Source organism: Petaurus breviceps, unplaced genomic scaffold (genome assembly GCF_028583685.1).
Source record: "Petaurus breviceps papuanus isolate PSGF00001 unplaced genomic scaffold, PetGlider_PUasm1.0 184, whole genome shotgun sequence".
Classification (NCBI taxonomy): Eukaryota; Metazoa; Chordata; class Mammalia; order Diprotodontia; family Petauridae; genus Petaurus; species Petaurus breviceps.
The window spans coordinates 16,548,517-16,669,943 of NW_027185793.1; the positions used below are offsets into that span (position 1 = coordinate 16,548,517).

Below are 121,427 nucleotides of genomic sequence, written 5' to 3' on the forward strand. Positions count from 1 at the left end.
TGGAGGCAGAGAGAGAGACTGAGAGGATTGCTAAGGGCCACTTTGAATCGCCCTGGACTTTTGAGATGTGCCCCCGGAGCTGCCAAGGACTGAGGAGACATGGCTGTTATGCTGGTACTTTGTCTGTCTGTTTTGATGTTGTTTTGCCAGATTTTTCCACTGGTGAAAGACAGTCCTTTTGTTGAAGAAGTCCTGGAACCTGGCTGTTGGCTAAGAGCTCCTGAGACTGTCTTTCAGACAGAGAGTGAATACTGTCCACTGGTGAAGGACAGTGCTGTTATTGCAGGGGTCTGGGAACCTTGCTGTTGGTTCTGAAGCCCTGAAGAAGGATTTTCTTGTTGTGTGTTTACAGAAATCCTGGGAGAGGGTTTTGCTAATGTTTTCAGGGGTTCTAGGACTGTTCTGCAGACAGAGGATGAATTAATGAAGAGACTGGCAATGTATCTTGTGGCCTTGCTAAGCCTTGTCTCCCCAGGAACTAAGATTGCTGAGAACTTGCCTCCTGTCAAGATGAAGAAAAGACCTCCATTTAGGTATTAAGTGCTGTGCTTAAACTTGTTGTAACTGTGGAGTAGATTCAATTGTGATCCAGGGGTGGTGAACTTTTGACCTTTTTGTGTTCTATGGTTGAACAAATGAATGTACTTTACTTAGATTGGAAACTAATCTCCATTTGAGAAGAGGGGCTTTGTGGTGGACTAAATGAAGGTACAGCCTAGGGGTGGAGTAGTATTTAGAACCGGGACTTTGTAATTGATTGAATGAATGGAAGGTCCTGGGGTGGGGTAGTACTTGGAGATTATTTAATCACACTTAGTAAATGCTGTATTTTGAATGATGTCATGTTTTGATCTTCTCTGTTCTTGGTTGGTCACTGAATAAAATGGAGAGCACCTATGCTGGTATTCTGAACCTTGGGAAGTTGCCTTTCCTTGGCATTACATTACAACTAGCCATGTGACTTTGGGCAAGTTACTTAATCCCAATTGCCCTCCAAAAAGCAAAAAACAGACAAACAAACAAACAAAACAAAACAAAAAAAAAACCCAAAAATTAAATTGTGCAATGGTTTATCTATTTTATAGGGTTTTTCATAAAATCAGGTTCTAGATTTATTAGTTCAAAGGTTTTATTTTCAATTTTATTCACCTCTCCTTTGATTTTCAGAATTTCCAGTTTGGTGTTTAATTTGGGATTTTCAATTTGTTCTTTTTCTGTTTTTTTTTTTTAGTTGCATGTCCAATTCATTGATCTGTTCTTTCTCCATTTTATTGGTGTAAGCATTTAGAGATATAAAATTTCCCCCAAGTATTGCTTTGGCTTCATCCCATAAATTTTGTTATATTGTGTCATTGTTGTCATTATCTTTAATGACTTTAGAGATTGTTTCTATGATTTGTTCTTTTACCTGCTTATTCTTTAGATTATTTAGTTTCAAATTAATTTTAATCTATCTTTCCACTGTCCTTTATTAAATGTAATTTTATTGCATTATGATCTGAACAGGATGCCTTTAATATTTCTGCTTTTCTGCATTTGGTTATGAGGGTTTAATGCATGGTCAATTTTTGTGTGGGTTCCATGTAGCACTAAAAAAAGGTATATTCCTTTCTATTCCTATTTAATTTTCTCCAGAGAGCTACAATATCTAACTTTTCTAAAATTCTATCCACTTCCTTAACTTCTAGTTTATTTTTTGGTTAGAGGATAGTTGAGGTCCCCTACTAGTACTTAGTTTTCTTATTTCCTCCTGTAACTCATTTAACTTCTCCTTTAAGAATTTAGATGCTGGGGGTGTAGGGGGAAGAGTGAATAGAGCACCGGCCCTGGAGTCAGGAGGACCTGAGTTCAAATCGGGCCTCAGACATAACACAAAAACTAGCTGTGTGACCTTGGGCAAGTCACTTAACCCCAATTGCCCTCCAAGGAAAAAAAAGAACTTAGATGCTATACCATTTGGTGTGTATATGTTTAATAGTGTTATCACTTCATTATCTATGGTGCCTTTTAGCAAGATATAGCTTCCTGTCTTATCTCTTTTAATTAGATCTATTTTTGCTTTTTCTTTGTCTGGGATCATGATTGTTACCCCTGGGTTTTTTGTTTTGACTTCAGTTGAAGTATAATAGATTCTGCCCCCAGCCCCTTTCCTTTACTCTGTGTATATCTCTCTATTTCACATGTGTTTCTTGTAAACAGTATATGGTAGAATTCTGATCTTTCATCCCTTCTGCAATCTGTTCCTGTTTTATGGGTGAGTTCAGCCCACTCACATTTACAGTTATGGTAACTAACTGTGTATTTCCCTCCATCCTATTTTCCCCTTGTTTATCCTTTTCTCTCTTAGCTTTCACCCTGTCCCTCCTCACAAGTGTTTACTTCTGAATACTGCCTCCCCGAGTCTGTCCTCCCTTCTCTCAGTCCTTTCTCCCCCTCTCACTCCCCATTCTCTTATTCTTGTTCCTTTTTACATCCCTATAAAGTAAGAAAGGTTTCTATGACCAACTGATTGTGTATGTTGTTCCCTCTTTCAGCCAACTCTTATGAAAGTAAGGTTCAAGAATTGCCAACCACCCCCCTACCTTCCCCTACATTGTAATAGCTCTTGTGTTTCATTTCAGATAATTTGCCCCCATCCTATTCCTCCTTTTCCTCCTCTTCCAGTGCAATCTTTTTTCTCACCCCTTAATTTTATTTTTTTGGATATCATCCCATCATAGTCAACTCACATCCACAGCCTCTTTCTATGTATACACCTTCTAATTGCCCTAATAGTCATAAAGTTCTTAAGAGTTATAAGTATAATCTTGCCATGTAGGAATATAAAGTTTAACATTATTAAATCTATGTTTTCTCTTTCCTGTTTATCTTTTCATGCTTCTCTTAAGTCTTGTAGTTGAAGATCAATTTTTTTTTGTTCAGTTCTGGTCTTTTAATTAGGAATGCTTGAAAATCCTCTCATTTCCATTTTTTCCCTCTTGAATGATTATGCTCAGTTTGGCTGGGTAGGTGATTTTTGGTTGTAATACTAGCTCCTTTGCCTTCTGGAATGTCATATTCCAAGGTGTCCTCCCTCCCCCCAGTCCTTCAGTGTAGAAGTTGCTAAATCTTGTGCAACCCTGACTGTGGCTCCACAATATTTGAATCATTTCTTTCTGGCTCCTTGCAGTATTTACTTCTTGATCTTGGAGGTCTGGAATTTGGCTATGGGATTTTGGGATCACTTTCAAGTGGTGGTTGATGAGTAGATTCTCTCATTTTCTATTTTACCCTCTGGTTCTAGGATATCAGGGAAGTTTTCCTTGATAATTTCTTGAAATATGATGTCTAGGCTTTTTATTTTTTTTTATCATGGCTTTCAGATATTCCAGTAATTTTTTAATTCCAGTAATTCCTTGATCTGTCTTCTAGGTCAGTTATATTTCCAATGAGATATTCCACATTTTCTTCTATTTTTTCATTCTTTTGATTTTGTTTTACTATTTCTTTTAAAATATTTTTATTTATTTTTAGTTTCCAACATTCACCTTTATGAGATTTTGCGTTCCAAATTCCCCCCCCCCACACACACACACCCTCTCTTCCCTCCTCCCTCCCCAAGATGGCATACAATTTGGTATAGGCTAGACTTGTATAATAACATTAAACATATTTCCACATTAGTCATGTTTTAAAAGAAGTATCAGAACCAAGGGAAAAACCACAAGAAAGAGAAAACAGAGAAAGAGAGATCAGACTCCATAATTCTTTCTCTTGATGTGGACAGCATTTTCTGTCATCCATCTTTTGGAATTGTCTTAGATCATTGTATTGCTGAAAAGAGCTAAGTCTGTCAAAATTAATCCTTGAACAGTGTTGTTGTTCCTGTATACAGTCTTCTCCTGGTTCTGCACACTTCACTCAGTATCAGTTCATGTAAGTTTTTCCAGGTTTTTCTGAAATCTGCCTGCTCATCATTTCTTATAGAAACAATAGTATTCCACTACATTTATATACCACAACTTGTTCAGCCATTCCCCAATTGATAACCATCTCCTCAATTTCCATTTCTTTGCTACCACAAAAAGAGCTGTTATAAATATCTTGGTACATGTAGATGCCCCCCCTTTTTTTCCACTTTTTTGATGTGGGGAAAGCAAGGAAATTGGGGTTGTTACTTGCCCAAAGTCACACAGCTAATAAGTTTTAAGTGTCTGAGACTGCATTTGAACTCAGGTCCTCCTGACTCCAGGGCTGGTGTTCTTTTCACTGCACCACCTAGCCACCCCAATCCTTCCCTTTTTTATGAACTCTTTAGGATACAGACCAAGTAGTGGTATTGCTGGATCAAAAAATATGCATCATTTTATAGCCAGTTGGGCACAGTTCCAAACTTCTCCAGAATGGTTGGATCCATTCATAACTCCACCTAGTTATGCACTAGTGTTCCAATTTTCCTACATCCTCTCCAACATTTACCATTTTCCTTTTTGTTATATTAGCCAATCTGATAGGTGTGAGGTGGTGCATCAGAATTGCTTTGATTTGCATTTCTCTAATTAATAATAATTTAGAGCATTTTTATATGGCTATAGATAATTTTAGTTTCTTCATGTGAAAACTGCCTGTTCATATCCTTTGACATTTATCAATTAGGGAATGACTTCTTATAAATTTGACTCAGTTCTCTATATGTTTGAGAAATATTTTTAAAATTTTAATGTACTCAAAATTATCCATTTTGCATCTCATAATGTTCCCTATCTCTTATTTGGTCATAAATTCTTCCCTTCTCTATATATCTGACAGGTAAACTATTCCTTATTCTCCTTATTTGCTTATGGTATCACCCTTTATGACTAAATCATGTACCCATTTTGACCTTATCTTGGTATACTTTGTAAGATGTTGGTCTATGCCTAGTTTCTGCCACACTGTTTTCCAGTTTTCCCAGCAGTTTTTGTTAAATAGTGAGGTCTTATCCCAGAAGTTCAAGTCTTTGGGTTTATCAAATAGCAGATTACTATAGTTATTGACTACTGTGTCTTGTGTACCTAACCTATCTTTCTACTTGTAGCAGCAGGCACCCCAGTATCCCCAGGGTGGCTGCCAACACAGGTTCTTGGATCTGCTTTGATAAAGGAAAGCAACTCTAAATGGGTTAACAAGCTTACTTTAATCAGTCAAATATGTATCATTTACATAGTTCAGGGGAAAAAGGTCAGCACCCCGAACCTCAGAGTATACAGACAGAATTATCAAGACAGAGAAACAGATCAAGTAGACAGGTTTCCAAACTGTCCAACCATTACATCCATACCAAATCAACATCTGGGTTTTTCAAAGCCGGGGGGCTCTCAATAATGGCTCCCCAGAGTCTCATCTGATCAAATCACAGAAAACTTCTCAAAGTGAGCCCCAAAACAAAGCCTCACATCAGAGATTATATAGCCTTCTCCTGGCTCAGAGAATGTAACAACCTTCTGGACCCACTGGCCAATCAAAAAGTATCTCCTGAAAAACAAGCCTCCCACCCCAGGCTCCAGGTGCACTTTAACCTAGGGACAGGGAAGTTCTTAAAATTTTACATTTCCATTACACTACTCTTCTTTTAAAAAAAATTAATTTATTTTTAGTTTTCAACATTCACTTTTATAAGATTTTGAGTTCTAAAAATTTCCCCCTCCTTCCTCCTTTTTCCCCAAGATGGTATGCAATATAATATAGGCTATACATGTACAATTATATTAAACATATTTCCCCATTAGTCATGTTGTAAAAGAAAAATCAGAACAAAAGGGGAAAACCATGAGAAAGTAAAAGAAAAAAACAAATAAGATAGAGAAAACAGTATGCTTCAACCTTCATTCACACTCCATAATTCTTTCTTTGGATGTGGATAGCATTTTCCAACAAAAGTCTCTTTCTTGTCTTCTTACAACTTAATCCCCAACGTGTACTCTTTGATTCAGTGACACTGGCATCTTGCCCATTCCACAAGCAATACACTCTACCTTTCAGCTCTGGTCATTCTTTCTGGTTGTCTTCCATGTTTGGAACATTGTCCATCCTCACTTTTGACTACTGATTGTAATAGCAAACACCCTAGCATCTCCAGGATGGCTGCCAACAGAGGTTCTTAGGTCTGCTTTTCTAAAGGAAAGCAACTCAAAATGGGTTAACAATCTTGCTTTAATCAAACATATGTCATTTACTTAGTTCAGGGGGAAAAGATCAGCACCCCAAACTTCAGAGAATACAGAGGTTATAAGCAGAAAACAAATACAGAGAAACATATTGGCAGGCAGGCCTCCAACTGTCTGACCATTACATCCCTATCTAGTCAGTTACCAGAGAGGGAAGCATCAACATCTGGGTTTTCAAAGCTGGGGGGCTCAACAGCTGCCCAGAGTCTCATATGGTCAAATCACACAACACTTCTCAAAGTGAGCCCCAAAAGAAAGCCTCACATCAGGGTATATATAGTCTTCTCCTGGCTCAGAGAATGTCACAACCCTCTTGACCCACTGCCCAATCACAGAAAACCAAGGTGTGGGCATTCCTGAAAACCAAGCCTCCCACTACAGGCTCCAGGTGCACTTAAGCCTATCAAAAGGCCCTGGGGAAGGGAAGATCTTAAATTCCCATTCCCATAACACTGACTTCCTGTATTCCTTTTAAATTCCAAATAAAATTCCACCTTCCCTAACCCCTCTTAATTCTTTCCCTCTCTTAATTATTTCCTATTTAGTCTCTATATAGCTTGCTTTGTACATATTTGTTTGCAAATTGTATCCTTCATTAGATTATAAGATCCTCTAGGGCATATTTTGTCTGTTTTTGTAAACCCTAGTACTTAGCACAGTGCCTGATACACAGCAGACACTTAATAAATGTTTATTGATTGATTGTCTATAATTCTTTTCAGCATAATATAGTTTCCTTTTGCATTCCTTTTAATTTTTTCCAAATGCTTTATTAACTTCTGATTTACATCATTCATTTCTGCCAGATTTTGAGTTACAAATTTTCTCCCCGATTTTCCCCTACCCACCGGCCCAAAATAGCAGTCCCACAGGATATCCCCTCCTCCAATTTGCTGTCTCCCATATTTTCTCCCATACCCCTTTAGACTTTTCCAGTGGATCTCTATGCCCCAGTGCCTGTATATCTTATTTCCCAATTACATGTAAAACAGTATTAATAATAGTATATATACATATTTGGGTTTTTGATTTTAAAACTTTGAATTCCAGATTCATTCCCTTTCTCCCTTGTCTCCCACCCTTACTAGGAAGATAAGCAGTTCAGTATAGGTTGGACATGTGTGGCTAATACAAAACAATAACATAGTAGATATATTGTAAAAGACTGACTATATTTCCCTCCCTCCTATGCCACCTCCCACTTGTTCTATTCTCTACTTTGATCTCATCCCTTTTCAAAAGTGGGTGCTTCCAACTTCCCTCCCCCCCAACCTGTCCTCCCTTCCATCATCCCCCCTCTCATCCCCTTCCCCCTACTCTCCTGTAGGGTGAGATACCCTATTTAGTGTGTATTTCATTCCCTCCCTGAGCCAAATTCAGTAAGAATAAGGTTGACCCATTCCCTTTTGCCTTCCTATTCTTCCCCTCCATTGTGACCATTTTCCCTTGACTCTTCTATATGAGATAGTTTACCCCATTCTGTATCTCCCCATCTCCTTTCATTATATTCCTCTCTCACCTCTGAATTTCACCTTTTAAGTATCATCCCTTCCTGTTAAATTGGTCCTGTGCCCTCTATCTATGTATACCTGTAAACATATATACACACATTCACATATGTATTCATATGCCCATATACCCTCATATATAGACATATGTATATATACATATATATATATATATTTCTATTCCCTTCAGCTACTGAGAAAAGTTTCATAAGTTACAATTATTGTTTTTCCATGTAGGATTGTTAATAGTTCAACTTTGATAAGTTCCTTATGATTTCTTTTCCCTGTTTACTTTCTCATGCTTCTCTTGCTTCTTGTATCTGAATGTCAAATTTTCTATTCAACTCTGGTTTTTTCATCAAGAATGTTGGAAAGTCCTCTATTCCATTGAATGACCATATTTTCCCCCTGAAACATGATACTCAGTTTTGCTGGGTAGGTGACTCTTGGTTTTAATCCCAGCTCCTTTGACCTCCAGAATATCCTATTCCAAGCCCTTTGATCCCTCAGTGTAGAAGCTGCCAGATCCTGGATTATCCTGATTGTGTTTCCACAATATTAAAATTGTTTCTTCCTGGATGCTTGTAATATTCTCTCCTTGATCTGGGAATTCTGGAACCTGGCTATAATATTCCTAGGAATTTTCTTTTTGGGATCTTTTTCAGGAGGTGATTGAAGGATTCTTTCAACCTCTATTTTGCCCTCTGGTTCTAAAAAATCAGGGCAGTTTTCTTTGAGAACTTCCTGGAGGATGATTTCTAGGTTCTTACTTTGATCATGGCTTTCAGGTAGTCCAATAATTTTTAAATTATGTCTCCTGAATCTATTTTCCAGGTAAGTAGTTTTTCCCATGAGATATTTCACATTGCCTTCTATTCTTTCATTTGTTTGGATCAGTTTAATAGCATCTTGATTTCTCATAAAGTCATTAGCTTCCATTTGCTCCAATCTAATTCTGAAGGAATGATTCTCCTCAGTGAGCTTTTGAGGTTCTTTTTCCATCTGGCAAATTTGGATTTTTAAGGCATTCTTCTCCTCATTGCTTTTTGAGCCTCTTTTGCCATTTGAATTAGTCTATTTTTTAAGGTTTGATTTTCCTCAGTCAGGCTGTTGACTGTCATTTTGTAATTTTCTTGCATTGTTCTCATTTCTCTTCCCAATTTTTCCTCCACTTCTCTTATCTGCTTCTTAAGGTCCTCTATGGCCTGTAACAAACTCATATTTTCCTTTGAAGCTTTTGGTGCAGGAGTTCTGACTTCACTGTCTTCCTCCTGTTCCATGCTTTGCTCCTTTTTGTCCCCAAAACAGGAGTCTAATGTTGGAATCTTCTGTCTGCTTTGTTTCCTTTGCCTAGTCATGTTGCCCCTCAGTCACTTGACCCCTGGGCTTTTTGCCACAGTAGGACTCTGCCAACAGACAGGGGAGCTTTTGTCCCAAACGCTGGGGTTTTCTCAGCTGCTGGAGGTATTAGATGGGTGCCCTTTCTGAGGTCTCCACACACTTTGGCAAGCTGGATGTACACCCCAGGACATCTCCCCTAAACTGCAATCCAAATCCAAGAAGGTTAAAGCAAGAGCAATTACCCCTCAGACTGGTTGCTTGGTCCCCCTACACTCTGTAGTCCAGGAGCAAGCTTGTGTCTCAGGGCCTTCTTGTCCCAGGGCAAGAAGCCATGCACTCCCACTTACTAGGTCCCAAAGTCCAGACTGCACTGACCTCTCACTTTGTCCTTCGCATCTATGTGTTGACAAATCTGGAAACGGCCACAGCTACTGCTGATCTGGGGTCCCTCCAGCCTGCAGCTGGTCAGGCCCACCCTGGGGCTAAAGCCTGGGCAGTGGGGCTGGGCTCGGCTCCCAGAGCACTGCGCTGGCTGATTCCTGCTGGCCTGCCGGGCCATCCTCAGCAGGAGGTTAGCTTCTCTGTGTCATTTTGTGGGTTCTGCAGCTACAAAGTTTGTTTAGATTCCCCTTTTACATGGATTGGGGAAGGTGGAAGCCAGAGCCCTGCTTCTACTCTGCCATCTTGACTCGCCTTTTAATTTTTTGAATGATGTTTTTGATTTGTCAGTTAGCACAATTGCAATTTTTGGATTTACTTGGTGTATTGCAAATTTTTTTCCCAATACCGTCACACTTTCTTTGTGGATGTCTTCATTTTTAAAATGTTTCTTGTAAGCAACAGATTGTAGACTTTTGGTTTCTTATTCAATCTATCATTCTTTTTCATTTTATTTCATTGTTTAATCCATTCATATTTAAAGCTATTAAGAATTAGTATTATATTTTCCTCTATTTTGTCTCTAATATTTTTCCAAGTTATTTTCCCTATTCCTCTAGACACAGTATTATGTCCCTTTTTTCTAAAGTTACTCTGGCTTAATTAAAAAAAAATAAAAATATTTAAAATAATTATACAAATAATAATAATGTAATAAATAGTTATAAAACATAATGATGACATAATAATTATTAAACATTTAAAATATATCATTTGATACTCACAATCACCCAGGGAGGTAGGTGCTATTGTTATCCTCATATTACAGTTGAGGAAACTGAGGTAAACAAAGGTTAAGTGACTTGCCCAGGGTCACCCAGCTACTCAATATCTAAGGCCAGATTTGAACTCAGGTTCACGCTTGACTCTAGGACCAACACTCTACCACTGAGACACCTAGTTGTTTCATAAGGTAACTCTATTCTCACTGACTCTCTTACCCTTGCTCCAATCTCCCTTCCCTTTTGTTACCCATTTCCCCAGTTTAGAAGTTTTGTTATTAGTTATTTTTCCTTCCTACTTTTATATAGTTATTTAATTCTCCCCTACTTTGCCCCCCATTAGTGTCATCAATTTCCACTTCCTCTCCTCCCTTTCAACAAGTATATTATTCAAGAGTTTAGTCATGTAATTTTTTGCACCACTTTCCAGAGACCATTTCTTTCACTCACTCTTTTCCTTATCCATTCCTTCTTTCTTTATAATTTAGATCCTCATTCTTTGGTTGATGACCCTTGTGCTTATCTAATTAGTCTCTGTTCTCTGCATTTCTCATTCAAAACTTCCAAGGTATCCATTCTAGCTTCTCCCCTCCAAGCAGTTTCTTCTACTGCCTTGTAGAGCTTGCTCTATGAATTCTTTTCCAGTGTGCCTTACTCCTAGGAAAATATCAATTCTTGCAACTGTCAGAGAGGACACTGACCCATGGCAGGTCCCCTACTCCCTTCCACTCCCATCATATCTGATTATGTAGCCCACCACTAACTTATACTCTCCTTCTGCTTATCTTCCTCCCTGGGTTCATGCCCTCCTACTCCCTCAGGCACCAGTTGCTCCCAGGAGTTCTAACTCCCCACTCCTGATACAAGATGAGTGGTCTTCCCAAGCATCAGATCTTACAGACAATCCTGAGCACATAGTTTCCCTTCATAGAATATCTCTTCCCTCCTAAAAAGAGCGAAACCTCCTCTAACCATGGAAACAAAGCTTCTCTCTTTTTTCAGTCCTTTTTTTTTTCAATCCTTCCCCACCACCTTCTTCTCACCTATTCTGCCATGTAGCCTCTTCTTTTCCTGAGAGACCACAGGCATCAATTGCCTTCCCCTCATTATTAGTTCTTGATTTGATGTGGGCACATCACACACTTCCCTGTATCTTCTTTCTCCTCTCCTCACCTCCATGTACCCTCCCATTTTGCAATGTAGTCCTCCCCCCCACAAAAAAAACACACATTAATTTATGTGTAGGTGGGGTGTCATAATTTCCATCCACAATGCTCTAGGCCTGCTTTTCCACGTTTGCCTCCACCTGACTTCCACCTTCAACCATGTCTCCTTGTGTACATTTAGAAAGAATATACACTTCCAATAATTCTGTTCTCTGGAGTACTCAAGAAGCAAATAATCTCATCAGGTCTGGGTTTCATTCTAAGCATGTTTTGAATAACTCTTTATCATTGAAAGTCCATTTTTGGGGTGGCCAGGTAGCGCAGCGAGTAAGAGCACCGGCTCCAGTGTCAGGATGACCTGGAGATCGAATCCCGGGCTCAGACACTTAGCACCCACCCGGAAACACCTGGCCGTGTAACCTTGAGCAAGTTACTTAACCCTGATTGCTTAAAAAAAAAAGAAAGTCCATTTTATTTAATTTTTAGTTAAGCTCAAATCTGCAGAGTAGGTCATCCTGGGCTATATCTTGAGCTCCACTGTTCTTTGAAATACATTATTCCATTCCCTTCTATATTATCTGGCCTGGCAGAATAGTTTTGTGTAATTTGAATTTCCTTTCCTTTGTATTTGAAGATGCTTCTCCTAGTCCCTTGCAGAATTAGTTTTTCCTAAATTAAATTATTAAGTTTAACCACTGTGTCTTGGAATTTGCAGCCTTGGCTTTGTTTGCTTGTTCATGTTTTTCTGTAGGCAGTCTATGTATTCTTTCCATTAGGGTTTCTTTTTTTGCATTCAAAAGTTCTGGGCTATTTTCTTGTATTATTTCTTGAATTACGGTGTTCATGGTTTTTTTTGTCCAAAGCATAGAAACTAAGGATCTTAAAGAGGGAATGGAATAGCAGAGTAACAATTTGTTCTAGTTGGAGTCTATGAGGAGAATGAGTTTAACTCATTCCACAGAGATTGTTCATTGTTATAGCTTGAGAGAAACTGAGAATACAGAAAGATCTAACATTTACCAAGAGAACTGAATTTGTACCTGTAAAGGAAGAGATTTCACGAGAAATTGGTATGCTGCCTGAACTGAATATAGGGATATATTTTCAGAATTGACAATTCAGCAACTAGAATGCTAATTAAAGTTGACTTTGGCTTTCTCAGAGCTGATATATTTTAAATAATTATTTATGCCTCTTTTATAGTTTATTACAATAAAAATTTACAGTAACCTTGATATTTATTTAATCATAGAAGATCAGGCAGTCTGATATATAGAGATAAGCAAATTCTTATGGGAAAGAACATGTCATCAGTTTATTAAATAAAAGATATTTCATAAAATTAAATAAACTTATTAAACAAACTTAAATACTTAATAAACTAATATGCAGGCTCAGAGCTCATTTATAAGCAAGATGTTGAAATTTTTATTGAATAATATCAAAACATACTCCTTGATTATATTAGAACATGGGATAGCAGTGAATAAGTAAAATTCTATTAGAACATAGAGATTGATCACCCTACCTAAGTATACATGTAAGTGTGTCTTACTTAAAAACTTCTTTTCCATTTCAAATTGCTCAGTCCTCATCTTCCTTCCCCTTTCTGTGGCTTTTGACAGTGTTGACGAAAACCTTTTAGTAACTTTTTCTTAGGTTTCCTTTGTGTCACTCTCCAGCTTTTCTTTCTGTCTAGATGAGGATTTTTCTTTGATTTCCTTACCTAGTTCTTCATCCTCTTCACTTATACAAAATGAATATCTCCAGGATTCTGCAATAGGCCTTCTCTTCTTTTTCCACATTTTCTCTTTGAGTGATGGTGTAATGGGAATGTAAATTTATGTTGTTGCCATCTTTCTAAGATTGTGTTGTGTAAGATCTTCCTTGCCCCTAGGCCCTTTGATAGGCTCAAGTGCACCTAGAGCCTGTGGCAGGCTTGTTTTTCAGGAGATACTTTTTGATTGGGCAGTGGGTCAAGAGGGTTGTTACATTCTCTGAGCCAGGAGAAGGCTATATAATCCCTGATGTAAGGCTTTGTTTTGGGGCTCACTTTGAGAAGTGTTGTGTTATTTGACCAGATGACACTCTGGGCAGCCATTGAGACCCCCCTGGCTTTGAAAAACCCAGATGTTGATGCTTCCCTCTCTGGTAACTGACTAGGTATGGATGTAATGGTTGGACAGTTGGAGGCCTGTCTGCTGAAATGTTTGTCTGTCTTGTAATTTGTCCTTGTAACTTGTCTACTCTGAACTTGTATACTCTGAAGTTCGGGGTATTGACTTTTTCCCCTAAACTAGGTAAATGATATGTTTGATTGATTAAAGCAAGATTGTTAACTCATTTTGAGTTGCTTCCTTTAGAAAATCGGATCTAAGAACCTGTGTTGGCAGCCACCCTGGGGATGCTGGGGTGCTTGCTGCTACAAATGGTGATGGCATTTAATCCAATGGGCTTTTTAACTGTCACCTCTACACAAGGACTTCCAAATCTTTATACTCCCTCCTAATCTCTACCCTGGACTTTGGTCTCACATCTCCACTTGAGTGCTGGATATCTATCTATACCTCAAATTTAACATCTTTGTATCCCTTTGTATAACTTAACACAGTGACTGGCGAATATGAGGAGTTTTATAATAAATGTTTACTCACTGAAAATGCTATTAATTTCCTCCACACAAATAAAATGCTTAACACGCAATACTAACAAGCATGAAATGACAGAAAAAAAAACAAATAAACTCATAACTATTATTGTTCTCTCTTAGGCATTGGAGACTTAAAAGCACCAAAACCAAAGCATTTTGACGGGGACTATTGAAGAGACAGTTTGCATTTCACCTCAGCTCCTGCATTTCTCACTGGATTGTGCTCCACAATTCTCCATAATGCACTAGAAACCTTACCAAGGCAAGTTGTTTGTACAAATATATCTTCATGTACAAGTGATCCCATTCCACCTTGTCTTCTCCAGCAAATTGCCTTTTCTGTCTTCCTTACTCTCTCATTTATCATTAATCTCTCTCTTCCTACTGGCTGTTTCCCTACTGCCTACAAACATGCCCATGTTTCCCCCCATTTTCAGAAAACCCTTACTTGATCCTTCTATCCCTGTTGGCTATCATCTCTATCTCCCTTTTGTGGCCTTGAGGAGGCCATCTATAAGTGTTTCCACTTCCCATCCTCTCATTCTCTTATCTCTCTGGTCTGGTTTCCAAATTCATCATTCCAGAGAAACTACTCTCTCCAAAGTTACTAACAATGTCTTTATTGCCAAATCTAATGTTTTTTTTTTTCAGTTCTTACCCTTCTTGACTTCTTTGCAGATTTTGACACTATCAATCACTGTATTCTTGATATTCTCTCTTCTCTAGTTTTTTTGTGACAATACTCTCTTCTCCTGGTTCTCTTCTTACCTATCTCACACTCCTTATTCTTCTTTGATGAATCCAGGTCATGCATAGTTAACCTGAGTGTCCCACAGGGCTCTGTCCTAGGCCCTTTTCAAATTTCCCTCTGCACTATTTCACTTGGTGATCTCATAAGCTTCCTATGCTACTGATTCTCAAATTTACTTTTTCAGCCCTACAATCTTTCCAACTGCTTACTGGATACCTCAAACTGGATGTCCTGTAGACATTTTAAATTTAACATGTATGAAGCTGAACTCATATTTTCCTCCAAACCCTCCCTTGTTTCTCTCCTTTGATACACAATTTTTTATTTTACTTAATTTTATTAAGTAAATTATTAATTTTAATTAATACACAAAATATTAATTTTAATTAATACACAAATTTAAGCCACAATTCTGGTGTAGGCTTTCATCATGTCACCCCAGACTGTTGCAATAGTTTACTGATTGGTCTCCCTCTCACATTCCATCTTCCATTCAGCTGTCAAAGTGATCTACCTAAAGCACAGGTCTGACCATTTCACCCCCCTACCCAAGAAACTCCAGTGGCCCTCTATCACCTCCAAGATCAAATATAAAATCCTTTGTTTTCCATTCAAAGATCTTCACAACCTGACACTCTCCCTTTTCCAGTCTTCTTATACCTTGTGCCCTTCTGTGTAATCTTTGATCCAGTGACACTGATCTTGCCACTCATCAAACAAGATATTCTGCCTCCCTAATCTGGGCATTTTCACTAATTGTTGCCCATGCCCTCCTTATTTTTGTCTCCTGACTTCCCTGGTTTCCTTTGAGTCTCATCTCCTACAGGAACCCATCTCTGTCCCCTTAATTCTAATGCCTTCTTTCTGTTAATTATTCCCAAATAATTCTTTATAAAGCTTATTTGTACATCAATCAATCAAATCAACCGATAAACATTTATTAAGCACATATTATGTGCCGGGGGAGCTGGATGGTACAGTGGATAGAGCACTGGGTGCTCAGACACTAGCTCTTGTGACCCTGGGAAAGTCATTAACCCTGTTAAAGACCCACTGAGTTTGCAGCTCCTCTAGCTCAGTGGTCAAGAAAGAAATTACTTCCTTATCCCAAAGAGCATGCACAAGTCCTGTAGTGGTGAGTCTACCAGAAGCAGGAAGGTCAGCTTTGCAATGCTTTATGCAGTATCTTATTTTTAAAACACACTTAATCCTTGAGGCTATAAGAAGCCACAGGAGTTTTTTGAGTAGGGGATTAACATGGTCAGAGGTTAAGGAAAATAATTTTAGTAGTTGTGTGGAAGATAGTCAGGAAGGTCTATTATGTTTCAGGGAAAGGTGATGAAGGCCTGTAACTTAGGTGATGGATATGTGATTAAAGGGAAGGTATCAGATTCAAGAGAAGTCGTGGAGGTCAAAACTACAAGATTTGTAGATTTGGGAGATAAGAATGAAGAGTTAAGAATGATACTATAAGATCCAATTACACTCCAACTAAAAATGTTCTCTCTTCAAATTTTCCTTTCTAAGTATCTCTTCTTTACCCTTATCTTTGCTAATTTATACAGTATTTGTATGCTTCTGCTTTTTTCCACATCTCCTCCTGTCCCCACTAGAATTAAGGTCCTTGAAGGCAATGATCACGTCATTTTCATCCTTGTGTCCCTTGGTAAGAATTTGAAAAATAAAAAACAGAGAATAAACATATAGTAACCAGGTGAACAAAGAACTCCACCCTCCTCCCAGTGAAATCCGTTTGAGATAGCAGTAATCCTGCACAGTCTGCTAAACCTGCACATCTGAACTCCAGGAAGATCTCTGTCTTCCAGGGAGAAAGCTGCACATGGAAAGTTAGAGCTGGCCAGTCTCCGGCCCCGCCCCCCGACGGCCCCGCCCCCGACGGCCCCGCCCCCGCCTCATATTCACTCTCCATCCTCACCAGAAAGCTTGTTGAAAGATGGCCGCCTTGACTACCGTAGTGGTAGCGGCTACTGCAGAAGCCGGATCTCGGACCATGACCACAGCCCTTCCAACAGCGGGAGTATCTCAGGTGAAATCCGCGGTGCCAGTTCCGTCCGCGCTCGGCCTCCTGGCGTTGCTGGGCCTGTGGCGGGGTTGGGTTGGGGGGGCGGTCGCTAGGCCTGATCCGGGTCCCGGGCGGACCTGGGGCGGGGGCGGGGACCGGGGGGGAGGGGCGCTTCGGCCCGGGCGCCTGGTGGGGCTGTGGGGTTGGCGGCAGGGCGGTGCATTTTATCCTTGAGTAGGTGGTTTCTTTTTGCAGGCTTTTTATTTGTCTACTTTTAGGGAGATTGCTCCGAAGGCACAGGTTGTCATTTGGGGAAGGTGGGAGGTTTAAAAAGGCACTTTGGTTTAAATGTGACCAAGCATTTGCCAGCACCTCTTGCAGAGAGATAGGTCCCTGATCCCTCATGGAAGAATTGCAGGAGGCACTGTACCGATAGATTAATGGATATTTACTACTGGAGCACTGCCCAGGTGAAGGAAAGTAAGCTCCCCTGTTACGGAATGAGACCTCCCTGGGTCTAGTGACTGAGCGCTTTTGAGTATTGGGGATGTTTTCATCCTTTTGTTCTTCAGTCTTTTTTCAGTTGCGCTGGACTCTTTCAGATCCCGTCTGGGGTTTTCTTGGCAAAGATACTGGAGTGGTTTGTCATTTCCTTCTCCAGACAATTGATGAGGAAATTGAGTCAGATAGGGTTAGGTGACTTGCTCAGGGTCACACAGCTAGTATCTGAGAACGAATTTGAACTCAGGTCTTCCTGACCCCAGGGCCGGCACTCTTTCATCTTTACCACCTAGGTTCCCATTCCATCCTTAGTAGGGATACCTGACAAATTCATCCAGTGCTTTTCTTTCTTCCATCACATTCCATTAAAAAAAAAAAGTTTAATACCCTGTGTCAGCCTCTGAAAAAGATAGGTATTTCTTTTAACTTTGCCCAGATTATGCAAATAACTCTACTTTTAGGCATATTTGCCATCTTGCAAATATACGTGGATATACTTTAAAACACCTGAAAGTCTAGAGGAAAGTAAAGAATGTCACTATTTACAGGATTTGTTCATGTATTTAACATATGATTAAAATTTTTAAAAAATTTATTTTATGTACTTTTCAGGTTTATTTTGTGAATTGTATTACACCTAACTAGTCAAAAACCCCTGTTCAATTCTCTGCAGTTACTGGAATATAAATGCTGCCTGAATTATAAGGGCATGACTCATTTGCTTCATCTATAGGATGATAGGGTTGGACTGAGATTTCTTCTAGCTACAGATCTGTTGTGACCTGTCATTTATGGCTTTTATAATACATATAAACAGTTGGATCCTCATTGCATCTCCTCTCATTATATTCCTCTTTCACCTCTGAATTTCACCTTTTAAGTATTATCCCTTCTGTTAAATTAGTCCTGTGCCCTCTATGTATACCTGTAAACATATATACACACATTCACATATGTATTCCTATGCCCATATACCCTCATATATAGACATACATATTTCTGTTCCCTTCAATTACTGAGAAAAGTTTCATAAGTTACAATTATTGTTTTTCCCATGTAGGAATGTTAATAGTTCAACTTTGATAAGTTCCTTATGATTTCTTTTCCCTGTTTACCTTCTCATGCTTCTCTTGCTTCTTGTATCTGAATGTCAAATTTTCTATTCGACTCTGGTTTTTTCAGCAAGAATGCTTGAAAGTCGTCTATTCCACTGAAGGACCATAATTTCCCCTGAAACATGATACTCAGTTTTGCTGGGTAGGTGACTCTTGGTTTTAATCCCAGCTCCTTTGACCTCCGGAATATCATATTCCAAGCCCTTCGATCCCTCAGTGTAGAAGCTGCGAGGTCCTGGGTTATCCTGATTGTGCTTCCACAATATTCAAATTGTTTCTTCCTGGCTGCTTGTAATATTCTCTCCTTGATCTGGGAATTTCAGAACCTGGCTATAATATTTCTAGGAGTTTTCTTTTTGGGATCTTTTTCAGGAGGTGATTGAAGGATTCTTTCAACCTCTATTTTGCCCTCTGGTTCTAAAACATCAGGACAGTTTTCTTTGAGAACTTCCTGGAGAATGATTTCTAGGTTCTTACTTTGATCATGGCTTTCAGGCAGTCGAATAATTTTTAAATTATCTCTCCTGGATCTATTTTCCAGGTCGGTGTTTTTTCCCATGAGATATTTCACATTGTCTTCTATTCTTTCATTTGTTTGGATCTGTTTAACATCATCTTGATTTCTCATAAAGTCATTAGCTTCCATCTGCTGCAGTGTAATTCTGAAGGAATGATTCTCCTCAGTGAGCTTTTGAGATTCTTTTTCCATCTGGCAAATTCAGCTTTTTAAGGCGTTCTTCTCCTCATTGCCTTTTTGAGCCTCTTTTGCCATTTGAGTTAGTCTATTTTTTAAGGTTTGATTTTCCTCAGTCAGGCTGTTGACTGTCATTTCGTAATTTTCTTGCATTGTTCTCATTTCTCTTCCCAATTTTTCTTCCACTTCTCTTATCTGCTTCTTAAGGTCCTCTATGGCCTGTAACCAGCTCGCATTTTCCTTTGAAGCTTTTGGTGCAGGAGTTCTGATTTCACTGTCTTCCTCCTGTTCCATGCTTTGCTCCTTTTTGTCCCCAAAACAGGAGTCTAATGTTGGAATCTTCTGTCTGCTTTGTTTCCTTTGCCTGGTCATGTTGCCCCTCAGTCACTTGACCCCTGGGCTTTTTGCTACAGTAGGACTCTGCTACCAGACAGGGGAGCTTTTGTCCCAAACACTGGGGTTTTCTCAGGTGCCGGAGGTATTAGATGGGTGCCCTCTCTGAGGCCTCCACACCCAGAACCTCCACCCTAGACTGCAATCCAGTTACAAGCAGGTTAAAGGAAGAGCAATTACCCCTCAGACTGGTTGCTTGGTCCCCCTATACTCTGCAGACCAGGAGCTGAAGCTGCCAAGTGGAGCTGGCTGGCTGTGCCAGCATCTCAGTGGCTTCTCTCCCCAGGGGCAAAAGCTGATGCACTCCCATTTAATGGGTCCCAGAGTCCAGACTGCACTGACCTCTCACTTTGTCCTTTGCATCTATGTGTTGATAAAACTGGAAACGACCACAGCTGCTGATGATCTGGAGTCCCTCCAGCCAGTGGCTGCTCAGGCCCGCCCTGGGGCTAACGCCTCAGAGTGGGGCTGGACTCGGCTCCCAGAGCACTGCACTGGCCGATTCCTGCCGGCCTGCCAGGCTGTTCTCAGTGGGAGGTTAGCTTCTCTGTGTCATTTTGTGGGTTCTGCAGCTCCAAAGTTTGTTTAGAGTCCCTTTTTTACATGGATTGGGGAATGTGGAAGCTGGAGCCAAGGGGAGGTCCTGCTTCTACTCTGCCATCTTGAATCTGCCCCCGAGGTATAATCTTAAAGTATTTTTATGTGCATTTCTTTCAGTGATTTGGAGCATTTTTTCATATGGTGTTGATAAATGGCATTTCTTCTGATTTCAGAAGAAATCAAAGCTATCTATAGGTATATGATAAAATGCTCTAAATCACATTAGATTAGAGCAGCACAAATCAAAACAATGCAAAACAAGTACCACCTCACACCTCTCACATTGGCTAACATGACAGAAAAGGAAAATGACAAATACTGAAGGGGAGGTGTAAAAATAGAGACACTAATGAATGGTTGGTGGAGTTGTGAATGGGTCCAACCTTCTGAAGGATGATTTGGAATTACTCCCTTAAGGCTATACCCTTTGACCACTATTGGGTGGTATACCACTACTAAGTCTGTATCTCAAAAAGATCAAAGGAAAGGGAAAAGGACTTATTTGTACAAAAATAGTTATAGCAGCTCTTTTGTGTAGTGGCAAAATAATTGGAAGTTGAGGGGATGCCTGTCATTGGGGAATGGCTGAAAAGTTATAGTATATGATTAGAATGGAAATACTGTTGTGTTACAAGAAATGAGGAGTAGGAGGGATTCAGAAAAACCTGGGAAAATTTATATAAATGGATACAGAATGAAGTGAGTAGAATCAAGAGAACATTATACACATTAACAGCAATATTGTATGATGATCATCTGAAAGACTTAGCTGTTCTGATCAATACAGTGGTCTAAGATAATTTCAAAAGACTAATGATAAAAAATGGTGTTCACATAGAGAGAGAACTGATGAACTCTTAAGTGCAAATTGAAGTATAACTTTTTCACTTTATTTTTCTTGATTTTTTTTTTTGGTAACGTGGCTCATATGGAAAGAGGTTTTGTAAAATTTCACACATATAAACGATATCATATTGCTTACCTTCTCAATGAGGGGGGAAAGGATGAAGGGGAGAGAGAGAATTTGGAATCCAAAATTGTTTAAAAATGAATAGTAAAAATAAATTATGTATTTTTTTTAATCTAAGCATTTTTTTAAAAAAAGAGAAAACTGCCTGTTTCTGTCCTTTGTTTACAAATTGCAGAATGGCTCTTATATATTTATATCAATTCCTGACGTATTTTGATATTAATATATATCTGAAAGATTTACTGCAAATATTTTTCCCTTTTAACTCCAGTGATTTTAGAAAGCTTTTCAATTTTATGTAATAAAAATTGTACATTTTATCTGTCATGATCACTTTTATCACATGTTTAGTTAGGAATTCTCTATAGTTGTAAAGTTGTAAAAGTTGCCATTCCTTCTTTTCTAATTCGTTTATGATATGGCATGTGGCCTTTTATATTCGGTCCTGAATCCCTTTAGAACTTATTGCTGTATACTATGGAGATGTTGGTCTAAACCTAATTTCTACTAGACAGCTTTCTAGTTTTCTCTGAAGTTTTTGTCAAATAGGAAATTGTTACTCTTAAATAGTTGGTATTCATGGGTTTATTGAACTGTTAATTTATCTTAAAATAATTCTTGGAAGTCATAATTGATGAATTTAGATGAATTGACATTTTTAGAAGTGTACAATAATTTGTGTGTATGTGTGTGTTTGAAGAATGACAGCTATTCAGGTACTCAAGATGGAGTTCGACCTTTTCAGTTACATAACTGGAAGCAGAAAGCTGACCAGGCCAAGAAAACCGAATTCATACGTACAGCAGAAAAATTAAAAAATCAGTAAGTTTAAGGAAATGATTAGAAATTAACTTTGTTACTTCCAAACTTAAGACAATTGAGCTCTTTTAGGAGTTAGGTCACAAAAAATCCACATAAAGTTAATGAATCATAATGGTATACTTTTTGTTAAATGGAACAAACTGATTATATTTTCTTTAAGAAGATTTTTTCTTTTACTCACTTTCCTATAATCTCTGGTTTTGTTTTGTTTAAAAAAAAGGGAAGTAAGCAAGGGTATATGGGTCAAATGTAGAAAAGATGAAAATGTAATTAATTCATTTATTTTTTAGTTTTCACCATTCATTTCCACAAGATTTTGAGTTACAAATTTTCTCCCCATCTCTCCCCCTACTGCCCACCCCAAGATAGCAAGCGTACTGAATACCCCTTCCCCAAATCTGTTCTCTCTTATGTCCTCCCCTGTTCCCCCCCCCACTTTCTTGTAGGGCAAGATAGAAGATGAAAATATAAAAATATTCTACTTCATGTAATATAGATAGAAGTGAGAGGCAGCAAGATACAGGGGAAAAGAAGTATACTTTGGAGTCAGAGGAGCTGAATTAAAATCTGACTTTGGACATGTCCCTCTGGGCATTGGTTTCCTTATGTATGAAAAAAAGGAGTTTGCACTAAATGGCTTCTGCTGTGTCTTTAGTTCTAGATCTGTGATTTACATGTTCTAACTCTATAATCAGTAATGATTTCTTGTTTGTTAATGCTTATATAGTCTTTCTGATAAGTAGTCACTGATAGTCGTTGACTGAGCGCTGTATACATGTGAGGAGATTTTTTTTTGGAGGGGGGAAGACAAGGCAATTGGGGCTAAGTGACTTGCCCAAGGTCCCACAGCTAGTAAGTGTCAAGTGTCTGAGGGCAGATTTGAACTCATGTCCTCCTGACTCCAGGGCCAGTACTTTATTCACTGCACCACCTGGCTGCCCCAAGAAGATATTGAAAAAAAAAAAGAAGACCGAGCACTAGCTCCGAAATACTTTTGTAATAAAACCTTTTTCAATTTTTATAGGGGTTTTATTAAACATATTTATTTAAAATTGCATTATATATGTGTATGTGTTTGTATACCCACATATACATATGTATATTGTATGTGTATTGCAATTCTCTAGATAGAACTTGTTTAGGAAATAACACATTCTTTACAAGAAATGAGAATTTGGAAATCATTTTCTTTTCCTTAATCATCAAAATACACTCACACAAATATAGTTAGATTGTTGGGTTCTGACTGTTTTAATGGTATAATGGCTAGCACATGGTAAATTTAGCAAATTAGTAAATGACACTTTGCAATTAAAGGTTTAGTTTAATGATTTCCTGTGTTAATTAGGATTTCTTAACCCAGCACAGAAATATTGGAAAAAAACTATTCTTTTTTTAAAACTATACTTGAGAGCAAAGTAATAAACAGAAACACAATATAATGTTGCCTGACTTGACAAATACCTTGTTGATGTTCTACTAGTCCCTAATCAAGATACCTATTCATAAAATAAATCATTATGTTGAAAACAGCTATAGTCACATTAAAAAATCTACCAGTCAAATGATTGATATGTGTATTTAAAAAAACAAACAGCCAGCCTTTTCTGAATATCTCACTAAAGCCAATGTGGGAGGCAAAAAAGATGGAAGAGGTCAGGAATGAGAGACTGAACAAGTTATTTGAATTTGTGCCTCCCTCCCATTGTCTGTAATAGGTAAATGTGAAGAATTTTAACTTCATAAACATGCATTTTATTGAATTTAAATTTTTTTATAATTTAAATTCTATACATACATACATATATATATATATATGTACACATACAGCCTTTCTATTAAATTCAGCAATGTTGTTTACTAAGTACTAGAAAGAATCAATACAAATAACTCTAAGGGTGATAACAGGTGTATCTTCAAAATTGAACTAAATTTAAAATGTTTTCAAATTAAACTTCTCACAATGTGTTTCTTTCCCTTAAGAGTTGCTAATATAGAAAAAGATAAAAATGGTCATCTCTACAACAAAAAAAATGACTTCCGAACTGATTTTATTGTGTTGGAAGAACTTGAACATAAACTGGTTAACAGCAGGAAAACAGAAAGTAAGCTCCTTATATACTAAAACTCTTATGGAGAATAAAATTGTATAGTTGTCTTTGATACAGTATAGGCTATGTTTATCCTAGCTGGTAGTTTTTACTTTGGTGTTCATATCTCAGCTCCTTATTCTCCCTAGCCCCAGATATTCAATCAGTTGCCTACATCATGTTGTTGCTACCCCAACAACATTGCTCACATTTGTCCACTTCACAGGCACAGTGTTTGGGTGTGCATGAAACTTTTATTGAGTCCCCCAGCTGCTAGTGTTTTTCCTTTTAGTATTATCTCATTTATTTTGTATGTATTCTATATAAATTATATTTGTAAATATTTTCTTTTCTGATAGCATGTAAACTCCTAGGGACTGTTTCATTTTTTTTTTTGTATCACCAGTGCCTGACATAGTTCATGCATAATAAATGCCTGTTGATTCAGTCAGGCAATCAATTAGTATTTATTAAGCTCTTAGTATTTGTCAAACTATATGGTGAGTATTGGGGATACAGAGAAAGGTGTAAAAGACAGTCCCTGCTTTCAAAAAGCTTATAATTGAATAGAAGAGACAATATCCAGACAACTATATACAAACAAGCTGTATACAAGATGAAATGAAAAGAATCAGAAGAGTGAAAGCACAAGAGTTAAGAAGGATCAGGAAAAGCTTCCTATAGAAGATAGGATTTTAGTTGAGACTTGAAAGAAGCCAGGGAAGTGAGGAGGGAAAGCATTCCAGACCTGGGGGACAGCTAGAGAAAATATCCAGAGATCAAGAGATATTGACACATTTGTCCTATGATTTGCCCTCCCCCCCATAAAAAAGTATGGCTTAATAATAATAATGTCCATTAACAAACAGAAATTGATTCTTGGGGTTGCTCCATTTACTTAATTGTTCTGTGTACTCCTGTATTAAAGGATAGCATCTTAATTATCATTATCATGATTATATCTGACATTTACATAGCACTTTACATATATTTGATCCTTATCACAGTCCTGTAAGGTTGATACTACATTGATAATATTACTCCAATTGAATAGATGAGGAAACTGACATTCACAGATGTGAAGTGACTTACTTGTACTACTTGTGAGAAAGGTAGATTCAAATCCAGTTTTTTTCTGACTTCAAATCTAGTGCTATCCTTCTTAGGCATAGTTCCTTGCACATAGTAAGTGATCAATTAATATTCATTGCATGAATGAATGGATGCTACCACATCAATATCGTCCTTAAAAATATTATCTGAGAATAATAGTAGAGAATTGAGCTTAATTGATTAGAACTACATGTAGGAAAACTAATTAGTAGCAGAAATAGTGTTCATGAGTGAAATAGTGGTTGATTTTATGTAGTAAAATGTTTTAAACCAAACAGAAGGACTTATTATAAAGAAACTTCATGTTATAAGTAGCTGTATTGTGTAGCTTGTTAAGAGTCAGAATTTACCAGTAATTTCTTTCCCCTCATTGTATGAGTTTGAACCATTTGGAAATTAAATTTTTTTTAATTTATCAAGTATTTTTCTCCCTCATGTCCTCTCCATGAAAAAAAAAGAAAAACAAAAACTTTATAATAAATATACCTTGTTAAAAAATGAATTCCCATAATTAGTTATTTCCAAAATGTATCTCATTCTGCATATTTATTCCATCATCTCTCTGCAACTTAATTATTTAATTTAATCTCATTGATCAGATTTAAGTCTTTCATTTCATTTTTGCAATGTTGTTATTTTATGAATTGTACTCCTGGTTCTGCGTACTTCACTCTGCATTAGGTTATACAAGTCTTCCCAGATTTCTCTTAAACTATCTTTTTCATCATTTGTTAGAGCACAATAGCATTAGTTTGCACCATTTTTAAAACCACCTTTCAAAGGTTTGAATTAGTAGGAACCATAACATCCAATTCAAGGTTTCCTTGTGGAATGTCTTAATTTCTACTGTCATTAATTGTTTATGGAGCATCCACTATATATGAGTTGCTATGGAAAATAACAAAAATTAAACTCTATTGTATTAAAGATTATTGTCTGGCATGAGAAATTAAAATAAATAATTATAAAAAATAGACTGTGATAGCACAATAAGAAATATTCAAAGAAATATAGAAAATCAGAGGAGGAAAGGATTGCTTTTGACTGTGGAGAGTTTCATAGCATTTATCTGAGACTTGGAATTGGAGAGCATACATGGCATGGGAAGGGTGTTCCAGGGAAAATGCAGATTGTGATGTGTTTTCTCACAATCTTTAACTTATTCTCTACACCAAATTGCTAGGCATATATGCCTGTGCTTCCTAAATACTGCTGAATAAATAATTTGGCTCCTAGGTTAAGGATAATGTACACCAGGAACTCGATTTGATCTCCAGGAACATCGCAGTTGAAAGCAAGAACCCCCAGGGCTAAGTGGCTTGTACCTGAAGCAGAAGGCTAAATTAGGCCTGTCTCCTATTGTGAGAGAGATGTATTGCATGTCATTGTGCTTCATTAGGTGTCTTATTAAGGTTAAGTATTTATCATCTGATGGATGTGAGTAGAAGAAGACAGTGTCTCTGGAGGCTAAGTCCTCAAGATTTATGTTTATCCCACCTCCTTGCTCCAGTTATAGATTGTTGAAATGTTTCAGAGCAACATAATTATAGCTCAGTTACTTCTTTCCACTTTTGAACATGAACATGCTGAAGGAAAAGGAAGCTAAAGAGATGCTTATGTATATGGTGTCCATGGAAATAATTGTTGTGGACATGACCACAGGGTTCCAGATGACACATCAGTGAATCTAAATCAGTTCACCTCAGTTAACTTCTATTCTTATTGCCATATTATGGATACCTATTGTGCCAGAAGCATTTGGGGATCTTGTAGTTACCATACCACATGTTGTCATCAGGGTAGGGTACATAGACCTCCACCTACATGTTGAGATAAACAGCATGAGATAGTGGATAAGAGTTGCACTTTTGACACTTACTGGCTTTGTGACCCAGAGATAGTCACTTCATGTCTTAGTACCCCAGCTCTCTAAAACTCTTAAGTTGCAGAACAATAGGAACTCTGTAAGTTCCACCATTGAAATCACAGGTCTAGGAGAAAATATGTTTATATTAGGTATGTCAAAAGTCTTGGTGTGCGTGTGTGCTTGCATGCAGGCACACACATACACATATACCCAAATATCCCTAAATGAATTGCTTATATCAAGGTGTCATTTCTGTTTTAAAAGAAATGTTTTTTTTCATGGGAGCTTTTGGATGTAAATAAATATAAATTGAGCCAAAATACACATGTATGTGCAATCCCAAGGAATCTGCGGCCCTTCTTGGGTAAAGACCAGAGTGCCAACCAAAAGAGCAGTGACCTACCTCACTTTTCCCCAGATCACACCACCTTGGAAGCCCTGAAAATTTCCAAACCCTCAAAACTAGTTCTGAAAATGAGTGCCAAAAAGCCTGAAACTTGAGACAGACCTCTCTCCCCAATCCTTCCCTTCCTCCATGCTCCTCCATGCTGGGAACAGAGACCCACATTGACATAATGATCCAGTCAAGACATAGGGTAGAAAAATGAACAAACAATAAAAAAAAGAACTTTACCATTAAAAAATACATTGGTAACATACAAGATACAAACTCAGAACACAATAAAGTAAAAACAAGCAATGCCTCAAAGGAAAAATGTAGAATTGGATCCAGACCCAAGAAGAATTTCTGGAAGAATTAAAAATTTTTTTTCAAAATCAAATAAGAGTGATAGAGGAAAAATTAGATAAAGAAATGAAAGGAAGAAAATTATGAAAAGACAATTAACAACTTGGTAAGAGAGGCGCACACACACAGATACACACAGACACACAGACACACGAAAAACACTTCAAAAAAACCAAAATTGACCAAATAGAAAAAGAGGGATAAAACTTCACTGAAGAAAATAATTCCTTAAAAATTATAATTGGGCAAGTGGAAGTTAATGACTACAAGACTTTAAGAAATAAAATTGGGGGGACGGTCAGGTAGCACAGAGAGTAAGAGCACCGGCTCCAGTGTTGAGATGACCTGGAGATCGAATCCCAGGCTCAAACACTTAGCACCCACCCAGAAACACCTGGCTGTGTAACCTTGAGCAAGTTACTTAACCCCAATTGCTTAGGGGCGGCCAGGTGGCTCAGCAAGTAAGAGCAGCGGCTCCAGTGTCGGGATGACCTGGATCAAATCCGGGCTCAGATACTCAGCACCACATCCAGAAATAACTGGCCGTGTAACCTTGAGCAAGTTACTTAACCCTGATTGCTTTAAAAAAAAAAAAAGAAATAAAATTAGAAGAATGAGGAAATAGAAGAAAATATGAAATATCTCATTGGAAAAAACTGGGAAAGTATTAATCAAAGAAAGATAATTTAAGAATTATTGGATTACCTGAAAGCCATGATGAAAGAAAGAACCTAGACATGTTTCAAGAAATTATCAAAGAAAACTGCTTTGAAATACTAGAACCAGAGGGTAAAATAAAAACTGAAAGAACCCACTGATCACCACCTAAAAGAGATCCCAAAATGAAAATTTCCAGGAATATCATAACCAAATCCCAGAGCTCCCAAGTTAAAGAAAAATGCTTAAGGCAACAAAAAAGAAATCATTCACATAACTTGGAGCTTCAGTCGGGATCACATAAGACTCATCAGCTACCTCATTAGAAGAGCAGAGGACTTGGAATATGATATTCCAGAAGGCAAAAGAGCTGTGATTACAACTAAGGATAATTTTACCCAGCAAAACTGAGTATAGTCACTCAAGGTTAAAAAAAAAAAAAGGCTATTTAATGGCATGAAGGGTTTGAATAGGAATTTTGACTTTTAGATACAAGACTCAAGAGAAACATAAAAAGGTAAACATGAAAGAGAAATCATGAAGGACTGAAAAAGTTTAATCTATGCACCTTTCTTTATAGGAAAATGATTCATGTGTCTTCTATGACCATTATTATTATAAGGCTAATTAGGATTCTGCATAGAAAGAGGGTGTGGAAGTGAGTCAGGTATGTTGGGATGAAGTTAAAAAGAAAAAAAAGGATAGATGAGAAAGGGGGCTACTTTGGGAGAAGGGGGAAGGGAGAGGAAGAATAGGGAAAATTATCTCAGAAAATTAATGCATAAGGAAGAGCTTTTCACACTGGAGGGGAAACGGGTGTGGGGAGGCAATGCTTAAACTTCATTCTAAATTAGTTGCAAAAGGGAAAATGTATGTACATACTCAATTAGTAATAGGAATCTGTCTTAACCAATATGGAAGTAGGAGGGGAAGGGGACAAGTGAAAAGGGGATGTGATAAAAGGGAGGGCATATAAAAGAAGGCAGTGGTCATAAGCAAAATAGATTTTAGAGGAGATAAAAGATAAAAAGAGAAGGATAAATAGAAGAAAATAAGGTGGTGGTAAACAGTAATCATAACTATGAAGATGACTAGGATATGTTGTTTACAAGAAACACTTGAAATAGAAACACAAAGATAGTAAAAATAGGGGACTAGAGCAGAATCTGTTATGCTTCAGGTAAAGTGAAAAGGGTAATAATCATGATCTCAGACAAAACAAAAGCAAAAATAGACCTAATTAAAACGGATAAGTGGAGAAACTACATCTTGCTAAAACACCATAGACAATGAAGTAATATCAACAGTCAACATGCATCAAATTGTGTACTGTCCAATTTAAAGGAAAAGTTAAATGAATTACAGGATTAAATAGTAAAACTAAACTAGTAAGAGACCTCAATTTATGCCTTTCAGAGCTAGATAAAACTAGGCATAAAATCATAATAATTCAAAGAGATGAATTAGAATGCTAGAAAAGTTAAATATGGTAGACCTCTGGAGAGAACTAAATTGGGATAGAAAGGAATATATCTTTCCACTATATATGACACCTTCACAAAAAAAAAAAAAATGACCGTGTATGAGGGCATAAAACCCCCACAATCAAATGCAGAAAAGCAGACCATTCAAGCTCTTGGGTTAAAAACTCAACATTTAACAAAATTTGCAGGAAAAACTGGAAAGCAGTTTGAAAGAAACTAGTCTTAGTCCAGTATCTCTATATCAAAATAAAGTAAGAATGTATAAATGATTTAGACATAAAGGGTGATAACATAAGTAAATTAGGGGAGCATGGAAAAATGTATATAAGATATGTGGGTAAGGGAAGAATTTGTGACCAAAGAAGAGAGGAAATTATGGAAAGTAGTTACATGAAATTAAAATTAAAAACAAAAACGCCTTGTACAGACAAAACTAATAGCAACCAAAATTAGAAAATAGGAAAGCATAAAAAAAAAAACTTTCTCTGATAAAGGCCTGCTTTCTCAAATATGTATTTACAGAGTCAAGTTTATAAAAACTAAACCATTCCTTATTTTATATGAAAAGGCTTTTTTTTTTCCCAAAAGAAATCAAAGCTCTCAATAGTCACATGAAAAAATGCTCTAAACCATTATGGATTAAAGAGATGCAAATTAAAACAACTCTGAGATACCACTTCACACCAATCAGATTGACATGATAGAAAAGGAAAATGGCAAATGCTAGAGGGACACTACACTTAGTGGAGTTGTGAACTAGTCTAACCATTCTGGAGAACAGTTTGGGAATATGTCCAAAGGGCAATAAAACTATCCATACTCTTTCATCCAGAATTACCACAATGTCTATATTTTAAAGAGAGAAAAGAACCTGTTTGTACAAAAATATTCATGTCAGTTTTGTGTGTGTGTGTGTGTGTGTATGTTGGCAAAAAATTGGAAATTGAGGGGGTGGCTATCAATTGGGGCATGCCATAACAAGTTGTGATATATAATTGTGATGGAATATTGTGCTATAAGAAATGAGCAGAATATTGGGGCGGCCAGGTAGCACAGCGAGTAAGAGCACCGGCTCCAGTGTTGAGAAGACCTGGAGATCGAATCCCGGGCTCAGACACTTAGCACCCACCCAGAAACACCTGGCTATGTAACCTTGAGCAAGTTACTTAACCCCAATTGCTTAGGGGCAGCCAGGTGGCTCAGCGAGTAAGAGCACCGGCTTCAGTGTCGGGATGACCTGGATCAAATCTGGGCTCAGATACTCAGCAATAATAGAAAAATAACTGGCCGTGTAACCTTGAGCAAGTTACTTAACCCCAATTGCTTTAAAAAAAAGAGCAGGATGGATTCAGAAAAACCTGGGAAGACATGGACTCATGCAAATGCTGTCCAGCTCCACAGAGAGAACTGGTGGACTGTGAATGCAGATTGAAGTATACTTTTTAAAACTTCTTTTATTTGTGTGTGTGTGTGTGTGTGTTTTGTAACATGACTGATATAGAGATGTTTTTCATGATCTCATATGTATAATAGAAATAAAATTGTCTGTCTCATGGAGGGAGCATGAGAGGGAGGAAGAGAATTTGGAACTCTTAAGAAAATTTTAAAAACTGCTAAAAAAGTTTTACATTAATCGGGAAATATGTAACAGAATAAATAAAAGTATTTTTAAAAAAAGATTCCCAGGTTAGCCAATTTTTCATTTTTGTGATGTGCTCTTTTGTGAACAAAATTTCAGTACAATAAAATTTGGACAAATTTTTATAGTTGTTTATTCAGGATTTAGCATTGGACATTCAGTATTACTCATAAGCAAAATCGGTAAGCAAAAAATTTCCAAAACATCAAATTCTGTTCTGACTCTGCAATAAGCTTCATCAGTGTTAAAGTGACTGTTTTCCAAGCTTTAAAGAAGAATTTCTGAGTTGTAAAAATATTGCTAATTAATTTTTACATGGTATCTCTATAGGAGCTAAAATGCAACAACACCTGACAAATATACATAACAATGTTAAAAGGTTTCAACAGCAGTTAAAAGATGTGGAATCTACACCAGAATGTAAGTGACTTATGTTGTACTTTTTGTGTATTAAAAATTTTCTTGAGGGGAGAGATTCATTTATACTTTGAGATATCAAATGTGTTTTTCTTTTTAGCACTAATTGAGCAAAGACCTATTATCTAAGGAAAATGGAAAGAACAAAGAAAAGTTGTGACATTAATGTGTGTGAAAACTACCCTATAGTTTACAGTATCTGTATCAGTGTTACAGAACATTAAGTGTTAGTTATGATGATGTTGCTATAACTAAAAATGATTTCACATCATCCCATGTGGTAAGGCAAGGCAGGCATTTTTCTATGATATGTAGTTGGGGAAGCTGAAGTAGAGGTTAGTTTAAATGAGTTACTCAAGATAAGAACTAGTTAGTGAACAAATGAATAGAGTACTGACTACCAGTTCAGGGTTTTTTCCACTATGTTACTTTCTAAGATTGATATCTTTTACTACTATTCTTGTACTTCAGATTATGATTTTTTAAATGGAATGAAAGTCGTGTTTTTTCTTATAATTTCATATATACTAGACTAGTTTCTTTAAAATACCGCAAATGTGATAGGTTGTTTCCTCTTTTTTATTTTTACAGTTGTTGAAAAACTGAGAGAAATGATGGAAGAAGTTGAAAATGCAATCAATACTTTTAAAGAAGAGCAGAGACTGATGTATGTTTTTAAATATTTTTATTTTTAACTCAATCAGGTTTATTTTCACTGTCTTAATGTTATTTTTAAGACTATACAAAAGCAACAGGGCGTGACTTAGATTATTATTCCTTTTTCTAGTGATCACTTTTAATGTGCACATATGTTCAAAGCGAATTTTTAAAAGACAAGATATTTTTTTTTAAAGCAGTCAGGGTTAAGTAAGTTGCTCAAGGTTACACAGCCAATTATTTCTGGGTGTGGTACTAAGTATCTGAGCCCAGATTTGATCCCCAGGTCATCCCGACACTGGAGCCAGTGCTCTTACTTACTGTGCTACCTGGCCGCTCCGACAAGATATTTTTTAATGAAACTTTAAAATCCTAATCTTTTCCTCATTTTCATTTATACACAGACACAACAAAACCCCAATAAGGTAGTTATTTTTCATGATGCTCTGAGTTCTTTCCATGTCCAGTACTTTTCTATTCATCTCTTATAAAATTAAAAGTAAAATAAAACACCTTTTCTCAGTTTGACAGAGTAGAAGCATCAAAAATTTTTCCTTTCCTTCCTTCCCTTTTTTTGGGGGGGAGGGCAATTGGGGTTAAGTGACTTGCCCAAGGTCACACGGCTAGTTTTTGTGTAAAATGTCTGAGGTCAGATTTGAACTCAGGTCCTCCTGACCCCAGGGCTGCTGCTGTATTCACTGTGCCACCTATCTGCCCCCTACTTGCTTCTTCTTGAAGAAAATATTCATGTGACACAGATATTATGCATTGATATCTTTCTTTCTTCACTCCAAATTATTTTTCCAGCATTTTTTGTCATTCTCCTCTGTACCCACATTTGCGTTGAAGACATGTTGACTTAGTTTGGAGGATCTAGAATTTCTTTGTTTTTGGTTTTTTTTTTGCTTTTTGGAAGAAGTCAGGGCAATTGGGGTTAAGTGACTTGCCTAAGGTCACACGGCTAGTTAAGTGTCTGAGGTTGGATTTGAACTTATGTCCTCCTGACTCCAGGGCTGGTGTTCTATTCACTGTGTCACCTAGCCACTCTAATTTCTTTGTTTCTTTATCCTGTGTTAAGTTCACTGTGAATACACAAAGACAAAGTGACCAAATGTTTGCTGAAATGACATTTCTTCTTGCATTTGTATGCAAAACAATAGTTTAAAATGTGATTTTTTTTCTTACATTCTCCTCTCCAAGGAGAATCTGTTATTAGTCATTGAACTTAGTTGCAAGTCATTTATTTCCTCTTTTCGTTTATAATGTCACTATAGATTGGGTTCGCTTCCTCTTTGAATGTATTAAATCATCATTGGCAAAGATTACATATTAGGATTGCTAACAGTTAAATTAATGTTTGTAGATAGAGAACTTTATGATTTTGCCCTACCTGCTTGTCCCACTTTCATTATCGCTGTAGGAGGAGAAAGGGGACGACATAGGCAATGTGGTAGGTGGAGTGCTCAGTCTGGAGTCCAGAAGACCCGAGTTCAAATACCACCTTAAATACTTACCAGCTGTGTGATTCTGGGCAAATCACTTAACCTCTCTCTGCCTCAGTTTCCCCAACTGTTAAATGGGGATAATAAATTAGCGCTTACTTCACAGGGTTATACATGAGGGTCAAATGAGATAATATTTGTAAAGTCCTTAGCACTTAGCACTTCACCAATGTCCAGCATTTAGTAAAGGCTTAATAAATACTTATTCTCTTCCCTTTCTCCTCTGTGTTGCAAAGGCCCAAATTTGTCATCCAGTAGCCAACCTTTGGTGATGAACTTCTCTTTGCTTAATTGTGGATAGAGTCCTGCTGTAGTCTGAAAGACCTGAGTTCAAATCTGGCCTGAGACCCTGGGCAAGCCAACTTCTTCCTGCCTCAGTTTCCTCATCTTTGAAATGGAGATACTAGGGGCAGCTAGGTGGCGCAGTGAATAGAGTACCAGCTCTGGAGTCAGGAGGACCTGAGTTCAAATCCGGTCTCAGACACTTAACACAAAAAAATTAGCCGTGTGACCTTGGGCAAGTCAACCCCAATCAACCTTTCACACCCTCCAAAAAGCAAAAGCAAAAAAAAGAAATGGAGATAATAGCACCTACCTCCCAGGCTAAAATGAGATAGGTTGTAAAGCAATTTGCAAAACTTAAAGCATGATACAAATGCTAGTTATCATTACTATCTACTCTGTTGTGCAGAGAAACAGTCTGTCAGGAAGCCTATTCTTAAAACCTTTCCAGAGTGGCAGAATCTGACAGATTTTGCTTTCCCCTGGCATAGATTTTGATAACCCATGGTGCTTTCTACCTGTAGGTCTCAGAATTGAGCCAGTCCAACCTATATCTGTAAAATTCCAATTACTGAATTAAAAAAACAAACACTTTTTGTGTAGATGTTTTTTAAAATGTATTATAGATTTCTCTGTCTTCTTGAACAGATTATACTGAATTTTACAATCTTCTTTTGATGATAAAACATGAGTATTCATTGTTTTACTCTAACGCAACAACGTTGTCAGGACTTGCTGATGTTCACAGAATGATTTATAGCTATGTTAAATAGTTTCAAACGGCAACATTTTTATTTTTTCAGTCTTTTGCTCTTAAGGCGTTAGCTCTCACTTCTTGGTACTGGCATTGCTCTTGACTATGGCCACGACTTTCTGTCCCTGCTTCCTTTTTGCCTGTCACGGGTCCGGGAATGGGGCTAGAACTAGATCGAGTGCATCCCAGGTGCATGTGGACAAGTGGAACAGGGATTGCTGGGAACAACCAGATAGATGCCACTATGCCTCACACGGCTGTAAACTGCTGTAATTAAATCTAGATGACAACCTACAACTATACAAGGGTGGAGGGGAATGGGATGGAGGTTGTGGGATAGAGGGGGAAAGGTTCAGAACCTGCCTCTGATGTGTACTACCTGTGTGACCTCCCTGGGCCTCATTTTCCTCATCTCATAAGTAAAGGGGTAAGACGTGAGGATAAGAATTATACGGAGATTGGGTGAGGACAGTTAAGAGGACAGGATCGATAAGAATGAGAATAAAAGAAGGTAAGTGGAAAGCAGGAAGGTGCTAGTGTGATGGGACTTACAAAAAAACCCACTACCGTCAGTTGGAAGGGCCTTAGATACCATTCAGTCTAACTCTGCTCTTTTTATAGATGAGGAAATTGAGGCCAAGAGAGGTCAGTTGCCTTGCCCGAGATCACACAGGTATGAAATGGAAGAAATCAAATCTGCACTCGGGTCTTTTGATTTCAAGTACAGTGCTCTATCCACTATACTATGCTGCCTCTCAGTCAAGGAAAATAAAAAGCAAGAGGATGTAAGAGCTAGGTAGTGTTGGTGAAGTGTAGGGAAACCCAGAGTGACTTTATAAGCAAAATAATATTTAGGGAGTTTACATTTACAATGTAATTTATTCACAGCAACTCTTTGAGGTGTTGATTCGTTTTTTATTCATGTCTGACGCTTCATGACCCCATTTAGGGTTTTCTTGGCAAAGATACTGCAGTAGTTTGCCATTTCCTTCTCTAGCTCATTTTATTGATGTGGAACTGAGGCCAGCAGGGTTAAGTTACTTGTCCAGGGTTACACAGCTAGGAAGTGTGTAAGGCCAGATTTGAACTCATGAATATGAGTCTTCCTGACTCCAGGCCCAGTGCTTTATCCACTGTGCCACCTAACTGCCCTGTGAATTAGGTTGTACAAATATACTCGTTTTATATTTATGAAAACTGAGATTCAGAGATGTTAAGTGATTCTGTTGTTACACAGCAAGTAAGTGTCAGAAGTCAAGACTTGAGCCCAGATCCTCAAGAACATAAATTCATTACTCTTTCTTTATCACCATGCTGGAGGATTGACATAAATATGTTTTTAAAAAGCTGACTATTCAACTATTATTATTTTTAGATATGAAGATCTTATTAAAGAAGAAAAAATAACTACTGATGAACTAAATGCTTTAGAGAGAAAAATAGAGACCTGGACATTGAGTAATTCAGGAACAGAGAGACCTTCCAAAGTACCATTGAGCAGAATTCCCTTGGACATAGTGATGCCAAATAACCTTCCTGAAGAAGTCTTAGAATTTGAAAAATTCCTTCAGCAAGCAGGAGGACGACAAGGGGGATGGGATGATTATGATCACCAGTGTTTTCTAAAAGTGAGAAACAAGCATAGAGGGAAGCCCAGCTATGTGAAAGAAGTTCTGGTGTATCTGCCTGGAAGGACAGAAGATGATGTTCAGCTCCATGAGAAATGGTATCAAAAATTTCTGTCTTTAGAAGAAAGAAAAAAAGAGGTAAAACTTTTGTTTTTTATAGGGGTTTTTTTATTTTTGGCTTTTTTTTTGGAGAGGGAAAGGCAGGGCAGTTGGGGTTAAGTGACTTGCACAAGGTCACATGGCTAGTAAGTATTAAGTGTCTGAGGCCAGATTTGAACTCAGAAACTCTTGACCCCAGGGCCAGTACTCTATTCACTGCTCCTCTTTTATATAGTTTTTTTTTTTAAAGCTTTTACTCTTTGGATGTATTTCTCTTCATGTGATTTGTTTTTTCCCCTTCATCTTACCTGTCCATAAGCACCCTTTATTTGACCTAAAGAACTCAAAGTAGTGAAATTAAAGCATTAAAATGCTAACTATGTTCAAACCTAGGAACTAATATAAGTTTATACTTAGATAAAATAAAGTTTATATTGAAAGATCAAGGAAAACTTTAGAATTGAAATGAATAGAAAACCCCATTTAATATGGTTAATTCATACTAATTCATATCCTTTATTAGTATAGCACACCATAGATGGTTTGCTGTACATGCCCAAGCATACCCTAATGTCTTCCCATAAAATTGCTTTGCATTTTAATTTAATTGCATGCTATGTTCTTTTAGCTTTAAAACATACATTATAGAAGAAAGGCCAAATCATATGCTCTAGATATTGTATAGAAAGCCTGTTTGCTCATTGCTTGTACCCCTATTATACCCTTGGTCCTCTCCTTCCTCTCCAACTTCTATGCTAAAAAAGCAGCTAAATCAGGCATGGCCAGTACATGTAATCTTATGTCCTACTGAAATAGTGCTAAGTAGGGGCTTTGTAATTTAATTTAATCATTTGATACTCTTTTTTTAAAAAAATAAATATCACATGACACTGATGTACCATTTATTTATTTGTTTTTGCTTTTTTTGAGGGCAGTGGGGGTTAAGCGACTTGCCCAAGGTCACACGGCTAGTAAGTGTTAAGAGTCTGAGGCCGGATTTGAACTCAGGTTCTCCTGACTCTAGGGCTGGTGCTCTATTCACTGTACCACCTAGCTGCCCCCCAAATCTATTTTTTTTTTTTTGCTTTTTGGAGGGCAGTTGGGATTAAGTGACTTGCCTAAGGTCACACGGCTAGTTTTTGTGTTAAGTGTCTAAGGCCAGATTCATTTGATACTCTTAATTTTAACATATGTATTGGTGTATTGTTAAGATAAAAAAAGGAACTGGAAAACCCAAATATTAATGTGTGCTTATAATAGTGCAAGTACCTTAGATTTCTTGGTTAAGCACTTACTTGAAGATCACTGATGCTACCACTTACAGTGCCTCTGGCAAACTGAGTAATGACCAACAGAAACAACCATTGTTCAGGTCATTGTAAATCTTATATTCAAATGTATCAAATATTCCATTTGATACTCGGTTTATATTAAAAAAAATTAAGCTAGACCATTAGTCTTGATTAACAAGAGGTCTTTATTAGCCTAAGTTGAGCATATTTCCAAGAAGTAAAATAAGAAAGAGAAGTTTTCAGTCCAATTGATATGAAAAGTATAGGTAGTTAGAGTATAGCCCATCCAAGAATACCCAGCATTCTGCTTTTATTGCCATTTCCTCTCCTCTAATTATATAACAAACCAAGGTCACATGTGACTTACCATTTCTTGAGAAGGGAATCAGAAACTAGGCTAGAGCTCATGTTTTTAAAAACATCAACTGTCAAAATCTAATAGTAACTGTTAGATTAGGGCAAGCAGGTTTATCTATGTGATCAAGAAGGATGGTGCTATAATTAATGGAAATACCAACCAAGAGAACAGAGTGGGAAGTAGTACATTCCAGGTTCCTGCAAAAGCTGCTCCATCAAAGCCCTAGAAAAGCAATAGTTCTCCTAATTGGAAAACCCAAGGAAAATTCAAAGTGAGCCATTTTTGCATCTCATGTCGGCATAGAGACAAATGGAGATCTGCCAGCAATGGGAACCAGGTCTAGACAGAAGGGTGCCACTCAAAAACTTTTAGCTCAGGAATACTGAGTGGTGCCTGTGTCTGTGCATTAGGGCAAGAAGAGAGGGGCCTGATGTAGTACAGGGTGCAGGCAGGCAACTCTGTTGCTCACACCATAGTGCTGTATAGAAGATCCTGTGTGAACTGAGAAGGGGATTGCCCCTAGAGATGGTGAACCAGGGTAAGTAGCGATTTACAGGTCCAAGGCTGTGTGTTGAGCAGGAAGAAGGAATAGAAGTGAGCAGCAGCTGTGTGACTTATTCTGGAGAGAGGTCTTACATCCAGCCCACAGCTCATAGCTGAATAACCAGGGCAGGGAGCTCAAACCAAGGGAGAGTCTATCACTCTGTCACTATAGGTTGTAAGAATACATGAAGGAGTGTAAGGTGTAAGAAGACTAGAAAGGTAGGAGAGGAACAGGGTATGAAAGATTTTGAGCCCAAACAGGATTTTGTATTTGTTTGTATCTGATTCTGGAGTTTGAGTGGGGAGTGGCATACAAGCATGTGTGTGTGTGTGCATGTGCCTGCATATGCATGGGCATGTGTGTATGTGTGTGAGAGACAGAGACAGAAAGAGAGGAGAAAGATGATCAGACTTGTGCTTTAGGAATGGTATCTGAATAGAGAATGAATTGGAGTAGGGAGAGACTTAGGGCAGGCAGACGCACCAGGAGGCTATTGCAATTGTTTAAGCATGATGTAATAGCGGGCCTGGACCAGAGTGAAGGCCTTGTCAGAGGAGAGAAGGGAGTGCATTTGAGTGATATTAACAATGGTGAAATCAACAGGTCTTGGCAATGGATTGTGGGGTGGGGTGCCTGGCAGTGAGAATGAAAGTCTTCTTGAAAAAAAATCTCTTAATAGTCTATCCCTTGTTGTTGTTGTTTTTAGTTTTGCTTCCTTAATTCAATAAATGTCTTTCTCTTTGGTTTTTTTTTTAAAAGCAATTGGAGTTAAGTAACTTGCTCAAGGTTACACGGCCAGTTATTTCTGGGTGTGGTGCTGAGTATCTGAGCCCAGATTTGATCCCCAGGTCATCCCAACACTGGAGCCGGTGCTCTTACTTGCTGAGCCACCTGGCCACCCCTCTCTTTGATTTTTAAAAGTAGTTTCTGGAGATAGGGTAATTTATTTCTTTGCTTATCTTTTGTCTTATTTCTTTTCCTTTCTTATGTTCCTGTTGTTTGGAATGTACATAAGTTGAGTAATTTACTCGTCTTTTTTTTTTTTCAGGAATGTTTCAAATCCCTTCTTTTACTGAATGTCTGTCTTTTTTCTTTGAAAATTAGGTCAGATTTGCAGGTTATGTAATTTTTGGGGTTGTACCTTTAACCTTTGTTTTTGGGGAACATATTCCTTTTTCCTGTGTCTGATAAATACAGAATAGTCTTCTATTATTAGAATTTCCTTTCTTTTATATTTGAAAATCTTTTGTTTTTCATTGGAATTGTTAAATTTAACAACTATTTGCTGCAAAGATTTTTTTCCTGGAGGCGATGCGTGGATGCTTTTGATTGGTACTTTGTTTTGTATTTAAAAGTTCCAGGCAATTTTTTTTTGGTATTATTTCTTGCATTATGGTGTTCAGATTTTTTTACATGTCGTGTTCTTCCTTACCTAAGTTGTCTCTATATATCTTCTCTTCAAAGTCAGTGTGTTTTGCTCATTTAATTGTTTTTAATTTGCTCATTTTAATGTTACTGCTTTTCTTTTTCCAGATTGTCTTTCACTTCAATATATTTGTATTCCCAGTCATTTTTTTACATCACTGTGGTTTCAAGTTTTTCTCTTTGGCTAATTATTCCTGTTGTACTGTCCATAAATTCACTCACTTGTAATTTTGTTCCCTGTACAAGAATTGATTTCATCAGTTCATCATGATGTAATTGAAGAATTTAAGTCAATTCAATTCAGCAAACATTTATTAAGTGCTAACTGTGTGCTAAACCCTAGGAATTAAAATAATGAAAAGAGGGGCGGCCAGGTGGCTCAGCGAGTAAGAGCACCGGCTCCAGTGTTGGGACGACCTGGAGATCGAATCCCGGGCTCCGACACTCAGCACCACACCCAGAAATAACTGGCTGTGTAACCTTGAGCAAGTTACTTAACCCCGATTGCTTAAAAAAATAAATAAATAAAATAATGAAAAGAAATACAGTCCTTGTAGTCAAGAAGCTTGTACACCAAAAAGTAGGGTGGCTTTCAGGAAGTGGGGTGTGGCCACCAGGGGGTAACCTGTGCCCAACACCAAACTGAATTTCTGATGGAAAGTGTAGAGTTAGTTACCAGGAAAGTTCAGATTCCGGCCCATAAAGGAAGACTGTGGGAAGAGGTTATTGTTCTATCCTCCATCCCACCAATCAGAGGGGAGAGGCACTGAAGGAGTTGAAAAGGTATTTGGTATCAAAAACTGAGTCAGTGAGCATGACGATGAAATTTCAGGTGATGAAATTTATCCTGAGTGGGGCATGATATTCTGTGGAGTAGAAACCAAACAGAGCTGATTGGAAAGTGAATGGATTCTTGCCCTAAAAGAAAGTAAGGGGAGGAGTGGGGGAAATATAAGAGAGGGCACACAGGGGGAAGGGACATTCAATATGTTTGCCATCTTAGGGTGAGAGGTAGGGAAGAGATGGGAGAAAATTTGTAACTCAAAATCTTGTGGAAATGAATGTTGAAAACTAAAAGTAAATACATTTTTTAAAAAGTGGATGGATAGAGAATCAATGACACTTGAACAACATTTGATACTGTGGGTCAGGAACATAAGCAACTTTAATTTGTTTTGGTTAGTTTGGATTGGTTGATCTTATTAAGGATAAAGATCTTGAAAACTGTCTTTGGATATCTTTTATTTATCACAAGACAAAAATGTGATATCTTGCATTTCATTTTAAGAGTTTGTAGTTTTGGAGTGGCCAGTGAGTGTGGCTCTCACAGCGAGTGAGAGCACCGGCTCCAGTGTCGGGATGACCTGGGGATTGAATGCTGGGCTCAGATATTTAGCACCACACCCAGAAATAACTGGCCGTGTAACCTTGAGCAAGTTACTTAACCTCGATTGCTTTAAAAAAAAAAAGAGTTTGTATTTTTAAAGTTTGATTGTTAATTTTTAAAATTAAGTCTACTTGCTAATTTTAGAAATTAAATTTAATTTTGCTTCCTATATAAATAAAATAATGCCAATTATGATTGAGCATTCAATAATATTTTCCTTTTTAAAAAGACTATATTGATGGACACTTGTGAAATGTTTTTTATACTTATGATTATTACCAAGCCTTCTGAACCAAAAATCAAGACCCAAGGTGTGACAAAAGACTTTTTTTGGTCATTTGATTTGAGGTTATGGGGCACAAGAAGGGAACAGTAGAACAGACTATTTCAAATCAGGGCCATCTTGGAAAATCCACCCACAGTTACCAGTAGTTAGATATTTGATGTGTAATGTTTGCCTTTTTTTAAAAAGCATTTTTGATGACAGTGTACACTTTCTCACTTCTCAGAAGTGACTTCAGTTTCTCATTTCAACTTAGCAAGGCCAGTTTATCTATGGTTATATTCCTTGTTGATTAATTTCAGGAAATTGAGATGGCCTTTTCTTCCATGATACATAGCATTTCTAATCTAGTCAGTCCTGTGCTTTCAGTAATCCCCACCTTGAGCATGGGTATATTTAATCTGGGGCTCGTGATGATGACAGCTAACATTTACACTGTGCTGACTATGTGCCAGACACTGTGCTATTGTCCCACCAACCCTAGGAGGAAGGTGCTATTATTATCGTCCCCGTTTTACAGATAAGGAAACTGAGGCAAGCAGTTTAAGAGATTTGTCCAGGGTCATACAGTCAATAAATTGTCTGAACCTAGATTTGAATTCAGGTCTTGCTGATTCAAGGCCTGGCACTCTATCCATTGTACCACCTAGTGTACCTTTGGGGAGGGTTATGTGTGCATGTGAACTTACATAAATGAATTCTGAAGACTTTCATTAGTGTCAATAACTTTTAAATAGCTATGACATGTATTTTTAAGATGTTCCTATTTTAAAACATAAAATACTTTAAAAATACTTGGTAAAATTCAACTTGTGGTCTGTTTCTGCCAAGGCATATGCCCATTTTGGTATGTTAAATGTCTGTCATGGACTTGGATATTAAAACATGTTTTTCTTGTCTATTGGGTAGTTCGTTGCCTGACGGATTTTGCCTTCAGATCTTGTTCCTTTTTGTGTCTCGGTTTTTCCTTTTTCTTTCTTTCTTTTTTTTTTTTAAGCAGTAGGGGTTAAGTAACTTGCTCAAGGTTACATGGCCAGTTATTTTGTGTGGGTGTTAAGTATATGAGCCCGGAACCGATCCTAGGTCTCCCGACTCTGGGTTCGGCGCTCTTACTGCATCACCTGGCCGCCCCAGTTTCTCCTTTTTCTTAAAGACTGTTTTAATTACTTCCTCCTATTTACCTCCTTAGTGGTAATAACTAATAAGCCTCTTTCCTTATTTGTCAAAGACTGGTTAGCAGAAGATACTAAAGAATTGTCAGCAGAAGTCATCATATATGATGATACAGTAAGTTTGTGATATCCAGCAGCTAATCTAGAGAAGTCAGGCAAAACAAAATTTAATTTTGTTTGAATTCTCTAAATTAAAGTTTCAGAATATTTTTGATTCATACACAATGGACTTCTGAAGTGAGTTCCATCTTTTTCTTAGTGTCCTGGGGTTGTTTCTCAGTGGATAATGGCTATGTTTTGCCTAGACTCCTGAAAATAGTATTAAGGATCATTAATTCTGTTTTATGATTATGACTCAAATGTTAGTATTTATGTTGCATCTGTGAGTAATTGCTTGAAAAGTTATGAGAAAATATAGCTTATTTTGTTATTAATTATCAGGAAAGTAGCTAAACTTTAATGAAGATCAACTTGCAGCATTTTTTAAAAGTTTTTTTTTTTTTTAAGCAATCAGGGTTGAGTAACTTGCTCAAGGTTACACGGCCAGTTATTTCTGGATGGGTGCTAAGTGTCTGAGCCCAGATTCAATCCCAGGTCATCCTGACTCTGGTGCCGGTGCTCTTACTCACTGCGCCACCTGGCCTCCCTAAAAAGTTTTGATAAACATAATATTTTAAAATATTTAAATAAATTGCTGAAAGTTTTGAGTTGGGAAGGGGTCTTCTAGAATTTTCAGAACATGGAAACATCCTATACAATAATTTTGGATTCTTAAAGATGATTAATTTTATACAAAATAATATTCACAATGCCTATCAGAGTAGCTTGTACATAGCAGATTGAGTCCCAGGAAGGTTAAGTGATTTGCTTATAGTCACACAAAAGTGTGAGAGGGTTAGGTTTGAATTCAGATCCTGATTTCCAGAGACAATGCTCTTTCACCATCAACAGTAATTCTTCAAATAATGGTAAAAGTGTTGTGTACTATGAAGAAAGATCTAGATAGCACTATTAAAGATTGGGAGAGAGTATTCCCTTCATTTAAAAGGGAATTTAACACTAAAAGGGAACCCTAACATTTAATTAGCTAAATTAGTGGGATAATACTAAACTTTTATATAGTAATTGAGTTATTTCACTATTGATTCCTGACATAGCATCATATTAGAAGACAGTCACAAAAAAGAGACTTCCAGAAAAGAGATTTGGAAATAGGAGTGCCTAGATGAAGTGAGTAAGACCTTTAAAGTGCAAAAGGGACAAGCAGAGGCATAGAAGAACCTAGCTAAGGTAGTACACAGTAAACTAGAGAAGAATTGAAAAGTATGAAGAAGTCTATTAGGAGAGGTGAACCAAAGATCCAAGAAAACTTATAATTAGTACTGTCAAAGTAAAACCAGACAAGTTCTCAAAATGGTTATGAAAAAAGTTTACATTCAAAAAAATAAAACCCATAAAATTCTAAAATTTAACTAATTAAGAGACCTGTGTAGTTTTTCCAGAAATATAGGGCAAAAATTTTTATAAGTTTGATCACATGGGATTTAAAGTAAACATAAATTTATTTTTTCCCCTTCAAACTATTTAGTGTATTCAGAAATGGAAAACAAAGAAGCAGCAAGAAAAAAAAGAAATGATGACATTGAAAGAAAAGTCAGAGGAAGTATTTATGACTCATGATCTTCAACAAGAAGAGTCCCTAAAACAAAAAGAGGAACAGAGAAAGAAACAGAAATTAGCAATTGAAGCCTGGAAAAAGCAGAAAATTATGGAACTATCTGTAAAACAAGCATCTCAATTAAAAGAAGAACAGGAAAAAGAGAGAAAACAACAGAAAGAACATCAGCGCCAATTTCACCTAAAATTACTGCTAGAAAAATATACTCAGCAGAAGAAAGAACAGGAAGAATTGCTGAAACTTGAAAAGGAAATGAGGGAGAAGACTGAAAGGGAAGAAAGAAGGAAAATGGCTACAAATGAAATTATCAGGTTTCAAGAGAGAGTACGTATATATGTGTGTGTGTGATCAGTTTTTCCCTCATTATCATATTCTCTTTTTTTCGAAATATATTTTGTTGATACCTATTGTCTTAACATCAGAATCTGGATGGAGGGGACTTCTCTCCTATTAACAAAGGAATTTAAGAAAAATACCTAATATTTCTAATAGTCATAACTCTTTTGACTACATATATATAAATTATATATTATAATTGTATATGTGTTATATACACATGTACACATATAACATACTATATATTATATATACACATACACATACACACATATTTAAATATAAGTTCTGTCTTAGTAGTCCCCTGCCCCTCTATTATAAAGAGGGAGGCATTTAATTTTCTGAGCTTCAGGCCCATCATTGTTTTTCATTTACTCAGAATTTTATTTCATTTTAGTGATTTTAAAATTTACATTGATATAGTCATTGTGCATATTCTTTTAGTGAGATTTCTGGGTCAAAGGGTATGGACATTTTAATTGCTTTTATTATGTAATTCCATGTTGTTTTATAGAGTGATTGGACTGATAATAGGTCCACTAATAATCCATTTGGATGGACACCCTATAGAGTTTGTCCCAAAATATGTATTTCTGGGACAGACAATGTAGATAGACAGTGAGCTAGACCCAGAGTTGAAGAGGAGGAGGAGGAGGAGGAGAGGAGAGTGTGATGTGTTATTTTGGGGAACTACAAAGTTATTTTCCTAAACCCAAGCTTCTGATGAAAGCAAAGACTCATCTTTTCCGTACTGGCATTTTATTGGTGTTGCTACATGACAACACGACATGGAATACCACTACATCTAAAGAACTAAAGATGAGTGTGGGCAGTGGAGAGGTACATGATGGATGTGAGCAGCATGTCACCAAGAAGGGCCTTTAGAGAATAAGAAGATTGAAGGATGTTATCTAGGATTTTTATGGTAGGAGGAGAAGATAGGCTGATCATATGGCAAGAGGAAGGTTTGAACAAGTACTGCTTTACTAGGACTATTACAATATTAGGGGAAAAATGGGGAGCTCTCCAGTATGTTACGTCAGCCTGTTCTGGTCTACTTTTGGGAGAATGGGGAAAGAATTCGCAAATCAGTTAGATGCCAGGTCCATCTGCTCTATAGGACATTCATCCAAATGCAAATTGAAATATGGACAATAGACCTTTTTCTATTTCATTTTCCCTTTGTGGATAGATAGGCCAAACTTCCAAGAGCCTCTCAAGGTTTTGGAGCTTGAATGCAGTCCTCTCAGTGTCACCCACAGACAGAATCACCAGAAGTATCTCCCCATCCATAGAGAATTTCTCTTTGACCTGGTCTCTGTACAGAACTCCATCACAGAGATAAAACCTTTGATAAACACGAATCACTCCCATTTGAGTACTTATAGGTTTTATTGCTTGACTGAGTGGTTAACTATCACTGGAAAGGATAGTGATCTGTGAAGTTGTTTTTGACTGTACCCTTGAATTGCTCCTTATCCAAATCAGTATAAATTAAGCCTGCTTGCTTCTTAGTAGTTTAAATAGAATTCCTTTTGTTTTTACTTCTAGTTGGAAAACAAACACTGTAATTGATACTTTGAAAAAAAAAGTTTTCTATGAATTGAAACTAATTATGATTCTAGGAACAAATTACCACCACATAATAGCCAGAAACATTATAATGTATATTAGACTGTTACTTAGTCCACTAAAATGAAAGTCTTCAGTTGAGTTTAAAAATTGTGTGCAGCCAGCTAGTTCTGATAAAATTGCTGGACTGTTAAATGATACTTTGAAATCCCCTGAAAGATATTAGAAGTTTCCCTGCCATGAAGTTGAAGCTATGTATGGGAATGAAATAAGACCATTAGATTAGAAATCTACAGAGAACTTTTTTAGTTGTACAAGTACCAACCTTAAAGGGACAGGTAATTTTAGCTTGGTAACATGTTAATTTCATTGATGGCTTTCATGTTCCACGTGAGATCCCAGTGGTTTTATAATATACATAGTAGGTTGCTTGATACCTTTTGACAAAATTTGGAATAAATAATCTATCAAAATTTTAAAGCATTAATCTCTAAAGATATTTGAAGATCATTAAAATATCTTAGAATCATGTAATATTAGAGCTAGGAGCAGATTTAGAGGTTTGAATTAAATGACCTCTCATTTTACAAAGGAGGAAATTGAGGCCCAGAGAGAGAAATTGACTTCGACAGATTATTCAGCTGTAATGTGTAGGAGTCAGGTTTAGAGAGCCCTGAACTTCTAGTTCAGGCAGCAAACAACTAGACTTTAAAGCAAATTTCATTTTAATTTTCCTTATCTTCAGAACACATCTCCTTGTTAATTTTGTATATGTTTTTCAGGACTTACATAAACTTGAATTAAAAATTCTGGAGAAACAAGAAAAGAAAAAGGAAAAGACAGAAAAAGAAAGAAGATTGGCAAAATTAAGAAAAAAGGTACTGTATCCTAGGTTTATAGCTGAGTTTCTACTTTATAAAATCTTAAGCAATATTATCCTATTTTTTTTCCATTTATAAAGATGTACACATAAAATACTTGAAACTCATATTTACTTCCTTGGCTATTTTTCCTTATTGTATTTTCTTTTAAAGTTTTTAATTGCACAAGTAGAAAAAGCATAGTATAATGCAACTAAGGAGGCAATATCTTTTTATGTTTTATGTTTATTTATGTTTTAAAAAACAGAAATGTCTCTTTATATTCTTCTTTCTCTTCCCTTTCTATACCTACCCATACCTCAGACTTGCCAGTCATACTTTTTTGCCATACAAATGGAATTGCTTAGCTCCTCTGATATTACTGTATTACAGCAATTTCTAAATTACAGATTTACTAACTGCTACTGGGTAAAGAAGAAGACTTTTACATTATATTTACTTTTTTTTTTTAAAGCAATCGGGTTTAAGTAACTTGCTCAAGGTTACATGGCCATTTATTTCTGGGTGTGGTGCTAAGTATCTGAGCCCAGATTTGATCCCCAGGTCATCCCGACACTGGAGCTGGTGCTCTTACTCGCTGTGCTACCTGGCCTCCCCAACTTTTACTTTTTTTAATCTAGTACATAAAAAAAGAGAAATTTGATTTCTGGTCCTATCATCATCATTTATTTTCCTGTGTAAAGAATATGGCTACATTCATATCAATGTCAGTTTCTGTTTGCAAAACTCTTCTGTAATCCTTATCACCAGGTTGGAATAGCCCTGTGGTTAGAAGTAGTAGATAAATTATAAGGAAATGAAAAAGTCTTTAAAAAAAAAACCTCAAGCTTAATTTTGAGGGATTATTAAATATACCAGGTATTTAAAGGTAACTTATATTATTAAGTTGCTATTGTATAATTAGAAAACTTTGATTTTTAAAATAATAAACAGTCATAGCCTCTCTTCTTTAGGAAAATAAAATGTATACTTGAGGAACATAAAAGTGATTACTTGTTTTTTTCTTTTTCTAAAAAAAATTGTATTTTAGACTCAAACACCAGAACACAGATACAGAATAGAGAGAAGAAACAAAAACATACCATAAACTTAAATATTGGAACTTAAGTACAAAGTAAGAAAGAAAAAAAAAGCATGTCATGTGCATAGCAGAACATGAGAGGATTCAAAATATGTAACAATGAATTTTCATTTCAAGAAAGCCTGTATGATAAATAATACACATTGTGTTGAGAACTGTCCATCTTTTTTTTGCTTCCTTGTAAGTTTTCTTTTGTTCTCTGCTGTGCACTTTTAAATTTTTTTTTCTTTTTTTCCTTCCCTCCCCCCCACCCCCCAAAGGCTACAATTAAGTTTGAATATGTTTCTCTGTAGATATATATGTATATATATATACACACACACACACACACACACACACACACACACACAAGCATCTACCTACACATACATACATACATATACACACACATACATATGTGTATAGATATATACTTTCCCAAACAAATTCTACTCCTGATCTTTGTTTTTATGTTTGTGCATGTCTCTTGTTTCCTATCCCTTCTGCTTCCTCTATTTCACTTCTACCTGATACTTTGCCCTCCTGTTACTTGCCACCTTCCCTCCAAGGATGCCTCCCCATCCTCCCATTCCCATAAATCCAAGTACCCTTCTATACCTCCCTTTTACCTATTACCTTACCCTTCCCTCTAAAGATCCCTCCCTTGTCTTCTCCCCCCATCCCCTTATCATTTTATTTCTTCTGAATTTATGAGACCTTTATATTCTTTTAAATATATATGTATTGTTCCCTCTTAAACCCATTCCCAAAGAAAGTAGGTTACTAGAACTTACCAGCCCTCCTCCCCCATCCAATTACTGTGTATCTATTCTTCCTCTTGCACCTCACTTGTATAAAATAATTACTCTTTTTAGCTGTTCTAAATAGTTTTACTTTTTAAATTCATATCATACTGAGGTTTACCTCAATCTTTCTTACTAGCTACCCAGTTATTAATAAGAATCTTAGACATATGTTTTACATTTTGCATATATAAAAAGTAAATGGTCTGTCCTTATTGAATCCCTTATAATCAGTCTTTGGTATGTACCTTATATTTCTCTTGGCTCTTATATGTCAGATCTTCTATTAAGTTCAGGTGTTGTTTTTTTAAACAAATTCTTGAAAGTCTGACAGTTGATCAAATGTCCATTTTTTCCATTTAAGATTATGCTTAACTTTGCTGGATGTGATATTTTCAACCAGAGCCCCAGTTCTTTTGATCTGTGGTCCTTTAATGTCTCTACTGCTAGGTCTTGTGTGATTCTAATTGTGGGTTTCTGAATTTAACCATGATATTCCTATGAGTTTTCCTTATAGAATCCTTTTTAAGTGGTGATTTATGGAGTTTTTTTTTTTTTAAAGCAATTGGGGTTAAGTAACTTGCCCATCCTTTTTAAATGGTGATTTATGGAGTTTTTTTTTTAAAGCAGTTGGGGTTAAGTAACTTGCCCAAGGTTACACAGTGAGTTATTTTGTGTGGGTGTTAAGTATTTGAAGCCGGAACTGATCCTGGGTTCTCCCGACTCTGGGGCCGGTGCTCTTACTCACTGCGCCACCTAGCTTCCCTGATGGAGTTTTTCTGTTTCTACTTTGCTTGTTGTAATGCTTCAGGACAATTTTCTTTAATTATTTCTTGTATTATTGTATCAAGATTCTTTTTTTGATCATAACTTTCAGTTAGTCCTATTACTTTTATGTTTTCTTTCCTTGAACTATTTTTTAGATCTGTTACTTTTCATATGTTTCACTTTCTCTTCTATTTTTTCATTATTCATATTTTGTTTAATTATTTCTTGATCTCTTATAATTTTGCTGGCTTCACCTTGCCTAGTTCTAATTTTCAAGGTTTCATTTTCTTTTTTAAGATTCTGGATGTCCTATTCTAATTGGTTGACTTTCATAATTCTCTTGTTTATCTTGGATTATTCTTATTCTTTTGATTTTTTAAAAGTTTTTCCTCCATCTCTATCATTTGATTTTTAAAGTCTTTTTTAAGATCTTCTATGAATTATTTTTGGGCAGGTGACTATTTGATGTTATTCTTTGGGGGTTTCTTTACATCAATATCCTCCTCTGAAGATGAACCCTAGTCATCTCTGTTCCCAAAATAGCTTTCTGTGGTTGGATTCTTTCTCCTTTGCCTGTACATTTTTTGTATTAATAACCTAATTTTTGTAATTACTTCTAGCCCTAGGGTATGGGAAATGGTGTTTCTTGCCCCAGATCTTCAGTTCTCCCCTCTAGACTGGAACACAAGCCAAACCTCTAACCTTCTGTGAGTGCCCACAGCCGGGGGCTTTCTGCCCCACTGCTTCTTTACTCAGTAGGCATGTGCTAGTTCTAGCCTGGAGGTGTTTACTCTTCCCCAGGACCAAACATAGTCCTGGGATTTTTCTTCTGATTTTCTCAGATTGTCCCAGGAAGACCTCTGTTGTGCCCCTATTCTTATTTATTTTTACCCGCACTTTGTTCACCCTAAGGTGCTGTTTTAGCTCTTTTGTGGGGGAAAATCTTGAGAGCTTGGAATTTTCTGACCTACTCTGCCATCTTCCCAGAATCCTCTCAAAGTGGTTATTTGCTGAAAAGCTTCTAGTGAATTTTTATTAATGTTTAGTTTTTATGAAATTGCTTTTCCTATTTAATGTCCTATTATAAGTGTATAAATTATAAATTTAGTTGTTAGTATAATTTAATAGATTATAATTTCATTTTTCTTTTGACAGGTTGAAGTTAATGTCAGTCGGGATCCATCCAGGTTGTACAAACTTACCAAAGGATGGGAAGAACGTACAAAAGAGAGAGGTCCAACAAGCGCAGGGCCTCTTCTGCATATGCCACATAAGTAAATAAAAATTTAAAAACATATATATATATATATTTAAGGCTTTTCTCAAAGTCTTTTTCATTTGCATATAATGTATTATTACTTCTCTCCACAGAGCTATTCCCACCTGGAGACAAGGATTGTAGAAGAGAATTTAACAAATAAAAATTGCCATCCAATTAATGTGAATATTGGTATAATCCTTAACACAGGAAAATAAATGATTTATATAAAAAGTGACCACTTATGTTCAGAAATGATCATTTTCACTGTTTAACACTGTTAATATAAATTGTGTAGTACTTGATTATTAGATATTGAGGTACATGCTGGCAACTACCTTTTTTACTGTTTTATCCTAGGAAATTTCAGTTCAAATTATGCTATAGATAGTTACTAGCTATGTTGCCCTGGGCAAGTTATTTAAACTCCCTCAGGCTAAGTTGGCACAGCAAATGGAGTGTTTGGCCTGAAGTCAGGAAGACTCTTCTTTGTGAGTTCAAATCTGGCCTCAGACACTTACTAGCTGTGTGACCCTGGGCAAGTCACTTAGCCCTATTTGCCTCAGTTCCTTATCTGTAAAATGAGCTGGAGAAGGAAATGACAAACTAGTCCCATATCTTTGTCAAGAAAACCCCAAATAGGGGCAGCTAGGTGGCACAGTGAATAGAGCACCGGCCCTGGAGTCAGGAGGACCCGAGTTCAAATACGACCTTAGACACTCAACACTTAACTAACCTTGTGACTTTGGGCAAGTCACTTAACCCCAAATGCCCCTCCAAAAAAAAAAAAAGCAAAGAAACCCCAAATGAGTTCCACAGAGTCAGATACAACTGAAAAATGACTAAACAGCTCCCCAAAACAGGCTCAGTTTTTTTATCTGTAAAATAAAGAGATGGAATTTTAATGGCTTATAAGGTCACTTCCAGCTCAAAGTATATAAAATTTGTTTACTATCTGACAGTATTTTATATTGTTGCTTTGTTCTTTATTGGCTTTCTGTAAGCCTTTCTCCTTGTTGAGAATTAGTGGATGAGGATAAGATCCTGGGTAGTAGAAGATTCTCAGCTATCTGTCTCTCCCCCTTTTTTTAGAGAGGGCATTCTCAAGGTAAGACCTTGTTTGGTGTTCCTCAGGAAGACATTTTTGCCATTAGGTAACTAGTTAATGTGGAGCCAAAGTAGTTAGTCATTGTTTGGATATGCATAGGTAACTGTTAATGCAAGGTTCTTTTTACAGTAAAGAATATTGGCTTCTTGATAAAAGTATAATCTTTCTCTTGGTGGTTAATTTCTCTCAATTAACATTTATTAAGCAGCTACACTACCATATTCCAGGCACCCTGAGAGAGGCAAAGATAAAAGCAAATCAGTCCCATTCCTTAAGTTTACTTTCTTAACCACATGAGCCTATGTATAAATTCATACAAAACATACAAAGGATGGGAAGAAGTGTGGTACAGTGGAAAGAAAGCTGAATTTGGAGTCACTGGACTGAGAATCAGATCCCAGCTCTGCCACTTACTGCATTTGTGACCATTGGCAAATTACTTCACCTTCTTGGACCTCAGGTGATTGATTGATCAGTAAAATGAGGGGTTTGACTAGTAATCCCTAAGGGCCTTCCAGTCACAAATCTGTAACAGTATGAAGATACTCGCATCTGGGGTGACTAGGATTAGCTTCATATTGAAGGTGGAAAACAGATATTGTGAGAGGTGAATGCGAGAAGAGAGTACATTCTAGACATGCAAAGTCAAAGAAACAGGAATGCTGTGTTTGAGGAATAGCAAGACCCATTTATTTGAATAACAATGAAAGGGGAGAATAATATATACAAAGGATGGAACACGATCGGGGCGAAGGACGCGGCGGTGGGATGCTGTTAATGAGGTCATACAACACAAAGCACGTCCAGCTCTCGGGACGGTTGGCAGATGGCTTACAACAGTCCGGGAGAAAGCCTTCGGCCACGCCTCTCACTCCAACTGTACCTAAAGCCCTGGAGAGTTTTAAACTTCCCACGGTTCAAAGGGAACCAATGAAATGCCTGCCAGGCGCTTCGGGCGTGACGACACGTAGGCGCCAGGAGGCGGGACTTCCCTTACCGACGCTGAAAAGCTTCCGGCGAAAGGTGTGGTATTCGATCCGGAGCAAGATGGCGGCGGAGGGGGAGCGGTTGACCTTGGTTGACGGCGATGTGGAGCGGCTAGATTTCTTAAGGGACAGGCACGTCCGCTTCTTCCAGCGCTGTCTCCAGGTGTTGCCCGAGCGCTACTCTTCCCTCGAAACGAGCAGGTAATCAATCACTGCCCGAGGGCGCGCTTGCTCGGCAGGGCGCTGTGGAGCCAGAGCCGTGCGGCGCAGGAAGGAGGCTGCGGAGCAGAGCCCCCCCCCCCGCGACTCTGTTACGTCTCAGCGACGTGACCTCAGGCAGTCTCTAGGAGCATTTTTAAACTTCCTACTGTGTGCCCGACGCCGGTGAGGTGTGGAGGGATCCGGGCCGCCCGAGGCGGCCATTGCGCCCAGCGCCGAGGATGCGCAGGGAGGTGAACAGAGCACCAGCTCTCGGGGAGCGGATCCGCAGCCGGGACGGCGGGAGGGGGCCGGGATGCTGGGCCGAGGCCGCGGGCGCACGAAGGGGCCGCGGGGTGCAGGCCTTTAAAAGCCCCAGGGAGGACTGTGTATGTGATCCTGGAGGCAGTAGGGAGTCATCGAAGTTTATTGGCCGGAAGAGTGTCCAGGATAGTAGGTACGAAGTGGGCATGGTCAGACCGGCCTTGTAGGAGATGAGCTTGGCAGCTGCGGGGAGGGTGGGTTTGGGGCACAGAGGCCGGAGGCCAGCCACCGGGCTGTGAGAATAATCCGGGCCGGGGGTATTTGAGGGCGTGCTTCAGGCTGGTAGCAGTATCAGAGGAGAAAAGGGGGGTCATATAAGAGATATTAGGAAGATAGAAACGACAAGACTTAACTGATTGCACGTAGTGGTTGAGAGAGGACTTGAGGATGATGATATCGGTTTGAACCTGGGTGACTTGTAACATCCACAGTAGGGCACATAAAGCAAGGTCAAGAGTGTGATCAGTCCAGGTTACAGATTGGAGAAGTTAGAAAGAAGGGGTGGGGCGGGGCAGATCGGTGGGAAAGATAATGAGTTCAGTTTTAGACTTAATGAGTTTAAGATGTCTACGGGACATTCAGGTCAAGATGCCAAAAAACAATTGAAGTTGTGAGTCTGGAGGACCAGAGAGATTAAGACCAAAGTACATGCCAGAATCATCTTTGTAGAGATGGTGAGATTGATGAGGGATGGCTCCTTCTAGGTTCAGCAGGAACTCTGATCCTATCTAAGCCCAGAAAACCTGCAATAGCGTCTGGAAAGAATTCAAAGTCTCAGGCTCAATTGGAGTGAGAGTTGTAGAAGTTTATTGTTATGCTCCTATGAGAAGTGGGCAAGAGTCCTGTAGGGGACCTGCAAGTGAGAGGGGTACATGCTTTTACTTTTAAAGGGTAGGGCTGCCATTGCCAGGGCTGACCAGATGGAGGGAAGGGACCTCAGTGCATAGATAAAGGTTAGAGCTGACCGAAAGGAACTTGTGACTTTAGTCCTTAGATAGTTGAGATGAGATTTGGGCCAGCCGGGAGGAGACCTGAAGAGATTAAGTAAGAACAAAGGAGTCACAAGGTGTTGCCTAGTCAGAGTTTGAGGCTGGGAAAGGGATTTTACAGATTACAATACAAATTGCAGTTACAATTGTACACACTGGTTTTACAAATTGACCTAGGCCCCAGGTACCCCATCAAGATCACCAAGTGGAATACTATAGGAGGAGAAGGACACGGGACAAAATATACAAATGCAAAAAGTGCCAGCTTCCAAGAGGTTTTCTAGGGGTAGTACATTCCTTCTGCATAGATAAAGAGATATAAGGGTGCAAAATGTAATTATGCAAAATAAATAACAAAGTTCTTTGGGGAAGGCACTGTTTTACAAAGTCCTTATGCCATTTGTTGCCTCATTTGATTCTCACAACCCTGGGAAGTAAGTCCTATTAGTAGCTCCAGTTTATAGATAAGAAAATTGTGATTGAATGAGATTAAGTGACTTTCCAGGGGTCCCACAACTAATAAGTGTCTGAAATAGAATTTGAATTTAGATATTTCTGACTCCATATCCAATACTATCCATAGTTTCATCTCAGGCCATCAAGTTGTAAAGAGACCTACATACAGTGGTTTATATTTAATCCTAGAGGTGATAAGAATTTACTGCAGGTCATTGAATAGAGTAGTGACATGGTCAGACTTGTGTTTTAGGAAAGTTATTTTGGTGACTTTGAAGGATGGATTGGTACCGAAAGATCTCTAGTTAGGAAGCTGTTAAAATAGTTCAGGTGGTGACTGTGTGAGATAAGGTTAGGTTTACAGCTGAAAGTACAGTAAGAGACTGCAGTGGGAGTCTTGAGAAGGGACAGTTTGATACTAACACTGGAATGAGATGGAGAATCAGAGAAGTAAAATTATTGCCTTTGCGATATAGTGGACACTCAGTTGAAATTAGATAATACAAATGTTTAGTGGACCCAGCAAGCTTGGTTTCATGACTTTCTTCAACTCTCTTTATCAACGTATGAGTAGGAGCAGATGTGGAAAACTGAGAGTAATCCAAGATTGGGGTTTGGAAGAGGATAAGCAATAATAGAACACAAGGCATTTGAGAGTAGATAAAGAGTAGTTGGCAGATTCACTACAAGAGTAAGATTGAGTGATGACAGAGTAGCCAGAGCAGTGGTGATTGAATGGAAAAAAAAAACTGAGTAGAAGGATTGGAGGTAACTGTGAAGATGAAGTATACCGTGTTTCCCCAATAATAAGACCTATCCCGAAAATAAGCCCTCCTCTTACTGTGTAAGATTCCTCGAAAATAAGCCCTCCTCCGAAAATAAGCCCTATTGAGATTGCTACTGTAGTGAAGGTGATCCCCTGCACTACACGCTACATTACGGTACCCTCTGTATGCGCACACCCCCCCCCCCCCCCGTGAAATGCACGCGGCACTCCCGAGCTGCAGCAGTGAGCGCGTCATCCTGTTCTTCCCCAGTGATTTGCTTGCTGGCGCCATTGAGAGCAGTGCCACGGAGGAGAGCTGAGGCAGGACAACATAAGCTCTCCCCTGAAAATAAGCCCTCTGGTGTTTTTCTTTCCAAAAAAAATAATAAGACAGTATCTTATTATTGGGGAAACACGGTATATAGGTTTAGGAGAAAGGGATAATAGATGGAATGATAGAAGATCAGTGTTCTTGATTAAGGATGCAACACTTTTGGGTTCGTTAGATTATATTATGAAGTTCTTGAGGAAAGGACCTTTGCTTCTTTTTGGAACCCTAGGACTTCAACACAGTGCCTGGCACATACTGGGTGCTTAATAAATATTTATTGATTGATGAAGCAAGGTCAAGAACAGCCCAGTATCTGGGGTCTAGTGGAGGCGTAAATAGATCATGATAGTTGAGAAGCCCATGATTAATCTTAAAGGAAACAATGGGTGTTTAAGGTACATTGTTAACCTTTGTAAATTGACTAGAGAGCAACCAAACCCTATCCTAAGCACTCTCAGATGCCACTGGTCAAAGAGATCTTACCTAGTATAGCAGTCTTTATGTTCATGTGTTTTGCTGGTACAGATGAAATGACTTTCTGAGAGACTCTCTAGGGAGAGCCCCAGACTAAACTTTGATGTCTCATTTTCCTGCTTTCATGTGTGTGATTTTTGTCAAGTTAGTTACCTATATCTTTCTTTTAGATTGGCAAATGATATTATCTGCCCCCTTAGTAAGTACTTTAGGAGGACTAATCAAATAAGTTGCTAAGAAGAAGGGAAATTATTAAAATGTAGATTGGTTATTGTTAACTTTTTTCTTGCTTCCACTAATCTGAGATCTCTTATAATAATATGAATTCCTTTTGATTTCCATTTCTGCTAACACCATATATGTGTTGTTTAACTAAAATGCCACATAATACAATTTAAGTGAAAAAATAGCTATTGAAATAAAAGTATTGACCTGGGTTTCTTCTCTTCTGTGAATAGTTGAGAAATCTGTAAATTGTATTTTTCATTTTGCTATATTATTGTATTTTTATTGTTGCTATATTCCTATAATGGGAAGAAAAGGTAGACCTTGTAGAGCATCCAATTGCCCTTAGCCTCCATTGTCTTATTTCTCTTGTGGCTAAAAATTCCTAGATATTATAAATAGATATTAGGATATTCTGACAGGAAGACCAGCTATTCAGTCTATAACTGCAGTTCATTTAGGGAGGTATTTTAGCATTTATAATGATATACCAGATAAGATCAGCTATTGATTGAAATACAGGAGGTATGCAGTAAAGTGTAAAAACACTTCAATTTACTAAATTGAGTATATACTTTTTAAAAACTGGTTTTTGAAGTGGCCTTTAAGTCCTTAGAACCATAATCACTTTTGCTAGTTAATCATGAGTCAACATTTTATTATTTCGTAGGAAGTGAATCATTTGAATAAAGTAATACTTGGATAAAGTTTAGACTATAGATTAGAGTAGAATTTATGAATGGATGTAATGTCATCAGTACTTCATAAACAGCTATTTGTTAATGTACTTCCTTTCAAAGGATTGGACCTTCATTATGCTTTTTAAACTTGTAGACCTTATTTTCCTTGTATTTTGATTCATCTATTGCACTCTTAACTGAGAACCAGGAATGAGTATAGCTTTTTCTTCAGTTGAAGGTGCTAGGGCTGGGACTGATAAGGGCAAGTAATTCCCAAAACTTGGGAATAGTCTCCCCACAAAAAAAATTTTTTTTTATACCTTTCCGTTGTCAACTGTTTCTCTCTTTTTAATGGTAAAGGTCATTATAGTGACTGTAGAGCAAAAAGTACTGGTTTTAGTGAATGATTATTATACTACCCTAAACTATGTATTGAGTCTGTTTTTCTTTTGTTTCCTTCTTTCCTATTTTTTTTTAAATCTCTTTCTTAGGACACTTACTGCCTGTGTGATTCAGGACAAGTCACTTAATCCAGGGCTTCAGTTTCCACACCTATATAATGAAGGGATTAGACTAGATGGCTTTCAAAATCCCTTCCAGTTCTAAATCTATGATTGTATGATCTATTTTTTAAAATTGTTAACCGATTTGTTTACCTAAACATGTATTAGCTTTTTGTATTTTAGATGAAGGGACCTTAAAACATCTAACCAAACCTTTAATTTTAAAATGAGTAAGACCAGGGTCTTGTAAGATGGCATCAGAAAAATGTGTATAAGGAAGTAGACATTTTTCTGTTAAAGTTAAATGCATAGAAATTCTATAAATTCTGAAATGAAGCAATAGTTTTATAGCAAATAATATTGTATATTAATTTTATTTGTGGTAGGATGTGAAGTAAGCTATAAGCCCTGTACAAAAAGAAGACAATTGTTTGTAATAACGATTGATCATTGAATTTGGGGAAATATTTTTAATCTATTCTGAGACAGTGCTCATATCTGATGAATCAAAGTTTTTTTCAGAATTCATCAAGTATTTTTGTTCATTGCTCCAGATCATTTTATAATAATTTGTAATCTATTATATGTAATTTATACCATATAAATATATTTTACAGGAAGATACTTTCTTGTTATGTTTATATGAACACCAAAAGTGACTTATTCTGGCTAATTTTTACTTTAAGAAGTAAGCATTCCCTTATAAGAGTGTTCTTGACTGATTGGACAGGAATTGAGTTGTTCTTTATACTTAATAACTTCTCGTTAAGTATTGGTAATTAAATAATTATATATTTTTCTTTTATTTTTGCCTCTTATTTTTCAACTCCTACATTTTTAAACTCATGTTTTGCTCTCAGATGCCCATTTTCCTCACATCCCTCTATGTTTTATTCATCATGATTCATAGGAGAAGCAAATATTTTTATTGGATTAAACAAATTGAAGTATATTAAAGTTGTTGCAAAATTAGAATGAGTTGTCTATGATCATATGGAATTCTATGGTTTGATAGTTATGGTGGAATTTTGCCCTTTTCCCTACACATTCTAGGTTGACAATTGCATTTTTTGCACTCTCTGGGCTGGATATGTTGGATTCATTAGATGTGGTGAACAAAGATGATATCATAGAATGGATTTACTCTCTGCAGGTTCTTCCCACAGAAGACAGTGAGTGAGTTTTTAGCATCTTTATTTTTTATATATTTCATTTAATATTGAGTGCTTTTGGCTCTTGGACCTAGTCTGTAGTTTTGCAGCTCTTGAATTTTCTAGTGTTTTTTTTTTTTAATTTTTCTTATTTTGCTAATTTTCCTTGAAATATACTAAACTGGACATGGCAATGGAATAGGTTTGTATATTCTACTGAAACTTAACTAATTACCATAATTATAGCTTTTATAAGGTAAAAACAGTTCATTAACATGTGGTTTTATAAAATGTATAAAATATTCTTTAATCTTCTTTCTGTATGCAAAGTGTGTTATCTCGTAAGCATACAAGGAAGTACAAAAACTCTGGGAGTTTAAATCTAGAACCAAGGTGCTGCTATTATGTAAAATGGGAATAAAAGTCCTATTTAAATGAAAGGTGTTACTACTTTTTCCCTTATGGTTTTGAGTGATGAGAGTTTAGTTCATTGGCACTTGAACTACAGACTAGCACACTATGCCAAACTCTTCCAAGAGAAACTGAAGTCATATGTCCCTCCCACCTTTGAGGTCTGCTTGGTAACACTGTTCTCATAGAATAGAAATAAAACCATACACATACTTACATTTTCTTTTGTAATACCCACAAGAGGTATGCACCCTGCAAACAGTGTCCTAGTAAAGATATGATGGGGCTGGCCTGATAGATGCCATTTCATTTTCCCAGGGACTGACTTTTGGGGACCTATCTCTGACCTTCAGTTTTCAATCTTCACTTTGGACTTTGTAGCATCCTGCTTAGTAAGAAACTTGTTACTGCTTCTCAATCTATGCTTTGAGATATTTCAGCTTTTTTATTGGTCACAGCCTTGCTTATTGGCACGGTCCCTTGGACTATGGGCTTAGCAAAACTTATTTGTTCATGTAAAATGGGACTTTATCAGGAATATCGCCAAGCAAGTAAAAGCTTTCCATGTATGTATTTCTTTTACTGGGGGTGGGGAGTGGGGATGGTGAGGTAATAGTGTTATAAGGTAAGTGCAAGTTTTGCCTCTATAGTTACATTGGATGCAGCAGAACTTCCTCAAATTGCAAGGTAGAATGGGGCATTAAAATAGCGTATGTTTATATTAATCCTAAAGGTAGTTTCTTGGATAGGGAGTGTTCACCTGTAGTTATAGGTGAGCTATTTAAACCTTTTTATGACTGTGGACCAATTTAATAGTTGTTTTTCAAGATTTTGTTGGCCATCCCAACACACCTAGTTGAAGTATTTATGTATGATTATGTGATCACAGAATCTCACAGTTGGCAGGGACCTCAGAGGGTGTATAAATAACTTATCCATACATTGATATGTAGCATACCCTATAGGTAGTCATCCAGTCTGACTTTGCTTGATGGGGAAAAATCGCTGAGAGTCGTAGGAGAACACTTGTCCACTTTGGTGAGCTATGAATAGGTTTGGCTGTTCTGGAAAAAAATTTTGAAACACAACCAAAAAGCGCATAACTAAATGTAGCCTTTAACCTTGTAACATGTTAGGCACACATTCCAAGGAGGTCAAGGGCAGGGGTAAGGACCCATGTGTGCAAGTATGTAGTACCAAAAGCCTTTAAACAAATTAGGTGCATGTCATTTGGACAATCGTTGGACAAATTGTAGTATAGGATTATAATAGGTATTGTATTGCACCATAAGATGTGACCAATATGACATTCAGAGGAAAATGGAAAGACTTGTATGAACTGATATCCACCAGAATGAGCAGAACCAGGAGAACAATTTATGTGATAACAGTAACAGTATAATGAAGAAAAATAACTGAAAGACTTCAGAAACTGATGAAAGTGTGTAGAAAATTTCAATAAACCAATGTTGCACCATACCTCCTACCTCTTGAGAAAGTGGTAATAGACAAGAGATGCCCAATAAAATATGATTTTTCAGACATGAACAGTGTGCCATATTATAAACATCTGTTAGAAGACTTCTACTTAGGAAGTTTTGGATTTAGGCTAGCTTAATGAACAGCGATAAAATCGATTTTATATATAATACACTTTAATGCACAGAAGAAAAATAAAGGGACACACATGGAATAATACTTTTACTACCTTGTTAAATTACTTATATATATTAGCACAGGTATATAATTTTAACAAAAGTTGCATATATTCACTTACACTTAAACAGAAAGCTGAATAAAACAGAAGTCTATGGTTTTAAACAAGGCCCCTCAGCTCCCTCCTTTTTTTCCATATGTTGAAATCTTTGTGTGGGATGATTAAATTCATAATAAAAAAGAATAAAAAAAAATCACTCTCACCAAAATGCCTTTTCCAAACCTTTCCATCCTCCTCAAGCTTCCAATGACTCCCTCTCCCAAACCTCTCAGCTGGAGAACCTTGCTACATATTTTGCTGAAAATTTTGAAGCCATTTCCTGAGATTTCCCTCTTCTTCCTTACTCCTAATCTCAAATGTATCCCCAATCTGACACATCGCAAGCACTTAATAAGTGCTTATTGACTGACATGACAAGACAACATGCCTTCTTTCACTGTATCTTCCACCCCTTTTTTTCTTTCATTTTTCAAATGCTTTATTAACTTATAATTTACATCATTCATTTCCGCCAGATTTTGAGTTACAAATTTTCTCCCTGTTTTTCCCCTACCCGCTGCCCCAAAATAGCAGTCCCACAGGATATCCCCTCCTCCAATCTGCTCTTTCCCATATCTTCTCCCATACCCTCTTCCAATTTTTCCAGTAGGGCATGGTGGATTTCTGTGCCCCAGTGCCTGTATATCTTATTTCCCAATTACATGTAAAATAGTATTAATAATAGTATATATTTATATATAATTTTAAACATTTGATTTTAAATCTTTGAATTCCAGATTCATTCCCTTCCTCCCTTGTCACTCACCCTTACTGGGAAGATAAGCAGTCCAGTATAGGTTGTACATGTGTAGCTAATGCAAAACATTAACATAGAAGATATATTGTAAAAGACTGACTATATTTCCCTCCCTCCTATCCTACCACCCACTTGTTCTGTTCTCTACTTTTCAAAAGTGAGTGCTTCCAACTTCCCTCCCTCCCCAGCCTGCCCTCCCTTCCATCATACCCCCACTCATCCCCTTCTCCCCTACTCTCCTGTAGGGTGAGATACACTTTTTAGTGTGTATTTCATTCCCTCCCCGAGCCAAATTCAATGAGAATAAGGTTGACGCATTCCCTTTTGCCTTCCTATTCTTCCCCTCCATTGTAACCATTTTCCCTTGCCTCTTCTATATGAGATAGTTTACCCCATTCTGTCTCTCCCCATCTCGTCTCATTATATTCCTCTCTCCCCTCTTAATTTTACCTTTTAAGTATCATCCCTTCCTGTTAAATTGGTCCTGTGCCCTCTATGTATACCTGTAAACATATATACATACATTCACATATGTATTCATATATATATATATATAAATATGTGTATATATATATATTTCTATTCCCTTCAACTATTTTCATACTGAGAGAAGTTTCATCAGTTACAATTATCATTTTTCCATGCAGGAATGTTAATAGTTCAACTTTGATAAATTCCTTATGATTTTATTTCCCTGTTTACCTTCTCATGCTTCTCTTCTTGTATCTGAGTGTCAGATTTTCTATTCAACTCTGGTTTTTTCAGCAAGAATGCTTGAAAGTCCTCTATTCCACTGAATTACCATATTTTCCCCTGAAACATGATACTCAGTTTTGCTGGGTAGGTGATTCTTGGTTTTAATCCCAGCTCCTTTGCCCTCCAGAATATCCTATTCCAAGCCCTTTGATTCCTCAGTGTAGAAGCTGCCAGATCCTGAGTTATCCTGATTGTGTTTCCACAATATTCAAATTGTTTCTTCCTGGCTACTTGTAATATTCTCTCCTTAATCTGGGAATTCCAGAACCTGGCTATAATATTCCTGGGAGTTTTCTTTTGTGGGATCTTTTTCAGGAGGTGATTGGTAGATTCTTTCAACCTCTAATAGCCCTCTGGTTCTAAAACATCAGTGCAGTTTTCTTTGAGAACTTCCTGGAGGATGATTTCTAGGTTCTTACTTTGATCATGGCTTTCAGGTAGTCCAATAATTTTTTAATTATCTCTCTTGTATCTGTTTTCCAGGTCAGTGGTTTTTCCCTTGAGATATTTCACATTGCCTTCTATTCTTCCATTTGTTTGGATCTGTTTAACGTTATCTTGATTTCTCATAAAGTCATTAGCTTCCATTTGCTCCAATCTAATTCTCAAGAAATGACTCTCCCCAGGGAGCTTTTGAGATTCTTTTTCCATCTGGCAAATTCGGCTTTTTAAGGCATTCTTCTCCTCGTTGCCTTTTTGAGCCTCCTTTTGCCATTTGAGTTAGTCTGTTTTTTAAGGTATTATTTTCTTTAGTCAGGCTGTTGACTCTCATTTCATAATTTTCTTGCATCGTTCTCATTTCTCTTCCCAATTTTTCCTCCACTTCTCTTATCTGTTTCTTAAGGTCTTCTATGGCCTGTAACCAGCTTGTATTTTCCTTAGAAGCTTTTGGTGCAGGAGTTCTGACTTCACTGTCTTCCTCCTATTCATGCTTTGATACTTTTTGTCCCCAAAATGGGAGTCTAATGTTGAATTCTTCTGTTTGCTTTGCTTCATTTGCCTGGTCATGTTGCCACTTAGTTACTTGACTTTTGGGCTTTTTGCTACAGTAGGACTCTGCCACCAGACAGGGGAGCTTTGTACTAAACTCTGGGGTTTTCTCAGCTGCTGAAGGTTGGGTGCCCTCTCTGAGTCCTCCACATGCTCTGGCAAGCTGGACACACACCCCAGGACCTCCACCCTAGACTGCAATCCAGATCCAAGCAGGTTAAAGCAAGAACGATTACCCCTCAGACTGGTTGCTTGGTTCCCCCTACAATCTGCAGGCCAGGAGCTGAAGCAGCCACCCTTCATGGCTGAGCCACAGCCCTCAGCAGTTTCTCTCCCCAGGGGCAAAAGCCGATGCACTCCCAGCTACTGGGTCCCAAAGTCCACACTGCACTGACCTCTCACTTTGTCCTTAGCATCTATGTGTTGATAATTCTGGACCACCACAGCTGCTGGTTATCTGTAGTCCCTCCAGCTGGTCAGGCTTGCCCTTTTGGCTAAAACCTCGGCATGGAGCTGGGCTCGGCTCACAGAGTGCTGCGCTGGCCAATTCCTGCTGGCCTGCCGGGCTGTCCTCAGCGGGACGTTAGCTTCCCTGTGTCATTTTGTGGGTTCTGTAGCTCCAAAGTTTGTTCAGAGTCACCTTTTACATGGATTGGAGGTGGTGAGAGCTGGAGCCCAAGGAGTTCCTGTTTCTACTCCGCCCCCCATCCCTTTCTTATATGATAAGGTAGCCGTCCTCTTTGTCAAGGCTCACCCTTATACATGCACAAGTCATGCCATTCCATCCAGTCTTCTCCAGAAGATTGTCCTCTTCGTCATCCCCAATCTCTCACAAATCTTGTCTTTATTGTTTGCTTCCCTATTGCCTACAAATATGCCTATGGAGACTGCTGATGACACAATGGAAGCAGCTAGGTGGTGGCATGGATAAAACATTCATCCTGTAGTAAGGAAGACCTGAGTTTAATTCCAACTTCAGACACTTACTAGTTGAGTGACCCTGGCCTGGTCATTTATCTTCTGTTTGCCTCAGTTTCCTCAACTGTGAATTGGTAATAATAGCATCTACTTTCCAAGGTAAAAATCCCAAGATTTTAAAGATCAAATGAAATTATATATAATATAAACATATATAAAATATATAATATAAACATATAATTCATTGTATATTAGAGATATCTCTCTATATATTTTAAAAGGTACTTAGCACAGTACTTGGAATGTAGTAAATGCTCTATCAGTGCTTATTCTCCTTTCCCTTTCCATGTTTCTCCCATTCTCAAACATCCCTCACTTGATCTGTCTGTCCTACTTTCATTCCATATCCTCCTTTTGGCCGTCAACTTCCTTCAGAAAGACATATGTAATTGGGGTCTCCATACCCTTTTCTCCCTCTCTCTTAATTCTCTGCTGTCTGGTTTCTGGTCTCATCATGCAATAGAAAGTGTTCTCTAGAGTTATAAACAGTTTCTTAATTGCCATATCTTAATTACATTTTCCCAGTCTTCATCCTTCTTGGCTTTTCTGCAGCCCTTGCATTCTCTTCCCCTTGGTACTCATTTCTCACTAGGTTCTCTATTCTCTCTTATTTCTCTTCCTACCTGTCTGCTTTTTTCATTCTCTTTTGCTAGATCTTCATCTGGATTAGGCCCACTAACCATGGATGTCTTACAGAGCCATGTTTAGGACCCTCTTCTCCCTCTATATTATTTCACTTGGCAATCTCATCAGGTTCCATGGATTTATCTTCTTAGTAATGATTATCATATCTACTTATCTAACCCTAACCTCTCTCCCCTGACCTCCAGTCTTAAATCTCCACCTGCCTATTAGACTTGAACTGGATGACCCATAGACATCTTGAACTCAGCATGTTCAAAACTGAAATCATTATTTGCCCCCCCCCACCTTCCCCTCTTTATAATGTTCCTATTATTGATGACAGCCCACCATCCTATATCCTCAACTTCTTACTCTCTATCTCATGTGGGCCCCCCCCCCCATTCAGTCGTTTGCCAAGTCTTGTCATTTTTATCCTCATAAATTATCTCCTGTATATGTTCCCTTTTCTCCTGACACTGCTACACTAGTGCAGGCTCTTATTACCTCCCACCTGGACTTTTGCAGTAGCCTTCTGATTGGTCTCCTTCCTTAAATCTCTTCACTCCAGTTCATCCTCCACTCATCTGTCAAGTTGATTTTCTTAAAACATAAGTTTGTCCATGTTACACCGTCCCCATTTAATAAATTCTAATGGCTCCTTTCATTCTCAAGATCAAATATATACTCTTGTGGCATTCAAAACACTTCATAGCTTCATAATCTGGTCCTTGTCCTTTCTAAGAAGAGAAGACCTTATTCCCATGTCCCCTTACTTTGAAATCCAGTGACAGATACTTCCTTGCCATTCCTATCTCTTGACTGCAGACTTTTTTTTTTAATCACTGCCCGGAATTTGAGTCTCCTTCATTTGTTGGGTTCCAGACTTCTCTAACTTCTTTTAAGTCCTACCCACATTCTTACCTTCTGTGAGAAGCCTTTCCTAATTTTCCTTTATGCTATTGCCTTGGCTCTGTTAATTACTTTCAATTTATTCTTTTTTTTTTTTTTTGCTTTTTGGAGGGCAAAAGTGACTTGCCCAAGGTCACACAACTAGTAAGTGTTAAGTGGCAGGACAGATTTGAACTCAGGTCCTCCTGATTCAACAGCAGCTGCTCTATTCACTGCTCCACCTAGCTGCCCCTTCTAATTTATTCTTTATATATCTTTTGTTGTTTACATTCTGTTTTCTCCCATTAGACTATAACCTTGAAAGCCTTTCTATCTGTTTTTTGCTTTTCTATCACTGATGTTTACAGTACCTGGTGTATAATAGGCACTTAAATGCTTATTGACTGACTAAAGATTAGTATTGTTAGAGAAAATTCACTGTTTCTCAATGCATTTCATTCCACTTTGGGATTCTTCCAATTTATTAGGAAATTTTTGTTATATCAAGTCAATTATAACTGTTTGCAGGTTTCACACCTTGCTCTAAGTACTGCTCTCCCCTAAAGCATTGCATTTGCTAAGCAGTTCACCTTAAAGCAAAGCAAAATCTAGTTCTTTGTCCATTTGGAGGTTTTCAATTTGAATATCAAGAATTCTAGTAAAGCATAACACATAAACAAAGCAATAAGTTTTCTGGATCCTTTAAAGAACAAACTGAACTACGGATTATATTCTGTCTTTTTGCTTATACCTTGGTTCCTTGGATTTACCTAGGTTTAGTTTAATTTTAATTGACCATTTTGTAGTTCTAGAAGTGAGGAAAAAAACCCTCTGTCCTTTACTCTCTGAGACTTCTTGTGAATATGACTATATAAATCTTTTCTTTTAAAAATAACGCTGTTTTCCCAATTTATTAGCTGCATAGCTGAGCCCTAATGAATCTGACTGTCAGCCATCCAGATCTTGTTCCCTGATCCCACAGTCTTGCCTGTCTCAGAACTTTTGGACAAGAGTTGGAAGCTGGTGTCCTTTGTGCCATTTGGTTCAACTTCTTAGTCCAGAGCCCAGTGGACTCTTGACTCTTTTCCCACTATTTTATACCTAACCCTTCTCACTAACCTCCTTTCTTTCATTTATCCGATGTTGCTAATTTCACCTCTTTTAATCAATTCTCCATTATAAGCAGTATTGGAGCTCTTAGCAAATAGAGGGGTGAAATACCATAGAGACTAGATAAATAGTTAATGGTCTTAGGAAAGACAGGTATACTTGTAGGAAGGAAAAGGTAGTAGAACAGATATTTAGGATAACTCTAAATTCTTTTGTGGATAGGAATATGTATATTATATATGTATATATACTCTGTATAGCAAATTATTAATTAGCTTATAGTTAACTAAAAGATGGATGGAAATATTCTATAGTAAAGAAAAGCTATTAGTATCTCCTCAGGTATAACGTTCTCTCCCTTTCTTTCTCATCATGTGCAGTTACAGGATTTAAAGTTAGAAGGAATCTTGAGATCTAGTTTACAGATGGAGAAATTAAGATCTACAGATGTTGTAATAGATAGTATCATTTTTATTATGTTGGCAAAGCCCAGCCATGAGCAATTACTGTCTGTCCAGTTATTTAAGAAATTCTTTATTTCTGTAAAGAGTACTTTGAAGTTATCATATAATTCCTATTGTAGTTTGGTAAGTAGACTCCTAGATACTTTATACATTGTAAATGGAATTTCTTTATCTCTTTTCCTGAATTTTGTTGAAAGGATGATGGTTTTTGTGAGCATATTTTATGTCCTGCTATCCTGCTACTTAATTAATTGGTTCTGTTAATTTTTACTAGAATCTCTAGGTTTTTCTTACTAAACCATTTTATCACCTGCAAAAAGCTATAAATTTGTTTCCTTTCTGCTTGTACTTTTCCCAGTTTATCTTGCTTTATTGAAATAGCTAGGATTTCTAGAGTTATGTCAAATAAAAGTAGTGACAGTGGCTGTCTTCATTTATCTTGATCTTATCTGAAAAGCCTTCTAGTATATTTTTATTAGGTAATGCTAGCTAGCTAGATACTGTTTATCATATTAAGGAACAGTCCATTAATTCCTATTCTTTTTATTGATTTTTACATAAAAATATGTTCTTATGAGAAAAGTATCAAGAGGTAGGTGACATAGCCTGCCTCAGTCAAGATGAACTTTAGGGTTTTATTATTGACATGCATTAGACAACAATACTCAGAACACTATGAAAGACTTTATGATTATGCATAATGTAAGCCATTTTTAAAAAGTTACAAATCAAGCAAGTGCTGTACATTAAAACATTGGTAGAAAATAATTATTTTGACCAGTATTTTCTTTCTTTCTTTTTTTGATTCAGATTTGTGATGTTATTGATGTAGGGAACTCTCACTTCCAATGGATAAAAGCAGTAGTCTAGAGGGCTGCATGAAACACTGAGGAGTTAAGTGACTTTCCTAATGTCACACAGTAAGATTTGAATCCAGAGTAGCTTGATTGAATTTTTCTAGCTTCTAAAATGTAATGACTTCACGGGGTACTTTTTAACTTTGATACTCTTAAACTGGAACAGTAGATGGTGCTATTAAATAACTTGCACGTACTTCAACAATTAAGAAGTTACAAGATAATTTCCTTGAACATGTTTAGTTTGCTACAAAGATTAGCATAATAGTCCTTCTTACCAGTTAAAAAGAAAAATTAAGGCCTTTTTTCCCAGAGATTTGACTGGTTCAATTAAGAATAAATCTATCACATTATTAGGATTAAATTGGCATTTTAAATTGGAGTAAACCTAATAATTTTTCATAAGATTTATATTTATCCCACCAGACCCACCTGTCATAGTACTTAGCTTAAGGTCAAGTGGATCAGTGATCTCAATGTTGTGGAGTAGTCTCTCTATTCATAAATGTCACATCACATTTATGCTTTCCCATCTAATGCAGTTACCTTACATTAGCTCATCACAGGAAGTTCACCCCATATGTTAGAGGAACTCCTTTTTACTTCCTTACCATGGCTGCAGAATACTAGTGGAGTCCAAATCCATGGGCTTTCGATCGACACTTTATCATTCTGATCACGACACAGTCCATCTTTTCAGTGATGTATTTCTTTGATGACATCCTTTACTCCATGTCTGCTTTTATAATTCTTTGTAACATGTTGCTACCTATTCACACTCAATATACCTTTTTCCATTACCCTTTGGGGCATTGTTGATGAGTTTTAGAAGGGAAGAGGGGGTGAGGGGGTCTTTTGTAAGCAGTATTCCAACTCTTTTAATAATTGACTATATCTTTACCATCACACAGCTGACAAAAAATTCAAGAAAACTAACACTCATTGTGCTTATTATTTATGTACTTCTAAAGAAAAGGTTTGATTCAGTAGAACTATTCCTAATAGCTTTCTTCCAGTCTCTGATGCAAATGTCAGAATCAGTTAGCAAGTAATAATGATACCTAACACTTATATAAAGTGCTAAATATGTCCCACCATGCACAAGATTCCTTGAAAGATATGAGTGTTAGCTTTTTGCAAGTGTCAGGTATTTAAAAAATGTTTATTGAGTTCAGTTGAATGGAACTCATCTCTCTTTAGGAAAATTATTGATAAAATTTGAACTCTCTTAAAAACTATAAGGAAAAAATTACTCCAGCAGAGATTTCCTTTTCTTCTTTGTGGGTCGTTCCTCTTCTAGCTGTCTTTTTTTTTTTTTTTTGGACGTAGGTAATAGATAAATGTATTTAGTTAGTATCAGGATAAAATTTTTTTTAAATTTAGTTAACCTAAAAATTGATGAGACTTTAAAATTAACACCAAAAATAGCAATCAGGTTAGTTCACTAAGGAACAGTATCAAAAAGAGGCATGGAACAAAATGAAGAAAAGCGAAACAGAAAAGATAATATATGTCGTGACCAATATTAACAGGCATTTTTTGTTAAATTCCCAGGCAAAGAAAAGAGCCTAGGAAAATGTTACTTTTTTGAAAAAGGAATTTAGGGGATAATAAAATATTATTTGCCAGAAAAAGCTTTTCAGTTTTGGGGGTGGGGTATCTAAGGAAAAATTACTAATTTCGATTTAATCTGAATTCTTTGATTGATAGTGTGGATGGTTATATTTCAGCCAGAGTGGTTATGAAGCCAAATTTCATATTGTCTTTTTTTTTTAATACATAGACACTTCTGAGTTTTTCTTTCTTCTCACTTACCATTTTGCTTCTTTCTTTCTCTGCTGTAGCCATACTTCCCTTCCATTTTCTCTTTTCTGTGTTAATAATCAAATTCTCATTTCTGGTTTTATTTATGACATTTTTAATAAGTTTTAGTGAGTGAATATATAGGTTGAGTATTTTGCCTTTGCACGTTAGTTTTTAATTGCTAACTTCACAAAACACCACAGTTGGAAAGGATTTCAAAGGCTGACTCATACCTGAACAAGAGTCCTTTTAACAACCTACCAGTAAGACAAGTAATCATCTAACTTTATATTATAGACTTTTAGTAAGAGGGAACCTCTCTCGTTCCACTTTAAACAGCTCTAATTGTTAGGAAAGGATTTTAACAAAACCTAGTTCTGCCTTTTGGGGCCAAGCAAGAGAGGTCCAATCCCTCTACATGCTAGTCCTTCAGATACTTGAAGACAACCATTATGTACACCCCAAAGCTTCAATATTTCCACTTCATTTAACAGTCCTCCTTATAGCATCATCCCAAGGACTTTCACTATTATGATTACCTTTCTCTGAGGGCTTACCAACTGTTGTAAAGACTATACAGCTAATATTAGCCTCATACTGAAAAAATCTAAATGAAAAGCATATATGTTTTCTGAAAGTATGTGTAAATATGTATTTGAGAGATGATGACATATTACAGTGATTAAAGAACCAGCCTAAGAATTAAGACCTGTGTTTAAGTCCCACTTCTGATACATATTGACTGACTGTGTGTCCTTGGGCAAGTCACTTAACATCTCAATGCCCTAGGAAAATTTCTGGGTCTATAAGTAGTAGTTGCTGGTCTGCATTAATAGAGGGATTTGCCTCACTGGGAGTTCCCTTACCAGTGAAATAACAAATGCAAACAGAAAAAGGTATACAAGTATCTATTCCTACATATCTCAATTGGTAGCTTTTTTTTTTTTTTGGCTTGATTGCATATTGCACTGTTTTACTACCTAGCAAAAATATAGGTTTCATTTTAACTTAAGTAAATATGTATGTTTATTTTCTAGGATCAAATTTAAACCGCTGTGGTTTCCGAGGTTCTTCATACCTGGGTATTCCTTTCAATCCATCTAAGGTTAGTTTAGCTGTATGTTGGGGGGCAAAAAGGGGCAGGGTGCATGGTGCAAAGAAAGTTGAGAAGTGTGTTATTATCCATTTATCCATTGCTAGCTAGAACTAGGCTACATGTATTAACAGAGTATGTCAAAACAGCAAAAGCTGGATTATGGCTGGAATATACTAGAATTTGGTTCTAATTTTTTTCTTTCCCCTGAAAATACAAATCTTCAATCCAGCAAAGGTATTGTTATTATTTGCTAAAAGTATTTCTAGAGTGGTTATTTACCCTTTCTACTGTTTAGTGCAAAACATGTCTCTTCCTCCTCAGTATTTTTATAGACAATGATTTTGTACATGTCTAAATAATTGCTCAGTTATAGGAAGAAGATAAGGGAAACATTAGTGGCAAACCGTCCAAGGTAGTAACATTTTTGGTGTAGGCCACATAGGATCCGATTATAGGGGAATTTGAAAGTTACTTATGCAGTCATCCGTTTGTAGCTGTCCTAGAGCAATTGCTGTACTTGTTTTGACTTCCTGTTTTGTCCACAGATACTTCTACTTCATTCTGTGCATATTTCTTCTTGTAGCAAAGGTTTTATAAAGTCCTATGAATCTGCAGTATCTCAAGTTCTAAACTTTGAAGACCAAATAACCTTTCTCAGTTATGGCTTTTAACAAATACCTCAAGAGTTAGTGTGTTCCTAAATTTTTACTCCAGTAATTTATTACTTGTAATTTTAAGTCAAAAAAGATAATTGGAAAAAGTTATGAGCAGTATACTACTCATTTTGGTATTCTTGTAATTTGGTGATCTTGTAATAATTCTTGTAATTATTCATGTAAACTACTCATTTTGGTATTCTCACAAGATAGGTTTATATCCTAGTTCTGAAGGTCAAAATTTATAGATGAATATAGATATTATGAGATAGAAACTCTCCTAAAATGATTTAGGTTGCTCTTTCATTTGAATCAGTTTAATAATATAACATGATGATTTCTGCCCGAGTATTACTATGCTTAATTTTGGCATACGTTATATCCTTGATGTTAACTGAAGCAGTTTTCTATAAAAAAAAAAAATAAGGCTTATAAATAATAAAGGATTAAGTCATGTTACTTTCTAGTTACTCTTCTCACCTTTTTAATAATAGTGAGCAAAATCAATTCATTGGTTATATCTAGAAATATCCAGTTCATTCTGCACTTAAAATTCATAACCTTTCTACCAAACAGTGGGAAACCTACTTGGCTTTAGTCCTCTGAAGTCATGACTGGATTCTGCCTTGAAAAGAATTTTCATTTTTTTTTTTACATTTATATATTTTTTGCATTTTCATTTATTTTTCTTATGTTATCTTTTACATTTCCTTTTATGTTATAATTTTGTTCATTGTGTAAACTATTCTCTGTCCTGAAGATTTTCTCTATTAGCTTTGTTCTGCATCTGTTTGCTTTCCCAAGTTTAATAGAAGTCTGATAATTACCAATTATTTTGAATAATGCATCCTGTGAAGTGGTCACTTATTCAGACTTGCCCTGCATATTCCATAGGACTAGAAGCAGTTACCATAAAAAATGCCACCACTTTATGGCATTTATTGTTTGCACTAATTGGGATCTAGCTCTAGCCATTTGCTGTGATCCATTCAATAATACTTCATTACCTTTATATACCACAGAAAGCATTCACCTATTCCCCAAGTACTGGGCAACAATTTTGCTTCTAGTTCTTTACTACTCCAAAAAAAGCACCACTAGAAATATTTTTGTATTTATGAGACCTTTTCCTCTGTTCTTGACCTCCTTGGGGTATATACCTAGTGCTGTTGTTCAGTCATGTGTGACTCTTTGTGACTTTGTGGACCATACTATCCATGGTCTTTTCTTGGCAAAGAAACTGGAGTGGTTTGCCATTTCCTTGTGCAGTAGATTAAGGCAAACAGAAGTTAAGTGACTGGGGAGGCTAGATGGTGCAGTGAATAGAGCACCAGCCCTGGAGTCAGGAGGACTGGAGTTCAAATTTGGCTTCAGACACTTAACACTTACTAGCCCTGTGACCTTGGGCAAGTCACTTAACTCCATTTGCCCTTCCTTCCCTCCCTCCAAAAAAAGGCGAAAAAAGAAAAGAAGTTAAGTGACTTGCCCTGGGTCACACAGCTAGGAAGTGTCTAAGGCTGGATTTGAATTGAGATCTTCCAGATTCCAGGCCCATTACTTTGTCAACTGAGCCTCCTTGCTGCATCCATATGCGTAGTACTCATATGCTATATAGAGTACCAGTACAGTTTCAATTACTTCATTATAATTTTAAATTCCTTTCAGAATGACCAGGCCAATTCCCTGTTCCACCAATAATGTATATCTTCCTACATTTTCAATTTTCATCTTGGATTATTTTTCCAGTCAGGGCAGGGTATGAGGTGAATGAAACCTCAGAGCTGTTTTTCATTTTTTTAATGATTTGAGAACATTCTTTTATATGACTGATGACAATTTCTTTTGAAAAAGGCCTGTTTATGTCCTTAAGAAGTGGCTTTTATCTTATATATTTGTTTCATTGTCTCAAACATCAAGAATTTTATCAGAAATAGTAGCTGCTGCAGTTTTCCCTTGTTTTACTGTGTCTCTTCTAATATTAGCAACACTGATTTTATTTGTGCAAAAGCTTTTCTGTTTTATGTAATTAAAATTGTCCCTTTTAGTCTGGCCACCTATCTTGCTTTTATTTAATTTTCAGTTTGAATTCTTTTTGTGACCTTCCCCCACTCATTGAAAAAGCAAAATAAACAAACAAATAAATGGAACTCATTGCAAGACATGTATGGTTGTGCAGAATAAATTCCTGTAGTAGCTATATTAAAAAAAATAATTCTTCAGATTGCATTTTGAGTCTATCCTTTCTCTCTGGAGGTTTCGTGTTTGATTGTGAGTCCTCTGGAACTGTGGTTGGTCATTGTGTTGATCAGAATTTTTATGTCTTTCAGAGTTGCCTTTACATTGTTGTTGTATAAATTGTCCTACCGGTTCTGCTCATTTCACTTTGCATTAGTTCATACGTGTTGTCCCAGGTTTTTCAGAAACCATCTTCATCATTTCTTACAGCATAATAGAGTTCTTTTATATTTCATAATTTGTTCAACCATTTCCCAGTTGATGGGCACCCTCAGTTTCCAGTTGTTTGCTGTCATGAAAAGATGCTATAAATTTGTGTATGTTTGTGTGTGTATGTATCTCTGTGTATCCTTTTTCTCTTTCTTTGATTTCTTTGGGATCTAGACCTACTATTTGGCATCACTGGGTCAAAGGATGTGCACAGTTTCAAAAATTTAAACTTTTTGGATTTGTTCCAAATTGCTTTCCAGAATGGCTGGACAATTCACAGCTCCATCAGCAATGGATTAAAGTACCTGTTTTCTGTCAGCCCCTCCAGCATTTGTCCTTTTTCTTTTTTGTTGGCCTTCCTAATCTGATGGATGAGAGTTGGTACCTCAGATTTGTTTTAATTTGCAATTCCCTAATTATTAGTAATTTAGAGCATTTTTTATATGACTGTTGGTAGCTTGAATGTCATCTTCTGTTAACTGCCTGTTCATATCCTTTGATCATTTATCATTTGAGGGGTTATGCTTGCTCTTATAAATTTGACACATTTCCCCTTTATATCTTAGATATAAACAAGACCTTTTTCAGAGAAACTTGCTGCAACCAATCAAAAACATTTATTAAGTACTGTCTATTGCCAGGTGCTATCATTTTTTTCTCCTTATTTTCCACTTCTTTTTTAATTTTAGCTGCATTGGTTTCATTTGGGTGAAAACTTTTTCATTTTTATGTAATTGAAATTGTCCATTTTACCTTCTGTGAACTGGCAGGTAATTTCTTCCATGCTTCTCTAATTTGTTTATGTCAGCCCTTTTTTTTAACTTAAGTACCTGTTGGTTCTTGTTATGATATTTGGTGTATAATGTATCCTTTGTTAAGAAATCTTCCTTTAGCTATAATTATACAAGACACATCCTTTTATTAGCCTCTGATTTCTTTCTTATATGACCTTTTATTTATGTGATTTATTTGTTTGGTCCAAGAATTGATGTAAATCCATATTCTATCAGATTGCTTTTCCTAGCAGTTTAATAGTTGGTTTTCTCCTGGTCCTTTTATTTTTAAGACTTTGAGGGACAGGATTAAGCTGATGCATTGGTAGATTGTCTAATATACCTTTAGTTTCAGTTCCTTTGTGTTGTTTCTGATTACTTAATGTAATCAGACATTATTAAATCCTTTGGAGAGTGGAGCATATAATAGTGAGTGAATACTTTTCTCATTTCCAGGATGTTAATTTGTAGGTGACTGAATTTTATTAACGTTATTGTAAATATTTTCATGATATTAATACTTTTGCCTCTTAAGTTTTTAATAAAGTTAATTATTTTGTCTCTTATCATTCAGAAGAAAGAATATCTGATTTACCTGTAGTTCGAATAAACTCTTACTCTAATGAATCATATGAAGTGTTCATAATGTTGGCAATTTTTAACTTAAGCAGGATAAATTTTAAATTTATCCTGGAATACTTGTAATGCCCATTGTTATTGATGTTTGTATGATAGAATTGTGTTTTTCCTTAGACTTCTCTTAAGATGCTTTCTACCTGTAAAATACTAGGAAATTAAATTTAATCTGTTTATTTGCCGGCCATCTAACATTGAATTGTTTATTGATGTGTGATAACCAATTTTCTAACCATAATTGTATTATCATCTTAAATTTAGGATCTTGGCATAGCTCATCCTTATGACAGTGGACATATAGCAATGACTTACACTGGTCTATCATGCTTAGTTATTCTTGGAGATGATTTAAGCAGAGTAAATAAAGAAGCTTGCTTAGCAGGGTTGAGAGCACTTCAGCTGGAAGATGGAAGGTATGATGAATTCTTTGTCACTTCTTCAGAGATAAGTTTCTTGATTTGAACAGATATGGAAAAATAAAAATAGGAAGTATAACCAAAAATCTTTTAGAATTTTAAACTCATTTGAACCAACCAAAGGTTGGTATGAATGATAACCTGTCATTGAATTCCTAATAAAGAAAATCACTTCTAATTCCTTTCATGATTTAAAATGATGATTGTTGTAGTGACACTAATCTTTTTATTAACTCCAAACAAGATAGATTAGTACCTAACTAAATAATCTTTTCTTTTACATTTAAGTATGTGGATCATTTTGAGGACAGTGTACTTTTTATTTGAATAATTAAAACAATTTTTGAAGCACATGATGAGCACAAAGTGCTGTGTAAACCTTAAAGCATTTTATAAATGCTAAACTATTATTAAAATAGAAAGGAAACTAGTATAGTAAAGAAGTATAGTAGTGTAATAGAAATAAAAGGAAAATGTAGGCCTAAATATTGAAATAAATGTATGAATATGAGTTTAAACATAATTTAATATATTTTGGATCTTTCTTTAAGAGGAGGTTAAATTAGAACTGAATAGCATATTATATAGATTTAGGGCTCTGATAACACTGTCAAGACTGTTTTAGTATCAAGAAATTCAAGTTTTCATTTACTTCCTGGCTCTGCTTTTGTTATCTGTGGTTGACCTTCTATGAAAACAGTTTAGTTCTACTAAGATTTGACTGTCCATGGGATATTCCCAAATAAAGAATGGATTTTTCTGACTAACATATTGTACTTTTTAGAACTACAAAGAAGCTAAGGGTTAATCTAGTGGAACCCTCTAGGTGAACAAATTGAATGGGAGCAGCTAAGGGACTTTATTTTTTAAAGGTAAAGCATTGTTCTTGGGTCATATTTTTCTTGAGGATTTCCTTGTTGGGTCCTAAGGTGGGGACCCTGGGTGGGAGCCTAACTGCTTTACCACCTTCCCTCCTATCATTTCTCAAGAATCTTTAACTTCCTCTTACAATAGGGAAAGTGAAACTACTAGTATTCCATGAAATGGTTCTCCAATAGAAATATGCTTTGGACATTCTTATCTTAATTTGTTAATTTCTTTTCATTTAAAAATATCGTGGGAGTTATTCAGTTTTCATTTCTCTTTATTAATAATGTTTCAAATGTATTCTTTCACAAAACTGTACATCTTTTTATATTTCATTGATATTTTTCATCATTCTTAACCAATAGCCCCTCTCCCAAAGAAACCTCCCCTATACAAGAGATTTAGTTAAACCATGCAAACTAACATTTTTTTTTTTATTTTGGAGGGGGGAAGGGCAGGGTAATTGGGGTTAAGTGACTTGCTCAAGGTCACATGGCTAGTAAGTGTTAAGTGTCTGAGGCTGGATTTGAACTCAGGTCCTCCTGACTCCAGGGCCATCTAGCTGCCCCAGGGAAAGTTTCTTAAACTTTTTTTGTGTCATGCACCTCATGTGGTGAAGTCTATAGACCCATTCACGGAATATTTTTAAAATGCAAAAAATAAAATATATAGTATTATAAAGGAAACCAATTATTTTGAAATATAGTTATGAAAATATTTTTTATAATATGTTCATGGACTGCCAGGTTAAAAATCTTATAAATTACCCACTAATCCTGAAAAAGCTAGTCAGTAAATATTTGTTAAGTGCTTACTATGTGTGAGGCATTATGCTAAGTACTGGTATAAAAAAAGGCACAAAACAGCCCCTGCTCTCAAGGAGCTCAAAGTCTAACGGAGGAGACAATAAACAAATATATACAAACAAACATTTACTGTATAACTAGAAAAAAATATATAAATAGGGAAGGCACTGGAATTAAGAGGGATTGGAAAAACTTCCTGTAGAAGATGGAATTTAAGGAGGTCAGGGAAGACACTAGTAAGTGAGATGGAGGAGAGCATTCCAGGCATGGTAGGCAGCCAAAGAAACTGCACAGAGCAGGGAGATGGAGTGTCTTGTTCATGGAACAGCCAGGATATCAGTGTCACTAGATTGAAAAATATTTGATGGAGAGTGAAATGTAAAAAGACTAGAAAGGTAGGAGGGGTCTAGGCTGTGAAGAGTTTTGAACCCCAGATGGAGAGGATTTTTTTATATAGTTCTGGAGGTATTAGGGAGCTACTGGAGTTTCTTGAGTAGAGGGGAGGAAAATCACTCTGGTGTTTGAATAGAGGGTAATTTAAAGTACTCTCCAGCAGGTTATTGAAGCAGTCTGGGTGTGAGGTGATGAGGTCCTGTACCAGGGTGGTGATGGCATCAGAGGAGAGAGGGGGCATATTCGAGAGATGTTGCAAAGGTGAAGTCAACAGGCTTAGTTAGGCTACAGATTGTATATAGGGGGGGTGAGAGATTGTGAGGAGTCTAGCATTATTCTCAGTTTGTGAGCCTGACCTATTGGAAGGATAATATGGCCCTCTATAGTAATAGGGAAAGTAAGAGGGAGAGGGAGTATTTAGAGGGAAAGATAATGATTTCAATCTTGTACATGTTAAGTTTAAGATATTTATTGGACAACCAAGTTCTGGATGTCTGTTGATGTGAGACTGGAGGTTAGACAGGTCAGGATTAGTCAATTTGAGAATCATCAGCATGGAGATGGTAATGAAATCCATGGAAAATGATGTGAACACAAAGTGATAGGAGAAGAAAATCTTTAAAAAAAAAAAATAGTATTTTATTTTTACCCAGTTACATGTAAAAACAATTTTTAACATTCTTTTAAACTATTGAGTTTCAAATTTTCTTCCTTCCTTTCATCTCCCTTCCCCCCACCCCATTGAGAAGGCAAACAATTTTATATAGGTCAGACATGTGTAGTTATGCAAAAAATTTCCATATTAGTCATGTTTTGAAAGAAAACAGACCAAAAAAACCCAAACAAACCCAACCAAACCTCAAGAAAAATAAAGTTTAAAAAAAAAAAAGGTGCTTCAGTCTGTATTCAGACAGCATCAGTTCCTTCTCTTAGGAATGGATAGCATTTTTCATCATATAAAGGCCTTCAGAGTTGTCTTGGATCATTGTATTGCTGAGAATATCTAATTCATTCATCTTACAATATTGATGTTACTTTGTACATTGTGCATTTTACTTAGCATCAGCTCATATAAGTAGAAGTTTGAAAGTCTTAAGAGACTCTTAGCATTCCCTCTAGAGTTGAGTTCACAACATGTACAAAATGTTGATAGATATATACCAAACAACAAGCATTCGTCAAGCACCTACTGTGGCACTGTATTTAAGCACTAAGTACATAAGTACAAAGAATGAAGAATCTCTACTCAAAAGGAACATATTTTCAATAGGAACTTATATTTTAGTGGGGAGAAACAACAATTATGTGTGTGGTATGTGTAGCATAAAAATGAAAATGAATAAATACAAATACATGCAAAATAGTCAAACACAGGGAGTTTGAGAGGGCAATAGGAAAGGTTTTATGCTAAAGAAGGTTCTACATCTTCTCAGAGGGAAAGAGATTTTCTATTTCAGTCTGGGCAAAACTTCAGTGTGGTCCCTACATTCCTCATCAGTTAGTGAAGTTCACACAGAAAAACTTTTTTGTTCCCTAGTCACAGAATGTAGCCTATTCCTAGCTAACCATTTTTTCGATGCTTGGCATTGGTCATAAGTATGTCTAAGTGGAACAATATAAATAGAGATAATTTAGTAAGTTCTTTAACTGCTTCTGGATATCCTAATTTCTCACATGGTTGCACTACTTTGGAACTTTTATGACATTTCCTTGTGTGCCAGAGAATTCATTATTAAGAAACTTCATCTCCATCATCCTGCACTTCATGCATGTGGCTTTGGTACTCACCTCATCACTGACCCTCTGCCTGGAGGGTGGATCCATGAACTCTTATCCTTCATTTAAGGGGGGAGCTCAGCTGAGAATATCTCATTTCTCACCTGGCTGCAGTACTTGGGACTTCTCTGACTCCTCTCCCTCCCTCCCTACTTTTCAGCTTCTTTTTGTGTGTTGTCTTACCCCATTAGATTGTAAACTCCTTGAGCACAGGGATTGTCTTTTGCCTCTTCTTATATAGTAGTGGTATATTCTCTTTTTTTTTTTTTTTTAAAGCAATTGGGGTTAAGTAACTTGCCCAAGGTTACATGGCCAGTTATTTTGTGTGGGTGTTAAGTATCTGAGGCGGGAACTGATCCTGGGTCCTCCGGACTCCGGTCTGGAACTCTTACTCAATGCGCCATCCAGCCGCCCCATGCAGTGGTATATTCTTTGTATTCACCGTACTTAGCACAGTGCCTGGTACATATGAAGCACTTAATAAATATTTATTGAATGACAGATAATTCTTGTCCTATTCATGCTAGACCAGTATTAATTTTCTTATTTGTTAGACTGGGGATTATTGGTTGCTTAGTCCTAATAATTCCTTATGCATAGTATTCTCTAAATGTATTTTTTGGTGACTTGAAAATCTTCAATTTTTTTATCCTCTAACTCAAGGTATCCCTTCTAGGAGTTCTCTAATGAAAGGAAAATGTGGTTGAATTTCCATGATGTTCAAAATTGGAGAATGTTAATAACTTCATTCTTTTTATTTGTCCAAGCCTGTTACTGAGGTTGTTGACAGAACAAGATGAAGTTGCCAGGAATAAGATAAAACGTAAAAAAGAAAAGTGTTTTTAAAATAAACTAATGCTGTTGTTACTAGTAAACATATATACTTAGAAGTTTCTCTGAAACTTTTGTATGATTGAATGATCACAGTTCTCTGTGGGAAGAAGGGAATAAATTTAGAAATACTAGAAGACTGAGCTAATAAGGAAAATATTACATGCTTTCATCCTGCCTTCCCTATTGTAAAGTCATTTGAAACTATTAAACTTACACTTTCTGTTGCTTGTATATAAATGAGAAGTCAAATCGAAGATACTCCCAAAAATATATCCTTAAAAAATTCCTGAAATAAATGGAAAAATAAAAACACAATAGTGGCTTGGGGTTTTGTTGGTTTTTTTGCATGCTGCTCATTGTAATTACTACTTCCTTTGCTGTGTGTTCGCTAACCATCCCTGTCATACAGCTTTCTAGATGTTGCACCAGCTCTCACACACATTCCCATGTCTTAAGAAGTTTAAACGTGGGTTCAGAGTACACTGGTTTGACATCCTCTTAGAAAAAATTACAAGAGTACTCAGTCATCCAGAGGGCACAGTTAGTTCAAGGCAAAGGCATTTACAGATAGCATTTGGAAGAAATGTAATAGCAGCACATTTTCCTTTTAAACTTGAGGCACAGCCTCCCTCAGATCTTACTCACATTGGTAAAGGAGTAGGCAACATAGACTTAGGCATGGAGGGCCACATAGGGAACATTTGTGGCCAGCACACATGGATATAAGGGCATATAAGCAGGATATCTGTGGAGGACACACCATCCAGAGCCAAACCCAAATGAACCAACTAGCTAATTGGAGCCCATCAGCATTTAGTTTGTGTTTTGAAATGCCTTCTTTCTACTTAGCCAGGTTTGAAGTAAAATCCCTGTTCCATGACTTTCAGATTTAGGATTAAAAAGTTGCCTGTAACCCCAATCAGTTCTTTGTCATCAGCCTGTACTTCCCCTTCGAACCATTTCAGAGACCTGCCCACAATAATGTTTTAAGTCCTGATGATGTAGTTATTCTTGAGAGTCACTTACCTTGTTCTGGGGGTTGTCCTAATGAGTCCTAGTACCATACTTGTGGCTCCTGAAGTGATTTTATCTGTGTTTATCACTTCTCTACTGTGACTTTTCCAAAAGCAACTATCCACCAGCTCCATAAAAACACTGGCGCCAGTACTACTGTTCTCTGACTGCCACTTCTGTAATCCTGACTAGGAACAGATAAAACTGTTCCAGTATCAGGAAAGGAGATGGTTTAGGTGGCATAGCAGCGATAGCACAACAGCCCTGTTAAGTAGATAGTACGAGTAATAGCAGCAGTAGTACTAGTACTAACAACTAGTAGTCATTAGGTGACTATAGTTATACAGCTGTTAAATGCCCCAAGTAGAATTTGGACCTAGTGCTATATGGTATGCTGGCTCCTATCAGTGCCTCATTTTGTAGATGAGAGAGCAGTGGTTGAAGAAGATAAGGATTTGTCCATGATTACTCAAGTAATAGTGGCAGCTTGCTGGCATAGTGGATAGAGCACTGTACTAAGGAAGAACTGTATTCAAGTTTGGCCTCAGACTCTTACTAGCTTGTGACCCAGGGCAAGTCATTTAACTCTGCCTTGGTTTTGTCACCTGTAAAATGAGCTAGATAAGGAAATGGTAAATTACTCTAGTCTTTTTACCAAGAAAACCCCAGATGGGTCATAAGAGTTGGATATGACTGAACAATACCACCACAAACTAATGTGTCAGCTGACTTTTAAGTCTAGCATTCTTTTTTATTTTTTTTAAGCAATTGGGGTTAAGTAACTTGCTCAAGGTTATACGGCCAGTTATTTCTGGGTGTGGGGCTGAGTGTCTGAGCCTGGGATTTGATCTCCAGGTCATCCTGACACTGGAGCTGGTGTTCTTACTCGCTGAGCTACCTGGCCGCCCCTAATCTAGCATTCTTTTTGCTAGGTTATGTCGTATCTGTAATGTAAAACGGTGATGATATGTTTACATTGAATAGATTGTTGTTTAACGTTCCTGAGAGTAAGAAGGTAAAATAAACCTTTTTTTTTCCCGCTTTTTTGGAGGGGCAATTGGGGTTAAATAACTTGCCCAAAGTTACATGGCTAGTATTTTTGTGTGTGGGTATTACAGTGTCTTAGGCCGGAACTTAACTCAGTTCCTCCTGACTCCTGGGCCGGTGCTTTACTCACTGCGCCACCTAGCCACCCCAAAATAAACCTTTTTAATGAAAGGAGGAGTAAAGTGCATGTAGTAATTGCCAACGCAATACTAAGAACAAAATCTTTATTTCTTTCAGTTTTTGTGCTATACCTGAAGGTAGTGAAAATGACATGAGGTTTGTCTACTGTGCTTCCTGTATTTGCTATATGCTCAACAATTGGTCGGGCATGGACATGAAGAAAGCCATAGACTATATTAGAAGAAGTATGGTGAGTTTTGCTGAAGAATTCTTTTTTCCCCTTCTGTTACTTAATAGAAACAATTACATATAAGATCTTAAAGTTTGCAGATTTCTTTGTTTACATTATCCCATTAAGCTTTACAACAACCCTGTGAGATAGGTTGTCATTTGTTCTTCATTTTTGAAGAAGACTGATCATCTTGGGGTGATGTCTTGACTTGCTCATGAATTGGATTTAAGTGAGGCAGAGTCGTGCAGAGTGGTCAGCTCCTCTTCCTCTTTCATTCAAGTCCAGCAGAGGATGACTTGGTGATAACCTAGTATGCAGTGGATGACCTTGGTGTCTTTGATGTCTGACCAAGCTCTAAGCCTTCAATGCTTCATGTCCATTATAATAATTGTTCTTATTCACCCATTCCTTCTAGGAAAGTCTCCATGTACTTGGGGTAGACATCCCTTAACACACTGACAGGTTTGAAGCCTGTCGCTTGCCCTCAGCCTAAGTTAGCCCATTGGCTGAAACAGTTTACCAGGTAGTGGCTGCTGTGTACGATGCAGCTTCTTGGAGCCACTGGGCGTGAATCAGGTGGACACTAAAGGTGGATGAATAGCCCTGAAAAGGCTTGGTTAGCCCCCACAACAGAGGTGCTAGCCCTCCTGAATACCCCATATACCCTGTAGATGAGAGTAGGTATTAACCTGTGGGGAAGGAATTTAGGCTTGAAGAAGTTAGGTGACTTGCTAGTAAGTGCTGAGTGCAGGCTAGGAACCAAGGTCTGCTATGTCACATTGGGCAAGTCTCTTAACCTCTCAATTCCAGTTTCCTTATTTGTAAAATCAGGGATTTCACCTAGATGACCTTTTTTTACAGCTCAAACGCCTATGATTTTTAATAAGATTAATCTTAATGTCATTTTTCTTAGGAGTTAAATCTTCTTTAGCAGTCCTCAATGATAATAATTTGAGACTGATCACATTTTCCCATTCCTTTTCCTTTATAAAACCATGAATAGGACAGGGCCTCTTCAGCTTGTAGTCTTAGAGCTGTCGACTGCAACCGATCTCCCTGGCTTCCCTTAAGGCCCAGCTAAAATCCCATCTTCTGCAGGAACCCTTCCCCAAGCTCTCGATTCTAATGCCTTTCCTCTGTTATCATTTCCTTTTTATCCTTTATGTAACTTGTTTTGTGTATATTTGTTTACATGTTGTCTCTCCCGTTAGATTGTAACCTCTTTGAGGGTAGGCAGTATCTTTTGTCTCTTTTTATATCCCCAGTGCTTATCAGAGTGCCTGGCACATAGTAGGTAAGAGAAATTAATTTAATACTCTTACATTAATAATTATTAATTTGTGATACACCTTTTAAAATTTTTGTTAAAACTCAACTCCTGAAAAGCTTAGTTAGCCTCTGAAGGGCATGGCTGAGTGATGAGATTGGGCTCCTAGGCCCACTCAACTAGGAAGCCTAATTTCTAATTAAAGTCTAAACAGAATCTAGTCTGGACAAGCCTTTTCCTGGAGGAGGAGCCCCCCCTGTTCTTGGTCCTCTCCATTAAAGTTTAGGGCAGCTTAGCTCATGACGGAGATAACTACAGAGAGAGGTCCACATGGAGTTGACTTCCCTTTGCCCAGGTACCTTGAGGCTTTTGAGTCTCATGATCATGCCATGTTCTCAGTAGGAGGAGCTAAAGACTGATGTTAGCCCTCCTCCTTATTAAATGTCCACCAGTCACCGGTGATATTCACTTGTCAGGGGAATCCCCTTTAAGAACTGATTTAAGGCATTTCAGGGTCTCCCTTGTAGTCTTTAGTTTCAGGGATAGACCTCAATTTATTGATTGCTAGCTAGCTTAATTAATAAATTGATTGCTAATTACCCAGAAACTCTTGTCTCTTTTCATTAATCTCATATAGGTATTTAATAGTTTTAATTTTTTTAAATTTTAATATATTAAAATTTTTAATTTAGTTTTAATTTAATTTCAATTGATTAATTGAAATGACTTCCCCAGGATGACATGGAGAATAGGTTATCAGAGGTAGGTAGCATTTGAAACTGAGTTTTCTTGACTCCAAGGCTAACAATTTACCTTTGCCTTCCTACCTTTCCTAAAATCCTGAACATGAATTGTTTCTTTTTTCTCTCCCATTTTTTGACCTGTACTAGATTTTTGTAGATTTACAAGATTTTAAGTAACTTGTCTTTAAATGTCTTGCTGTTTCAAAAATAAATTCTTTTGTTGTAGTTGGATTGTCATTTTATTTCTTAATTGGTTCCTTGCAAAGCAAAGACTGTAAGTATTCCTAATGAAGCAGTAAGTGATACTGTTTTAAGGAGAAAAGTAGATGGGTTTTTTTTCTCTTTCATTCTGGTTTAAATAGTTACCCAAAAAGTCCATAGAGCCCCATTAAGAAGGAAATTTAGTTTCATTGCAAATTTCCTTTTTCTTTTCCTCTTATAAAATTAGAAAAAAAATTATGCTTCACAAAATATATTATTTCCCAAATGTGAAGTTTTAAATGCTTTTAAGTCAACAGAGGTATTTTTTGATATAGAGAGTTGTCTTTGGAGTCTGGAAAAAATGGGTCTCTGACACATATTGGCTGACATTGGACAAGTTATTTCAACTCAGTTCCCTAGATACTCTTGAGACTGTAAGATGCAAAACAGTTGCAGTATGTATAAGTAGAGAGAATTTTACTCCCTGTAATTTCCGTCCACCAGTAAAATTACAGGTTTGGACAAAAAAAGTGTTAACATTTCAGAATGAAGTTTAAATAAAAATGGGAGGTAGTGTATAGGAAGGTTTGTTTTTAGTGAAATACATGAATGTGCTTAATAAAGTTTACAAATAATACAGCTATGGGGTGGCTAGGTGTCACAGTAAATAGAGCACCAGCCCTGAATTTAGGAGGACCTGAGTTCAAATTTGGCCTCAGACACTTAACACACTAGCCATGTGACTTTGGGCAAGTCACTTAACCCCAATTGCCCTCCAAAAAAAAAGTATATGAAGTAGATTTTTGTTAATTATTAATTATTTAAAAGTTGGGTTTTTTTTTTTAATTCTAAAAAGAAAGATTTATGTTAGCAATGTGGGGCATATATCCAGATAAAAATTTCTACAATAAAACACATTTACATGGGATATACTATTATATAGCAGGAAGTATACTGGATCAGGCATACAATGATATAACAAAGGAGGGACCAGAATGTAGAAATTACATGACTTTAAGCAAATTTTCTGTGCTTTGGTTTCTTCAAAAAAATTAAGAGGATTGGACTATAAGGCCTCTTCCAGTCTTCAAATTCTGTGAATCTGTGAAGTAACAGCATTTTTCCAGAAAATTAAAGAATTACATGCAGTCTGGTCATCTGGTTAGATATTGGCCTAGATGACCTTCTAAGGTCCTATCTGTCTTGGATTTTGTGACCAAAAAGCAATTTATGCTTTAATAAATTCAGTCATATTTTGATTCAGGGTAGAGAGCACTGGATTTGAATTTATTGTACCTAGTTTCAAAACCTGACCCTGTCATTTCACTTAAGCTCTCTAAGCCACACTTTTCTGTTATAAAATGAGGGTACTATCCTAGAATATATCTGTGGGCCCTTCCAGTTCTAATGTTCTGATCCTATGTTATTCAGCTATGGTTTTTATCAGGAGATAAATCTGAACCAGAGAATCTTAAATATTCATTTTAAGTGTTTAGATAAAGGACTTTGGAATAGAGATTAACACCTTTAAGGAAATAATTTATAGATGTTAACCTTATATCTTCATTTGTATCTTTTTAAATTTAAATGTAACATACTTAAGTTTACGTTAAGGGCAGAATGACTTGTTTTTTGAGTTGGTGGTATTACTTTCATAAGGTTATAGATTTAAAACCAGAATGGACCTCAGAGGTCAACTAGTCTAGAGAGATGGAGTGACTGCCCAAGGTCATACAGATCTAAAGTAGCAGAGCCAGAATTCCAACCCAGGCCTTCTGACTCCAAATCCAATGTTCTTTCCACTTTCTCACACTGTGAGATGATACTTCTAATAAATGGAGGAGAGGGGAGTATACCTTGTGACTTCTTATCTAAAAATTTTACTGTCATTTATTAGTAAACTCTGTTTTTCAATTTTTTATTCATTTTTATCTATGCAAATGTTCATCTATCACTGGCTTTATTAGTCTTTGGAAGTAATAAACTTGAATTATGATAGTAAATATATTTTGTAACTTAGTTATTTTAGCATTTAACTAACAATAATAGTATATTCATGTAGTACTTCATAGTTTTTCAAAACACTTTCCTAGCTATGTGAGATGTAGGTATGCTGATAACAATGTCAGCAATGAACTAATCAAACACATAGAATTAAGAATTGGAAGGAGAAAGAAGAATGGATTTAAAATGGTCGACTATTCCACATAGTCTTAGAGAATTACCTGGTAAAGTGACTTGCTCATAGTCACATGGGCGGTTTGTATAAGACACTGAACTTCATGACTCCATGTCAGATTCTCTTTCCACTAAGCCTTACAGCTTTTCAACTACTGTTTCACAGTAAACAGTATTATTTTTCTTTTTTAGTCTTATGACAATGGACTGGCACAGGGAGCTGGACTAGAGTCTCATGGTAAGATATCTTTAACTGGTTAACAATATAGAGCTGGGGTTGTATGGATATTTGTCTTCTCAAAGTGTCTCCAGTGTCATGTGAAATTATACTACTTTAAAAAATAATGTTTGAAAATTAAAAGTTTTTCAAAAATGTAAAAAAAAAATGTTGGGATTTAGCATTAGTGATACTACTACCTTCTGACAGCTTTCATGGGATGTACCACTTCATTCTAGATATTGGCATATAGATATTCTAGATATTCTTTTGGCATAGTCTGTCTCTGCTCTGCCTCTTTTTCTTCCTCCTCCACTTCCCTATGACATTTGAAAACCTTTTCTGAAACCATTGATTTACACAGTTGTCAACCAAAGTTGTTCATGTTGTAGTTCTTACTGATACATTTCCTATTTGCTGGAGCTGCTCGAGTAATTGGATAATTGCTTGGAAAGGATGTTGTTAAGAGAATCTCTGCTTTGAGTTATGATGTGACAATCTTTTAAGACCTCTTCCAATCTTATAATTCTGTGATTTTATGATACCTTGGGATCACTTTTTAACGTGAAAAAGTTATTAATTTGGTGTCCATTTCAGTTGACAAGACCATAAAGAAATAAAAATCCTTTAGTATTGTTGGATTTTCTTAATCTGGATAAAAAAATACTAAGGACCCTATGTATATTTCTAGCACTGCTATATGTTTTCTTTAAAAAAATAAATACGTGGGGTGGCCAGGCAGCACAGCAAGTAAGAGCACCGGCTCCAGTGTCAGGATGACATGTGGATTGAATCCAGGCTCAGACACTTAGCACCCACCCAGAAACACCTGGCCGTGTAACCTTGAGCAAGTTACTTAACCCCAATTGCTTAGGGGCGGCCTGGTGGCTCAGTGAGTAAGAGCACTGGCTCCAGTGTCGGGATGACCTGGGAATCAAATCTGGGCTTAGATACTCAGCACCACACCCAGAAATAACTGGCCGTGTAACCTTAAGCAAGTTACTTAACCCCAATTGCTTTTAGAAAAAAAAAATAAACACTTTTTGCCTTATACTTTTTGAGTCATGTGGCAAAGTAAGGGTATATGCCTCTCAGCAGTTGTGTTATGTTTCCTTATAAAAATGTGTTGGGTTTTAACTTGGAATTTTAGTGTTCCAGTTACAAAGCCCAAAGGAGTTGTTTATTTTTTAAAGTGCTTTGTCTGTAGTTAGATTAAGCTGCCCCTTGGTGGTTCTGGTGCCCCTGGCATGGCCATGTAATTCATACAGTATTGTCACTTAAATAGCATTGTCACATTATATCTATTTGTATTAAACTTTTCAAAAAGATAAATACTGAGGTATAATTTAAAATCTATCACCATAGCTTGATTTTTCACTTTAATTCCAATCCCTGATATTGATCCAGAGAATAATTTGAATATCTCTTTGTATTTTATCCTTTTCTCATATCTGAGAATCAAAAGGTCTTCCTGGGATGTGTATGTATATATCTGGGGCTTCAGGTCAGTTTGTTAGATAGCTTTTTTCCTCCTTAGTGAGTAGCTTTCTTTCTGTAGTTAGAACCTCCTTTTTCTCACTATGCCTACTCAAAAAAAAAAAAAGGAAATCAGCTCTTCTGTCTGCTCAGTTTTCTTTATTTCTTCCCTTCATATGGGAATAAAGTTTAACAATTGAGATTATACTTCTATAGGCATCTAAATGATACTAACATGTATTCCTTTGATGAGGCTTTGAAGTAGAATGACAAAACGAATGTCAGTTCTAGGAGCAGCTTTGATGTTTCATCTTATAGAAGGCACTGAGAGGAGGTGCAGCATGTTTATCAGTAGCTTGGATAAATTTATGCTGAAGATTATTAGATAACATGAAACTGAGAGGAGGGATAAATAATACATCAGATGATACATTGAGGATCCAGAATGATCCCCAAAGGATAGAATCATAATTTGACTTAGCAGTTTTTCTGCATGATTTCTTGGAATATGGTCGTTTTTCATTATATGGTAGGTATGTTTTTCTGAAAAGTTTATAATTTTTAGAGTGTTTCTTTAATATCCTAACTTCACATTTGTTATTCTTCGTTTTTAGAATGTTGTCATGTATTGTTCCAATCTTGTTCTTTTTTATTTTGCTACATAATTTTTCCTTTTTTCTCTGCATTTTTGCATTTTAATTCTGTTTTTCTTTTTCTAAGGTTACTCTTAGTAACTCTTAGGAGAGAGTCTCTGTCTCTTAAATTCGCTGATCTCTAGGTTGACTCTCCCATTCTTTCCTCCCAAATTTTACTTAATTCCTATCCTTACTTATTCTTCAGTTGATTTTCTGAACAATTTTGGAGGTTTTTGGAATTGCCCCATTGTCATTTCCCTGAGTTTTGCAAAAATTATATCACTTTCCTTATGGGCTTTTCATTCAGTTTCCTTTGTTTTGAATGCTTTTTCATTTCTTCTCAGCTCTTCTCTCTTTTAATCACTGTGCTCATTTTTCTATAGCATTATTTTTATAAAAATGCCTACTGCTGACCCTTTCCCTTCTGTAAGCCCAGTTCTCTTAAAAAGTCTCTCCCTCAGCCCTTGCTGCCAGTTCTCAAATCCTCAGTTTTGGACAGTAATGGTACTAGTGGTAACTAGGCCTATTCTTCAACTTGATAAATTCTTTTTTTTTCTGCAGCTCACTTCAGTCTTTGGGTGATAAGTACAGACTGGTTATGAAAAAATTAGAGGGTGATCCTCTGATGGGAGTGGTACTCCAAGAAGCTGTTTAAACACCTAAGTCTCTTGTTCACCTTTTATTCCTTCAACTGGATACCTGTTTCCTTCTGTGCTATATTAATTGTAATTAGCACCATACTTCTAGTGACTTTCTCCTTCAGTTTCTTGTCTCTGAGGCTCTGCAATCCCTCACAGCTACCTTCTTTCCTTGATCCCCTGAGGCTATTCTTATTTATGTGTCTGAACTTCTCCAAGTATTGGGACATTGCCAAAGGGAAGCAAGTTAGGAACTGGAAACTGCAGCAGGGGTTGGCTGGGTGGGCTAGTGTACAGGCTGTGAGAATGGGGGAGGTTGTGAACACTATGAAAAATGGGGTACTGAATTAGTCTTAAGTTATTTTTTTAATGTAAAAATTGTCTTGTCCTGGGTTCACCTCTCTTATACTACTCTTGTCTTTGTTGAGTTTTCTGCGTTTAGAATCCTTTTACTTTTATTACTTTGTGTGGTGGTAGAGTGGGAACTGATTCTGAGATTCTTCTCACTCTACATTGTGATTTCCAGAAGGTAGCTGATGAAGTAGGAATTCTAGAAGCACAGAATTTTAAAGTTCAAAGGAATATCATTGACAGTTTTATATAATGCATCCCCTCCATCCCTTCTAGACACTGCTTAAAGACTTTCTTTGAGAAGGAATGCTTTAACTCCCAAAGCAACTTAGTTCTCACTGTGGACATCTCTAATAAGTTTTTCCTTTCATCTGGGCTAAATTTTCCTCTGCATATCTCTGGGTTTTCCTCTGGGACAAAAAAATAATACTAATCCCTTTTCCATATGGTATCGTATTCTCCCTGAATCTTCTGTTTTCTAGATTAAACATCCCTAGCTCTGTCATCCCAAAAATCCAGAGAGGTTAGCACTGTATGTATATGTATTACCACACACACACACACACACACACACACACACACACACACACACACCATGAGCCAGCAAAGGAGACAGAGTAAGAATAGATAGTGAAGTCGGAGAAGAACCATGAGAGAGAGAGCAGCAGCATGAAAACCGAGGCAAGAGCATATCCAAGAGGAGGGTGTTCAGAGTTATCATTTTGGACATTTTTTTAAATCTTACAGAAAGGAGGGGTAAGGTATATCTCGATATTACTAATTTATGAAGTTATATCTTTAAAAGTTTTATGTGATTAGCAGCAAATTCTGAGTGGAAGTCCGGGAAAGTGGGTTTTTTTCTCTATAGATATTCTTTGATTTTTCATTTCCTAAGGCACTTGTAAGGAATAGATGAAATCATGTAAACCATAATGTGATATAAGTATTAGCTGTTACTGTTTTTATTAAGGAAAATTCAATTACTTTTATTTATAAGCTACACTTCAAATTGTGGTTTTGGGCTTTATTTTTTTTAATATGCAGGCATCAGAGGATTTAGAAAGCTTCTTTCACAACAAACTAGGTTGATTTACCAAGGATTTGACAAGTAAGCTTCTGACTTGACTGGGCTATAACAGTGGACAAGTTGTCCAATCAGCAGCCCACCACATTGCAATATTAATAATCTGTCTTCAGTTAAGGAAATTAGAATTAGACAAAAGAAAACACATTGTGTTAGGAAATCAGAACACCCCAGTCTTTGTCCTGACTGCTACTAACTATATTTATGGCCTTGGACAAATTCACTTAATTTCTCTTAGCCTTAGTTTTCTTGATCTCTCTTGAATTCCCTTTTAGTTCTAAAATTCTGTGATCTATATAATCAAATTAATATTGTAGATTTCTGTACCTAGTGTAATGGTTTCACAATTTGATTTGATTTGGTCTTTTTTTTGCCCTCTAGAATTACCTAGTCTTTTCTCTTTAGTCACTTTATATAAACATTTAATAGGTAATTAATTGAATCCCTGACTGAATTATGATTAACAGGAGGATCAACTTTTTGTGGCATTGCATCATTATGTCTCATGGATAAATTAGAAGAAGTTTTTTCTGAAAAAGAATTAAACAGAATAAAGAGATGGTGCATAATGAGACAACAGACTGGTTATCATGGACGACCCAATAAGCCTGTAGATACCTGCTATTCTTTTTGGGTGGGAGCAACTTTAAAGGTAAGACAGGAATAGAAATTAATAAGATGGAAAACTTAATATGGAAAGATAAATGAAATATGTAATAGCAACCTATGTGATAAATCGTTTGAGTTTTGTAGCACATCCTTTTTCTCAGTATTATATATAGTAAAGATACTGAGTTTCTAGTATTACGGTAGTGATTCCCAGTCCAGACTGAGTGAAAAAGGGATAATAATTAACTATCAGAAATAAGAAATAAATAATTCCATCAAGCTGTTATAATTAGCCAAGTATTTTGTCTTTGACAATTGCACCAATGGGGGTAATATTGAAAAAGCCTCTTTGCCTGCTTGTGCTATCAACCTTTAAAGGTGTACCTTATCTTGCCTTAATGATATATTATTGATTTATTAATGAATTAATTTATCTAGAACTTTCTTGAACTTACTGATATTTATGTTATTATTAGCTTGCCTAATATATTACTCTTTGAATAAAGAATTATTTTACTATATTTCTTCTATGATTGTCAAGCTTCAAGGGATATCTCCTGATTCCAAGCATTTAGTACTTAAGCCTTACTACAATTTGCATTTTTTTTTTCTTAAATATTTCATTTTACACTTGCCTAAACTGTACTCATCTCAAACACCAGTTTTTATTGACACGTCTACCCCTTGGACCAAGTTTCTCTGTTATGTATGCTATCAACTTTGATTTTAAAAGCCTACTGTGAATTTATGGTATAATTATAATTTAAAGTCATAAGTGACAGATTTTGGGTAGAATGAACATGCCATTATTTAAAAACTTATTTGGTTTGATATAAAGAGAGTTTTAAGGTTTTATTTCAAATCTAAATGTTAATAAGAATTAAATTGATGGCAAGGTAAGAGGTGAGGATGAACGTGGTAAATAAGGGAGATGCTTAGTTAATAAGAGTAGTACTGATTCCAAGAAAGTTTTTTCTAATCTCAGTTCTCTTGGCCCCCTCAGAGTTTTTCAAAACCACAGAATTAGAGGAAATTGTGAGGGACCTCGGCACATTCCTCTAAGACCTGAATAATCTAACAATGTTAAAAACAAATTTGTTTAAGTAGCAAGAAATTGAATTTTGCATCAGAATAATTTCTTAAACTGTTGTCTATCGGTAAATGTCTTTTCTGTGATCTCATTTCAGCTGCTGAAAATATTCCAATATACAAACTTTGAGAAAAACAGAAATTATATCTTATCAACTCAAGATCGCCTTGTAGGTGGATTTGCCAAGTGGCCAGATAGTCATCCAGGTACATGATTCTCATTTGGGGAGTGTTCCTTTCATTTCTGGAGGAATTTAATGTTTACCATTATTAAACTTTCCTTAAAAATAATAAAATAGGATTTAAGAATAATTATCTTTCAAAAGATATGGAGAGAAATGTTAAATGATGTTTTTGCTTAGTACAACTCGTCAGTTAACTAGCATTTGTTTAGCACCTACTATATGCCAGGTAATCCACTGAGTGCTAGGGCTGCAAATAAAGGCAAAAAAAACAGTCCTTGCTTTCAAAGAGAGCACAGTCTGATGGTAAAAGTATTGTTCAAGCTTTTCCCTTAAACTTTTTATTGCTGTGATCTTCAGTGCCCAGTTCTGCCTTCCACCAGCTTGATAGTTATTTTAACTTTGCATCTAACTTTTTTTTCCTACTTTTCTCTTCAATTAGTGGAGTTCTGTGAAGTGAGCCATATTTGTATTTAATGTATGTGGATTATGAATCAACTAGCATTTATTAGGTATCAACTATGGACTGATCAGTTGGGATATGAAGACATTAATAAAATAATACCTGCCCTAAAAAAATTTATGTTCTTGTAAAGCATATATTAGATTGCTTACCATCTCATGGCAGAAGCAAATAAGACAGAGAGAGAAAATTTGGAAATAAAAAATTTAAAAAATGAATGTCAAAAATGGTCTTTAGGTATAAATTGGGGAAAATTTACATATATATGTCTGTGTTTGTATAAGTTTGTGTTCTCTGGGTGATGTGCATGTATACAAAATAAATAGAAGGTAATAACTTTTGTTAAGGAAGGTACTAGTAGCCAAGAGGACATCAGGAAGGAAAGGTAGTACCTGAACTGATTTTTGAAAAAAAATACATATTCATATATATATATATTCAATACATACAAATTGGGGGTGGGGGCAGGGAGTACCTTCTAGGCATGGGGGGCAACCAGTGCAAAGACACAGAGTAGACAGTGTCAAGCGTGAAGGGCAGTTGGGAGGACAAGTTTGACTGAATAGTAAGTAGCATGCTGGAAGGGTAGGTTGGTTCCAGATTCTACAAACTTTTAACTGCCAAATAAAGGAGTCAATATTTTATTCCAAATGAAGGGATTTGAAAGTTTATTAGGGAGCATTGTGGGAAAATAACTGTATGTTAGAAGCTAGAGACCTAAGATTCACCCCATTGCAATTGAAATTAAGGTAAACTGAGGCAGAAGGTTTGGAGCACATTCCATTTAAAAGGGTTCTTTAACTCCTCAGCAAGGCAGAAGACCCAAAATAAGGGCAGACAGATTATTTTTGTAGACAAAAGGAGGAACATCCTAAAAATACAGAAGACGGCATCATAGATGGGGAAAACAATATGATTGGTCACAAAGTCAGAAGCATGATGTGATTGGCTGGAAATTTGGAGGCCTAGCGACAAGACCTCTTTCCGTCTTGTCAGTAGAGAAGGCTCATTGGTGCTATCTGCCTGCATGGGTGAGTTAGTGTCACAGCTGTAGGACACCATACCTTCTTGTTTGCTTTTTGGAGGGGGGCAGACAGGGCAGTTGGGGTTGGACATGCCCAAGGTCACACGGCTAGTAAGTGTGAAGTGTCTGAGGCCGGATTTGAACTCAGGTTCTCCTGACTTCAGGGCCAGTGCTCTACTCACTGTGCCACCTAGCCGCCCAAGACCAGACTTTCTTGAAGGATAGAGAGTGTGTTGCAGAGGGAAATTAATAGTAAAATTATAATAGTGAGGGACATCAGCACATTCCTCTTAAGACCTGAAAAATCTAACAAAAAGATAGAAAACTGTTAAAGACCTGAATAGAATTTTTTAAATATGAGAGGTGATATATGCTGCCTACTGAATGGACTCAGAAAGGCATTTAAGTACATGGTACCTTTGCCACAAGTAGCCAACTACTTATTTAAGGAACAAATTAAATTAGCTAACCATTTTTTTCAGTTACGTGATGACACAGTGGATAGAAGTGAAGTCTTAAGTTTAAATCCAGCCTCAGACAGTTATTAGCTTTGTGATTCTGGGCAAGTTACTTAACTTCTGTCTACCTCAGTGTGTAAAATGGGAATAATATTGTACCTACTTTCTAAGGTTGTTTTGAGAATAAAATGAGATAATATTTGTCACGTGTTTTGCAAACTTTAAAGCACTAATATAAATGATAGCTATTAGCATTATCATATATTGGGCATAAAACTTCACAGACAAATGCAGAAAAATTATAAACATTCTCTATTGACCACGATGCAATAAAAAATATTTTTAAAAAATGACCTTTGAAGAAAGAATTTAAATTTAATTAGAGGCTTTGTATTTATGGGAAGTGGGTTTGGTGCAGTGACATGTTCATCCTGTTCCTTTAGAAGTTTCTTTGGCAGTTTTATGATTGATATATAGGTTTAAGAAGAATGAAGAATCAAGAATAATTCCATATTTATAAATCTGGGAAGTTGAAAGGGTTGCAGTATCATTAAGATAAACACTGATGGGGGGGGGGGAAGAGTCAAGATGGTGGAGTAGAAGCATGACCTCCCTGCAGCTCCGGCTTCCCCAATCCTTGTAAAAGGGGACTCTAAACAAGCTTTGATGCTGCAGAACCCACAAGATGACACAGGGAAGCTAACCTCCCGCTGATGACAGCCCGGTAGGCCAGCAGGAATGGGCCAGCGCAGCAATTCTGGGAGCTGACCCCAGCCCCATGGGAGCCAGAGATTTTAGCCCCAGGGCGGGCCTGACCAGCCACCAGCTGGAGGGACTCCAGATCACCAGATGGCTGTTTCCAGATTCATCAACACATAAATGCAAAGGACAAAGTGAGAGGTCAGTGCAGTGTGGACTTTGGGACCAGTAGTTGGGAGTGCCTCAACTTTTGCCCCCAGGGTGAGAAAGCGCTGAGATGCCTGGCACAAGCCAGCACCACTTAGCAGCTTCAGCTCCTGGCCTGCAGAGTATAGGGGGACCAAGTGACCAGTCTGAGGGGTAATCGCTCTTGCTTTAACCTGCTTGGATCTGGATTGCAGTCTAGGGTAGAGGTCCTGGGGTGTGTGTACAGCTTGTCAGAGCGTGTGGAGGCCTCAGAGAGGGTACCCATTGAGAAAACACCAGCGTTTGGGACATAAGCTCCCCTGTCTGGTGGCAGAGTCCTACTGTGGTAAAAAGCCCAGGGGTCAAGTGACTGAGGGTCAATATGACCAAGCAAAGGACACAAAGCAGACAGAAGATTCCAACATTAGACTCCTACTTTAGGGACAAAAAAGGAGCAAAGCATGGAACAGGAAGAAGACAGTGAAATCAGAACTCCTGCACCAAAAGCTTCAAAGGAAAATACCAGCTGTTTAGAGGCCATAGAGGACCTTAAGAAGCAGATAAGAGAAGTGGAGGAAAAATTGGGAAGAGAAATGAGAACGATGCAAGAAAATTATGAAATGAGAGTCAACAGCCTGAATGAGGAAAGTAACACCTTAAAAAACAGACTGACTCAATTGGCAAAAGAGGCTCAAAAAGGCAATGAGAAGAGGAATGCCTTGAAAAGCTGAATTTGCCAGATGGAAAAAGAATCTCAAAAGCTCAGTGAAGAGAATCATTCCTTCAGAATTAGATTGGAGCAAATGGAAGCTAGTGACTTTAAAAGAAATCAAGATGATGTTAAACAGATCCAAACAAATGAAAGAATAGAAGGCAATATAAAATATCTCATGGGAAAAACCACTCACCTGGAAAATAGATCCAGGAGAGATAATTTAAAAATTATTGGACTATCTGAAAGCCATGATCAGGGAAAGAACCTAGAAATCATCCCCCAAGAAATTCTCAAGGAAAACTGCCCTGATGTTTTAGAACCAGAAGGCAAAATAGAGGTTGAAAGAATCCACCGATCATCTCCTGAAAAAGATCCCAAAAAGAAAACTCCTAGGAATATTATAGCCAGGTTCCAGAATTCCCAGATTAAGGAGAGAATATTACAAGCAGTCAGGAAGAAACAATTTGAATATTGTGGACACAAAATCAAGATAACTCAGGATCTGGCAGCTTCTACACTGAGGGATCTAAGGGCCTGGAATATGATATTCTGGAGGGCAGAGGAGCTGGGATTAAAACCAAGAGTCACCTACCCAGCAAAACTGAGTATCATGTTTCAGGGGAAAATATGGTCATTCAGTGAAAAGGAGGACTTTCAAACATTCTTGCTGAAAAAACCAGAGTTGAATAGAAAATTTGACATTCAGATACAAGAAGCAAGAGAAGCATGAGAAGGTAAACAGGGGAAAGAAATCATAAGGAACTTATCAAAGTTGAACTATTAACATTCCTCCATGGAAAAATGATAATTGTAATCGATGAAATTTTTCTCAATATGACAATAGTTGAAGGAAATAGAAATATATATATGTCTATATTGGAGAGTATGTGAGCATATGAATACATGTGTGAATGTGTGTATATATGTTTACAGGTATACATAGATAGAGGGCACAGGACCAATTTAACAAGAAGGGATGATACTTAAAAGGTGAAATTAAGAGGTGAGAGAGGAATATTATGAGAGGAGATGGGGAGAGACAGAATGGGGTAAACTATCTCATAGAGAAGAGGCAAGGGAAAATGGTTACAATGGAGGGGAAGAATAGGAAGGCAAAAGGGAATGGGTCAACCTTGTTCTCACTGAATTTGGTTGGGGGAGGGAATGAAATACACGTTCAATAGGGTATCACTCAAAGGAGAGTAGGAAGAAGGGCATCAGAGGGGGGATGATGGAAGGGAGGGCAGGCTGGGGGAGAGGGAAGTTGGAAGCACTCATATTTGAACAGGGACGGGATCGAATTAGAGAATAGAACAAGTGAGTGGTGGGATAGGAGGGAGGGAAATATAGTCAGTCTTTTACAATATATCTACTATGTTATTGTTTTGCATTAGCTACACATGTATACCCTATAGTGAACTGCTTATCTTCCCAGTAAGAGTGGGTGACAAGGGAGGAAGGGAATGAATCTGGAATTCAAAGTTTTAATACTTTTATTTTTTTAATTTTTTTTTTAAAGTAATCGGGGTTAAGTAACTTGCTCAAGGTTACACGGCCAGATATTTCTGGGTGTGGCGGCTGAGTATCTGAGCCCGGATTTGATCCAGGTCTTCCCAACACTGGAGCCGGTGCTCTTACTCGCTGAGCCACCTGGCCGCCCCAAGAAATACTTTTAAAAAAGACGGTGTTAACAAAATCATTTTACCATTCTTTGCTTCATATTTGTATATTTTGTATTCCTGGTCATACATACTATTCACTAGTAGTCTAAATTTAGTCCACACTTGCCTTTTCTTCCCTCTGTCCTTGTAATATGCACATTTCCAGCCATTTCCACTCCTCTTACTAATGTCTTCACTATCATTTAAGACCCATTTCAGGTCATTCCTCCATCATTATTTCCCTTTATTTCTACCACCATCACCACTGTCCAAGCAGGAAGTTCTGTCTCTGTATTCCTATATGATTGTGCTTCATATTCTGTTTTGTATTTTATTTGTGTACCTGTCTTATCTACCCATTTACAGTGTTGGCATTTACATCAGTCTTATTTGTTATTATGTCATTCAGTTTTATTCAGTGTTCATTCCTCTGTAGCTCTAAGCAAATTGCATTACACACGTTGTACTCAGTAAATGTTTGTTGAATTGAATCAAAGAATGATAATATGCTATGTGCTTAAAATGTCCTACAATATATGCCAAAATGAATAGCCATCAAAATATTAATATTTTATTTTCAGATGCTTTGCATGCATACTTTGGAATTTGTGGTCTGTCACTGATGGAGGAAAGTGGAATTTGCAAAGTTCATCCTGCCCTGAATATAAGCACACGGACTTCTGAACGCCTTCAGGATCTACATCAGAGCTGGAAAACCAAGGACTCTAAACAGTGTTCAGAGAATATGTATATTTCTACGTGACTGATTTGGGTTTTGTGGGAGGGGAATAGGGTCAGTAATTGATAGCATAATATTAGAATAAGGCTAAAAGCCATGCATAACCAAGTGTGCTATTTTTTTTAAGGGACAGAGTCATACAATCAAATCTTATGCTGATGTCACTTTGGAATGTAGTCTTGAGCTTAGCCCTTTACACTGTGATTCAAGAGTGTTTCATTTGTGTTGAAGTTTGCCACTGTAGAATCTGATGCTTCTTCTGGTGGCTTATATTTCTTAGAAACCCCTTGAAGCAAATGAACAAATTGTATTTGTTATTTTTTTTTAGGAGTTTTCAATACAAACCATGTTAAAGTGCATTTAATCAAAAAGTATCTTTAAAACAAGTTTACACTTCATATAACACTGACAACCTTCTAGAGACTACTTAATGACCTTTTACAAAAATTGATTTACTTATATAGATGGGTTTGGGGATAAATTAATGTTTCTAGGAATTATTCTTTTGAAGGCAATTGTTTCCAAATTTTTTTAAGGGAGTATTCTGTCTTTTCCTTAAGTTGGTGTGCCATTTTAAAATTATAGGTCCTACTTAAAGAAATTCAGTAATAATTTTATACCAAGAGGAAGTAGGCTCATTAATTACAGTGAAAACTTTTTAAAGAGAGATTGTTATTAAGCAAGATAATAATAAAGTGTTTAATTGAACCACAATAGAGTAAGAGGGTAATATAAATTGAACCATATGTAGTTGTGAGAAAAGTTTGTACTGAGCATAATTTCTTTAGGCAGTTTTGCTAGGGTAGGGTATAGTCAGAGTGTGGAAGAATTCCCATTTATTTTTGGTTTCAACTTCAAAATATTTGTCCCCTTTTACCTTTCTGGGAGAATGGAACAACCTTCTTAGAAAACTAAGGTTTTAAAGTAGGTAATGGTTTAAAAAAATAATGTTGAAATTCAAAATTTTATGATTGTGATATTTTTGACCACCTGGGTTTTTGTTGATATTTTGCCTGTACTCTATCTGTGAGCAGCAAATGGTGCTTCTCTGGTTTAATCTATTACTTAAGAAAGTTGAAACCTATATTTAGCAATATAATAAAACACTTTCTCAGAGCACACATATGTATAAACAAGTGGCATCTTGCATAATGGTTAGAGCGTTGGACCTGGACTTGGGAAGATGAGTTCAATGCCAGTCTCAGACACTTAGCTCTGTGACCTTGGTCAAGTCATTTAACCTCTGTCTGACTCAGTTTCCTCATTTGTAAAATGGGGATAATAATAGCCCCTACCTCACAGGGTTATAGGGAGGATAAGATGAGATAATATTTATAAAGTGCTTGGCAAACCTTAGGCACAGTATAAATGCTATTATTATTATAACTACTACACATTTATGTATGTGTGTATATATATATATACATGCATGTGTGTGTGATGTGCATTTTTTTCTGATGAACCTTTTTATAAAAAAATGAAATGGACCATGGGGGCTGAGGAGTCTGAATGATTGTTAAGAATTATGTTGATTGGTAAACTGATTCTGTTTATTTTTTAAGGGAGGTAGAGTAGTAATTTGGAGTCTTTATTGGTGGTTGCTTTATCTGTAGACCTTGTCTCTACTACATCAAGTTGCCCAAAGATAGGCTTACTCCCCACCCCAGTCTACTCTCACTAGGGATTTCCTTCTCTTTTTCCTTATTTTTCTCCCCTTTCCATTACCACTGTTGCTAGAAACCTTGCTGAAAGTTTCGTACTTTCTTCTCCATATCCTGCTACCACTACCTATGGGGACCCTATACTGTCTTCTAGAACGACTGATTGTCATTCCAATTTCTTTGCCTTTTTTACTTTGAACCTCTTTCCTATTCTAGCTATGTCCTGTCCAGCTACTAGGGATCCTGGTGCTTTCTTCTTCCTTTCCATTCTTCTCACTCTTCCTTTCCCTTGTATTAGTAGACCTACCAAGGTCCAGCTCCTACTGTTAGAACTGGTGTAGGGAAGAATGAACTAATTGTATTCTTATTTCCAGAGCGAAGTCAGGAGGGATGTTCTTGGTGTCTTTAGTTAAGGTTTTCCCAGAGACTGAGTGTTCAAAGAAGATACTGGTTTTTATAGTGTTATTAATATTATAGTTCAACTAAGTTATGACTGAATAGGCTTTGGTGGGTTACCCTTGAAACCCAACCTCTATTTATAATATTCTTTCCATGGGAATGTTGCTTCATTCCAAACAACTTTATTACAAGTTTATTTTGGTTTTGATTTAATGGAAAGAATGTTCAACTTGGAATCATAGGGCTTAGGCTCAGATCCCAGACCTGATGTTTACTTTTCCTTATGTGGAGTTGGACAAGTCACTTAACTTCTCTGTGTCTCAGTTTTCTCACTTGTAAAATGAAGTGTTGAGCTGAATGATCTCCAAAGTTCCTTCCCCTAAATCTGTGTTCCTATGATTCCTGGGCTTGATACATGTTAAAGCTGAAACTCTTGAAACATTTACATTATAAAAACGATCATTGACATTCAGAATGATAACCCTGAGACATTTTAAGATTTTCAGTCATCAAAAAATATTGATATCATCACTCATAGAAAGTTAGGAAAGAAAGACCAACACATTTTAAAAATGTTTTCTACACAAACAGTGAAAACTGAAATGGGTTGGGGGCTAGATTTCAATTTACAGAGCACATGTTTCTTGAGCAAAAGTAATAGCTCAGATTTATATAACATTTTGGTAAAATTCACCTTTTTGTGTCTCCTTTGGTAATTTTTTTCTTCAAGAATCTACTCTTTGTGTTTCTCAGTTATATCAGATTTTCATATTATCTTAATATATGCATGGGAGACACCTTAAAAGGGAGTCTTTAAAGTGCTATCTAAACACATCTACTAAATCAAATGCTTTTCTGTTATTGGTAAACACAGATGGGATCTTGTTTTCATTCTAGCTTTGAATCAGTTGTATAAGTGAAAATGTATTCTAATATTGGTTAAATTCCACATGTCTACTTCTCATTTTCATCAAGGATATGCTTAATGTACCTCAGATGATTCTGGGCTCGTACTTGAAGCCTTTCCAGTTTGGTAGGACCTGGGAGTACTTATGTTCACTCATATAATCTTTTTTCTTTTTTTTTATTAATTAATCAATTTATTTTTAGTTTAAATCATTCACTTCTGCAAGATTTTGAGTTCTGGATTTTCTCCTTATCTCTTCCTCTCCCCACCCCCATCCAAAGCATTCTGATTATCCCTTCTTCCAGTCTGCCCTCCAATCTGTCACCCCCTTATCCCCTTCCTTTCTATTTTTCTGTAGGGCAAGATAGATTTTTATACACCATTTCCTGTATTATCTTATTTCCCAGTTGCATGTAAAAACAATTTTTAACATTCATTTTTGAGTTCCACTCATATAATCTTAAAGAAAGATTAAAGAAATAATAATCACTTTCTCACCAGTGTAGGAGTTTTCTCACATCAAGTTTTAAATCATATATATAAATGTAAATTTTTATTACACTCTGAATTTTCTTCTTCTAAGAAATAGGAAGGTGTGGCTAGGTAACTCAGTGAATAGAGCACCAGTCCTGGAGTCAGGAGGACCTGAGTTCAAATCCAGCCTCAAGACATTTAACACTCACTAGCCATGTGACCTTGGGCAAGTCACTTAACCCCAATTACCTTGCCTTCATCCCTCCAAAAAAAAAAGATGAAATACAATTCAGATTTTATTGGGACTGTCAGTGTGGAAATTCATTCCACTAATTCATATCACAGACTTGTCTGTTTTAGTCTTTTTAGTCTTAGAGAATTGTCTGTCAATTGAACTCAACTTCAGATTTAAAAATCACAGAATCTTTAAATTGGATGGGACTTTGAAATTATAAAACTAGTAAATAGGTTCAAACCTAGTTCTCTGCTGATGTCAAATTCAGCATTTTCTATAATATTCCATTGAATTCCTCAAACCTAACACCTAAAGAAATGGAGGAAGGTAGAAATTAATCCAGTGAGATAGAATCTTTTTTTTATAGTAGCCTAGCAAAGACGAGATTGCAGAAGTAGGACTAGAACCCAGATTTCCAGAAAACTACTTTAGCACTCTTAACATTCCCACATACTGCTTTGCTAAGAACATGAGATGGTCACTGAAACTGTATGGAATTCTTCTGATGAATAAATTGTGTGTTGGGGCAGGGTGTCCTTGAAGATGGGGAGTGAGGTGGGAGTTGCACTGGCTTTTAGTTTATGACTAATTGTAATCCAAAGAAGAACATGTATACAGAGATAATAATTCCCTGCTACAACATATACAGAATAAATTTTCCTTTATATTTTAGCTAAATTATTGGTTGCCTATTAGGCAGGTAGTACTTTACATTTTTATTAATCTTGGTATAGAAGAGTTTTTTTTTTTTTTTTTTCAGTTTAAGCATAAAAAGAGATAGTGTGGCACAATGGATAGGAGACTAGCCTTAGAGGCTGGGTCCAAATCTTGCTTCTGCCATAACTAGTAAAATGATGGATAAGTCATTTGACCTAAGTGCCCAGATAATTCAAGAGTATAAGTTCCAGATAGGGAGGGCAGGAAAGTTTCTACACAATGAATTCCCTTACACAGTTGACATTACAGATCCTGAATCACTCCTCTCCAAAATGTAGGACAAAAAAAGGATGGTAAGTAGAAGCCAAATCACAAAAATTAGTTGCACAAGTGTTTTTCTGGTCTGGTGACTTCTGTGTATTGATTCACATGTAATAAGCAGCAAATATGCCACATGTTCTAAGGTAATCCTCCCAATTTACCCCATGTGAAAAGAATTTCTTCTTAATTCAGTCATAAAGTAATTATTGAAAGTAAATGTAAAAAATTGAGTAACATTAAAAAGTCCATGTAAAGCAAACAAAAATGTTAGTTCCAAAAAGGAAGGATGTATTTTTCTCAAGATTTTTTAAAATTCTACATGTCTATATATAGACATAAAATTTTAAATTTTAAAATCTAAGGAACTCAAGGCTCGACCTAAAATAACATGCCTAGTCATCAGTGAGAAAAGTAGACAATCAAGTTTTTGAAGAATTCCTGCAAAAAAAAAAAAGACAGCCAGGATATTCAATTTTCAAGCACCCTCAAACAAAAACAACATAAACATAATATAAGTACCATCAACAATAATTTGTGAGGGGAAGAGGGACTACCTGTTGTCTGCCGAGTACTGTGCTAGAAAATATGCACCACATATTAATAAATGCAAATTAAGGCAATTATTAGGTTCTTCATCCCTATAAGACTGGCAATGAGCAAATGTTCGAGAGTGCTATGGGAAAATAACTACGTTAGTGCACTGTTTAGGCAGTTATGAATTGGTCCATCCATTCTGGAAAGCAATTTGGAACTACACCCTTATTCCCAAATTGTGGAGACCTTTTATCTGTGCAGCTACTTGGATGATACCCTAAATAAGTCAAAGAAGGAGGAAAAGATCCATGTGTACAAAATTTTTTATAGCAGCTCTTCATTGTAGCCAAAATTTGGAAACTAAAAGTGCCTTTCTATTGTAGAATGATTAAGCAGATTGTGGTGTACAGATATAATGGTATATTATTGTGATATAAGAAATCATGCAATCTATAGCTTTAGAGGAAACTAGGAAGATCCTCTTTTGCAGAGCCTAATGATATATATAGTTAATAACATAGGAAAACCAATAAGGAAAGACAAGAAATATGATCACTAATGACAAACCATGAGTACAAAAGAATGAAGGTGAAAGATGCCACTCTTGACAGAGAAATGAACTTAAAATGCACAAAGAAACAAATTTTTGGATGTGGCTAATGTAGGAATTTATTTGAACTATTCAGCTATGCAATAAGGACTTTAATTTGAGGGGTTTTAAACTTTGCTCAATGGGAAAAGCAGTGGAGGGATGTATTAATTTAGAAATGCTTAAAAATAAACTTAAAATGAAAAATGAACAGAAGAAAATAAAAAGTTCAGAAGAAAGCACAGTAGAAGTTTTGAAAATAACATGGAGATTATTATACTTTTTTAAAAAGTGCTATGAAATAAGTTTCATATACAAATTTCCTTTTTGGGTTCTGTGTCTATGGAAATGCTCTCTTTTGGTGTTGGTGACCTTTTGCCTTTCTTTCCTCTAGCAGCCCCAAATCAACATATTTTCTACATTCATTTCGTTTTTGCTCCTTTTCATGCACTGCATATTCCAGCCAAACTGGTCAGCCGGGTATTCTCTGAACTCAAAGTTATGTCCACCTTCTTTGCATGAGCTGTCCTTGAAACTTGGGATGTGCTCCCTTCTCAACTCTTACCTCTTAGAGCCTCCAGCTTCTTTCAAGGCTCAGCTCAAATTGTGCCACAAAAGGAAAGTCTTCATTCTTTTTTTTTTAAACTTTAATTTATTAATTTGTTTGTTTCCTTTTAGTTTACAGGATTCAATTCCACAATTCCTTGAATTTCACAATTTGTCCCCCTCCCCCCCATGGCGGCTTATTATCAAGTATAGGATCTGTAAATACTTTCACATTATACAATGGTCAGGTTATAAGGATGGATTGTACCAGCTGGAATGAAAAATGGTAAAGAGGACATAAAATCAAATAAGAGAACGAAAAAGATCAGGTATTTTGCTTCCACCTGGATATAAATTTAGTTCTTTCTCTGGATGCACGTTTTTCTCTCCATCATGTGTCTTTTGGGATTGACTTATATCCCTGTATTGTTGAGAAGAGTCCAGTGTATCAAAGTTGGTCATCACACATACGTTGTGTCTGTAATTGTGTACAAATTCCTCCTGGTTCTACTCTTCTCACGGAAAGTCTTCATTCTTACCCGCTGTTAGAGCTGCCTCCTCAGATCATCTTTAATTTGTCTATAAATGCACAATACACAATACATGTTGTATCTTCTCAGAATATAAACTCCTTGAAGACAGGGATAATCTATTTTGTCTTTGTATCCTACATTTTGTAGTCCTAATTCATTATGTGCCTTGAAAATTTTGTTAAGTAGTGGTCAGACTCTTCATGACCCTATTGGGGGTTTTCTTGGCAAAGATACTGGAGTGGTTTGCCGTTCCTTTCTCTAGATCATTTTACAGATGAGAAAACTGAGGCAAACAGGGTTAAGGGACTTAGAGTTACACAGCTAAGTAATTGTCTGAGGCCAAATTTGAATTCAGGTCAGGTCTTCCTGACACCAGGTCTGGCAGTCTATCCCCTGTGCCACTAGCAGCCCCAAATTTGCAAGCTGTAGTAGTCATTGCATTATACTAGGAACAATCCTTGGGCCCTAATTGTGGCATTTCCAGCTTTAAAGTACCTACTACTCCAAGACAAACTGGAGGAAGTTGTCTTCCAGGGCATAACCTTTAAGAGTACTTACATGTGATTGTTAATATTTAACAGAGTCCAGCTGAGTCAGGAAGACTCATCTTCCTAAGTTCGAATCTGGCCTCAGACACTAGCAGTGTGACCCTGGGCAAGTCACTTAACCCTGTTTGCCTCAGTTTCCTCATCTGTAAGATGAGCTGGAGAAGGAAATGGCAAACCACTCCACTGTCTTTGCCAAGAAAACCCTCAATGGGATCATGAAGAATCAGACAAGACTGAAAACAATTGAACAGCAAAATTCACATATTCTTAACCATCAAAACAATAATCCAAGCTCTGATTTTTAGTGTTGGCCAGTTTGAGTTGACTCTAGGACACCCCTGAGAATATTCTGTGATTAGATGAGTCATTGGAATAATAGTGGAGGGAGAGTTGATTATTCTGTAGCAAGTAAAATTGGTATTTGGGAAATTATAACATTTAAGTAGATGGTTCCATCCAAGAAAGATCTATCTAAGAAGTTTTGCTATATGGTCTGTGATAGCATGAACATTCATTGAGGCTGTAAGCAAATAGTTTCATTCCTCCCAACCACATCACTCATGTGCTCTGACCTTTGAGAGGTCATATCATTTCCTTAATAAGTTTAATGATTTATAACCTACGAATCATAAACCTTTCCATTGGCCCATATTTACCTCAGCAGAATTGATAGGATTGATTAGATTAGGTCAGTAAAGGCATTGGTGAGGCCCAGATAACTATAAACTATTGAAACACTGCAAATGAGAAATAATATTATTTCCAACTCTATTGAGTTTGACAGAAAATCCAACCCTGTTCTTCGTTCGTTAAATGTCGACTTGCAAGAAAGTTCTCAGACCAAACTCCCCAAAGTGAATGACATGAGCCTTAGCTCCATAGTGCTAATAGTATATTATATATCAAAAATGTTTAATATAGTGTTGACTTACAATAATAACATTTGTGTGATTCAGAGGGGATTTTCTCATAATAGGAAGATAGAGTAATTACAGTTTTACTCTTTATAGTTCAAGAAACTCAGGTGCAGAGAGGTGAAGTTTTGTGATAATTTAATTTGCCTTTTCAACGGAATTGTGGAAAGAAAGTAAATTGGGAATGAATGAATATATTAGGTATATGCAATTGCAAAATACTGTGCTGAATACTGGGGATACAAATAGAAAAGGAAGACAGTTCCTGCCCTCAAAGAGCTCACATTCTAATGGGGGAAACAACATAGAAGGAAAGTTTTGGCTGAAAGTGAGATGGAAAGGTCCCATGATCGTTTGGGCAAAGAGAGCAAACAGGAGGGTGAAAAACACCTCTTTTTCAGATGTTATTTCTCTGCTGAGAGTGCAGATGACAGAAGTGGGTGGAAGTCTTAGAGCACAAGCACATTTAAACCCCAATTCATAGGGTATGTCATGTCAGTGATAGGAAGACCTCAGTTCAAATCCAGACTCAGACACTCACTGGTTGTGTGTTCTTGAGCAAGTTGCTTAACTTGTGCCTGCTTCAGTTTTCCTCATTTGTAAAATAGGGACCTTCTTCCCAGGTTGGTTGTGAGAAATGAGTTATTTTTAAAGCACTTAGTATAGTGTCTGGCACATAGTAGGAGCTATATAAAAGGTAGATGTCATCATCATATAAATGAAGTGGAAGGATGGAGAGGGAATAAAAAGTGTCCATGAGACACTTTTTTTCTGGAAAGGTTATCCTGTGCTAGGAATGGCTAATTCAGATAGAGATGATTCTTTGTGTCTCAGTCATTTTGTCTAACCAAATCTGGATTTTAGATCAAGGTCAAAGGTTAAAGTAAACATTTGCCATCCCGTTTTTATGATGACTTGTCTTTTCTAATATTCAAAGACCAAATTATTTCTGTATATTTGGACCTTAGTATTTCCCTTTTTAACTATTCTTTTCTATAGATTTCTTTCCAGATCCTCCCTTTCTCCCATAATAGGATATCGGCCTTTAAACTATTAATTATGTCTAACGAATGTCCATCTGTAGACTCTCTTTGACTCAATTTCTCTATCACATGAGAAATCGCAGATGGGAATGAAAACTAAAGTTGTAACAAAACAACAAAGCTCATAAACCTCAGGGACTGTGGTACAGTAGAATGGCTATGGAATAAGAGGTCTTGGGTTTAAACTCTGCCTCTCTGAAGCTAATTACCTGTGCAACCTTGGGCAAGTCACTTAGCATCTATGGGTCTCAATTTCTTTACATGGGATAGAATGGATTTGGACTAGATGGCCTCTGTGTCAGTGTTTAAATATCTCATGTCTGCTTCTCTTTACTCACAAATTCCCTGCTCTAGTCAAGGCCTCCATTAATTAGCCTGAACTATTGCAATAGCCTTTTATTTGGCTTCCCTTCTTCAGGCCACACTTCCTCTTCAACCTATACTTTGCTGCCTTTGCTAAAGCAAAGGTCTGGCGCTGTCACTCCTGCCCATAAAGTTTCATTCTCTATTGCCTCGAGGATAAAATAAAAGTTCTTTTGCTTTGGCATTTAAAATCCTTCATAATCTGGTTCTGGCTTACCTTTACCCACTTTTGGTCCAGCCAAACTGACCTATTTGGTATTCCTTGTACCTGGATTCTATATCTTATTTCTGTTCCTTTCATAATCTGTTCCCTGAAGCCTGGTATGTACTCCCTCCTCACCTCTATCTCTTCAGAATTCCTACCTTCCCGTCCCAACTTAAGTGACAAATAAGGCTTTTTCTAATCTCCACATCTACCCTTTATCTCCCACACCAATTATATACTTTGCATCTGTAACTAAACTTTGAGGCAAAGAGAGTTGGGAAGGACTGATTCCCAAGCTGGTTTCACTCTGCTCTTTTTTTCCCCCCTGACAGAGTTTATGTGTAAAAGTAAGGGAGATGGGTAAGCAAGAAGAAAGAAGGAACTCAGAGGTGAGCATGGAAGTAAATGACTGCTGATGGATAAGCTATGAGAGCCCATCAGAAGATCTGAAGGGAGTGAAAGCTCAGGGAACCAGATGGATCTGTGGATCCAATTCACCTCCTAGTGAAAATGCTTTCTCTTCCTGGGTAGTCAAGCTCTTCAGTTCCTTATCTGTTGTTTACAATTTAAATTTTGTGCATCCTACACTAAAACTCAAGGAGAAATGTCAAGCTCTTATGTGATTTTATTTAAGGTTTACAAATAGGATATGGTAGAGTCTTCTTTAAGTTAGCGAGACAGGTTTGTTTAGCAGGAGCTTATCATGTATAAGGACAAAGTGGCAGCAGTTCATGCATGTATTTGTATCCTGGGCACCTCCTACAGTGCTGGCACATTGGATCATAGCTCGAGAGCAAGAAGAGGCCAACTAGAACAACAATTACATCACTCTGTAATTAAAGAGATTAAAGCTCAAGGAGCGTAAGTGACTGGCCCAGCTCACAGCAGGTGCCAGGGACAAGATATGAACCTGGGTCCTCTGATTCCAGAGTCAGTGCACCTTCCATTACATGGCACTTCCTTCACAGCAGGCCCTTAAAAAATATTTGTTGATCAGTTGGTTGATAGAGCAACAGGGTTGTGCTTGTATTTACACTTGTGTTAACAAAAGAAGATTTAACTGGTTAAGACCTTACTCCTTCTTTAGGAGTTCTCAGTATATCAACGGGTGTTTTTAAAAATTACTCTTGGGAGCAAAGTAGTCAACAAAATCACAATTTATCACAGTTGCCAGATTGAACAAATATAATTTGTGATCATGATTGACATTTATATAGTTCAAAAGTTTTACTTTGTGTAAATTGTCTCATTTGAACTTTAAAACAATTCTCTGCCCCATTTTGCAATTGAGAAAAGTGATGCTCAGAGAGGTTAAATTATTTGTCTATGGTCACAGAACTAGTGTCAGAAGCAGGTTTTGAGTTCAGATTTTCCTGATTCTGGGAAATGGGCAGAGTAGCACTGAAGGAGGTGCCTTGTCAGTGTCAGCTGTCTTCTAATGCATGTGTGGAGGGCTAGTTTCAGAACCTGAGATGATTAAAAAAGCATATCAAAGAAACGAAAAATGTTGTACAAACAAATTATTTATGTTAAGTGCTTCTGTATTGATCTATTGCAATTTTTCTCAATCCCACTTTTCCCATTGTTGTTTGTTGTCATCAATCAAGAAATATATCCCAAACTGAAAGCCTGGGCTGCCTGCATTGTGATTGACTACCTCATTAAAAAGAGAACTGGCTATTTGATACAGATCCCTTGGTATCTAATAACAAGCTGTGTTTCTCTTCACATATCTCATTTCTTTGGAAAGAATGGTGTATTATTTCACAATGTACCCTTTAGGAAACAGTCCAGCTGTATCTAACACGGTAGTATTATTTTATTATCCATAAGCCCAATAAATTACACGATACTATGAAAAAACAATATATTAAAAATACCCTTAATGTTGTATGTAGGATGGATATCTTATCCTGACAGTGAATTGCTGCCAAGGGCTTTACTCTCAACAGCAGCAATATATTACTTGTTCAGAATATGACAGGATTTTAGACTAATATTGCTGTAGGGATGCTGTACTTAGACCTGAGGAAAGATAAAACTAACACAATATCATTCCTTATTTTCCTTTAAAAGTTGGAGAAATTTGCCAAATAATAAAAATATTCCAGATTGTGATTTCCCCTGTTATTTCAACAATAAAGGATCTAAAGCAAGGATTTCAGGTTCTTGATCCTTACATGGATAACCTATAAACAAATGACTGGACTTAGGTCTGGCCAATTCTGGAGAAAAAAGAAATTGTTGGAAACTACTATATCTTGATTTCCTGAGGAAAACAGAAGAGTGAAGAGAAAAACTGTTCCTAAAACTTCTGAGATTTCCAAAATGGCTTTTGGTTTGGCAAAGGATCTTTCTGGCCTTATCTAAGAACAAACAAGACTGGTTGATGACCAAGGAGGATTTTAAGAATCTCTTTGAATTTGTCCTGAATGCTTACCGAGATAGCACCTCTTAGGAAAAAAAAAAGGTATTGTGAAATATCTCATGATAGATTATACAACTTTTACAGAGTATTACAGCTGACCTCAAAACCAGAAAGACCTGGGATCAAGTTCATTCCTTGATATAAGATCCCAGGTAAGTTACTTAGCCTCCTGGTGTTCTAGTAATTCTATAATACTATAATTTGCAGAGAATGTGTTAACCTGAATCGGGTGGGGCAGTTTCCTCATCTAGGAATTCCCTGTGCCAATAAAATTATGGGTGGTGTCCCTATTCTTAAATGTTAATCTAATGGGGGTGGGGAGGGATGCTAGCACAAACTCCTATAAACAATGAGCCAGTCGTCAGAACAGCCAATGCCAACTCCAATTATCAAATACCTGAATCCAAACCCAGGCCTGACCTATTAGCACAGAAGCACTCAACAGAACCAGTCCCTATAGGGAGTGCACAGGGATTTAGGTTGTTGTTCAGTTGTTTCAGTCATGTCCTACTCTTTGTGACCTGATTGGGGTTTTTTTGGCAAAGATACTGGAGTAGTTGGGCTGCCAGGTAGCACAGTGAGTAAGAGCACCGGCCCCAGAGTCGGGATGACCTGGGATCAAATCCGGGCTCAGACACTTAGTACCCACCCAGAAACACCTGGCCGTGTAACCTTGAGCAACTTACTTAACCCCAATTGCTTTAAAAAAAAAAAGATTAAAAAGTGGACAGAAACAACTAAGGCCTATCCAACTCATCCAAGATTGCTAGAAGAGACTAAGTTGAACATAGGATTTGTAGCCTAAAAACTGAGACTGTAAATAAACATGAGTGAGCAAGACAAGATACTAAATAAAATGAAGAAATATGATGGGGTAAGAGAAATCCAAATGGTAAAACTAGAAGTCAGTAATCCAACACCAACTTTGATTAGAACCTCAGAGAAAAGATCAACAAGAATGATTGAAAAAAGAAAGAGATAGAAAATGAAATGAGAGTTATAAAGGGAAAATGAAAAGGAGAATAAAAAATAGTTTAAAACAGGAGGTAGAAAATCTTATGCAAGTATAATGGAAATCCCTGAAAAATAGAAAGAAACAAACTGAATTCAGTGACTCTATCAGTGAACAAGAAATATAAAAAAGTCAAAAGATTGAAAAAGTAGAAGAAAATATAAGATATCAACTATCAGAAAAAAAAAAAGTCTCAGCAAACCATGACCAAGAAACCCTCCAAAAAACAAAAACAAAAAACCCCAAACTTGGACAACTATTTGAAGAAAACAAAAAAGAAAATTGTCTATATCTATTAGAATCAGTGGCCAAAATAAAAATAGATGAAATCCTCTAATTACTTTCTTTTTTAAATAAGTTTTTCATTGATATATTTTTTATATCACAATAGTTTCCCCCAATATTCCTCCCACTAATCCTCCTAAAAACCCTCCCCCCTGATAAACAGAATTAAAAAAAATTTCACAACATTTTATTTAAAGTTTTGAGTTACAAATTCTTTCCATCTACCCATCCCTCCTCTTTCCTCCATCCTTCAGATGGTAAGTAATAATAGATTATTTGTCATCTAGAGTATGCATTTCAGCAAAAAAACATTTCTGCCAGTAGAAATATATCTGCCAGTATTTTCTCATACTTTTTATTAAATATGTAGGGAAAGTCCACCTTTGGATGCTAATTTATAGTTTCTGTGACCTCCCTTTTAGTTACTGAAGATTGGAAGTAAAATTCTGGGTTTCTTCTTCTAGAAAATCCACTGATTTGTTTAAAATTCTTCCCTATCACCAGAAGAGTTTTCATTTTTGTGCTTTCTGTTTTATTATTTGGTGAGGGGAGGTAGTTTATTTTACACATACTACCTCACACTCCTGTTCTAGAGATCAAGAAAAAAACTTTAAAAAATTTGGTACCGATTAAGTTTTTTTTCTTTTAAGTTTTTGTTTTGATCTTCCCTGTCACAATAGTAAATTTCTATTGTCAAATTCTTTTGTTGTTGTTGTTTACTCATCTTCCCAGCCTATTTATTGATTTTTAACTTTATGTTAAAGTTGGGTTTTGTGGGATGGCTAGGTGGCTCAGTGAATAGAGCACCAACCCTGAGTCAGGAGGACCTGAGTTCAAATCCTACCTCAGATGCTTGACACACTTACTAGCCATGTGGCTTTGGGCAAGTCATTTAACCCCAATTGTCCTCCAAAAAGCAAAAAATAAAAAATAAAGTTGGATTTTGCTCTGGGGGTGGAAGGGGCACTGTCCCAAGCTTCAGAATTTTCATGCTGCTATTTTCAGATCTAGATCCAGATCTGTAAGTTTTCAGTTCTTCCAAGGCAGTATGATCTAAGGACAGGGGTGGTCATTGTTCTCCTGGTCTGGACTGTGGTCTGTGAATGACCACAAATACTCTCTTCCACCCTGGAACTGTGACTAGGGTCCCTGTATCCAAACCCCCCTTCCCACTCTAGTTTGCTAGTGCGCCTCCTTGCCCTGGGAGTAGTGTAAGATATTGGTCTATTCCCAGTTTATGCTATACCATTTTCCAGTTTTTCCAACAATTTTTTTTTTACCAATAATGAATTCTTATCCCCGAATCTTAAGTCTTTACACTTGTCAAATACAAGATTATTATAATTATTTGCTGTTATAAATTGTGTCTACTCTATTCCATTGATCTACCTTTGTATTTTTATTCATTACCAGATATTTTTATTGCCTTATAATATAGTTTAAGATCTGGTACTGCTAAACCTCCTTATTTTACATTTTTTTCATTAGTTCCTTTGATTTTTTGTTCTTAATGAATTTTGTTATTTTTTTTCTAATTCAGTGAAATAAGTTTTTTTTCTAATTTAATTGTGTTGGCACTGAGTTAGTTTAGGTAAAAGTGCCATTTTTATCATATTGGCCTACCCAGAAACAATTAATATTTCTCCAGTTATTTAAATCTGATTTTATTTGTATGAAAAATTTTTTTTGGTAATTTTGTTTCTGGGTTTGTTTTGGTAGGTGTACTTCCATATATTTTATATTATCTCATTTTAAATGGGGTATCTCTTACTATATCTTTTTTTTTTTTTTTTTGCTTTTTGGTGGGGGGAGGGCCAGCCAATTGGGCTTGGCCAAGGTCACACTGCTAGGTAACTATTAAGTGTCTGAGGTCAGATTTGAACTCAGATCCTCCTGACTCCAGGGCTGGTGCTCTATTCACTGCTCAGCCTAGCCACCCCTACTATCTCTTCTTGCAGGATTTTGTTAATTTAAAAAGGAAAACAGAAAAAAATACATCTGCTATGGGCCATCCACTTTGCTAGGTGCTGGGTAAATGGCACTTATAATTCAAATTGTGGGATAATACTAAAACTATTATTTGATTTTTTTTTTGGAGGGGGAGGGCAGGGCAATTAAAGTTAAGTGACTTGCCCAAGGTTACATGGCTAGTAAGTGTTAAGTATCCGAGGTTGAATTTGAACTCAGGTCCTCCTGACTTCAGGGCTGGTGCTCTATTCACTGCGCCACCTAGCCGCCCCTATTATTTGACTTTCTAGTCTTTTCTATTCACAAGTGAATAAAAGTTTTTCTGATATTCTAGAAACTTTTACACTTGAACATAACAAAATCTCATTCTGAAGATGAAATCAGTTTTAAAAATGGATAGGATATTCAGGAAATGATATAGCAAGGGTTCTCTGCTCCTGCATTCTTCTTGGTGCTTTGCTTATTAGAAGACTGTGTAAATCCTGAGGGAAATGTGTTGACATTTTTATTTACGCCACCCAGAAGCCTTAAAATCTGAACAAATTAAGACTTCATAATGGTTTCATTGCCTTTTAAGGAAAAACTAGACTAGACTGTTGGGTTAAACCTTAGAAAAAGGTGGCATGAGGGGGAAAAAGCCACCTACATGAAAGAAATCCTGGTAAATATTGAACCTTCCATTCTTTGTTGTTGTTGTTGTTTTTAAATCCAGTCAATCTTTTGGCCACACCCTGGTAAAACTGTCTCAGCAGACAGGCTAAACCAGATTGTGGGTAACTGATGGACCTTAAACCTGGTCAGTGAATTAGGGAGATGTCAACCCCAAGCAAGTGAAGACTTCCCCAGTGTAATCAGCAGATGAGAACAATTTGTTCCACTGGTCATGAAGGAGTGTTAGAGCTTGGTCAGACATTGATGAAGCCAAGGTCATCTGCTTCATTGTCTTGCCACTGAACTTTGATGACTCTAGAAGAGAGAGTGAGACTGATGACTTTGTGCAACTCTGTTTCACTTAAATCCAGTTTAGGAGCTGTAATAGTAATGAAATTTTAAGATCCCTTTGTATTGGCAAGCTAACAGGTACTTAGCACTTAGCTTCAAATAAATTATATCAAGCCTCTGTTAAGAAACAGAAGATATGAACCCCTGTTGCTGACATAACAGAAAGGGGCTGAACGGGGAGGAGCTAATATTGTATATAAGGAAAAGCCCCAGCTGGGAGAGTCAGAACTTTGTGGGGCAAGCATCATGGAGGCAGAGCATCCACTGCCAGGGGGAGAGAGAGAGAGAATTTCTCTTAGTGAGCACCTGGAGGCTACTGCTACTGTTGGACTGAAGATTAAACTGAGAATTGAGAAGAACTGAGAAGAGAAATGAGAATGGAGTTGGAGAAAGTGATTTTGATTTTGAGAATGGAGCTTCTGCTGAGATTTTTCTTCTGGGAACTTCTGCTGAGAGATTCCGAGAATCAGCCAGAGCTGCCGAAGACTTCCAAGGGCCAGCCAGAGCTGCCAGAGGAAGCATGACTGTGGTGTCAGTACTTTGTCTGTGGCTCTGTTAAGCTTTGTCTTCCCAGGAACAGAGAGTGTGAAGGACTTGAGATAGACTGGATACTGTGAACTTCAATATAGAACAGGAACTGCACGGAGAGCTGGACAAGGAACTGGGAGCAGCCTGCCTTTGAACCCAAGTGACAGTTTTGTGGTTTCAGGTAGGAGCTGGGACCATGGAAGAGGAACCATGGAAGCTGACAGCCTGCCTAGAGTCAAGATGAAAAGGCCTCTCCTTGGGTATTTAATGCTGCCTGATGAAATTGTAACTTACTTGTAACCTAGGGGTGTATGGCCTTGGTACTTTCCACTACCCCTTAAGAGGGTACTGAGTAGTAACTGATGAAATTGTAACTTAATGGTACCCTATGTGTGGAGGACTTTGACTTTTGTACTTTGTGATTGAATTAAGGACTTTGTGATTGACTAAATGAATGTACTTTGGTTAAAACTATGTAACCACTCTGGTGAAAACTACATGGCCATTTTAGTGTTAAGTTGTTGAGTTGTGACATGGTGAATGCTGTACCTTGATTTCCTGTGAATGTTTTGCCTTAATTTACTGCTGAATAAATAGAGAATTCACTCTACTATGTAATCAGAACCTTGAAGCTGTTCACAGCAGCAGTCCTCTGAAAGCTGCTCTGCTTGGTTTTACAGGAACCAGTCAAGATATCACTCTGTGATGTCATTGGTCCTTTTCAAAACAGTCGCCTTTTTATTTGTAACTAACCCTTATTAATTGCAGGGATTTTGTTAGCTCAAGGAAAGTATTCTGGGATTCATGAATTTCCATTCATTTAAAAATTAAGCATATATACAATTATAAGTTATTAATACTCAGTATATCTACCATTTGCATGACACTTAAAAGTTGGCAAGACGCTTTACATATATTATCTTATTTGATTCTCATAAGATGCTGGTGAAGTAGGTGCTATTGCTACCTGTCAATAGAGTATTGAGGCTTATTTTATAAGGATTTCTTTCTACAGAAACACATATTTCATGTGTGACTGATGTCAGAGTGAGAAGGGGAAATAATTTCAGTACAATCCACAAGGAAATTTATCATTTCAAAAGAATAGAATATATGTTAAACACACCGGATTTTAAAGTGATCAATTAAAAGACTAATTTTTAAAAGTGAATTTGGAGTGTGGTCTTTGTGAAGATATGCTGATCTTAAGTCTGAGCTTTCTGTTTTTGTCTTTAAAAGGAAAGTCCTTGGGAAGATTTAATAATAATGTAGTCTGCAGACAATCCACCTTCCAAAACATGGTTTTAAATATAGTCCTTATATTTGTATTCAGTTCAGAAGATAACTATTGGATTTCAGGAAGGCTGACATGAAATGTTATTGCCATGTCCTGGGCTTTTTTTTCCTCTGTCAAAAGCTTTTGTTATGGCTCTGCTGGATAACTGCCATATCTGCTTACAGCACCTACAGGCTATATGTGGTGTGATCAGAATCTTTTAACATCCTGATTCAAGAAAGCCTTGGAAGGCCATCAACATGATCCAATAAAAAAACCACCTGCACAAATCAAACCTTAGATCACTAAAGGGTTTCATTTTCTCCACTGTAAGTGGACCCTTTTTTGTGCTTGTTTATTTCCTTCAGCAGAAGAATCCTGCATGATGGGCTGAGGCCAGAAACCCCAGCTGAGGCGGAGTTTCAGTGGACTTGTCCATTGTTCGTCTAATGAAAGTTTTACATCACCACTGCCTGTCTGTGCCTTTAAGAGATCACTTTCTTCTCTGGACCACTTCACAAATACTTGAAGCAGGCCTGAATTGTCTCCTCTTTTATCTTTTTCCTTCCCTTCCCCCCTTTCTTCTCACCCGTTAATAACAGAAGGCATTTGACAAAAACTCAGACTAAAATGGGAATTGACGTTAATAAATATGTCTGAGTCAGGGAAATTGAGTTTGGCTACGTAATGGATTTGCTAGCAAAGGGCAAGGTAAGGAAAACGGGGTTAGCATGACCATTCTGGGGATGGGGGGCACATGCATATCATCTGGGGAGTCTCCCCCTCATTCCTTTCCCCTTTGATTTTCCCTGCAATCATGGGTCCCCTACTCTGCCCACACTAACTTAGGATTTAGTTGTATGTTTCTATAAAACACAGCATTTTGTGTGATAGAAAGTGAGATAGGACTCTTGGGTTTTCTCTGAACATCAGAATGCAAAGTAGCTGGTTTTTATTTATTTGTGCAGTACTTGAGAAACTGAGAAAGGTTAGGGCCACGTTTGTATGTAAATTTGCTGCTGATTGGGAGGGAGAGAGGCTTCAGGGGAGTCAGAGGCGAATAAGTCTGCTTTTCAGCCTGGCTAGGTTTTCTGGGAGTGAAACATTAGGAAGAACAGTTGAAGCTGTTACCCACCCTGCTTGCTATTTTAAACCTACTTGAACAACCCTAGGGTCTGTGAAATCTTGGGTAGAGTTACACTTTTACAAGCATATAGTTTGCCCCACAAGGGTGTGGCTCACAGAGGGCCATGTTTATGTTCCATATTCCAAAGGTTCTCTTTTTGTCGGTACCTTTTACCCCTAAGTCATTGAGCTTTATCAACTTCTATCTAGACCTTAGACTTGATTCCTCAGAATGGAATATTTTAAAGTGCTTTATATAGAAGAGTTGGAGTTCCAGGACCCTGCATATGGTAAGGGGTCTTTCTTTACCCCCTAGACCTGATAGTGGTTTTGGTGTAAGAATCCACTTGGGGATACCGACCACACCCTTAGGACACTAGGAAGTATGCTTTCAGCTATTCTGGCAGAATGCCTGTGAAGCCCAAGTGCCCCTGACAGGTGTTTCTGAGAGAACCTCAGCACCACTTTACATTAGTGTAAGTGGTCAAGTAATGCTCATAAGTGGTTTGTAGAAAAGTGTCTATAAATGCTGCCTATAGAACTGTGTGCATATTAATGATGTCAAAACTAGGTTCTTCAGGTCCCCTATGGAAAGGGGCCTTGGGGACTTCTGAGCTGCAAGAAGGCTGAAAATACAGGAAAAATACAGGTACTATACAGAAATACAGGGAAAATTAAATTTCCATTTTTGACCAGAACACAGAGAAAAAACAATTATGCAGAAGAGTTCCCTTTGCTAGGTTCTCAGAGAACTGCATCCATTTGATACCTTGACTTGGCTAGGCCCTGAAACTGCAATTCTCTTTGGATTTAAAGTTGTTTAGAGCCATGTGGGAAGTGGGATATGTGTGTGTGTGAGAGAGAGACAGAGAGACAGAAAGACAGAGAGAGAGAGAGAGAGAGAGAGAGAGAGAGAGAGAGAGAGAGAGA

General features: G+C 37.0%; 2 protein-coding genes across 6 annotated transcripts; both read left to right on the plus strand.

Annotated features, from left to right (window-relative positions):
- The first annotated feature begins 16,662 nt into the window (after nt 1–16,662).
- On the plus strand, nt 16,663–51,869 carry CCDC112 (coiled-coil domain containing 112). 3 transcript variants are annotated; one of them, XM_069088179.1, is made up of 10 exons: nt 16,663–16,808; nt 21,758–21,879; nt 23,863–23,984; nt 31,808–31,897; nt 32,486–32,561; nt 36,465–36,855; nt 44,866–45,279; nt 47,646–47,741; nt 51,531–51,649; nt 51,747–51,869. In XM_069088179.1, exons 1-10 carry the CDS (start codon nt 16,716–16,718, stop codon nt 51,775–51,777), a joined length of 1,554 nt encoding a protein of 517 aa, XP_068944280.1. In that variant the 5' UTR covers nt 16,663–16,715; the 3' UTR covers nt 51,778–51,869. The 3 variants fall into 3 exon arrangements, with proteins under 3 accessions (XP_068944280.1, XP_068944281.1, XP_068944282.1); XM_069088180.1 differs by lacking the exons at nt 21,758–21,879; nt 23,863–23,984 and having other exon boundaries at nt 16,690–16,808; XM_069088181.1 differs by lacking the exons at nt 16,663–16,808; nt 23,863–23,984 and having other exon boundaries at nt 21,756–21,879.
- A 1,589-nt stretch (nt 51,870–53,458) lies between these two features.
- PGGT1B (protein geranylgeranyltransferase type I subunit beta) lies at nt 53,459–112,503 on the plus strand. Of its 3 annotated transcripts, none has more exons than XM_069088182.1 (9): nt 53,459–53,928; nt 59,727–59,845; nt 72,256–72,323; nt 77,086–77,237; nt 84,215–84,347; nt 88,911–88,956; nt 93,587–93,771; nt 94,916–95,024; nt 100,787–112,503. In XM_069088182.1, the coding sequence occupies exons 1-9, from the start codon at nt 53,474–53,476 to the stop codon at nt 100,966–100,968; spliced, it is 1,449 nt and encodes a 482-aa protein (XP_068944283.1). In that variant the 5' UTR covers nt 53,459–53,473; the 3' UTR covers nt 100,969–112,503. The 3 variants fall into 3 exon arrangements, with proteins under 3 accessions (XP_068944283.1, XP_068944284.1, XP_068944285.1); XM_069088184.1 differs by lacking the exon at nt 53,459–53,928 and adding an exon at nt 54,034–54,382; XM_069088183.1 differs by lacking the exons at nt 72,256–72,323; nt 77,086–77,237 and having other exon boundaries at nt 59,727–59,849.
- The last annotated feature ends 8,924 nt before the right edge of the window (nt 112,504–121,427 follow it).

Excerpts from the sequence above, each read along its gene's own strand:
- CCDC112 (XM_069088179.1), top strand. The coding sequence starts at position 16,716 with ATGGCCGCCTTGACTACCGTAGTGGTAGCGGCTACTGCAGAAGCCGGA. Across the intron at positions 31,898-32,485 it reads TGTGGAATCTACACCAGAAT|TTGTTGAAAAACTGAGAGAA; the intron begins GTAAGTGACTTA and ends TTATTTTTACAG. Across the intron at positions 36,856-44,865 it reads TAGAAGAAAGAAAAAAAGAG|TGTATTCAGAAATGGAAAAC; the intron begins GTAAAACTTTTG and ends CAAACTATTTAG.
- PGGT1B (XM_069088182.1), top strand. The coding sequence starts at position 53,474 with ATGGAACACGATCGGGGCGAAGGACGCGGCGGTGGGATGCTGTTAATG. Across the intron at positions 53,929-59,726 it reads TCTTCCCTCGAAACGAGCAG|GTTGACAATTGCATTTTTTG; the intron begins GTAATCAATCAC and ends TACACATTCTAG. Across the intron at positions 93,772-94,915 it reads GGGTGGGAGCAACTTTAAAG|CTGCTGAAAATATTCCAATA; the intron begins GTAAGACAGGAA and ends ATCTCATTTCAG.